General features: G+C 47.8%; 1 protein-coding gene across 1 annotated transcript; it reads left to right on the forward strand.

Moving 5' to 3' along the window:
* The first annotated feature begins 41,574 nt into the window (after positions 1 to 41,574).
* Positions 41,575 to 111,024, forward strand: LOC134341920 (NACHT, LRR and PYD domains-containing protein 12-like). Its single transcript, XM_063039855.1, is given in 31 exon segments — positions 41,575 to 41,877; positions 63,579 to 63,674; positions 76,731 to 76,918; positions 86,462 to 86,553; positions 88,217 to 88,383; positions 94,011 to 94,182; positions 94,281 to 94,346; positions 99,069 to 100,824; positions 102,027 to 102,113; positions 102,269 to 102,439; positions 102,595 to 102,765; positions 102,921 to 103,091; positions 103,247 to 103,417; positions 103,573 to 103,743; positions 104,764 to 104,934; positions 105,090 to 105,260; positions 105,416 to 105,586; positions 105,744 to 105,914; positions 106,070 to 106,240; positions 106,387 to 106,557; positions 106,713 to 106,883; positions 107,041 to 107,211; positions 107,367 to 107,537; positions 107,684 to 107,854; positions 108,010 to 108,180; positions 108,336 to 108,506; positions 108,653 to 108,823; positions 108,979 to 109,149; positions 109,307 to 109,474; positions 109,639 to 109,681; positions 109,683 to 111,024. Coding segments are annotated over 29 exon segments (5,847 nt in total). The 5' UTR covers positions 41,575 to 41,877; positions 63,579 to 63,674; positions 76,731 to 76,901; the 3' UTR covers positions 109,713 to 111,024.
* The last annotated feature ends 8,432 nt before the right edge of the window (positions 111,025 to 119,456 follow it).

A 119,456-nucleotide genomic window follows, 5' to 3' on the forward strand; every position in this document is an offset into this window, starting at 1 on the left:
ACCCGTCCTCATAATCCTCCACATCGCCGAATTTCACCTCACCGGGAACGCCAGAAGAAATTAAAACGCCTGGTCCCGACCTAATCGACATAATCGATCCAGTCTGTATCATGACAGACGGGTTTCCATTCTGTGCGGCACCACACATGTACCCTAAAAAAGGAATAATTTATTGCCAATATCTGTATTTTTTGTCTGACAACGATTGCTCAACGCAAACTCGCACATCTCTGTCTTTTCCACGGGGGAATTTATCCGAGATAATACTTATTATTTCATATTTTACAGAGGATTGGAGAATCGTTCCTGTTATTGCTGGTGGACGAGACAGTTCATTTTGCCCTTGGCAGTTTCTTTAAGTACGCTGTGTTCACCAACACTTGATATATTTGAAATGTTTTGCTAATTAAAACTTCTGAGACTTTTCGAAGATGACAAACATCTCGTACAACGTCCACACGACAGCATTACCCACTCTAGGTACATTTTATCCGGCTCCCGGCGGTGTAACTGTTTTCTCTTTACCCGCTTCAGCAGTTTAATGAATGTACTTTCCCCATTTATTCCTGGTTTTCTTCGGCACCTTCATTCCAGATCATTACTGGTAATTTGTTGCGTTCTCTTTCTTTAAATCGGAACCAGAAGTACTTGCGTTGCTGTTGTTTAATTATTCTGTCTTTTATTTGTTGCCATTACAAATTCAGACAAAGTTTCACACAACTGGAAGTGCTGCGCTCACTCACCAGAAACTCCAGTGACGGCGATGATCACGTACAATATCCTCTCCACACCGAAACACTCTGTCCACATCTTCCACCAGGAGTGAACTTTCCCCTAATGATGCGAGCAGCCTCTCGGAATAAACTGCGGAGTCAACGCATTCCATGTGTTTTATAGCCAGTACGATCCCCATAGCAATACAATGGTTTATTCACAGTTAAAAACAGAGAAGGAAAAATAGGAATAAACAGCCAAGGAAATTACTCCCTGGGACCCATTAAGTTCATGGCGAAACTACAAAGAACAGAACAGCTGATTCGCCTGCTGGGTGAACATGGAGAAATGCGTTCTACTGGATATTGTATTAGACTTAACACTGCATCAGATATTGTTTTGTAATTTCTGATACTCTTCAACCTGACGTGTTCAATAATTAAACTCCGAACTACAGAGGACCATTTAAGGCAATATATGGGGACAGGCACTGCGCCATGGTTCTCTCAAGAATGAGAAAGATAAAATCATAAATATATGAACAAGACGTTAGAATCAGAAGAGCAGCCGGAACGCTGCCATCTATTGGCCGAAGGAGGAACTGCATGTAACCTTCTGTGCCTTTGAACAGTCCCGAATCCTCTCCAAGCAGTACGAACTTTTCCCAGAATTGCATAATGAAACATTAGAAGGTAAATTTGACGCAAGTTAACGATTAAATGAAGCTGTGACGTCGGACAACATCAATCTGGAGTCCACACCACGACTGTAGAAGGAAGACCGTGCACACAGACCCTGGTGGATATAGTCAAAGGCAAAGGCAAAGTCAATGCATCATCAAAGTACCAATGTCACCACACACTAATTTGAGATTGATTTTCATGCAGGCATTTACAGGAAAGTAAAGCAATAAGTCTGAATTGATGAAAGTTATATGTACGCACAATCAGGGTAACACCCAATATGCAAAAAGAGACTAGCGGTGCAAATTAAACAATAAGAATAAGAACATGAATATGTTGTGGAACCTAAATCTCCTGTACCTCCTGTCTGATTGAGGTGGCGAGAAGAGTGCGTGGATTGTACGGTGGGGGTCCTTGATGAATATTTATTTCCTGTGGCAGCACTCCGTGTAAATGTTCTCAGTGGAGGTGTGAGATTTCCCGCTGATTCTCCGGGCTGCATCCACCACAGTCTATAGACTTCTCCCTTCCTTGGCATTGGTTTTCCGTATCCGGTCGTAATGTGGAAATCATCCCGCTCGGAGACTCGGCCTGTCCCGTGACAGACAGACAGACAGACAGACAGACACACACACACACACACACACACACACACACACATACACACACACACACACACACACACACACACAAACACACACACAGACACACACACACACACACACACACACACACACACACAGTCGAAACTCCCTCCTCTTCCAGCTTCCACCTCCCCGCACTCGCCTCCGAGCTCATGGAGACTGCTAGGGATTTCCAGCCGCGGCTGGAATCACACCGGGGTCGAGATCGCGAGTGGGGAGCGTGAAAACCAACAGATAAGTGACGGGATTTTTCCCCGGACACTCAAGGGCACAGGGTGTGACAGCGAGTTTGCGTGAGAACCGGAGAGAACGTTCTCCACGGTACATCTGTCGAAGAATTGCCGGAGTTTTCGGTGTCATGTCAAGTCTCCTCAATCTCCTCAGGAGATATATAGCCGCTGTCGTGCGTTTGATGTTGTGGGCACAGGGTAGATCTTCAGAGATGTCGGCGGTCATGTCCCTTAATCTTCCCTCCTCTCCCTTCCCTCCACCCCTCACCCATTTTCTGACCACCAGCTCCCCTCTCACTGTCCTCCTCACCCTCCCCATTCCCTCATCTCATCTCCCTCAAATCCCACCTCCTCCCTCTTCCCTCCACTTCTTACTCATTTCTCACTCTCCCCTCTCTCTCTCCGAACCCCTTTTCCTCCCTATCTTCGTCACTCTGTTGAAGTAAAGCGTGAGGAATTTCAGAATTAAATAAAATTAACAGTACAGAAAAACGCGAGGCTCAGTTCATGGGTTCAGTGTCCATTCAGAAATCGGATGGCGGAAGGGAAGCAGCTGCTCCTGAATCGTTAGGTGTGTGCCATCAGGCTGCTGTACCTCCTTCCCGATGGTAGTAATGAGAAGAGGGCATGTCCTGGGTGATGGGGTCCTTAATGATGGTCGCTGCCTTTTTGAGGCATCGTCTTTTGAAGACGTCCCGGACGCTGGTGCCGCCTGGTGGAGCGTGCTGGGATTGCAACCTACTACAGCTTTTTCTGATCTTGTACAGTGGCCCCACTCTCCGGACGAGAAGGCGGTGCGACCGATCAGAACGCTCTCCACGGGAGATCTGTAGAAATTTACTTGGCTTATGGAATGCTTGTTTTTATTAGACGAGGCTTTCAGTTCAAAAGTCAGGACGTTATGTTGCAACTTTATCAAACTCTGGTTGGGCCACATCTGGATATCTGCGTGCAGTTCTGGTCGCCCCGCTACAGGAAGGATGTTGAGGCTTTGGAGCGGGTTCAGAAGGGGTTCACCAGGATGTCACCTGGTTTAGAGGCCATGCGCTCCAGCGAGAGGCTGAATAAACTTTGGTTGTTTTCTGCGGAGCGCCGGAGGCTGAGGGAAGATCTGATAGAGGCTTACAAGATTATGAGAGGCAAAGATAGAGTGGTCAGAGAGTATCTGTTTCCCAGTGTTGAAATATATAATTCCAGAGAACAGGCATTGAAGGTGCGAGGGTATAGGTTCAAGGGGGATGTGAGGGGTAAGTTTTTTACTCAGAGTGTGGTGGATACCTGGACTGCGCTGCCTGGTCTGCTGGTGGAGGCAAATATATTAGAGGCTTTTTAGAGACGTTTGAATAGACACATGGATGTGAGGAAGTTGCAGGGATTGGCGTTTGGGCGTCCGATATTCTTTGGTGGTGTCCCTGGGTTCCTCAAAATATAAATCTAATGGCTGCTGGGATTTAGAAACATAGAAAATCTACAGCACATACAGGCTGTTCGGCCCGCAATACCGTGCCAAACATGGACTTACTTTAGAGATTACCTCGGGTTACCCATAACCCTCTATTTTTCTCAGCTCCATGTACCTATCCAGGAGTCTCTTAAAAGACCTTCTTTGTAACTGCATCGGCATGTCGGGGCCAGGATATGTCCTCGGAGATGTTGACACCCCAGGAAAATGAAACTGCTCACCCTTTCCACTGCTGATCGATCAATGAGGAATCTCGATGGATCAGCATCAATCACCATTCAGCCCATCGAGTCCCGGATCCCACTCAACCCATGCACCCGCCTTCTTTTCATATCCTTTGATGCCCTGACCGATCAGGAGACAGTCCACTCCCGCCGTAAATATACCCACGGACTCGGCCTGCACCGCAGTCTGTGGCAGAACATTCACGGGTTTGCTACTCTCTGGCTGCTCCCTCCTGTTCCCTCCACTGTTCTCATTCCTGAAGAGAGATGGACAGATTAGGGAACAGGACAAAGAAGTCGCAGATGCGCGATAGTGTGAGGAATTGTCTGGTCTGGTAGACGGATTAAAGGCACAGACTGTTTTCATGCTTCCGCCCAGTCCCGTGATATATACGTCTCAGTGGCGACCCCACCTGGACGAGGCTGGGACTGCCGGCAGTGTTCACATGCTCCCTCTGTCAGAATCAGAATCGGGTTTAATATCACCAGCATGTGTCGTGAAATTTGTTAACAGCAGCAGAAGTTCAATTAGAAGAAAAGAAGATAATAATAATAATAATAATAAATAAGCAATTCAATTACAGTATACCAATATCGAATAGATTAAAATCGTGCAAAAAGAACAGTAATACTATATTTTTTTTTAAAAGTGAGGTAGTGTCCAAGGGTTCAATGTCCATTTAGGAATCGGATGTCAGAGGGGACGAATCTGTTCCTGAATCGCTGAGTGTGTGTCTTCAGGCTTCTGTACCACCTCCCTGATGGTAACAGTGAGAAAAGGTCATGCCCTGGGTGCTGGGGGCACTTAATAATGGACGCTGCCTTTCTGAGCCACTGCTCCCTGAAGATTTCTTGGGTAATTTTTAGTGTAGTACCCAAGATGGAGCCGACTAAATTCACAACACTTTGAGCTTCTTTCGATCCTGTGCAGAAGCTCTTCCCCCCAGTACCAGACAGTGATGCAGGTGTCAGGATGCACCCCCGTCACTCGCCCCTCTCCCATTCCGGTTTCTTTCTCCATCTGTCCCACTCGCTGTCTCTCCACCTTCTCCCTCTCCGCCTCTCTCTCTCACCTCTTGCTCTGTCTCTCCTTCTCTCTGCTTGCCCCTCTCTGACTCCCTCTCTCACTTTCCATTTTCTCCCTCTCTCTCACTCACCCACTGACTCTCTGCCTCTCACCCTCTCCGTTTCCTCTCTGTCTCTCTGCCCTCGCTCTATTCTCCTCTTCCTTTCCTCTCTCATTTTCCCTCGTATCTTCTCTCTCACTCCCTTCTCTCTATCCCTCCTCCCTCTCACTTCCCACTTTCACTCACCTCCCTCTCCATTTCCACCTTCCTTCTCCCCCTCTCCCATTCCACTTCCCCACACCCTCCCTAATCCCTCTCCCTTCTGACTTTCACACTCTCTCCATCACTTTCTCTGTCTCTCGCCCGTCTCTCAACTCTCTCTCTCTCTCTCTCTCTCATACACACAGCTCTCTCTCTCACTCACCTTCATCTCCGCCCTATCGTTCTCCCTCTCTCTATCCCTCCTCACTCTCTCCTTCTACCTTCTGTCTCTCTCTGTCTCCCTCCCCTTTCCCATTCCACTCTCTCTCTTGCTCTCTGCCCTTACACCCTCTCCCTTTCGACCACTCTCTCTCTCTCTCGCCGCTCTGCCTTTCCACTTCCTCTCTCTCTCTCCACCTCAACCCCCTCTCTGCCCCTCTCTGTCTCTCCCCCTCCCGCTCTCTCCCAATCTTTCCTTCTCTCTCTCCTGTTACTCGCTCCTTTCCCTTTCCACAATTCTCTGTCTCTCCTCCACTCCTTCTCCACGTTCTTTCTCCCTCCCTCCCTCTTTCACACCCTTCTCCCACCCATCTCTCTCTCCCTGCTACTCTCTCCCTCCCCTCTCCCCTCATCACTCTCCCTTCTCCCGCTCCTTCCACTTAACCCCCTCCCATCTCTAGCTCTCCCCCTTTCTTCCCCCCTCCCTTTCCACATTCTCTGTCACCCTCTCCACTTTCTCCCCTCTCTCTGTCTCCGCCCCTCTTACTGTCTCCCTTATCGCCCTCTCTTCCTCCATCCTGGCTGTTTCTTACCCCCTTTATCTTCTCCACCTCTTCCCTCTCACACACTCTCTCTCTCTCTGGCTCTTGCCTTATCCCTTTTCAACTTCTCTCCCTCTCTTTCCACACACACACTCTCTTTCTCGTCCCTGTCTCAGTGCTTTCCCTTTCCGCTTTGTCTGTCCACTCTCACTTCCATTTCAAAATTATCTGTCTTTCTTGATGAGGCTAAACTCAGGCTGGAGGAGCAACACCTCATATACCGTCTGGGTAGTCTCCAGCCCCTTGGTATGAACATAGAATTCTCCAACCTCCGGTAATTCCCTCCCCCTCCCTTCCCCTATCCCTATGTCACTCTGCCCCCTCCCCCAGCTGCCTATCACCTCCCTCATGATTCCGTCTCCTTCTACTAACCATTGTGTTTTCCCCTATTCCTTCTTCACCTTTCCGCCTATCACCTCCCTGCTTCCTGTCCCCCACCCGTTTATCTTTCCCCTTACTGGTTTTTCACCTGAATCTACCAGCCTTTTCCTTCCCCCTTTCCCCACCTTCTTTATAGGGCCTCTGCCCCTTCCCTCTACAGTCCTGACGAAGGGTTCCGGCCCGAAACGTCGACTCATGGTTTCCACGGATGCTGCCCGACCCGCTGAGTTCCTCCAGCGTGTTCTGAGTGTTGCTTTGACCCCAGCATCTGCAGATTATTATTTTGTGTTATCTATCTATCTTTCTATCTCCCCCTCTCTCTGTCTCACCCTTTCTACTCTCTCTCCCCTCCCCCTTCTCCCTGTCTCTTTGCCATTTCTCTCTCTCTCTCTCTCTCTCTCTCTCTCTCTCTCTCTCTCTCTCTCTCTCTCTCTCTCTCTCTCTCTCTCTCTCTCTCTCCTCCTTTCTCCACGGCAGACCATCGCCTGTCTGGTTGCGAATGTGATCTGCGCTCTCGCCCGCACTCCCGCCGTCATCCTGTACTCGCTGAACGTCCGCCCGCATCTTCCCCTGCCAGCCCTCATGCCCCCAACTACAGATATCTCCACCCGGCCTTCGCCCTGTACCGCGCCGCTTTCTGCCCTGGTGGTAGCGCTCCCTCTCTCCTCGCCTCTATCTCTCCTGCTGAACTCCCTCCGAACCATCCCTCCCCTCTGTTATAGCGTCTCCTCTCCACTCTCCCTCCCTCGACCGCTTCCTCCGGCAGCTCGTTCCACAAACGGACCACCCTCTGGGTGAAAAGTTTCCCCTCAAGTCCCCTGTGAAATCTCCTTTCTCCTCTCATCTTAAACTTGTGCCCGCTGGATCCTGATTCCCCGACCTCGGGAAAACAGTCTGTGTTCATTCACCCTATCTGTGCCCCTCGTGGTTTTATACACCTCTCCAAGGTCACCCCGACGCTCCAGGGAGTAAATTCCCAACCTGCCCGAGCTCTCTCCGTAACTCAGACCCTCCAGTCCCGCGACATCCCCGTAAATCTCCCTCTGCCCTCTTTCCAGCTTAGTGGCATCTTTCCGAGAGGACGGCGGCCAAACCCGGGCGCAGGTTCCCCAAGTGCGGCGGCCTCGCCGACGACATGTACAATCGCAGCCTGAGATCCCGTCTCCTGTAGCCGGTGCCCTGTCCGACGATGGCGGGCATGTCAAACGCCGCCTTCACCGCCCCGTCTACCTGTGACTCCACTTCCAGCAAACCAAATACCAAAACCTGGGGCGGTCCGTTAATCGGAATCTAAAATTCTGGGAAAGAGTTAACTCAGATTTATCTCCACAGTCTCTCCCCCTCCCCACTTCCAAGCACATCTCCTTCTCTCACACATCTCCCTGTCCCACACATCTCCCTCTTTCACACACAACCCTCTTCCACACCCACCCCTCTCCCACACTCACCCCTCTCCCACACCCACCCCTCTCCCACACTCACCCATCTCCCACACTCACCCCTCTCCCACACTGACCCCTCTCCCACACTCATCCCTCTCCCACACATCTCCCTCTCCCATAATCACCCCTCTCCCACACTCATCCCTCACCCACACTCATCCCTTCCCCACACTCATCCCTCTTCCACGCTCACCCTTCTCCCAGACTCACCCCTCTCATACACATCTCCCTCTCCCTCACTCACCCCTCTCATACACATCTCCCTCTCCCACACCCACCCCTCTCCCAAACTCACCCTCCCACACTCTCCCCTCTCCCATATTCACCCCTCTCCCATACTCACTCCTCTCCCACACCCAGCCATCTCCCACACTAACTCCTCTCCTAAACCCACCACTCTCCCACACTCACCCCTCTCCCACATTCAGCCCTCTCCCACACTCACCCATCTCCCATACTGACCCCTCTCCCACACTCACACCTATCCTACACTCACCGCTCTCCAACACTCACCCCTCTCCCACACTCATCCCTCTCCCACTCCCACCCCTCTCGCACACTAACTCTTCTCCCACAAACACGCTCTCCCACACTCACCCCTCTCCCACACCCACCCCTCTCCCACACATCTCCCACTCCCACACTCACCCCTCTCCCACACTCACCCTCTCCCAAACTCACCCTCCCACACTCTCCCCTCTCCCATACTCACCTCTCTCCCACACCCAGCCCTCTCCCACACCAACCCCTCTCCCACACTCACCCCTCTCCCACACTCAGCCCACTCTCACACCAACCCCTCTCCCACACTCACCCCTCTCCCATACTCACCCCTCTCCCGCACACACCCCTCTCCCACATTCAGCCCTCTCCCACATTCAGCCCTCTCCCACACTCACCCATCTCCCATACTGACTCCTCTCCCACACTCACACCTATCCTACACTCACCCCTCTCCAACACTCACCCCTCTCCCACACTCACCCCTCTCCCACTCCCACCCTCTCCCACACTCACCCCTCTCCCACATTCAGCCCTCTCCCACACTCACCCATCTCCCATACTGACCCCTCTCCCACACTCACACCTCTCCCACATTCACCCCCTCCCACACTCACCCATCTCCCATACTGACCCCTCTCCCACACTCACACCTATCCTACACTCACCCCTCTCCAACACTCACCCCTCTCCCACACTCACCCCTCTCCCACTCCCACCCCTCTCGCACACTAACTCTTCTCCCACAAACACGCTCTCCCCACCCATCCCTCTCCCACACCCACCTCTCTCCCACACTCACCCCTTTCCTACACCCACCCCTCTCCCACACATCTCCCACTCCCACACTCACCCCTCTCCCACACTCAACCCTCTCCCACACTCAGCCTTGCCCCCACACACACCCCTCTCCCACACTCAGCCCACTCCCACACCAACCCCTCTCCCACACTCACCCCTCTCCCATACTGACCCCCTCCCACACTCACACCTATCCTACACTCACCCCTCTCCAACACTCACCCCTCTCCCACACTCATCCCTCTCCCACTCCCACCCCTCTCGCACACTAACTCTTCTCCCACAAACACGCTCTCCCACACTCACCCCTCTCCCACACCCAGCCCTCTCCCACACCAACCCCTCTCCCACACTCACCCCTCTCCCACACAGACCCCTCTCCCACACTCACCCCTCTCCCACACTCACCCCTCTTCCACACTCACACCTATCCTACACTCACCCCCTCCAACACTCAAACCTCTCCCACTCCCACCCCTCTCGCACACTAACCCTTCTCCCACAAACACGCTCTCCCACACTCACCCCTCTCCCACAATCACCCCTTTCCCATACTCACCCCTCTCCCTTACTCACCCCTCTCCCACACTCACACCTCTCCCACATCCATCCCTCTCCCACACCCACCCCTCTCCCACACTCACCCCTCTCCAACACTCACCCCTCTCCCACACTCACTCCTCTCCCACACCAAACCCTCCCACACTCACCCCTCTCCCACACTCACCCATCTCCCACACCCACCCCACTCCCACATCCACCCACTCCCACACTCACCCATCTCCCACACTCACCCCTCTCCCACACTCACACCTCTCCCACACTCACCCCTCTCCCACACCCACCCCTCTCCCACACATCTCCCTCTCCCACACCAAACCCTCCCACACTCACCCATCTCCCACACTCACCCCTCTCCCACACTCACACCTCTCCCACACTCACCCCTCTCCCACACTCACCCCTCTCCAACACTCACCCCTCTCCCACACTCACACCTCTCCCACACCCACCCCTCTCCCACACTCACCCCTCTCCAACACTCACCCCTCTCCCACACTCACCCCTCTCCCACACCAAACCCTCCCACACTCACCCATCTCCCACACTCACCCCTCTCCCACACTCACACCTCTCCCACACTCACCCCTCTCCCACACTCACCCCTCTCCAACACTCACCCCTCTCCCACACTCACACCTCTCCCACATCCATCCCTCTCCCACACCCACCCCTCTCCCACACTCACCCTTCTCCAACACTCACCCCTCTCCCACACTCTCCCCTCTCCCACACCAAACCCTCCCACACTCACCCCTCTCCCACACTCACCCATCTCCCACACCCACCCCACTCCCACATCCACCCACTCCCACACTCACCCATCTCCCACACTCACCCCTCTCCCACACTCACACCTCTCCCACACTCACCCCTCTCCCACACCCACCCCTCTCCCACACTCACCCATCTCCCACACTCACCCCTCTCCCACACTGACCCCTCTCCCACACTCATCCCTCTCCCACACATCTCCCTCTCCCATAATCACCCCTCTCCCACACTCATCCCTCACCCACACTCATCCCTTCCCCACACTCACCCCTCTTCCACGCTCACCCTTCTCCCAGACTCACCCCTCTCATACACATCTCCCTCTCCCTCACTCACCCCTCTCATACACATCTCCCTCTCCCACAGCCACCCCTCTCCCAAACTCACCCTCCCACACTCTCCCCTCTCCCATATTCACCCCTCTCCCATACTCACTCCTCTCCCACACCCAGCCATCTCCCACACTAACTCCTCTCCTAAACCCACCACTCTCCCACACTCACCCCTCTCCCACATTCAGCCCTCTCCCACACTCACCCATCTCCCATACTGACCCCTCTCCCACACTCACACCTATCCTACACTCACCGCTCTCCAACACTCACCCCTCTCCCACACTCATCCCTCTCCCACTCCCACCCCTCTCGCACACTAACTCTTCTCCCACAAACACGCTCTCCCACACTCACCCCTCTCCCACACCCACCCCTCTCCCACACATCTCCCACTCCCACACTCACCCCTCTCCCACACTCACCCTCTCCCAAACTCACCCTCCCACACTCTCCCCTCTCCCATACTCACCCCTCTCCCATACTCACCTCTCTCCCACACCCAGCCCTCTCCCACACCAACCCCTCTCCCACACTCACCCCTCTCCCACACTCAGCCCACTCTCACACCAACCCCTCTCCCACACTCACCCCTCTCCCATACTCACCCCTCTCCCGCACACACCCCTCTCCCACATTCAGCCCTCTCCCACATTCAGCCCTCTCCCACACTCACCCATCTCCCATACTGACTCCTCTCCCACACTCACACCTATCCTACACTCACCCCTCTCCAACACTCACCCCTCTCCCACACTCACCCCTCTCCCACTCCCACCCTCTCCCACACTCACCCCTCTCCCACATTCATCCCTCTCCCACACTCACCCATCTCCCATACTGACCCCACTCCCACACTCACACCTCTCCCACATTCACCCCCTCCCACACTCACCCATCTCCCATACTGACCCCTCTCCCACACTCACACCTATCCTACACTCACCCCTCTCCAACACTCACCCCTCTCCCACACTCACCCCTCTCCCACTCCCACCCCTCTCGCACACTAACTCTTCTCCCACAAACACGCTCTCCCCACCCATCCCTCTCCCACACCCACCTCTCTCCCACACTCACCCCTTTCCTACACCCACCCCTCTCCCACACATCTCCCACTCCCACACTCACCCCTCTCCCACACTCAACCCTCTCCCACACTCAGCCTTGCCCCCACACACACCCCTCTCCCACACTCAGCCCACTCCCACACCAACCCCTCTCCCACACTCACCCCTCTCCCATACTGACCCCCTCCCACACTCACACCTATCCTACACTCACCCCTCTCCAACACTCACCCCTCTCCCACACTCATCCCTCTCCCACTCCCACCCCTCTCGCACACTAACTCTTCTCCCACAAACACGCTCTCCCCACCCATCCCTCTCCCACACCCACCTCTCTCCCACACTCACCCCTTTCCTACACCCACCCCTCTCCCACACATCTCCCACTCCCACACTCACCCCTCTCCCACACTCAACCCTCTCCCACACTCAGCCTTGCCCCCACATACACCCCTCTCCCAGACTCAGCCCACTCCCACACCAACCCCTCTCCCACACTCACCCCTCTCCCATACTGACCCCCTCCCACACTCACACCTATCCTACACTCACCCCTCTCCAACACTCACCCCTCTCCCACACTCATCCCTCTCCCACTCCCACCCCTCTCGCACACTAACTCTTCTCCCACAAACACGCTCTCCCACACTCACCCCTCTCCCACACCCAGCCCTCTCCCACACCAACCCTTCTCCCACACTCACCCCTCTCCCACACAGACCCCTCTCCCACACTCACCCCTCTCCCACACTCACCCCCTCCCACACTCACCCATCTCCCACACTCACCCCTCTTCCACACTCACACCTATCCTACACTCACCCCCTCCAACACTCAAACCTCTCCCACTCCCACCCCTCTCGCACACTAACCCTTCTCCCACAAACACGCTCTCCCACACTCACCCCTCTCCCACAATCACCCCTTTCCCATACTCACCCCTCTCCCTTACTCACCCCTCTCCCACACTCACACCTCTCCCACATCCATCCCTCTCCCACACCCACCCCTCTCCTACACTCACCCCTCTCCAACACTCACCCCTCTCCCACACTCACTCCTCTCCCACACCAAACCCTCCCACACTCACCCCTCTCCCACACTCACCCATCTCCCACACCCACCCCACTCCCACATCCACCCACTCCCACACTCACCCATCTCCCACACTCACCCCTCTCCCACACTCACACCTCTCCCACACTCACCCCTCTCCCACACCCACCCCTCTCCCACACATCTCCCTCTCCCACACCAAACCCTCCCACACTCACCCATCTCCCACACTCACCCCTCTCCCACACTCACACCTCTCCCACACTCACCCCTCTCCCACACTCACCCCTCTCCAACACTCACCCCTCTCCCACACTCACACCTCTCCCACACCCACCCCTCTCCCACACTCACCCCTCTCCCACACCAAACCCTCCCACACTCACCCATCTCCCACACTCACCCCTCTCCCACACTCACACCTCTCCCACACTCACCCCTCTCCCACACTCACCCCTCTCCAACACTCACCCCTCTCCCACACTCACACCTCTCCCACATCCATCCCTCTCCCACACCCACCCCTCTCCCACACTCACCCTTCTCCAACACTCACCCCTCTCCCACACTCAGCCCTCTCCCACACCAAACCCTCCCACACTCACCCCTCTCCCACACTCACCCATCTCCCACACCCACCCCACTCCCACATCCACCCACTCCCACACTCACCCATCTCCCACACTCACCCCTCTCCCACATTTACCCCTCTCCCCCTTACGCTGCCTTTCCGTATCCACGGTGTGTACTCACACCTTTCAAACCTATACCCCAAACGCTCCCCTTCCCCTGACTTACCGGCCATCTCTCCCTCTTCCTCTTCCCCTCTCACTATCTCTTCTGATTTCCACCTTCCTCTCTTATCCTCTCTTTCTCTCCCTGGGAACTCCCCCCTCTTACACTCTCTCTCCCTCTCTCAGTCTCTCACCCCTCACAACCGCTCCGCCTCTCACTCTTCTCTCTCCCTCTGTCCCTCACCTCTCCCTCCCCTCCCTCTTTCTCTCTCTCCCCCTCTCCGTCTCTCAACCCTTCCTTCCCCTCTCCGTCTCTGTCTCCCACATCTCTCCTGCCTCTGTTTCTCACCTCTCTCTCCCCCGTTTTCCACCTTTCTCTCCGACGTCTCTCATCTCCTGCCTCTCATGTTTCTCCCCACCCCACACCTCACTCTATCCTCTGTCTTCCACTACTGCCTCTCTTCCATCTTTGTCTCACCTCTCTCTCTCTCTCTCGCTCTCTCTCTCTCTCTCTCTCTCTCTCTCTCACGAATCTCCCCTCTATCTCCCCGCCTCTCTACGGCCATCTCTCTCCACAGTTCCAGCTCCCTAGTTACGAGTCGTTCTCTCTAACCCTCACTATCCGGTCACTCCTGAAACACTCCGCTCTCTGTCCCCTCGCTCTCCCCTCTATCACCGCCTTCTCTCCCCACTCGGTCCGCCCATCTCACCCTGGCTGCCGACCATTTTGTGATGGTACCATGGGTCACCGCTCTCCCAGCATCGCTGAATGAGTCGCACCCTTTTGTTCACAGTCCATCTACTGTTTATTCAATCTCAACCTCCCATCCCTCCTCTCCTTTCCCTCGTTACCCGCTCTCACAATTCTCCAGTTAACCTTCTGCCGACAGCCATTTTGTAACAGGGTGTGACATTCGCTCCCACTTCCTCCACCACTGAGCATGTCGCTCCCTCACACTCACTATCTTGTCATCCTCCTTCCCATCCCATCACTCGCAAACCCCTTTCCTCCCTCCCTTCGCTTTCCTCTCCCCGCCACCTCGATGTTGTTCAGCTTAGCTGGTTGGCTGCCAGTTTCCAAGATCCCATTCCTATGGAAATAGACTGGAAGGGGACCCATTGGAGGCAGATGGTGGGAGTGAATGGGTGGGGCTGGGTCCCATTGGGAATGAACGGGAAGGGGTGGGGTTTCGTTTTTGCAAAATTATCCTCATCTTCCATTTCATCCTGGGCTACTTCTGCACCATAGAAGTCAAATGTGATTGTCAACCGCGAGCGTTCAAATATCCACCTGTATTGCCCTGCCGGTTTGTGCCCCCTCCCACCCTCTCCAGCTCCGTGCACCCTGTATCACTCCCCGTCTCTCTGACCTCCTCGACATAGATTCAACCCCTGTGTGGGATGGAGGAATGTCCCTGTGCTACAGTTCCAACCTGACATCAGCTGATAGATGCTCTCAGACTGCTAAATAGCTGCTCTACCTGACTCTGCTTTGGACACTTATAACTTGACATTAATTGACATGTGGCTGTTGTGTTTTACTATTTATAGTTATGTTTATTATTTAGTGTTGCGTTTCTTATGTTATGATTGCACTGCCCCTGGGAAACGCTGTCTCATTCTGTCCTGCAGAGCTGATGTACGGTGAGAATGACAATAAAGTTTTTTGAATCTTGAATCTTGAATCTCATCTCACGCCACAGAGACAGTTTCTCCGTGGCTGGGCAGGAGAGAGTGAGACTGGACAGCGCGGAGGGAGATTCACTCTGTGTCTGACCCCGGGAGTGTGTGATGGGACGGTGTGGAGGGAGATTCAATCTGTGTCTGACCCCAGGAGTGTGTGATGGGACAGTGCGGAGGGAGATTCACTCTGTGTCTGACCCCGGGAGTGTGTGATGGGACGGTGCGGAGGGAGATTCACTCTGTGTCTGAACCCGGGAGTGTGTGATGGGACGGTGTGGAGGGAGATTCACTCTGTGTCTGACCCCGGGAGTGTGTGAAGGGAGATTCACTCTGTGTCTGACCCCGGGAGTGTGTGATGGGACGGTGTGGAGGGAGATTCACTGTGTCTGACCCGGAGTAGGTGTGATGGGACGATGTAGAGGGAGCTTTTCCATCACCGTCACTCCCATTCTGCTGAACCATCCCCCTCCACTCTCTCCCTTCCCCCTTTTTTCCCACCTTTCTCTCTCCTATCCTTCTTACCCGTGACTCACCCTCTCTCCAATTCTTTCTCATCTTTCCCAGCCGCACTCGCTACCCCTCTCACTTACCCCCTCCCGATGCCTCCCACTCTTCCTCTCAAACTATCCATCCCTCTCCGCCCTCTATCTGTCCCTTCTTTCCTCTCCACTTTTCCTCCAGCTGTTTCACTGCCCCTTCTTTCTCTGCCTTCCCCCTCTCTCTTGCCCTCTTCATATCTCTCATCTTTTCAACTCTCTCCCACTCCGCCTGCTCCCGACGCAACTTCATCTTCCCCCCTCCAACTTCCACACACTCATCCTGCCCCTCCTCCGTCTGCTCACCCTTCAAACCCACTCTCCTCCCTTCCATCAGCCTCTCCCTCCCCCTCACCCTCCCGGTTACAGCAAACATTTAAAGAATTACTGGCAACTGTAACTGGGAACATAGCCAAGTTCATGTTGCAGTGAGGAATGTCACGGACTGATTATTTGAAGGGCTCCTGAAAATACTTGTAGAATAATTGCTGATGATTCGAGTCCGAGGGGAACATAAAATGCTGGAAACTCGCAGCAAACACTCGCAGTTCAGTAACGGATAATGTTGCAGGATCGAGACCCCAGGTAAATTTCTTAAAGACACGTTAATGGTTCTATCGGTCTTCCCTGCAGCAGAAATGGTTAAATACATTATAAAAGTGAATGATTTCACACCTGAATGACAGTGAATTGTAGAACCGGTCGGATTTGATTTCAGCAGAAAGGCCGTTCCCTGTTCCGAGGAATGTGCGGGTCCAGCAGATGCTTCCACACAGACCCTGAGCTCCGAGTTTCACAGAACAACAGCCCGCATCTTCCAAATCAATCTATGATCTGAGCTATTCACCCTTCCTTTCCAGTTCCACTGAAGGGTTGGGCCCGAAAGCTCGACTTATTTCTCTGTTCCATAGATGCTGCCGGTCCTGCTGAGTTCCTCCGGCATTTGTGTGTTACCATGGTTACGACAGACCAACGCGTGGGGCAGAGAGAAGCGGCCGCTTGAAAAGTCTTCAGAACTTATTCTCCTTGTTAGAATATTCTTCGGCTGTGAAAAATTAAATTCTGAAAATTATATCTGATCATTGTTGAATCAACCCGTTGTCTCTGTTATGAATCAGAGATCAAGGTGACATAAAAAAGTAAAACGCAAAACCAGGCCTTTCGGCTGAGCTATTTAAACTGCCTCATCCCTTCGAGCTTTACCGGGGCCAAAGCCCTCCGCACCCCTCCCATCCAAACTATCTCCTAATGGTTGAAATCGAACTGGCTTGTTACATGTGTAGCCGGCTGTTCGTTCCGCACTCTCACGGCCCTCTGAGCAAAGATGTTTCCCCTCATGTTCCCGTTAAACTTTTCATCATCAACCCTTAACCCATGACCTCTGGTTGTAGCTCCACACAAGCTCAGTGGAAAACGACTGCTTGTATTTATCCTATCTATACCCTTTATAATTTTGTCTACCTCTCCATCCTCTTCGTTCAAATCAATTTTTCAAAGAGATGCATTTAATGTGCACCTGTATTTACTCACGAGACGGAGAGGGAGTCTTTGAGGTAAGGCAAAACGGCATCAACTTCATAGACTATACAAGTTAAAGAGGAGTTGTTTGCTGCGTTGAGGCAAATTAGGGGGATGAATCTCCGGCAGCTGACAGGGTGTACCCTCGGACCCTGCGGGAGGCAAGTGCAGAAAATGCCGGGGCCCCAGCAGAGACATTTAAATCATCTTAGACCAGAGGATTGCGGGATAGCCGATGTTGTTCCACTTTTTAAGAATGGTTTTAAAAACAAGCCATGTAATTATAGGCCGGTGAGCCTGACATCAGTAGTGGGACAGCTATTGGAAATTACTCCAAGGGACCGGATGTATGAGTATTTGGATAGACATGGATTGATTAAGGATTGTCAGCATTGTAAACATTGTTACAGAGTATTTCAGGGAAGTTACCAGGAAGGTCGATGAAGGCAAGGTATATTGTCAATGTTCCGTATAGGAGGTTGGACAAGAAGGATCAGTCGCTCGGCATTCAAGTCGATGTACATTGGATCAGATATTTTCTTTGTGGGAGAAGCCACAGAGTGGTAGACGATGGCTGCCGGTCTGTCTGGAGGTCTGTGACTAGTGGAGTGCCGCAGGGATCGCTGCTACGTCCTGTTCTGCTTGCATTTTGTTATCAGCGATCTGAATGACAATGTGGTTAACTGATTAGCAAATTTGCGGACGGCGCCAAGCTTGGGAGTGGTGTCTACATCGGGAATTACTATCATGGTGTGGAGAGGAATCTGGACCAGCTAGAAAAATGACGTCACAGATTAATTGGGTCCTAAAGGAAGGTGTTGGCACATTGGCCTTCAAAAATCAAATTGCTCAGTGTAGAAGCCGGGATGTTATTGTGAAGTTGTATAATACATTGTGGAAACCTAATCTGGAATATTCTGCGCATTTAGAGGGAACATAAAGTGAACTGTCTTCGCTCAGAGGACTGTGAGAGTGTGCAGCGAGATGCCAGCACAAGTGGTGTATGGTGTACACAAAGATCCGAAATAAATATCAGCAGTTGAAATATTCACACTTAATTTCACCAAGAATATTCGTGGATAATCCAGAATGTACTTTGAGGTCGTTTCAAACTGTTCCGCCCACTGCCCCAAACGTCCCCTCTCGCCGATCTGGGAACAGGAGATATCATTGATTGATTTGGAAAGTCTGGGTTGTTGTTCCGTGAGACTCGGAGCTCAGGTATATGCGCTAACAGTTGATTAGTCCCGCACAGTCCTCAGAACAGGGAGCGACCTTTCGGACTGAAATCAAAGCCAGCCTGTTCGACTGTTCACTCTCATTCGGGCCTGAACAAAGTCACTTTAATATTGTATTTAACCCTTTCTGCCGCAGGAAAGAGCGACAGTGCCTTCAACATGATTTAAATAAAACTACTTGGGGTCTCGAACCCGGAAGGTTTCAGTTAATGTGCTGCCCTGCGTGTAGCGAGTTGGCAGCATTTTAATTTTACATCAGACTCACATCATCTGCAGTTATTGCTGAAGTAATTTAAAATTATATTAAAATAGAGACATAAATATCAGAATCGAAATATATATAAAGATGCGAAATAAATATCAGAAGTTGAATTATTCACACGTAAAATCGCGAAGGATATTCGCGGATATTCTTGGATATGTTTTGAGGTCTTACAGACGGCTCTGCCCACTGCCCCAAAGGCTCCTCTCGCCGATCGGGGAAGAGGCCAGATTGTTGATCGATTTGGAAGATACGGCTTGTTTTTCTGTGAGACTCGGAGCTCAAGTATGTGTGTGTTAGCAGCTGCCTGGACCCGCACATTCTTCAGAACAGGGAGCGGACATAGGGACTGAAATCAAATCCAACCTGTTCGACTATTCACTGTCGTTCGGGTGTGAACAAAATCACTTTAATATTGTGTTTAAGCATTCCTGCTGCAGGGAAGAGCGATAGAAATTTTACCCTGATTTAAAGAAAACTGCCTGGGGTCTTGAGCCCGCAATGTTACGGTGACATTTGGAGAGCTCTTGGCAGCGAGATTCCACCAATTTACTTTCACTTCAGACTCGCATCATCTGCAGTTTTTAAAATATATATGAAAAATGGTGGATATAGAGGACCTGAGAAATAGGAAAGTTTAAATATGATCGAACTTTATTCCTTTGAACGTAGGGGATGGAGAGGTAGACAGAATTCTGAGGGGTATAGATGGGGTAAACGCAAGCAGTCGTTTTCCACTGAGGTTTGTGTGGAGCTACAACCAGAGGTCATGGGTTAAGGGTTGAAGATGAAAAGTTTAAGGGGAACATGAGGGGAAACATCTTTACTCAGAGGGTCGTTAGAGTGCGGAACGAGGTGCCGGCTACTCACGTTACAAGCGAGTTTGATTTCAGCCATTAAGAGCTAGTTTGGACGGGATGGTTGTGGGGGGCTTTGGCCCCGGTACTGCTCGATGGGATTAGACAGTTTAAATGCCTCAGCCGAAAGGCCTGTTTTTGTGTTGTAATTTTCCATGTCTCCGTGATCTCTGATTCATAGCAGATACAACCGGCTGATTAAATAAAGATCCGAAAACATTATCGGGTTGAATTATTCACACCTTAATTCCCGAAGAATATTCTAACACCTAGGATATGGTATGAAGTCGTTACACACTGATCCTACCCACTGCACCACACGCTGCCTCTCGCAGATCCTTCGTAACCATGCTAACACACAAAATGCTGGGGAATCTCAGCAGCACCGGCGGCATCTATGCATCTGAATAATAAGTCGAGGTTTCGGGCCGAGACCCCTCTGTGGAACTGGAAAGGAAGGGGGAAGACATTAGATTATTGATTGATCTCGAAGATGCTCAGGTATGCGTGGAAGCAGGAGTCTGGACCCGCACGTAACTCAGAAAAGGGAGCGGCCTTACTGCCGAAATCAAATCCCACCAGTTCGACGATTCACTCTCATTCGGCTGTGAACAAAGTCACTTTAATATTGTATTTAACCATTTCTGCTGCCGGGAAGAGCGATGGAATCTTTAAAGTGGTTTAAAGAAAACTGCCTGTCTCGAAACCGCAACGTTACCGGTGACATTTGGAGCACACTTTGCTGAGATTCCAGCATTTTATTCTTACTTCAGACTCGCATCATCTGCAGTATATTTAAAACATATTAAAACAGATTTAGGAATTTTTTAATAAAAAAATAGCAATGCCAGGTATAGAGGACTTGAGTTATAAGGACAGTATATTCCTTTGAAGGAAAAGGATCGAGAGGAGATCTGACAGAGGTAGACACAATTATGAGGGGTTATTGACAGGGAAAATGCAAGCAGTCGTTTTCCACTGCGGTTGGGTGGAGCGACAAGCAGATTCATGGGTTAAGGGTTGAAGATGAAAAGTTTAAGTGGAACATGAGGGGAAACATCTTTACTCAGAGGGTTTTGAGAGTGGGGAACGAGCTGCCGGCTACACATATTACATGCAAGTTCGATTTCAACCATTAAGAGAGAGTTTGGGTGGGAAGGGTGCGGAGGGCTTTGGCCCCGGTAAAGCTCGAAAGGAGAAGGCAGTTTAAATGGCTCAGCCGAAAGGTCTGTTTTTGTGTTGTACTTTTCTATGTCACTTTGATCTCTGGATCATAGCAGAGACAACGTGTTGATTAAACAAAGATCAGAAATAATTATCAGAAGTTTAATTTTTCACAGCTTAATTCCCCAAGAATATTCTAACAAGGAGCATAAGTTCTGAAGACTTTTCAAGCGGCCGCTTCTCTCTGTCCCACATGCTGACCTTTCGTAACCATGGTAACACACAAATGCCGGAGGAACTCAGCAGGACCGGCAGCATCTATGGAAGGGAGAAATAAGTCGAGCTTTCGGGCCGAGACCCTTCAGTGGAACTGGAAAGGAAGGGTGAATAGCTCAGATCATAGATTGATTTGGAAGATGTGGGCTGTTGTTCAGTGAAACTCGGAGCTCAGGGTCTGTGTGGAAGCATCTGCTGGACCCGCACATTCCTCGGAACAGGGAACGGCCTTTCTGCTGAAAACAAATCCGACAGGTTCGACAATTCACTGTCATTCAGGTGTGAAATCATTCACTTTTATAATGTATTTAACCATTTCTGCTCCAGGGAAGACCGATAGAACCATTAATGTGCCTTTAATAAATTTACCTGGGGTCTCGAACCCGCAACATTACCCGTTACAGAACTGCGAGTGTTAGCTGCGAGGTTCCAGCATTTCCTGTTCCCCTCGGACTCGCATCATCTGCAATTATTCTACAAGTATTTTCAGGATTCCTGCAAATAATCAGTCCGTGACATTCCTAACTGCAACATTAACTTGGCTATGTTCCCAGTTACCGTTGCCAGTAATGTTTAAATGTTTGCTGTAGCCGTGAGGGTGAGGGGGAGGGAGAGGCTGATGGAAAGGAGGAGAGTGGGTTTGAAGGGTGAGCAGACGGAGGAGGGGCAGGATGAGTGTGTGGAAGTTGGAGAGGGGGAAGATGAAGTTACGTCGGGAGAAGGCGGAGTGGGAAAGTGTTAAAGAGATGGGAGACATGGAGAGGGCGAGAGAGAGGGGGAAGGCAGAGAAAGAGGGGGCAGTGAAACAGCTGGAGGGAAAGCGGAGAGAAAGGAGGGGACAGATAGAGGGCGGAGAGAGAGAGAGAGTTTGAGAGAAAGGGTGCGAGGCATCGGGAGGGGGTAAGTGCGATGGGTAGCGAGCGCGGCTGGGAGAGCTGAGAAAGAGTTGGAGAGAGGGCGAGTCACGGGTAAAGGGGGGAATAGGATAGGAGAGAGAGAAGTGGGAAAAAAGGGGCAGAAGGGAGAGAGTGGAGAGTGTTCAGGAGAATGGGACAGACGATAATGGAGAGGGTTGCGAGGAGGGTTGGGTGACGGAGAGGAAGGGGTGTGCAGGAGGAGGCGAGTGGGAGTGGTGAGAGAGAAGTGCAGTGAGCAAGAACGGTGAGTGACCGGGAAGCATAGGAGAGAGGAATGAGTGAGGTGGGCGGCAAGGAGAGAGGGGTGTGTAGGAGTACTTGTTGCATCTCGTGATCACAATGTCACCAGATTCAAAGGAAATATGGAAAAGGGTGTCTGCGTGGGTTGAGATTAAAATTTGACAAGGACAATTTTGATGGTGTCAGAAATGACCTGGCCACTGTGGAATGGGACAGGCCGGTTTCTGGCAAAGGCGTTCTAATAAGCGGGAGACCTTCAAGGGTGGAATTTCGAGAGTCTAAAGTTGGTAAACTTTAAAGAGTAAAGAGTCTAAAGTCTGCTGGGGGAGAAGCTGACAGCGATGCAGGTGGATGCTTTCCTGGTGTCATGGATTCTTGATTACCTGACTGGCAGACCACAGTACGTATGCTTGCAACACTGTGTGTCCGACAGAGTGATCAGCAGCACTGGGGCTCCACAGGGGACTGTCTTGTCTCCCTTTCTCTTCACCATTTACACCTCGGACTTCAACTAGTGCACGAAGTCTTGTCATCTTCAGAAGTTTTCGGATGACTCTGCCATAGTTGGATGCATCAGCACGGGAGAAGAGGCTGAGTACAGGGCTACAGTAGGAAACTTTGTCACATGGTGTGAGCAGAATTATCTGCAGCTTAATGTGAAAAAGACTGAGGAGCTGATGATAGACCTGAGGAGAGCTAAGGTACCGGTGACCCCTGTTTCCATCCAAGGGGTCAGTGTGGACATGGTGGAGGATTACAAATACCTGGGGATACGTATTGACATTAAACTGGACTGGTCAAAGAACACTGAGGCTGTCTACAAGAAGGGTCAGAGCCGTCTCTATTTCCTGAGGAGACTGAGATCCTTTAACTTATGCCGGACGATGCTGAGGATGTTCTACGAGTCTTTGGTGGCCAGTGCTAACATGTTTGCTCTTGTGTGCTGGGGCAGCAGGCTGAGGGTGGCAGACACCAACAGAATCAACAAACTCATTCGTAAGGCCAGTGATGTTGTGGGGATGGAACTGGACTCTCTGACGGTGGTGTCTGAAAAGAGGATGCTGTCTAAGTTGCATGCCATCTTGAACAATGTCTCCCATCCACTACATAATATACTGGGTGGGCACAGGAGTACATTCAGCCAGAGACTCATTCCACCGAGATGCAACACAGAGCGTCATAGGAAGTCATTCCTGCCTGTGGCCATCAAACTTTACAACTCCTCCCTTGGAGGGTCAGACACCCTGTGCCGATAGGCTGGACTTATTTCATAATTTACTGACATAATTTACATATTACTATTTAACTAGTTATGGTTCTATTACTATTTATTATTTATGGTGCAACTGTAATGAAAACCAATTTCCCCCTGGGATCAGTAAAGTATGACTATGACTATGACTATGATTATGTATGTGCCTGTCAGAATATAAGGCAGGGATAACTGGTTGAGGGAACCTTGTTTTTTGAGAGATTGTGAGGCTCTGGTTACGAGATAAAAGGAGTTCCATAGTAGGTATAGGCAGGTAGGTAATTATTGAGTATACGAAATGCAAGACATCATTTAGAAATAAATCAAGTGTGCTAAATGAATGCTTTGTGTGAAGGGCAGTACTAACGGATTATACATATTAGAACAAAAGGATTGCAAGGGACAGTAAACCATACATGGAGTCCAAGGAGACGGAGGAGGTGACGAGATGGAAGAGATGGATACAGAGTCTGTATAAGTACTGAGGTCCTGGATCCTATGCGGATTAGAGAGGAGGAGGCGCATTAGGGAGGATCATCTGTTTCAGAAAGGTCTAAAACTCGGTTGAGAATGTTATAGGCAGATCAGTCTGATATCAGCAATGGAAAAGGTACTGGGAGCTATTCTAAGGGACAGAATATATGAATTATTTGATAGATATTGACTGATATAGATGGTCAGCATGGTGTCGTACGTGGTTGGTCTTGTCTCAGCAATCTTATAGATATTTTTGAGGGTGTTACCACGTAAGTTGATGAAGACAAGTCAGTGGATATAGTCTTCATGGACTTTAGAAGGGAATTGCCAAGGTCTCGCATGGGAGGATAGTGAAGATGGTCCATCACTCGACATTCAATAAACTGGATAAGACATTGTCCTGGTGGGAGAAGCCAGAAAGTAGCAGTAGATGTTACCGCTCTGACTGGAGGTCTGTGACTAGTGAAATGCTGCAGAGATCAGTGCTGGCTCGGTTGTTCTTTGTCATCGAAAGCAACAATCTACATGATAATGTAGTTAACTGGATCAGCAATTTGCGGAAAACGCCAAGATTAGGGGTGTAGTGGACAGCGAGGAAGTTTATCATGACTTGCAGCGGGAATTGGACCAGCTGTAAAGATGGGCTAAAAAACATCAAACGTAATTTAACGCGGACAAGTGCGAGGTGTTGCATTTCGGTAGGAACAGCCAGGGTAGGACTGAAACAGTGAACGATAGGGGACTGAGGAGTGTGGAAGAATGAAGGCATCTGGGGTTACAGGTCCATAATTCATTGATGTAACGTGACAGTTAGGGTGGTAAAGAAAGCATTTTCAGACATTCGCCTTCATAAATCTATGTATTGAGTACAGGAGATGGGACGTTATGTTGAAGTTGTGTAAGACTTTGGAGCACAGTGTGAAGGATTGGTCACCTACCTGCAGTAAACATGTGAATACGTTTGTATGAGTATTGAAAAAAAATACTGAGATGTTGCCGGGTCTGGAAGACCTGAGTTATAAGGACAGATTTACTAGGTTGGAAGATTGAGAGGAGATTTGATCGAGGTATACAAAATTATGAGTTATATCGGGAGGGTAAGTGCAAGCAAGCTTTTCCCACTGAGGGTGAGTGGGACTGCAACCAGAGGGCATGGGGGGAGGGTGAAAGATGAAAAGTTTAAGAGGAACATGAGCGGAAACCTCTTCACTCAGAGGGTCGTGGAATGAGTGACCAGCAAGAGCAGTGCATGCGAACACGATGTCACTGTTTAATCGATCGTTTCGATAGTAGGGGTGTGGTGGACTATGTCCCCAGCGCAGGTCGATGAGATTAGGCAGTTTAGATCCTCGGCCGAAGGGCCTGTTTCTGTGCTGTACTTTTCCATGACTGCGTAACTCCTTGCTCTCCAATCCATTATACAGACAACAGGCTGATTAAATGATGGTCCAAAATAAATATCAGAAGTTGAATTATTCATACCTAATTCCCGAAAATATTCCAACAGCGTGGATGTGTTTTGAAGCCATTTCACACTGCCTTACCTACTGCCCCACACGCTCCCACTCGCCCATCATTCCCAACCGTGGTAACACACAAGATGCTGGAGGAACTCAGCAGATCCGGCAGCATCTATGGAACTGAATAATAAATGGGTGTTTCAGGCCTAGACACCTCAGTGGAATTCGAAAGGAATGAGGAAGAGGCCAGATCACTGATTTGGAAGATGCGGGTTGTTGTTCTGTTTGACTCGGAGCTCAGAGTCTGTGTGTAAGCAGCTTCTGGTCCGAGCACATTCCTCAGAACAGGGAGAGGCTTTTCTGCTGAAATCAAATCTAATCGCTATGACAATTCACTCTCATTCGGGTGAACACAATTTATTGAATATTGTATTTAACCTTTGCACTGCAGGGTAGAGTGACAGATTCTTTAACATGATTTAAAGAAAATTGGTTAGGGTCTCGAACCCGCAGAGTTACTATTCACAGTTGCTGTCCTGTTTGCCACGAGTTTCCAGCATCTTCTGTTTACCTCAGACTCGTATCGTCTGCAGTTGGGTAAAAATAATTTTCAAAGATCTGTTAAATAAATCAGTCTATGGCATTCTCAAATGCAACATTCCTTAAATACTGAGGGACTGGAACCTGCAGAGTTCCCAGTTACAGTTTCCACGAATCTTGTAAGTGCTATTGAGGTAATGGTGAGGCTGAGGGTGAGGGGCAGGAGCAGAGAGGAGTGAACATGGGCAGCAGGAAACTGAAGATGAGGGAGAGTGCAGGGGTGGTAGTGAGGTGAGGCTGAGGGTGAGGGTCAGGAGCAGAGAGAGGGGTGAACATGGGCAGCAGGAAACTGAAGATGAGGGTGAGTACAGGGGAGGTAGTGAGGTGAGACAAATGCGGAAAGGGAGGGTTAGAAAGAAAGGGGGAGTGAGAGAATGATAGAAAGAGGGAGAGATGAACAGAGGCAGGGAGAGAAAGGGAGCGGGAATTTTGCTGAGTGGGTGAGTGAGGGGGTAGAGAGGTTTGGAGACTGAAAGAGATGGGAGAGGGGGATAGAAGGGAGGGATTAAGGGATGTGAGCATAATTGAGAGTGTGAGGGATAGGAGTAGAGCTGGAGTGACAGCGTGTGAGTTATGGAGAATGACAGGGAGACGGGATGAGGGTTGAGGGAGTTTGGGGAGGAGTGATGAGTACGTTTGGGTATGGTGGGATGGGTGACCGAGAGGAACAGCGAGCAGGAAAGGCTGAACGTAAGGGATGCAAGGAGAGAGGAATAAGAGAGACGGGTGGCAAGTGTGAACGGTAGGCTGTACAGTGAGGAGGAAGGGTGACTGAGCTGGGTGGCGAGGAAAGACGGGTGAGTGAGAATGGCGTCAATAGGAGAGCGCGGTGAGGGAACGGGTTTGATGCAGCAGTGACGGTGGGTGGTGCAGAGAGTGGTGTGACTACGAGGGGGTGGTGAGAAAGGAGCGCTGAGGGTGATGGGTGGCGAGGAGATTGGAACGAGTTGGGAGGGGAGAGTGACAGCATTAGAGAAGACAGCAGAGTGAAGGAGCCATAGGTGAGTGAGAGAGGCGCTGAGTCTGGCCAGAATTATGAGACTAATTATTTATTCCACCACAGTGGCAAGGAAGTTCGTTATGGCTGACTATACCCAGTTCTATCCAAAAAGTTCAAAGGAACATCTAAACAAGCCTGATGCATTTTGGAAACAAGTCCTGTGGACTGATGAAGTTAAAATAGAACTTTTTGGCCGCAATGGGCAAAGATATGTTTGGAGAAAAAAAAAGTAGTGCAGAATTTCCTGAAAAGAACACCTCTCCAACTGTTAAACACGGTGGTGGATCGATCATGCTTTGGGCTTGTGTTGCAGCCTGTGGCACCGGGAATATTTACTGACAGGAGGAAGAATTAATTCAATTAATTACCAGCAAATTCTGGACGTAAACATCACACCGTCTGTAAAAAAGCTGAAGGTGAAAAGAGGATGCCTTCTACAACAGGGTAATGATCCTAAACACGCCTCAAAATCCACAATGGACTACCTCCATAGGTGCAAGCTGAAGGTTTTGCACGGCCCTCGCAGTCCTCCGACCTAAACATCATCGAGAATCTGTGGATAGACCTCAAAAGAGCAGTGCATGCAAGATGGCCCAAGAATCTCACAGAGCCAGAAACATTTTGCAAGGCAGAATGGGCGAAAATCCCCCCAAACAAGAATGGAAAGACTCTTAGCTGGGTACAAAGAGCGGTTACAAGCTGTGATACTCGCCAAAGGGGGTGTCACTAAGTATTGCCATGCAGGGTGCCCAAACATTTCCTTCGGGCCTTTTTCCTTTTTTGATATTTTGAAACTGTAAAAGATGGAAATAGAAAAAGTTTTCTTGCTTAAAATATTAAGAAAATATGTCATCTTTAACTTTATGCTTTTGGAAATAAGTTCACCTTTTACTCGCTTAGCTGTTCACAGTAACAGAAATTTTGACTGGGGTGCCCAAACTTTTGCATGCCACTCTATATATATTTAAGGCAGAGATTGGTAGTTTCTTGAGTGGATGGGGCATGAAGGGGAGGACAGTGGATTTGGAGCTGACAGGAAAAATGGATCAGCCACCATGAAATGGTGCATCAGGCTTGACGGGCCAAATGGCCTAAATTCTGCTCCTATACCTTATGGTCTTTTCACAAGTGATAAAAGTTTTGTGTAGGGGAATTCTTTGCATCTAGTGATGACAATGCCATTAGGTTCAAAGGAAATATGGAGAAGCATAACTCTGTTTCATGGGTTGAGATTCTAAATTGGAGAAAGATCGATGTTCCTGGTATCAGAAAGGATCTGACCGGTGTGGATTGGGACAGGCTGTTTTCTGGCAAAGGTGTACTTGGTAAATGGGAGACCTACAAAGGAGAAATTATGAGAGTTCAAACCCTAATGAAATGTCAGTGTACCAGTTTTTGGGAACCTTGGTTTTCAAGAGATACTGAGGCTGTAGTAAAGAAGGACATTTAGGTGCACAGCAGGTATAGATGGGTGGGAACAAATGAGGTACTTATGGAGTCGATGAAATGCAAGAGAACACTTAGGGAAGAAATCAGGATGGTTATAAGAAGGCAACCAGGTTGCCCTTGCAGACAAGGTGATGGAGATTCTATGAGATAACACAGATATTTTAAAAGAATCACAAACCGAATCATGTTTATTATCACCGACATGTGACGTGAAATTTGTTAACTTAGCAGCAGAAGTTCAATACAATACATAATCTATCAGGGAAAAAAATAATAAATAAAATAATAATCATATATTGAAAAGATTTTAAAACAGTACAAAAACAGAACCACTCTAAAAAGTGAGGTAGTGTCCAAAGATTCAAAGTCCATTTAGGAATCAGATGGTAGAGGGGAAGAAGCTGTTCCTGAATCGCTGAGTGTGTGCCTTCAGGCTTCTGTACCTCCTAAATGATGGTAACAGTGAGAAAAGGGCATGCCTGGGTGCTGGAGGTCCTTAATAATGGACGCTGCCTTTCTGTGACACCGCTCCCTGAAGATGTCCTGGGCACTTTGTAGCCGAGTACCCAGGATAGAGTTCACTATAATTACAAGTTTTTGCAGCTTTTCCTGTCCTGCGCAGTAGCCCCTCCATACCAGACAGTGATGTAGCCTGTCAGAATGTTCTCCACGGTGCAACTATAGAAGTTTTTGAGTGTATTTCTTGACAATACACTCAGAGCAAAATGATTACATGGGACAGAATTGACCCTCTGGGTTATCAGAATGGTAATTTATGCCTGGAGACAAATAATGATGGTACACATCCTAAATGGATTTTTTATTTTTTTTTGCATCCGTGTTTACGGACACAGAACCTATTGAAGTGATTCAAAGCAGAAGTAAGGTCATGCAGCCTATACAGATTACACAGGAGGAGGTCTTTGCTGACTTGAGGGAAATTAGGGTAGATACATCTCCAGCGGTTGACAAGTCGCTCCCTCAGACCGAGAGGGAGACAATTGCGGTAATTGCAGGGGTTGTATCAGGTATAGTTAAATAATGCTTAGCGTCATGTCAGGTAACAGAGAATTATATGTTAACTCGTGTTCTTCCACTATTCAAGAAAGGCTCAAAAAACATAGAAACATAGAAACATAGAAAATAGGTGCAGGAGTAGGCCATTCGGCCCTTCGAGCCTGCACCGCCATTTATTATGATCATGGCTGATCATCCAACTCAGAACCCAGCCTTCCCTCCATACCCCCTGACCCCTGTAGCCACAAGGGCCATATCTAACTTCCTTTTAAACATAGCTAATGAACTGGCCTCAACAGTTTGCTGTGGCAGAGAATTCCACAGATTCACCACTCTCTGTGTGAAGAAGTTTTTCCTAACCTCGGTCCTAAAAGGCTTCCCTCTATCCTCAAACTGTGACCCCTCGTTCTAGACCTCCCCAACATCGGGAACAATCTTCCCGCATCTAGCCTGTCCAATCCCTTTAGGATCTTATACGTTTCAATCAGATCCCCCCTCAATCTTCTAAATTCCAACGAGTACAAGCCCAGTTCATCCAGTCTTTCTTCATATGAAAGACCTGCCATCCCAGGAATCAATCTGGTGAACCTTCTTTGTACTCCCTCTATGGCAAGGATGTCTTTCCTCAGATTAGGGAACCAAAACTGCACACAATACTCCAGGTGTGGTCTCACCAAGGCCTTGTACAACTGCAGTAGTACCTCCCTGCTCCTGTACTCGAATCCTCTCGCTATAAATGCCAGCATACCGTTCGCCTTTTTCACCGCCTGCTGTACCTGCATGCCCACTTTCAATGACTGGTGTATAATGACACCCAGGTCTCGTTGCACCTCCCCTTTTCCTAATCGGCCACCATTCAGATAATAATCTGTTTTCCTATTTTTGCCACCAAAGTGGATAACTTCACATTTATCCGCATTAAATTGCATCTGCCATGAGTTTGCCCACTCACCCAACCTATCCAAGTCACCCTGCATCCTCTTAGCATCCTCCTCACTGCTAACACTGCCACCCAGCTTCGTGTCATCCGCAAACTTGGAGATGCTGCATTTAATTCCCTCATCCAAGTCATTAATATATATTGTAAACAACTGGGGTCCCAGCACTGAGCCTTGCGGTACCCCACTAGTCACCGCCTGCCATTCTGAAAAGGTCCCGTTTATTCCCACTCTTTGCTTCCTGTCTGCTAACCAATTCTCCACCCACACCAATACCTTACCCCCAATACCGTGTGCTTTAAGTTTGCACACTAATCTCCTGTGTGGGACCTTGTCAAAAGCCTTTTGAAAATCCAAATATACCACATCCACTGGTTCTCCCCTATCCACTCTACTAGTTACATCCTCAAAAAATTCTATGAGATTCGTCAGACATGATTTTCCTTTCACAAATCCATGCTGACTTTGTCCGATCATTTCACCGCTTTCCAAATGTGCTGTTATCACATCCTTGATAACTGACTCCAGCAGTTTCCCCACCACCGACGTTAGGCTAACCGGCCTATAATTCCCCGGTTTCTATCTCCCTCCTTTTTTAAAAAGTGGGGTTACATTAGCCACCCTCCAATCCTCAGGAACTAGTCCAGAATCTAACGAGTTTTGAAAAATTATCACTAATGCATCCACTATTTCTTGGGCCACTTCCTTAAGCACTCTGGGATGCAGACCATCTGGCCCTGGGGATTTATCTGCCTTCAATCCCTTCAATTTACCTAACACCACTTCCCTACTAACATGTATTTCGCTCAGTTCCTCCATCTCACTGGACCCTCTGTCCCTTACTATTTCTGGAAGATTATTTATGTCCTCCTTAGTGAAGACAGAACCAAAGTAATTATTCAATTGGTCTGCCATGTCCTTGCTCCCCATAATCAATTCACCTGTTTCTGTTTGCAGGGGACCTACATTTGTCTTTATCAGTCTTTTCCTTTTTACATATCTATAAAAGCTTTTACAGTCCGTTTTTATGTTCTCTGCCAGTTTTCTCTCATAATCTTTTTTCCCCTTCCTAATTAAGCCCTTTGTCCTCCTCTGCTGAACTCTGAATTTCTCCCAGTCCTCAGGTGAGCCACTTTCTCTGGCTAATTTGTATGCTACTTCTTTGGAATTGATACTATCCCTAATTTCTCTTGTCAGCCACGGGTGCACTACCTTCCTTGATTTATTCTTTTGCCAAACTGGGATGAACAATTGTTGTAGTTCATCCATGCAACCTTTAAATGCCTGCCATTGCATATCCACCGTCAATCCTTGAAGTGTCATTTGCCAGTCTATCTTAGCTAATTCACGTCTCATACCTTCAAAGTTACCCCTCTTTAAGTTCAGAACCTTTGTTTCTGAATTAACTACGTCACTCTCCATGTTAATGAAGAATTCCACCATATTATGGTCACTCTTACCCAAGGGGCCTCTCACGACAAGATCGCTAATTAACCCTTCCTCATTGCTCAAAACCCAGTCCAGAATAGCCTGCTCTCTAGTCGGTTCCTCGACATGTTGGTTCAAAAAACCATCCCCCGCATACATTCCAAGAAATCCTCTTCCTCAGCACCTTTACCAATTTGGTTCACCCAGTCTACATGTAGATTGAAGTCACCCATTATAACTGCTGTTCCTTTATTGCACACATTTCTAATTTCCTGTTTAATACCATCTCCGACCTCACTACTACTGTTAGGTGGCCTGTACACAACTCCCACCAGCGTCTTCTGCCCCTTAGTGTTACGCAGCTCTACCCATATTGATTCCACATCTTCCCGGCTTATGTCCTTCCTTTCTATTGCGTTAATCTCTTTTTTAACCAGCAACGCCACCCCACCTCCCCTTCCTTCATGTCTATCCCTCCTGAATATTGAATATCCCTGAACGTTGAGCTCCCATCCCTGGTCACCCTGGAGCCATGTCTCTGTGATCCCAACTATATCATAATCATTAATAACAATCTGCACTTTCAATTCATCCACCTTATTACGAATGCTCCTTGCATTGACACATAAAGCCTTCAGGCGCTCTTTTACAACTCTCTTAGCCCTTTTTAATGCTTGCCCTGGATTTGTCGGCCTGCCACTTTTACTTTTCCCCTTTGTACTTTTTGCTTCTACGCTCACTTTACACCCCTCTGTCTCTCTGCACTGGTTCCCATCCCTCTGTTGTGAACTAACCTCCTCACACCTAGCCGCTTTAATTTGATTCCCACCCCCCAACAATTCTAGTTTAAAGTCACCTCAGTAGCCCGCGCTAATCTCCCTGCCAGGATATTGGTCCCCCTAGGATTTAAGTGTAACCCGTCCTTTTTGTACAGGTCACACCTGCGCCAAAAGAGGTCCCAATGATCCAAAAACTTGAATCCCTGCCCCCTGCTCCAATCCCTCAGCCACGCATTTATCCTCCACCTCATCGCATTCCTACTCTCACTGTCGCGTGGCACAGGCAGTAATCCCGAGATTACTACCTTTGCAGTCCTTTTTCTCAACTCCCTTCCTAGCTCCCTATATTCTTCTTTCAGGACCTCATCCCTTTTCCTACCTATGTCATTGGTACCTATATGTACCAGGACCTCTGGCTCTTCACCCTCCCACTTCAGGATATCTTGGACACGATCAGAAATATCCCGGACCCTGGCACCAGGGAGGCAAACTACCATCCGAGTCTCTGGACTGCATCCACAGAATCGCCTATCTGACCCCCTTACTATCGAGTCCCCTATCACAACTGCCCTCCTCTTCCTTGCCCTACCCTTCTGAGCTACAGGGCCAGACTCTGTGCCGGAGGCAGGGCCACTGTCGCTTCCCCCGGGTAAGCTGTCCCCCCCAACAGTACTCAAACAGGAGTACCTGTTGTTAAGGGGCACAGCCACCGGGGTACTCCCCATCACCTGCCTTTTCCCCCTCCCCCTCCTAACCGTGACCCACTTGTCTGCCTCCCGTGGCCCCGGCGTGACCACCTGCCTTCCACTCCTCTCTATCACCTCCTCGCTCTCCCTGACCAGACGAAGGTCATCGAGCTGCAGCTCCAGTTCCGTAACGCGGTCCCTTAGGAGCTGCATCTCGATGCACTTGGCGCAGATGTAGACGTCCGGGAGGCTTGGAGACTCCAGGGCCTCCCACATCCGACACCGAGAACAGCAAACTGCCCTCACACTCATAATGCCCCTCTCCTCAAATAGCAACAGAAAATGAATGTCAAACCTTCCTCGCCTCGCCCGCTTCCGCCTAAGCCCGGTGAGCCGAAGCCCTTAAGTCTTCACTCTGCTCCCGGCTCACTCTGCCACCCGCAAACTACGCTGCCCGCTCTCTGAGGCTCTGTTCCTTTTAAATCTGCCGCGCTGCACTGCCCGACGTCACACGCCTGCGCAGTCCCGCCTCTCAGAAAGCAGTTGGAGAAAAAAAATAACGAAAATTTCAAAAATCTCTTTCTCGGCACTCCCACTCAGACTCTCAGACTCCTTCTTCGAATCAAATCCGAAGCAGAATGTCTGCCCTTTTAAATCTGCCGCGCTGCACTGCCCGACGTCACACGCCTGCGCAGTCCCGCCTCTCAGACAGCCAGGAAATCAGGTGTGCACGATATCAGTAGTGGGAAAGTTACTGGAAGTCCGGATTTCAAAGTATGTGACAAGACAGGACTGATTAGGATTATTCAGCATGACCGTGCGTTCTGGGCAATCTCACAGCTTTTCGATGAGGTTACGAGGAATGTTGATGAATGAAAGGCAGTAGATGCTGTTTACACGGAGCTCAGTAAAGCACTTGCGAAGGTCCCGTGTGCGAGGTTGATGAAAAAAATTCAATTGCTTGGCATTTAAATTGAGGTAGAAAACTGGAGTAGACATTGGCGCTGTGGGAGAAGGCAGGGCATGTAGTACATGGTTGCCTCTCTGGCTGGAGGCCTGTCACTGGTGGAGAGCCGCAGAGATCGGTGCTGGGTGCATGGTTGTTGGTCATCTGAATCAATGATCTGGGTCGTAATGTGGTTAAGTGGATTACCAGATTTGCGGATGGCACCAAGGTTGGGATATAGTTGGCAGTGAGGACAACTATCAGAGCTTTCAGTGCAATTTGCACCGGCTGGGAAAATGAGCTTAAGATGGCTGATGGAATTTAATGCAGGCAGACATGACATGTAGTTTGGTGGGACAAAGCAGGGTAGATCTTACACAGTGAACAGTAGGGCACTGAGGAGTGCGGTAGAATAAAGGGTCCGAGGAATGCTGGCCCATTATTTATTGAATCTAACATCACAGGTTGTTGGGATAGTTAAGAAAGCTTTTGGCACATTGGCTTTTATAAATGACTGCATTGAGGACAGGAGATGGGATGTAACTCTGAAATTGTATAAGACATTGGATTGGCCGAGTTTGCTTGTTTGTGTGTATTTCACACAAGGATTTAAATGGGACAGAGTTTGTTAAGTGTGTCCAGGACCGATCCCTGTCACAGTATGTTGAGAGGCCGACTAGGGGGATTCCATACTTGATCTAGTATTAGGTAACTAACCGGGTCAGGTCACAGATCTCTCAGTGGGTGAGCATCTGGGGGACAGTGACCACCGCTTCCTGTCCTTTAGCGTTATCATGGAAAAGGATAGAATCAGAGAGGACAGGAATTGTTTTAATTGGGGAAGGGCAAATTATGAGGCTATAAGGCCAGAACTTGCGGGTGTGAATTGGGATGATATTTTTGCAAGGAAATGTACTATGGACATGTGGTGGATGTTTAGAGATCTCTTGCAGGATGTTAGGAATAAATCTGTCCCGGTGAGGAAGATAAAGAATGGTAGGGTGAAGGAACCATGGGTGACAAGTGAGGTTGATAATCTAGTCAGGTGGAAGAAGGCAGCATACATGAGGTTTAGGAGGCAAGGATCAGATGGGTCTATTGAGGAATAGAGGGTAGCAAGAAAGGAGCTTAAGAAGGGGCTGAGAAGAGTAAGAAGGGGGCATGTGAAGGCCTTGGCGAGTAGGGTAAAGGAAAACCCCACGTCCTTCTTCAATTATGTAAAGAGCAAAAGGATGACAGGAGCGAAGGTAGGACCGATTAGAGATAAAGGTGGGAAGATGTGCCTGGAGGCTGTGGAAGTGAGCGAGATCCTCAATGAATACTTCTCTTCGGTATTCACCAATGAGAGGGAACTTGATGATGGTGAGGACAATATGAGTGAGGTTGATGTTCTGGAGCATGTTGATATTAAGGGAGAGGAGGTGTTGGAGTTGTTAAAATGCATTAGGTCGGATAGTGTCTCCGGGGCCTGACGGAATATTCCCCAGGCTGTTCCACGAGGCGAAGGGGGAGATTGCTGAGCCTCTGGCCAGGATCTTTATATCCTCGTTGTCTACGGGAATGGAACCTGAGGATTGGAGGGAGGCGAATGTTGTCCCTTTGTTCAAAAAAGTTAGTAGGGATAGTCCGGGTAATTATTGACCAGTGCGAATTACTTCTGTGGTGGGAAAGTTGTTGGAAAATATTCTTAGAGATAGGATCTATGGGCATTTGGAGAATCATGGTCTGATCAGGGACAGTCAGCATGGCTTTGTGAAGGGCAGATCATGTCTAACAAGCCTGGTAGAGTTCTTTGAGGAGGTGACCAGGCATATAGATGAGAATAGTGCAGTGGATGTGATCTACATGGATTTTAGTAAGGCATTTGACAAGGTTCCACATGGTAAGCTTATTCAGAATGTCTGAAGGCATGTGATCCAGGGAAATTTGGCTACGTGGATGCAGAATTGGCTTACCTGCAGAAGGCAGAGGGACGTGGTGGAAGGAGTACTTTCGGACTGGAGGGTTGTGGCTAGTGGTGTTCCACAAGGATCTGTTCTGGGACCTGTACCTTTCGTGATTTTTATTAACGACCTTCAGTTGGTGTACAAGGGCGGGTTCGACCCCAGCATCTGCAGATTATTTTCTGTTTAAGGAGAGCGGGGTTGGCAAGTTTGCAGACGACACAAAGGTTGGTGGTGTTGTAGATAGTGTAGAGGATTGTCAAAGATTGCAGAGAGACATTGATAGGACTCAGAAGAGGGCTGAGAAGTGGCAGATGGAGTTCAACCCGGAGAAGTGTGAGGTGGTACACGTTGGAAGGACAAACTCCAAGGCAGAATACAAAGTAAGTGTCAGGATACTTGGTAGTTTGGAGGAGCAGAGGGATCTGGGGGTACATGTCCACAGATACCTGAAAGTTCCCTTACAGGTATATCGGGTAGTTAAGAACCTTATGAGATGTTAGCTTTCATAAGTCGAGGGATAGAGTTTAAGAGTCGCGATGTAATGCTGCAGCTCTATAAAACTCTGGTTAGACCAAACCTGGAGTACTGTGCCCAGTTCTGCTCGCCTCACCATAGGAAGGATGTGGAGGTATTGGAAAGGGTACAGAGGAGATTTACCAGAACGCTGACTGGTTTAGAGAGTATGGATTATGATCAAAGATTAAGGGAGCTGGGGCTTTACTCTTTGGAGAGAAGGAGATGGAGAAGAGACATGATAGAGGTATACAAGATATTAAAAGGAATAGATAGATTGGATAGACAGCGCCTCTTCCCCAGGGCAATACAAGAGAATATGGCTTTAATGTAAGGGGTGGGAAGTTCAAGGGGGATATTAGAGAAATGTTTTTTACTCAGAGAGTGGTTGTTGCGTGGAATGCCCTGCCTGAGTCAGTGGTGGAGGCAGATACACTGGTGAAGTTTAAGAGACTACTAGCAAGATACATGGAGGAATTTAAATTGTGAGGTTATCTGGCAGACAGGGTTTGAGCGTCGGCACAACATTGTGGGCCGAAGGGCCTGTAATGTGCGGCACTATTCTATGTTCGATGTTCTATATTCTGGTCACCTACCGACAGAAAAGATGTAAATAGGGTTGAAAAAATACAGAAAAAAATGTAAGGATGTTGCTGGGTCTGGAGAGCCTGAGTTATGAGGAGAAATTGAAGAGTTTAGGACTTTATTCCTCGGAATGTAGTAGTTGAGATGAGATTTGAACCATGTATACAACATTATGGGGGGTAGAGATGATATGAATGCAAGCAGAGTTCATGGGTTATGGGTTAAGGTTGAAAGTTAAGGTGAAAAGTTTAAGTGGAACGTGAGGGGAATATTCTTTACACAGAGGGTCGTGAGAGTGTGGAACGAGCTGGCAGCTACAAGTGTTTCATGCGAGCTCGATTTCAACGTTTAAGAGAAGTTTGGATGGTAGGGGTATGGTGGGCCATTACCCCTGATGAGGTCGATGGGAGTAGGCTGGTTAAGTGCTCGGTTTTTGTGAATGGACTGCTGAAGGGTCTCGGCACAAAACGTCGCCTGTGCTCTTTTCCATCGATGTTGCGGCGCCTGCTGAGTTCCTGCACAGTGTGGTATTGTTTCTATGACTCTATGACTTATTCGTCACTGATTCATAACACTGACAAAGGGTTGATAAAACAAAGATCCGAAATAAATATCAGTTGAACTATTCAACACCTTAATTCCCCAAGAATATTCCAACAGTGTAGATAAGTTTGAAGCCGTTTCACATTGCATTGCCCACTGCCCCGCACGCTTCCCCTCGCAGATCTTTCATAACCACGGTAACAAACAAGGTGCTGGAGGAACTCAGCCGTTTCGGCAGCATCTATGGAACTGAATCATAAATCGATGTTTCGTGCTGAGACACCTCAGTGGTATTCGAAAGGAATGAGGAAGAGGCCAGATAATCCATTTGGAAGATGCGGGTTGTTGTTCTGTTTGGCTCTGAGCTCAGGGTCTGCGTGCAAGCAGCTGCCTGTCCGCACACATTCCCCAGAATAGGGAGCGGCCTTTAATCAGCCTGGCAATTCATTCTCATGCGGGTGTGAAAAAAAAAAGTCACATCAGTATTTTATTTGACTATTTATGCTGCACGGTAACGCGACAGAATGTTTAACATGATTTAAAGAAAATTACCGAGCGTCGTGAACCCGCAACGTTACCAGTTACATTTGCTGCGAGTTTACAGCATTTTATGTTCACCTCAAGCTCGCATCATCTGCTGCTGTTTTAAAAATTACTTTTCGCAATGCCTTTGACTAAATCAAACTAAATACGACATTCCACAATATAAGGAACATTATCAGGTATCTGGAACCTGATTCATTCCCAGTCGCAGTTGTCAGTAAACTTTTAAATGGGGTTAATGTACAGGCGAGAGTGAGGGGAAGGAGCACAGTGATGTGGATGGTCAGGGGGTGAGCAGGGGTAGGGGAAGGCCAGGGTGTGGGTGTGGAATTTGGAGAGGGGAAAGCTGAAGATGCGTTTCACTGTATGGGGCAGGTAGAGTGAGGAAGAAGGGGGGCGAAAGCGAGAGAGAGAGCTAGAGAGAGATGGAAAGAGAGCAGAGAATGAGAGGTGAGGAGAGGGAGAGGAAGACGGACGAGATTGGGAGACAGTGCTAGAGGAGGAGATTGTGAGAGAAAGGGACTGAAAGATTGTAAGAGGGTGAGTGAGAGAGGTAGACAGCCTCGAAGTGGAATAGTAGAGAGAGAATTAGAGTAAAAGGGGGAGAGGGGAGGGAGTAAGGAGTAGGGCGAGAGTGAGGAATCATAAGGTTAAGTATGATTCCCCCAGTTTTGGGAGAATCTTCATTTTTAATGGATATTGAACCATGTTAAAGAGCTAAATTGAGGTGTGTGTCATGTAGAGGCAGGTGGGAATAAATTAGATACTTTTGGAGTATAGAAAATTCCAGCGAACACTTAAGAAAGAAACGAGGACGGTTATAAGAAGGTATGAGGTTTCCCTAGCAGACTAGGTGACGGAGAATCCAATGGGATTCCACAGATATTTTAAGAACAACGGAATTGCAAGGGACAAAATTTACCTTCTGGATTTTCAGTATGGCAAGTAAGGCGTGGAGGCAAAAAAGATGGGGGAATTCTTAAACTGAGTTTTCACATTTGTATTTCCTCGGGAAATGGATAGAATCTAGACAGGTGAGACAAAGCAACAGTAGGTCATGGACGTGATAGAGTTTACAAAGGAGGACGTGATTGCTAATTTGAGGCAAATTAGAGTGGATAAATCCCCAGCGGCTGGGGACGCCGGACCCCAAGAGAGGCAAGTGTGGAAATTGCAGGGACGTAGCCAATATATTAAAATTATGTTCAGCGATGGGTGAGATACAAGAGGATTGGACGATAGCTAACTTTTGATCCGCTATTTAAGAAATCTTCCAAAATATTAAGCAGGAAATTTTGTGCCGGTGCGCCTGACATAAGTAGCGGGAAAGTAAGATAGGAGCGGATATATATGAGTATTTGAGGACAGATCAGGAATTGTCAGCTTAGACTTTGTGTTTTCCAGGCCATCCTACAGATTTGCTCGAGGAAGTTACGAGGAATGTTACCAGAACAGTTAATGAAGGCAAGGCAGTCGATGTTGTCCACTTTGCATTTGACAAGTTCCCGCGTGAGAGGTTGATCGATCAGGAAAATTAATTCGCTTGGCATTCAGAGCGAGGTAATAAATGAGAGTAGACATTGGTATTGTGGGAGAAGGCAGAGAGTGATAATAGATGGCTGCCTCTCCTATGCCGGCCTGTGACTAGTGGAATACCGCAGGGATCTCTACTGGTCCGTTGCTCTTTGCCATGTATATTAATGATTTGGATGACAGTATGGTTCATTGAATCAGCACGTTTGCGGATGACACCAAGATTGGGGGTGTAGATAACACCGAAGAAGCCTATTAGCTTGCAGTGGGATCTGGACCAGCAGGAAAAGTGGGTTGACAATGGCGGATAGAATTTAATGCTGACAAGTCTGAGGTGTTGCTCTTCGGTGGGATCAGCTAGGGTAGGTCTTACACAGTGAGCGATAGGGCACTGAGGTGTGCGATGGAGCAAAGGCGAATGGAATACAGCTCCATATTGCATTGAAAGTGGCGGCAAACCTTGATTAGGTAGTAAGTAAATCTTTTGGCACATTGGCCTTCATAAATTATTCAGTACAGGAGATTGCATGTTATGTTAAATTTGCATAAGTTTATGAGGCCTAATTCGGAGTGTTGAGTGCAGTTTGCGTCACCTACCCACAGGAAAGATTTAAATAAGGTTGACAGAGTGCAGTGAACATTTACAAGGATGTTGCCATGATTGGAAAACTTGAGTTATAAGGGAAGATTGAATAGGTTACGACTTTGTTCCTTGGAAAGCAGAAGATTTGTGGGAGATTTGATGGAGGTCTACACAATCATGAGGGATATAGATAGGGTGGATGGGGTAGAGGGATGGGGAGAGTGAGAGGTAGGTGAGGGGATAGGGGAGAGTGAGACTCCCATTTTAAAATCAGTACACAATTCCCTCCCTGGCGCTCATTTTCAATCTGTACGTCATTCCCTCCCAGGCGGCCATTCTGACAACGGTTCCTACTTAAGTTCCTGCATCACTCCGTCAACAGCGCCCATTTTCAAACAGCCCATCACTTCCTCCGTCGGTAAAACTTCTGGCCATTTGGAACAGGCGACTTTTAAGAGAAACAAATTCCACAAGTATTTCCGGCGGGTTGTGTTTCAAAAATCACTGCCTATGAAATGAAACCCGCTGTTAACCGTGGGCGAGGGAATTCTTGTGACAATAGTTGTCCGGATAGAAATGCAATAATCCTTAGTATATGTATGTTGGTAAACTCCCCTGAATTGAGAAGTGCTGAGAAAATCCTTGACCAGTTGAGTGTGAATATATACAGCCGAACTTGTTTGGTTTAATTTCAGCTGAAAGACAGTTCTCTGTACCTGAACGGGTGAGGGACTTTTGAGCTGAAAATATAACTACGCCGGGCAGTCTTGTTTACACACGGGGCGGAGATCAGACACTCACAGAACCCGGGCTGGATCAAATTCACAGGCTGGGACTGGTTGATTTAAGCAGAGAAACTCCGCCCCACTGGTTACGATGAAAGAAAAAGGAGAGATCGACACGGAAATCCGGACAGAAAGGTTAACGCAGCCGGTTTGTTTTCCTCTGTAGGGTTGCTACATTGATCCCACTCCCACCTCCTCCCGCTGTCAGACCCGTCCTGAGCCGGTGAGAGTCAGTGTGACCCGGACTGCGGCAGTCCCGCTCTACCCCGGCTCACCCGGCCCTGTCCATCTGTAATGAGCGACGGACACATCACAGCCGAGTGGCCTCGGGAGCCGCAGCTCAGACTCAACTCTCCGTACAGGGTGAGAACACCGGTGCAGGAACATTGTCGGTCACCCGGGTAGTCAGACTGTGAACATCAGAGGTTCGTGTTGTCTACGATTCTAAATAATTATTCATTGTTTAGAGTGAGGTTCGCCTTTGGTCGGGATCGAGAGTAAATTTAGTGGGAGAAGGGAGTCCTGACATGTTCATGTTAACGAATCAATTACTGTCCAAATGGATAAAGAGAAACGACGTCTTTACCGTCGACCAGAAATACTCTCCAGGGTGATTTCTACTGAGTGCGAGCAGAAGGCATCTTTCACCCCGTTAGTGACATATGAATTATCCCACGGGGCAGTGACCCCTGGGAATAATTCTCTCAAACTCGCTCAAACAAGAGAAAATCAGCAAATGCTGGAAATCCGAGCAACGCACAGAAAATGCTGGAGGAACTCTGCAGGCCGGGCAGCATCTATGGAAAAGAGTACAGTCGATATTCGGGACCCCAGCTAATGTACTTTACATCGCGTCATTGGTTCAATGGCTCTTCTCTGTAGCAGGAAAGGGTTAGACTTTCTTCACGCTTGAAGGACAGTGTTTTGTCGAACCGGTTTGGATTTGATTTCAGCGGAACGGCCGCTCCCTGTTCTGAGGAATGTACACGGACAGGCAGCTGCTTACACGCAGACCCTGAGCATCGAGTCTCACAGAACAACAACCCGCACCTTCCAAATCAGTCAGTCATCTGCCCGCTTCCCCTTTCCATTCCAGTCCTGATGAAGGGACTCGGTCCGCAAGTCGACTGTTTACACCCATCCGTAGAGCTGCCTGACCTGCTGAGTTCCTCCAGTGTTGTGTGTGTTGCCAGGGTTACGAGAGATCCGTGTGGGGCGGTAGACCGGGTTATTTGTAAGAAACGATATACAGTAACCACACTGTCAGAATAATCTTGGAGAATTAAGGTGGGAATAATTCAGCTTCTGATATTTATTTCCGATCTTTATTTCCAAACAACCAGTTGTCTGTGCATTGGATCCGCGATCAAGAAGATTTTTGTTTTTTTTTTAAGCCACTTCTGGCTGTGGGGCCTTTTGTGTTCCAACTGTTTCCTGTTTGCATGATTTACATTTTCCCCAGGTTAGGTAAAGAATAAGATCAGCTCTAGAACAATCGCCTCCTGTTTCAAAGCAAGGGTGCGGGAGCTGTACAGCGAACACACGTTCCGTTTTCAGAGTTTCTTATTTCAGACGAATACATCTATTGTTCCTGTGTCGATTGTGTGCAATTTGAACTCTTCTCGTTTATTGCCAGTGGAAGCAAAGTCTTTGATTCCGTTGAAGGCCGAGATTCCTGATAAACAGCGGGTTGAAGTATTACAGGGATGGGCATGGGGAATGCATAATGAACTTTTGGATCAGTTCAGCAATGATCTCGGTATCTGCAGCAGCAGTTTCGAGGGCCCGTCTGGTCCAGTTATGCGTGTTGGTCCGTTGACCAGAAAAGCTCTGACAATTTATTTAATGTAAGCTGGTATAATGACTGCACGCGAAGGGAGACAGGATTTTATTGATGTATTTGAACTGAAAACAAACATTATTTATTTACGTCCAGCTTTGTGCGTTATTTACGTGCCCCAGCCTGGGTTAGGGGGTCGGATTTATGACTAACTCGGCGTGTTGGACAGCACAGTATCGGACCGAGAGACACGCTCCCCGTTCCCTGTTAATCCCGGTGCAGACTCCCTGGGGCTCTCGCTCACCGCCCCGCCCCGCCCACTGCCCGACACGCGCGCTCTCGCGGAGCTCGTTACCATCGCGCTCCCGGGCTCACGATGAGACCATTTGGGAAACCTTGCGCGCCCGTCATCTGTTCTCAGGTGATGTGCGAGTTATTTAGCACCCATTGGTGTCCGGAAATGTCAATTTATGCCTCATCTCAGACTGAGCTGGCCGCGCAGGTTAAGCACACTGATCCAGGTCCATTGCCTCTCATCCAGGAAGGCAGACTGTGGTTACCCGGCACCGCACTGAACACCATCCGGTTACGGGATCAGATGTAGGTGGTGTCTCCTATGGCAGGTTATAGGTTTCATCGGTTTCCCTGCTGCAGAAAGGGTTAAAGCGACTTTGCTCATTCCCTAGTGAGAGTGAATTGGGACTTTACGGACCAAAACCCTTCGGCAGGACTCGAGAATAAAAAGCGGGGATCGGGAACGGAGAGAGAAACACAAGGTGATCGGTGAAACCTGAAGGGGGGGGGGGTGAACTTTCCCGAAATGGCGGCCTCGCCCCGCTTCCTTGACAGAATTTGCTGGGATCGGTCCGGGTTGTGAGACCTTCACACCGAACCGTCTGAGATGAGCCGCCGCTCAGCCCCTGTTGTTCTGGTCCTGTTAGCAGGATGACGTAAACCATATTTCTATATTGTTACTGATAGAGAATTGTATAATTTGTTTTCTGTGTGTTATCTGAATGTACTTGCCTGTGATGCTGCTGCGAGTCAGTGTTTCTCTGTCCCTGAACCTTCCCGTACTTGTGCACTTGGGAATACATTCAACAGGACCTGAGACAACTCAGTGAGATTTGATTGGTGATGATCACCTTGGCAGCTCGGTAGGTCGAATGCAAGGAGACAGTATACTGTTAAATGCAAAACGCCGAACAGTGTTGATGATCAGAGGGATTTTAGACTCTAAGTTCATCGCTCCCTGAAAGAGACTACACAGTTAGATCGGGTGGTTAAGAAGGCAAATGGCGTGGTTGTCCTTATTAGTTGAAGCATTGAGTTCAAAAGTCGGGAAGTTGTGTCGCAGCTTTATAAAACGAGTTAGGCCACATCTGGAGTATCTCATACAGTTCTGGTCGCCCCCATTCTAAGAAGGATGTAGGGGCTTTGGAGAGGGTGCAGAAGAGGATTACCAGGATATTACCTGGATTAGATCGCATGAGCTATAACGAGAGGCTGGACAAACTTGTGTTGTTTTCTCTGGACACACGCAGGCTGGGGTGAGACTTGATAGACGTTTATAACTTTATGAGAGACATCCATAGAGTAGATAGACAATATCTTTTTTTCCCAGGGTTGAAATGTCTAAGATAAGAGGCCATGCATTTAAAGTGAGCGGGGGTAGGTTAAAGGAGATGTGAGGGGTAACTTTGATTTTCCCCCACGGAGTGAGTCACTGGAATTTGTTCCCTGGGGAGACCCGCCACTCTGATTGCGCAATAATCACTCTGCGCATACTCACAGTCCCCGGGGGGCGGTGACCTGTCAGCCATTTATTCATTATTTTCCAGCTATCTGGGCTCCTGAAAGATGCATGCATTTCAATTAAATCTCCCTGCGGAAGATCCCAATCAGCCACCCAGGTGGTCAATTTCCACACAATTAAAATGGTGAATCAGCCTCAGGATAAAGGGCGCCTATTTAAAACAAAGATACAGACGGATTTCTTTAGCCAGAGTGTAGTGAATTTGTGAAATTAGCAGAGGCAGCTGTGGAGGCCAGGTTGGGGGTATTTAAGACCAAGACTAGATGGGAAATTGAGAAGAGAGGGGAGGAGTGGGGATGGGGAGTGAGAAGTGGATGCAAGTGAGAGGCGAGGTGGGAAAGTGGAGGTAGTGTCTGGGGTGGGAGGTGAGTGGTTGGGGAAACACGGGGTTGCAGTTGTTGGAAATTAATTCCATAGAGGATTAACAAAGATATTGGAGAGTGCAATGAAGATTCACCAGACTGATCCCTGGAGTCATCATATGAAGAAAGATCAAATGCGATTACCCTTTCATTTGGAGAATCGAGGACTGAGAGGTGACCACATTGAAATGCACAACATCATTACCGGTTGAACCAGGGATCCCAGTCTCTGAAAAAGGGGTGGACAGTCCGGGACTGAGATGAGGGGAAATGTCTGCACTCCTAGGGCAGTGAATGTCTGTAAATCCCCACCACAGAGGGCGGTGAAGACTCAGTGATCGTCCTCACGTATAGCAGAGGTCGGCAGGTGTGTGGAGATTGAAGGGATCGAGGCAATGAGGATCGGGCAGAAACATGTGTCTGAGATGGGAGAGCAGCCGTCATCTTGTTGATGGTTAGAACGACTGACTGGGCACACGTACCAAAGATCAGAGAGATCGAATAGACCTGCGAGGTAATCTCAATACACGGAGGTAGTGACTATCTGGAATGATCTGTTCAGTGTTTGCATTCTTGGTTATCTACCTCGGGTGCAGTATTGTCACCGTGTTTGGAAATTCCCATTCACTGTCATCTGTCTGTGAGCAGCTGGAAATTAAAACAACACTCAAGATGCTGGAGACCTGAAATCAAATCAGAAATTGTTTGAAGCCATTCCGACACAGGGTGTTGGAGCTGAAACATTAACTTTGTTCCTCTCCACTGATACTCTTTATCTGTAGAGTATTTCTTGTATTTGTAGTTTGTTAGAAGTTTTCGTTGGAATGATTGAAGTCTCCTGGGAAATGGACTTGTGTAGGAAGCACAACGTAATTTATTCTCTTACCGCACAGAAACAGGCCTTTCGGCCCATCTAATCTGTGCCATTCTCTGCCTGGACCCATCCACGTGCACCCAGACCATAGACGTCTATATCTCCCTCATCCATTTACCCACACAAACTTCTCTTCAATACTGCAATTGAACCTGCATCCACATTTGCACTACCTTCTGAGTGAAGGAGTTGCTCCTCAAATTCCCTTTAAATATTTCACTTTTTGCCCTAAACCCATGACCTTACCCAACCTGAAGGCCAAAGGCCTGCACGCATTCACACTATTTCTACCATCGTAGTTTTGTATACCTCTAGCAGGGATTCCCAACCTGGGGTCCACGGATGCCATGGTTAATGGTAGGGGTCCATGGCATAAAAAGGATTGGGAGCCCCTGCTAACATCTGCCGTCATTCTGTGCATCAGGGAATCAGTTTATAACCAGTCCAAACCTACCCCAGTAACTCAGTTCCTTAAATACCAGCAACATGGTTACGAAGACAAATGATTTCCGATGTATATTGTAGATATTGCTCTGATATTAACCATTCCTTTGAAACATTCCGTGTCTGCCAGGGCTCCTGCAGTCTCTGCACTAGCCTGCCATAAGGTCCGAGGTCCACCTTCTCAGGCCCAGGGGATTTATACCTCCTAATTCATATCAAGACAGCAAGCTCCTGATGTGTAATCCCTATACAATCTATGACTTAACTAACGTTCCTCGTTTCTATATCTAACTCCCAAGTAAATTCAGGCACAGAGTTATCATTGAAGATCTTCCCATCTCTTTCGGCTCCACGCACAGATATATCAGATCATCAGGAGATAGCTTGAGACAGTTATTAGGGCCAGTACGGAAAACACAGGTTTTCTGAATAAATTATCCAGCCAGCAAATATTCTGTTATTCATGGAAATGTGCTTATTCCAGTTTTCGTTTACAAAGTTCACAAGAGTGATTCTGGAATGAAAGGTTTTAAGTATGAGGGGAATTTGGTGTCTCTGGGTCTGTTCTCAATGGTGGGATGGTGACTATGGGAGCAGGAACCTCAATGAAATCATGAGGTCTGTATGGAGTGGATGGGTTCAATAAGTTTTTAACAGGAAGGGAATATTGTATCTGAGGTCACAATCTCAACCCATTCAATTGTATCTGGGGAGCTTCCCTTCCATCATTCTGTCCAGTAGCAGGATCTGAATAAAACCTAAATCAATGACTGTGGTTGTTTGTAGTTATAAGTTATTTGCAGACACAAGAATATGATGGAATTTTTAAACACTCAATTGAACAGAGAAGGACACTTAATGGTTATCACCACAATTCATTGTGTGAAGTCCTTTGTAAATATCCTATAGTGACATTTGGAACAGACAAGCCGCATCCAACAGTGTGTTTTGATTTCGGAACAGCTTCTGCACTGCTGGATGTTCTGTAGGGATGGAACTACCAACAGATTTACTGGATGCACCTCGAGACGGGGTTAAAACAGTCACTGGGATTTTAGCTTCCCCATTACAAAATGGCCGAGTGTTCTCTGTTCATCTTTGTCATAGTGAAGCTCAAAGCATGGGTAACAGCCCACCAGAGCTGCAAGGAGTTTTGAACATTTCTATCGCTCTCTGGTCACCGCCCCTCAGTGGCCTGTGGAGCCGGGGTGGATGCCCGAATGCCTTGAGCATTCACTGTCTGGAATGTGAATCCTTTGTTGGGATGAAGAAGATAACTAATGAAAGTAGGGATTGCATTTATACAAATCTGATTAGAATGTCGCGAACATCTTGCAGTCAGTCAATATTTGTACATCAAAACGAAGAAAAACCTGTAGTGAGTTTCCAGTGATTTATTTTCAATTTTATATTAAAAGATTTTGTTCTTGTTACACTACGAGAGTTGTGGCGGCGAATTGCTCTGCTCCAGATCCCGCTCAGCAATAACATTGTGAACAAATGTGCTCAATTTACCTGCTGGAGAAAAGTTAAAATATATTCCCAGCTGCTGGTGACCCATAGCCGAGGTTCCCTGCCCAGTTAAAGCATTATCAGGTTCCAGTTACGTTTGGGACGAGGGAGGTGTTAGTTTTAGAACTGGGAATAGACAAGACACCGCAGCATATTACCGACTGGGAAGAGTGCTGAGAGTGTTGGTGATTGGACTAAAATCCTGGGATGCGGCTCCAGGATTATGGAGCTGGCAGTGTCTGGACTTTGTCTTTGGCTTCGTGCTTCTGCTTTGTCTTTGGCTTCGTGCTTCTGCAAATGGGGCTGGAATTTCTTCCTTCTGCAATGAAGCAGAAGTTTCCGGTCGGGTGGGTGGACGTTGGTTGTAGGGCATGAGCTGTAACGAGGGGTTGGACAAACTCTGTGCTGTAGGAAAATGAATTTAAATTGAATGTTCCACACAAGTCCATTTCCCAGGAAACTTCGATCATTCCAGTGTAAAACTTGGATTGTTTCTCTAGTGTGGTGCAGGCTGGCCTGAGACTAGGTAGAGGTTTCTGAGATTATGAAAAGCATAGGTAGTGTAGATAGACGGTATCGTTCTCTCATGGTTGAAATATCTAATTCCAGACAGCTTGCATTTAAGGTGAGGTGGTTTCAAAGAGGATTAGAAAGGCAAATTCAAAAGGCAGAAATGATTAGTTTAGTTGGACATTTGATTACTAATTTAATTGGTTCAGCACACCATTGGGGGCAGAAGAGCCTGTTCCTGTGCTGTACTGTGCTATGTTCTGTGTCTGTTGTCGAGAGGTTTCGGGGAGACGGAGGCAAAAGAAGAGAGTGGGAACAACAGGCCAGCTGGAGCCCGATGTGGGAAATGTGAGATCACCCACTTCTGTCGGAGAAACAGAAACATTGAGTGTGTTTAAATGGTGAGGGACTCAGGTGCAGTGGGTAGGGTGGAAGGTCAAAAGTACATTATATTATTGCAAGAGTTACTTTGCTCAGTTTCTTCGCTTCCCATCATGTGGCTGTCCTATTTCCACTATTGATGCTGTCCTCACTCATGTCTCCTCCGTTTTCCTTACATTCGTGCTCACCCCATCTTCCCTCCACTGTAATAGTGATAGAGTTCCTCTTGTCATTCATTACCACCCCTTCAGCCCCTGCAACTTCCACCATCTCCAAATAGATCTTACAACTAATCATATCTTTACCTTCCTTGCTCCCACCCACCCTCTTCTTTCAACAGGGATCACTCCCCCAACAATTCCCTTGTTCATTCATCCCTCCTCACTAATCTCCCTCCACCCACTTATCGCTGCAAGCGGCCTAAGTACTACACCTACCCGTACACCTCCTCCCTCACCTCCATTCAGAGGCCAAAACAGTCCTTCCAGGTGAGGCAACATTTCACCTGCGAATCTGCTGGGGTCATCTATTGTGTCCTATGCTTCCGATGCGGCCTCCTTTACATTGCTGAGACCCGCCATAAGTTGAGAAACCGTTTTGTTGAGCGTCTCAGTATCATCTACCACAAGGGGGACTTCACAGTGGCCAAACATTTTAATTCTGATTCCCATTCCGATGTCTCGATTTATGACCTCCTTTTGTGCCAAGATAAAACCACCCTCAGAGCCCACAACCTGATTATATGAATATTGAATTCTCCTTCCAGTAAACAAATCACCCACCCCGCAAACTTCTCTATTCCACACTGTGAACTTTCATTTCTTCTCGCCGGCCTATATTTCTCCCTGGATCCCTTCCTTCACCTTTCTCCTATTAACACGTCTCTGATTCTTTCATCTCCAGCCCTTGACTTGTCCGACACTTGACTTCACCTATCACCTTCCAGCTCGCCTCTTCCCCCCTACCTGTTTTTATTCAGATATCTTCCCCCTCCCTCCTCAATAATGAAGAAGGCTCTTTGCCCAAAATGTCGACGGTTTACTCTTTTCCATAGATACTGCCTGATGCGCTGAGTTTCTCCAGCATTTTGTGTGTTGCTTTGGATTTCCAGCATTTGCAGGCTTTCTCATGTTTAAGTCTGGTAATTACCGTAACAATCATTTAGGCTTTGGTGAGATTGTACCTGGAATATGGTGTAAAATCCCGCTCCCCATACTAACACGGGTTACACAGACCAAATAAACTGCCGGAGGAACTCACTGGGTCGGGCAGCATCTGTGGAGGGAAATGGACCGTCAACATTTCGGGCCGAGACTCTCCCTCTGGACTGAGAGTGGACGGGAAATAGTCAGAGAAAAGAGGTGAGGGGTGGGGATGGTGCAAGAGCTGGGGAGTGAGAGGTGGATCCAGGTGAGCGGGGAGGTGGGAAGATGGAAATAGTAACGGGGGTGGGAGGTGAGTGGTTGGGGCAACATGGGGCTGCCGAAGATGGATTTTAATTCCATGGAGGATTATCAAGGAGATTAGAGAGTATTTGTTTCAGAGATTCAGCAGACTGATCCCTGGAGGACGATGACGATCACTGATCGTCTTCACATAAAACAGAGACCGGCAGATGTGTGGAGACCGAAGGAATCAAGGAAATGAGGATCGGGCAGGAACATGTGGCTGAGATGGGAGAGCAGCCGTCATCCTGTTGATGGTTAGAGGGGCTGAATGGCCACCTCCTGCTGTTTCTCACTTGATGTTTCAGTGTTCCTGTCCAGTGAGGCCAGAGGAATGTGAATAGAAATTAGTGTTTATAAACGTAGAAGTTATTTGAATGAAACCTGCACAACAACTGTTCAGCTCTGAATTGTATGTCTGACCGGGATGGAAATCAAACCCATAACTCTGAGACGGGGTGGGATGTGGAGAGCGATGGGGACGGCGAAGGTACCGTGGGAAAAAAAATAAAAGTAGCTGGTGTAAATATGAAATAATTTGTAAAATGCGGCAGGTAAGTCGGGCAGCGTGTGAGGGGCGAGGAGCAGAGTCACCGGTTCAGAAGGGAGATCCTCCACCCGTCACGTGATCCAGTATGTTGCTCCCATTTCAAACGCTGATCAGCTTCCGATTGCTTCCGCGGCCCCGCCGCCGCTCTCACAGTCTCCGGATGGGCAGTGGTTTACTTTCCGTTCTCTGTTGAAGCGGATCGTCGGTTGGTCCCGAGGGGAGAACGAGACCGACAATTTCCCATCGGTGAGTACTCAAGCCGATCCCGTGGAGGGCTTTACCTGATGTCGGGCAGAGAGTCCATTTAACTTCCTCGAACTGGCGGCCTCGTCCCAATTCCTGGACACAACCTGTCGTGGTCGGTCCGGGTTATGGGACCGTCACACCGAACCGCCTGAGATGAGCCGCCGCTCAGCCCCGGTTGTTCTGGTCCCGGGAGCGGGATGAGGTGGTGATGCCGAGACTGATCACATCCATTAAGGTGTACCTGGGGAACTTTACCTCCATCACCCGGACCGGTATCGGATCCAAACTTCACCTGGATCGATACCTGGGGTCGATAATTGTCTTACATATTTCCAGCACATTGGAAGCGGCCATTCGGCCCGTTGTGTTCTTGCAGACATGAGCGTTAAACAGAGGAATCGCACCCTTGGGTCACTGCTCCACGTGTTTGAGTAGTTTCATCTTTCCCCGTTCAGACAGAACAGTGAGATCCCGATCTCTCACGTCCCCTCGGGGGTCTGGGAAGTTTATTTCCCTTTTTATTCCATGACTACGACTTGCCGAAATGCAGACAGTGTTTCCCAATATCTGGCCCGGTTAATGCGAGAATTAAGTCTTGTTCATTTATCTGGGTTTCTCTAATTATGTACACTCCCTCCAGAATTTCCAAAGGAGCAACCCAGGCTGTCTAATATTTCCACACGTTTGAAATGGGGAATCTTTATTTTGTTTTACATGTACAGTGGTTGAGCGAAAATTGTGTCTTCGGTATTATCCACACAGATCAATACGTTACAGTAGTACACTGAGTTAAAATAATACCAGAGTGTAACAACTCATTCTGGTTACAGAGAAAGTGCACTGCCGGTAGATATGTGGTGCAAGGTCACATCGATTTAGACTGTAAGGTCAGGAGTCCACTCATTACGCTGGGGAACATTCAGTTTGCTTATAACAGCAGAATGGACACTGTCCCTGAGCCTGGTGGGATGTTTCTGTTTTGTTTAATCTTCGCCCCTATAGGAGGGTGAGAAATGAGAAGGTCCGGGGTTGTGGGGATGTTTCATTATGTTGGCTGCTTTACTGAGGCAGTGGGAAGTGTAGACTGAGCCCATGGAGGGGAACAACAGGAATTCTGCAGATGCTGGAAATTCAAGCAACATACATCAAAGTTGCTGGTGAACGCAGCAGGCCAGGCAGCATCTAGAGGAAGAGGCGCAGTCGACGTTTCAGGCCGAGACCCTTCGTCAGGAGGGGAGGTTAGTTTCTATGATGTACTCATCTTTTCCAGGATTGTGTTTTTTTTATCACTGGAGCGACCAGAGGTTTAAGTACCGGGATGGGATACTTTCTGCGGAGAATTGTTAAAGCGTGTAGATTCGAAATGGAAATATACCAAAGTTCTTATTGTTTGTTCTGGTTTTGTTATATTGGAATCTGTTATCTACTGGTGTGTACTATTATTTCAGTATCTGTGTATTACTGGAGGACCATCAGAGATCACCCTTGATCCCCTTCTCCCATCCGGCTCCATCTGCTGAACCCTGCCCATTTGGTTCAACCTCTGTCCAGCCGGCATCCCATCACCTCAGTGATATATATCAACCATCTTGTTCAATCTTTGCCCAGCCTGTATCCCACCACCTCAATGATATATATCAACCATCTTGTTCAATCTCTGTCCAGTCTGTATCCCACCACCTCAATGATATATATCAACAATATTCAGCAACCTCTGTGCAGCCTGTATCCTACAAACTCAATGATATATATCAACCATCTTGTTCAACCTCTCTCCAGCCTGTATCCCACCACCTCAATGATATATATCAATCATCTTATTCAAAATCTGTCCAGTCTGTATCCCATTGCCACTATGATATATTTCAGGAATCTCTCTTTCAAACTTTGCTTTCATTGTGAAGTTTTGTTTTTCATCTTTTCCAGGATTGTTTTTTTGATAGCTGGAGCTACCAGAGGTTTAATTGAATACAGCACATGGCAGGGTAAAAGCAGCCATTTCAATTTTAGTCTCAGCGTGACAAAATTAGATTAGATTAGCTGCTGGGGGCAGGCTGAAGTGTATCCGCATCCTCTATACAGACCGGGGAACCAGCCTGAACCCCGGCCCCGGCAGATGGTCATTAGGTTCCAATTCCACCTCAGTTTGTGAATTGGAAATGGCAGGAACAGCACGGGAAATCGCAGGCACCGAAGTGTCTTTGTATGGGTGATAATATTGGACTGGTGACTCTGAGGATATGGAACTGGCAGTATACGGGCTTCAGTCCAGGTAGGTAATTTGACAGCCGGGATCGGAATTTTCTCAGTCTGCAGTGAACCTGAAGTCTCGGGCAGTTAGACATGGGGAAATCACCGTCTACACTGCCCAATGGGACGTCATATCTGTCAAGTATTTTGGATATTATTTAAGAGTTAACTAGGAAGTTGGGTGAATTAGGGGAGTGATGTTGTTCTTCTGAACTTTGGTAAAGTCTGTAACAAGATCCCGCAAGGCAGCTGATCTGGTAGGTTTGGTCACGTTGGATTCACGGGGAGCTGGCGAGGTGGATTCACACCGGGCTCGAGAACAGGAAGCAGAGAGAGGTGATTGAAGATGGTTTTAGCGAATGGAGGCCTATGACGAGTGGGATGTGTGTGACAGTGTTGAGACCTCTGTAATTCACTATTCATGCCATTGGTTTGTATTTGAATGTACATGGCACGATTAACAAGTTTGAATTGAATTGATTTCTTACATCCTTCACATACATGAGGAGTAAAAATCTTTGTTATGTCTTGGTCTAAGTGTGCAGTGTGCAATCAAAGTAACTTATAATAATTTATGATAAATTGAACAGTACATATAATATAGAGTACACTCAAATCAGCGTGAGCTAATCAGTCTGATGGCCTGGTGGAAGAAGCTGTCCTGGAGCCTGTTGATCCTGGCTTTTATGCTGTGGTACTGTTTTTTGGATGGTAGCAGCTGGAATAGATTGGGGTTGGGATGACTCTGGTCCCCAATGATCCTTCGGGTCCTTTTTACACACCTGTTCTTGTCAGTGTCCTGAATCATGGGAAGTTCACAACTACAGATGCGCTGGGCTGTCCGCACCACTCTCTGCAGGTTCCTGCGATTAAGAGGAGTACAGTTCCCATACCAGGCAGTGATGCAGCCAGTCAGGATGATCTCAATTGTGTCCCTGTAGAAAGTTCTTAGGATCTGGGGGCCCATCCCAAACCTCCTCAACTGTCTGAGCTGAAAGAGGCGCTTTTGTGCCTTTTCCACCACACAGCTGGTGTGTACAGACTATTTAAGGTCCTCGGTGATGTGTATGCCGAGGAACTTAAAGCTGTTCACCTTCTCAGCCCCGTTGCTGTTAATAGGAGTTATCCTGTCTCCATTCCTTCTGTAATCCACAACCAGCTCCTTTGTTTTTGTGACATTGAGGGAAAGGTTGTTATTTTGCCACCACCGTGTCGGAGAGATAATTTCCTCCCTGTAGGCCACCTCATTATTGTTTGAGAGGAGGCCAATCAATGTAGTGTCGTCGACCAATTTTATTAGCAAATTAGAGCTATGGGTGGAGACACAGTCATGGGTATACAGGGAGACTAAATTCGGGAGACTGGTTGCTAAGGCAACAGGTGACAATGAATTTCAAAGACATCTTGGTCAGTTATGGAGATGGGCTGAGGAATGACAAATGGTTTATTAACTTGGACAAGTGAGAGATGGTGCATTTTGGACAGTAAACTAGAAGGGACTGGTATAGTGAATGGGAGGACATCAAGTGTTGTGGAACAAAGTGACCTGGGAGTGCAAGAGTATAGTTCACTGAAAGTGGGCATGCAAATATAGAGGGTGGAAAAGACGGCTTTAATCATGCTGGCCTTCATCAGTGTGGACATTGACTTCTGGGCTATGGGCATTATATTGCAGATATATAAATTATTTGTGTGGCCACATAAAGTATTATGTACAGTTGTGTTCACCCTGCTGCAGGAAAAATATTATCAATCTGGAAACGGTGCAGGCGAGAGGAGAATGAGGGTGACATTGTAGGAGCTGATGAAATTAAGAGGCCGTATAGATAATGTGTTTGGTCGTGGTTGAGGATTTCAAAATTGTTTACTGTCATTCTGGTACACAAGTGTAAATGAGAACAAAATAATTGTTACTGTGGATCCAAAGCAAGACAGAGAAAAACAAAATGATAGAGACCACAATAATAAACAAAACACAACACAAAAAGTACGATAGCTTAAAAAAACATTGATCGCATGTCCCTAAATTGACGTTAGGCACAGGAGTGTGTTGACATATGGACACTGACATTGATTGTATGTCCATAAAGTGACTTTAGGCATAGGAATGTCTGGTCGTATGAGACTGACATTGACTGTATGTCCATAAAGTGACGTTAGGCACAGGAGTGTCTAGAACTGTCAGGAAATGTTAAACTAGTAATGGGTGGGATGTGGAAGGTGTGTTAGTGAGTAGAGGTGTTGATCAGATATCCTGCTTGGGGAAAGTAACTGCTTTCAGCCTGATTGTCCTGGCATGGATGTTACAGATCCACAATTCCTTTAAGGTAGCACCAGAGTCGTAAAGAAAGTTTTGGGTACATTGACCTTTATAACACAGGCTATTAAGAAGAGGGGTTGGGATATTAATGCTAAAGTTGTAAAAGACACCGTGATTCCAATATATGCAGAATTCTGTGCAGTTGTGGTCAGGTACTTGAGGAAAGATATCGATAAGCGTGAACGAGTGCATGGAAAATTACACGGACATTGCTGGTATTTCCGGAAATAATTATAGTGATCGGTTGAACAGGTTAGAACTTGATTACCTGGAATACAGGGGAATGAGGGGGTATCCTAGCAGGGTTCTAACTTTTCTATGCCATTTGCCCTTACAATTGAAGGAAGGGTCTATGGACCCCAGGTTGGGAACCCCTGCTAGAGATGCAGAAATCCATGATGGTATAAACAGGGTGAATGCAGGTAGGCATTTTCCCCTCAGGTTGGGTAAGATCATGGATTTAGGGCAAAAAGTGACACATTTAAGGGGAATCTGAGGGGGAACGACTTCACTCTGAGGGTGTTGCGAATGCAGAACCAGCTCCCAGCAGAAGTGAGAGATGAAGGTTCAGTTGTAGGATCTGAGAGATGTTTGGGTCGGTACATCGATAAGGGAGGTATAGAGGGCTATGGTCTGGGTGCAGGGGGATGGGACCACACCGAACATGGCACAGACTGGATGGGTTAACAGTCCTGTGTCTGTGCTCTAAGAGCTCTAAGAATCTCAGTTGAAACTTCTGCACATAATCGACATTTGTTGCAGAGAGGTCGCACCCAACAATGTGTTTTTATTTTGGATCAGCATCTGCACTGCTGACAGTTCTGCAGAGCTGGAACTACCGTGACATTTACTGAATGCACCTCGAAAGGGTAAAAACAACCACTGGAATTTTAGTATCACCATTTCAAAATGGCTGAATGTTCAGTTCATCTTTGTCATAATGAAACACATTGAGTGTGTTATTTCCTTTTTCGAATATCTTTGTGAGCCACTTCCTCCGTCGCCAGGGCAACAGCTCACCAGAGCTGCAAGGAGAGTTGAACATTTTTATTGCTCTCTGGTTACTGACTCTCAGCGGAGAGACAGTGGCCTCAGCGGCCGGTGTTGATACCAGGATGCTTTGAGCATTTACTGTGCGGGATGGATGATGTCTGTGTTGGAATGAAGAAACAACTAATGATTGTAGGGATTGCATTTGTGCAATTCTGTTCAGTGTGTTAAACATCTTGCAGTCAGTCAGTGTTTTGTGCATTAAAAGAACATAAAAATCTCCTGTACTGAGTTACCAGTGCTATGTTTTCAATTTTATATTTAAAAAACTTTCTTTCTGTTACACGACGGGGAAAGTGCCGGCTAATTGACCTGAGCTACATCGCACTCAACAATAAAATAATGAACAAACGTGTTCAATGTAAATGTGGAGACAAGTTGAAATGTATCAGCATCCTCTTTGTGACCCAATGCCCATGTTTCCCGTCTGATCCCCGTTTAGACAAAGGATCATCAGGCTCCAGTTCTGTCATGGGTTGGTGTGGGGGTGTAAGTTTTTGAACTGGAATTAGCTGAGACACTGCCGCATATTACCGGCAGCAAAGAGCTCTAGGAGAGTTGGTGCTTGAGATACAATCTTGAGATGGCGGCTCCAGGAATATGGAACTGGCAGTGTTTGGGCTTCGGTCTACGTTGGTGCTTTTACAGATGCGGCTGGATGTTCCTCCTTCCGCAGTGAAGCAGACGTGTCCGGGGGCTGGATATTGGTAGCGTGAATCTCTCAGTGTGAGATGTGGAAAAGATGTGCGAGGCTCTCGGTGTGGACTGTGACCCTCTGAGGTTGTATCCTGGGATACCACACATGTTTTCACCCAGATAAAATGAATCAGGGGATCGGGCTGTCCGGGTTTATGAGATGTTGGGCGAGTATTTCTGTTCTGTGCTCAGATGTTTGGTTCTGAAGTTCTGAAGCAAAGCAGAGAATGAGTTCCCATTCCATCCCTCACAGGGAGAGGCTGTGATTAAATACGCTGTTTTGTGTTTGCCCCAGTAGAAATAGACCGGGGTTTCAGAATTCAATTCACATTTGGAAAATCCCCCTCACTGTCACCTGTCTACCTGCTGGTGGGAGTCAAATAGAAACTCAAGCTGCTGAAGATAGAACAGAACATAGAACAGTACATCACAGGAACAGGTCCTGTGCTCACAATGATGTGCCACACCAGATATAAAGTGAATCAAACCACCCCCTCAAAAAAAAAACTAATGACTCCTACCTACACAATGTCCACATCCTCTCAATCTTCCTCACACTCATGTGCCTATCTAAATGTCTCTTAAATACCTCCCATGTATTTGCTTCCACCACCATAACAGACATCCACACCTCTCTGAGTAGAACAACTTACTCTCGCATTTCCTTTGCATCTACTCCCTCACACCATCTTTGCATGTCCTCTGGTATTAGACATTTCTAAGCAGTAAATGATACTCCCTGTCTACTCTGTCTATGTCTTTCATAATCTTATAAACCTCTATCAGATCTTCCCTCAGTCCCTACCACTCCATGGAGAACAACCCAAGATTTTCCACTAAAAACTGGATGATGTTTGAATACATTCTGATGAAAGGTCAGGAAACCCAATCAATAACATTTTTCCTTTCCCCACAGATGTTCCTTACCTGCTGAGTGATTCTAGTGATTCCAGTTTCTCTTTATTACATTCACCCTGGAACATTTTAAATCTCCTGCGAATGGACCAGTGCACCAGCGCTCGTTTTGTGAGAGTTGATAGAAGAGTAAGGAAACCAGAACTTTTACCAGTGCATTATCCTGGGAGCAATTGTCCTGTTTTTCCCGGAAATGTGTTCAGTATGGTTGTTGCTAACAAGGTTCACAAGAATAATCTGAGTAATAAGCATTATGCATGTGGAGCATTTGATCGCCCTGGGCCTGTGTTCAGTGGAGTTCAGAGGGATGGTGGTTGGAGTTTGGGGGGGGGGGGGGGCTGTCAGAGCGGGAGTGATTATTTACACGAACTGAATAACAGCAAGTCTGGATGCAGTGGGAATGGAGAGGGTGTCTTGATTAGACGGAGAGTCTGGGATCTGAGAGTGCTGCCTCAGAATAAAGCAGCTTCACTTTAAAACTGAGATAGACAATAGACAATAGCCAAATGTTGGTTCATCTGTGGAATTTGATGCCACAGAGAGTGGTGGAGGCTATCGTTGGGTATATTCATGTTCTGGATTGCTAAATAGGTTGAATATTATAGCAGGGAAGCAAGAATACGGTGTTGGAAAAACATCCTCCATGATTGATTATGGAGCAGACTAGAATAACCGTAACTCCTAATTCTACTCCTATGTATTATGACTTGTATATAATACTATGACTGAATGCTGACTTCTTTGTACCCTATCACAAAGAAGAGAAAATCTGAAGTTTCTGGAAATCCAAGCAACAGACACAAAGTGCTGGAGGAACTCAGCAGGCCAGGCAGCGTCTATGGAAGAGAGTGGAGTCGACATACAGATTCTGCCTGGCCTAATGAGTTCCTCCAGCATTTTGTGCGTGTTCCTTTGTATCCCATATCAGGTTTTGTGTTCAGTGGAGTTGAGAGGAATGATGGTTGGGGTTTGGGGGGGGGTCAGGAAGTTAGGGCGGGGGTGAATACAACTGAATAACAGCAAGTCTGGATAGAGAGAGAATGGAGAGGGTGTCTTGATTAGACGGAGAGTCTGGGATCTGAGAGTGCAGCCTCAGAATAAAGAAGCTTCACTTTAAAACTGAGATAGTCATAGTCATACTTTATTGATCCCGGGGGAAATTGGTTCTCATTACAGTTGCACCATAAATAATAAATAGTAATAGTAATATTACTATTAGTAAATAGTACAACTGAAATACCACAACTGAAGGTGACGGAACAGCAACAAGTGAACCAGCCCGAGGACTGAGAGCACCAACTGAAGAGAACCCTTCTGACTCAGGGTTTCCATTGATTCAGTCAGGAGAAAGTTTGGTGAGTCTCATTTACTCAAACGCTGGTCCTTTAGACATTACATTTCTGTATGAAGGAAGGTAGGAAACAGCTGGAGTGAGACTGAATAGACCGAGAAATACCATTTATGCCTCTGTCAGACCCAGTTGCAATCATTCCAGATCTACTAATGTGCTGTCAGCATCAGCTCTGTGGAGCCACACACATTCCCTCATATTGTTTGCTCATTTCAAACATCATTTCTGATGTTTCCTTACTTGGCTGTGTTAGGTCTCAATTATCTCAAAATGCGTTGAGCATTTCCTCTCTTCAGAAGACGCCGCAGTTGTTTCCTGCTGTAGTGATTACAGAAATGTGGAATTACTATGAACTACGGCAACATGTCATTGATTCCTCCGCATGGACAGAATGGATGTGGCAAAGCTGTTTCCCATGATGGGGGAGTGTAGTCCAAGGGGGCATGACTTAAGGATTGAAGGGCGCCCATTCAGAACGGAAATGCGAAGAGGGTGGTGAATCTATGGAATTTGTTGCCACGGGCAGCAGTGGAGGCCAAGTCATTGTGTGTATTTAAGGCAGAGATTGATAGATATCTGAGCAGCCAGAGTATCAAAGGTTATGTTGAGAAGGTGGGGGAGTGGGACTAAATGGGAGAATTGATCAGCTCATGATAAAATGGCGGAGCAGACTCAATGGGCCGAATGGCCGACTTCTGCTCCTTTGTATTATGGTCTTGTGGTCTATTGCAAGCTGCAATAACATACTTGCCTTCAAATATATGGTCGTGCAAGCCTCTGCTAAGAGCAAACCCTCTTGAAGCCAAATGTCCCAGCACCACATTTCATTCAGTCCTAACTAGCAAATGCCAACCAATAATGTACATTTACATAGCCTGTCTTCATCAAGTACTTTTCTACTAATAAATGTCAGAACCTACGAATCTGTGATGAAGCAGAATTAGGTTTTACAATGAAGTTATGTTCCCATTTGGCCCTGTACCAACGGCATGGGTCATATCTGTACTGGAGATGAACAAATGTTCTTGCAGCCAGGACTGCTGGAGCTGCCGGGGTCGGTTTAAACCCAGTCGTTGCGGGATGGGAACCAGGGTGTTTGGTCAGATGACAGAAGAGTTGATATAATGGTAGATGCAATGTTCAAAGAGACTGCGGAAGGATCGGTTGTGGACAGGGCATCAGGTAGCTAGCTGGAAATGTGTTTAATTCAATACAATAAGTATGAAGAATAAGAGTAACTTAGAACATGGATGGTACATGTTATCACCATTACACAGACCTGACTGTTACAAGGGCAGGATTGGTTTTTGATGCTCCAGGTCTTAGTTATTTCATACTACATATGGAGGGGTGCGAAATGGTGAGAATTATCTTTACTAATTACGGATGGTATCACAGCTGCATAAACAGAGGACGTCAATGTGGGTGAATGTCAGAAACGGGAAGGGGACTATCATTCTGGGAGTATTCTATAGGCCTCCCCCAAAGCCACAGGGATAATGAGAGCAGATAACTTGGCAGCCTTGGGAAAGGTGCAAAAGCAACAAGGTTGTTATCATTGTTGACCTCAACTTTCCTGATGTTCATTCCACTTCCTTGTTCCAAAATGTGTCAATGGGGCAGAATGTGTTGTGTGTCCAGGAAGGATTCTTGACATAGTATGTCAATGGGCTAACTGGAGGAGTTGCCATACTGCATCTAGTATGAGGTAATGATGCTGGTCAGGTGACAGATATCACAATGGGTGACCTTTTTGAGATAGTGACCACATCACCACAACTTTTATCGTGGTCATGGACAAGGATAGTAGCAGACCATACAAGGCAGTATTTATTTAGTGGATGGATAGTTACAATGGTATTCGGAGCAACTTGGGAGTGTAAATTGGGAAAACATTTTCAAAGGGAAATGCACGATGGAACTGTGAAGGTTGTTTCAGGAAAGAATGTTTAAATAAACAAACTGTGGTTCACAAGAGATGAGAACATTTAAGCAAGAGGGAAAAAGAAGCATTATTTAGGTTTAGGAAGCAACATCCAAGCAAGGCTCCAGAGAATTGTAAAGTAGTCTGGAAGTAGTTTAAGAAGTGACTTAGAGGTCGAAGGGAACTTGAGGAGTCCTTGGGAGGTAGGATGAAGGAAAGCCCAAAGCGTTCTACTTGTGGGTGAAGAAGAGGAGGGTGAATAATTGAGGTAAGGACTACTCAGGAGTAAAGGTGGAAACGTGCCTGGAGGATGCGGTGATAGGGGAGGTGCCTAATGAATGTTTTGCTTCAGAGTTACCAATGAGATGGACAGTGATTGTGACGATAATATAGCAGCATGGCAATGGTAAGAAAGAGATTTTGTTGAATCTACCAATAAACACCACGTTACTAGAGAAATTGCGGGGGAGGTTGCGGGGCATCGACAATGATCATTGTATCCTCTCCGGCCACAGGGATAGTAACACATGATTGGGGGCTGTCAAATGTTCTCTAATTCAATAAACCAAATGGGTTTAATCATGGGGATTATAGACCAGTGAGTGTTACATTGGGGGTGGGCCAACCCTTGGAACGTATACTTGGGGACAGCATTTGGAGAAGCATAAACTTATTACGGGTTGCCTTTTTGGCTTTTTGATAGTAAGTGGAGAAAATGGAAGGGGAGGTGCCGAAGATAATTTTCCACAAATATGGACCAGTCACACACAGAATATCTACCAACACTTGGATCGACAGAGACTGATCAGGAGTCACCATAGCATTGTGCATGGAAAGTTTTGTTCAACAATACATTTTAAGGTTTTGAAGATGATTGTCAATGATGGTGGGGGAGTGGATGTTGTACATTGAACTACAGTAAAGCCTTTGGCAAGATGCCTCATGACAGCTTGGTCTGGAAGATAAGGTCCCATGTGGTACAGAGAGAGAAAGTTAGATGGATTTAAAAATTGCCTTGAAGGTAGCAAGCAAAGAGTGGTGGTTGAAGGTTTCTCCTCAGAATGGAGGTGGGTAACGAGTGGTGTACCGCAAGGCTGCACGTTGGAACATTTGATATTCGTTATTTGATAGCAATGAGTTGAATGCAAATGCACAAGGCTTGACCAGTCATTTCGTGGATGACACAAAATTAGTAGATTGTACCCACGGTGAAGATTATCGTAACTTATAGGGGATATAAATGGGCAGAGGAGTGGTAAATAGATTGTAAAACCAACACGAGCAGCAACGGTTTCACGCTGAGGCTGGTGACGATGTGGAGGGACCTGCCAGAAGTGGATGAGGCAGGCACAATTGCATCATTCTAGAAGCAGTTGGGATGTGAAGATGGAGTGAAGAGTCCAGGAGGGAAATGGGCCCGACACAGGAAATTAGGACCATCTCTGTGGGCACTGTGGTCGGCATTGTCTCATTGGGCTGAAGGGTCTGTGTCTGTGCTCTGTTGCTCTGTGATTCTGTCAGTAGGATTCGCCAGATATCACTGGACAGACATACAGACATGGTGTGAGAGTTAATGTTAACAGGGAATGTTTTGTCCCTGAGCGAACTGCTGCTCTGATACACAGGATGGTGATACTCTCACATTTGCAAAGTAATCCTACTCTCTCTGACTCACTGTCTGCATGTTGTGTGTAATTCAGGGCCTAACCAGCAGGTGGAGTTGTCCCGCACCGCGACCAAATGTAAACAAGACGACAACAATCAACCATCGTCAGTCAGAGTCATAATGGCTACAGGTACGTTCACTGGGATCTTTATAATTAAACTACTAGCCCTGTTGGTGCACAACAGTTCAGATAAAGAAACTTACAGGGGAGCTAACAGGGCAGAGAAAAGTTTCATCAAGCAGTGTCATTGATCCCACTGGTAAACCATACGACAAAGGAGCAGAAGTCGGCCATTCGGCCCATTGAGTCTGCTCCGCCATTTTATCTGATCCATTCTCCCATTTAGTCCCACTCCCCTGCCTTCTCACCATAACCTTTGATGACTTGGCTACTCAGATACCTATCAATCCCTGCCTTAAATACACCTAGTGACTTGGCCTCCACTGACGCCCATGGCAACAAATTCCATAGATTGACCACCCTCTGGCTACAAAAAAAAAAATTCGCATTTCTGTTCTGAATGGGCGCCCTTCAATCCTTAAGTCATGCCCTTTCGTACTAGACTCCTCCATCATGAGAAACAACTTTGCCACATCCACTCTGCCTTTCAATATTAAAGTAGCTCTGCGTAATCGATCAATCCAACAGTTCCAGACAGGGACCTGACACCAGTAATGGTCGAATGACTCCGTTCACCAGGCAAAGCTTCACCTGAGTGAAAGGAGCCGGAGACCCTGAATCAGCAGGTCGAGAGTGAAACACAAACGGGAATGTGACAGCGGTGTTGTTTTGTTACGTAAAAATCCAGGTTCAGGGTTTGCTGCACACCAAGGCCTGTTTAGAGGTGAAAGAGATCTCCAACTTACATTTATAAAATTCAAAGGCCGATGATAAGAGCATTTCTGGGATTTCAGATATTATGTGATAATTCAACATTTCAGGTTTTGGCAGGGCAGCTATCAACTCCCCCTCGATGCACGAAGTAGATGAGGGGAATTTTCTGAACTCTGTTTTCTGTAACCGAGCTGAGAATATTGCCAGGCTTGGAAATGGCTTAGGATCAGGAGACACTTCATTTTAGATAAACCTGTGGTCTGGTTTGGTGCATCACTGTCTGGTATGGATGGGCTACTGCACAGGACCGACAGAAGCTGCAGTAGTTTATAAACCTAGTCAGCTCCATCTTGGGTACTAGCCTACAAAGTATCCAGGACATCTTTAGGAAACGGTGTCTCAGAAAGGCAGCGTCCATTATGAAGGACCTCCGGCACCCAGGGCATGCCCTTTTCTCACTGTTACCATCAGAAAGCAGGTATAGAAGCCTGAAGGCACACAGTCAGTGATTCAGGAACAGATTCGTCCTCTCTGCCATCTGATTCCTTAATGGACATTGAATCTTTGGACACTACCTTACTTTTTTTAATATACGGTCTTTCTTTTTTTGCAAGTTTAAAAAAAAAATCTATTCAATATTCGTAATTGTTTACTTGTTTATTATTTGTTTATTCATTATTATTTTTTTCCCTGCTAGATTATGTATTGCATTGAGCTGCTGCTGCTAAGTTAACAAATTTCACATCACATGCCGGTCATAATAAACCTGATTCTGATTTTGTTTTAATACCCCAGTCCATGTCTGGTCTGTGGCCAAATGTTCTCAACATTTCCCTCTTGAGATGATGTGATACCTGAATTTAAATTCCCAGTATCTTTGATGGGAGACTCGGTATAACCAATGACCAACTGTCTCTATCTCCGGTGGGCATTGTGATTGTGCTCAACTCTGTAATTCCAGGTGGAATAAAGCAGACATTACAGCCGGGAAACGGGTCCTTCGGCCCATCTAATTCATGCTGTTCTAAATGTCCCTGAGTTTGCCCGATTTCCCAGCAGCTTTTCCCAAATTTCCCTTGGCGGCTTCTCAACTTTGTAATTTTATTTGTGTTACAACTTCCTCTGGCTGCATGTAATTTAAACCCATCACCCACCACATGAAAAATTGCCCTTTCGGTTCCTTTTGAATAAATGAAGTTTTATTTCGGTCAGTACAAACATAACAAAAAAATTCATTTTCAACGATGATTTCAGAAGACAAAATTAAATAATAAAAAAACAAGAAAACATGGATATTCTTTAACGCTAACTGAAATGGTGTAGGCTGAAGCTACAGCTTATTACACCTACCCCTCTTACTTATATAAAAAGTATATTTGGTGTCAACAATCATATCAAAAAATCATAATCTTTTAAAACAAAATCCAATTCCAAATATCATTTATTTACATTACGCCCATTGATTTTAAATCATGTATATTAATATTTGTTCATTAAATTATTTTTAAATATTTTTTAAACTTGTTAAATGTGGTGCATGTTTTTAAATTCTCACTACAACTGTTCCATAGATTCACCCCTCTGACTGAAATACAATGATTTTTTTTTTACATTTGTTCTTCTCCTTTGTTTCTGAAATATACATGCTCCTCTCAAATCTCGTTGACTTTTTCTCATCTTAAACAACCTTTGGATACCTTGTGGTAACTGACAATTTTTTACTTTATACATAATTTTAAGTTTCTGCCCTCGAGTCTCAGACTCCCCTAACCTGGGAAAAAAGACTATGACTATCTACCCTATTAGCACCCCTGATTACTTTATGTACGTGTGTAAGGCCACCCTTCAAGCTCCAATAAACTCTTTTTGTTTATTGCCGCTCTTCCTCTCCAAGGAGTTGGCGGACTGTAAGGGTGACGGGTTGAACTGGGAGTACAGGGGGTTTATCTCCTCGGAACTAGCGAGGATGAAGAAGGTTTCAGTATATTCGTAGCAGACACCGGTAAAGTGTTGCCCTGTGGTGTGGGGGGCACTTGGCAACAAATTCAACAGGACCTGAAAAAACTCAGTGAGATTTGATTAGTGATGATCATTTTGGCACCTCGGTCGGTCAAATGTAAAGAACATAGAATATAAAAATCTACATCACGTTACAGTCCCTTCTGCCCACAATGTTGTGCCGACCATGTAACCTACTCTAGAAATTGACTAGAATTTCCTTGCTTCATAGCCCTTTATTTTTATGAGCTCCATGTACCTATCTAAGAGTCTCTTAAAAGACCCCATTGTATCTGCCTCTACCACCATCGCTGCCAGTGCATTCCACACACCCACAACTCTTTCTGTGATAAACTTAACCTTGACATCCCCCTTCTTCCTACTTCCAACACCTTAATAGAAACCATAGAAACTACAGCACAGAAACAGGCCTTTTGGCCCTTCCTGGCTGTGCCGAACCATTTTATGCCTAGTCCCACTGACCTGCACACGGACCATATCCCTCCATACACCTCCCATCCATGTATCTGTCCAATTTATTCTTAAATGTTAAAAAAAGTACCTGCATTTACCACCTCGTCTAGCAGCTCATTCCATACTCCCACCACTCTCTGTGTGAAGAAGCCCCCACTAATGTTCCCTTTAAACTACCCCCCCCCACCCTAAACCCATGTCCTCTGTTTTTTTTCTCCCCTTGCCTCAGTGGAAAAAGCCTGCTTGCATTCACTCTATCTATACCCATCATAATTTTACATACCTCTATCAAATCTTCCCTCATTCTTCTACGCTCCAGGGAATAAAGTCCTAACCTATTCAACCTTTCTCTGTAACTGAGTTTCTCAAGTCCCGGAAAAATCCTTATAAACCTTCTCTGCACTCTTTCAACCTTATTTATATCCTTCCTGTAATTTGGTGACCAAAACCGAACACAATACTCCAGATTCAACCTCACCAATGCCTTATACAACCTCATCATAACATTCCAGCTCTTATACTCAATACTTTGATTAATAAAGGCCAATGTACCAAAAGCTCTCTTTATGACCCTATCTACCTGTGTCGCCACTTTTAGGGAATTTTGTATCTGTATTCCCAGATCCCTCTGTTCCACTGCACTCCTCAGTGCCTTACCATTAACCCTGTATGTTCTACCTTGGTTTGTCATTCCAACGTGCAATACCTCACACTTGTCAGTATTAAACTCCATCTGCCATTTTCCAGCCCATTTTTCCAGCTGGTCCAAGTCCCTCTGCAGGCTCTGAAAACATTCCTTACTGTCTACTACACCTCCAATCTTTGTATCATCAGCAAATTTGCTGATCCAATTTACAACATTATCATCCAGATCATTGAAATGGATGACAAATAACAATGGACCCAGCACTGATCCCTGTGGCACACCACTAGTCACAGGCCTCCACTCTGAGAAGCAATTCTCTACTAGCATCTTTGGCTTCTTCCATTGAGCCAATGTCTAATCCAATTTACCTCCTCTCCATGCACACGTAGCAAATGAATTTTCCTAACTAACCTCCCATGCGGGACCTTGTCAAAGGCCTTACTGAAGTCCATGTAGACAACGTCCACTGCCTTCCCTTCATCCACTTTCCTGGTAACCTCCTCGAAAAACTCCAATAGATTGGTCAAACATGAGCTACCACGCACAAAGCCATGTTGATTCTCCCTAATAAGTCCCTGTCTATCCAAATGCTTGTAGATTCTGTCTGTTAGTACTCCCTCCAATAACTTACCCACTACCGACGTCAAATTTACCGGCCTATAATTTCCCGGATTATTTTTCAATCCTTTTTTAAACAACGGAACAACATGAGCCACGCTCCAATCCTCCGGTACCTCACCCATAGACACCGGCATTTTAAATATTTCTTCCAGGACCACTGCAATTTCAACACTAGTCTCTTTCAAGTTCCAAGGGAACACCCTGTCAGGTCCCGGGGATTTATCCACTTTAAATTTCCTCAAGATAGCAAGCACCTCCTCCTTTTCAATCTGTACAGTTTCCATGATCTCACCACTTGTTTCCCTTAATTCCATAGACTTCATGCTAGTTTCCTTAGTAAATCAGACGCAAAAAAAAAACATTTAAGACCTCCCCCATTTCGTTTGGTTCCACACATAGCCGACAACGCTGATCTTCAAGACGACCAATTTTATCCCTTACAATCCTTTTACTCATAATATACCTGTAAAAACTCTTTGGATTATCCTTCACTTTGACTGCCAAGGCAAACTCATTTCTTCTTTTAGCCCTCCTGATTTCCTTCTTAAGTATTTTCTTGCACTTTTTATACTCCTCAAGCACCTTATTTACTCCCTGTTTCCTATACATGTCATACAACTCTCTTTTCTTCTTTATCAGAGTTGCAATATCCCTTGAGAACCAAGGTTCCTTATTCCTATTCACTTTGCCTTTAATCCTGACAGGAACATACAAACTCTGCACTCTCAAAATTTCCCCTTTGAAGGCTTCCCACCTCCCAATCACATCCTTCCCAGAGAACAACCTGTCCCAATCCACGCTTTCTAGATAGTTTCTCATTTCTTCAAATTGGCCTTCTTCCAGTTCAGAACCTCAACCCTAGGACCAGATCTATCCTTTTCCATGATCAAGTTGAAACTAACGGTGTTATGATCACTGGAACCAAAGTGCTACCCTACACAGACTTCCATCACTTGTCCTAACTCGTTTCCTAACAGGAGATCCAATATTGCATCCCATCTAGTTGGTCCCTCCTGTGCAATGAACAGGGTTTGATAAGTGATCTTGATGTGCAATGAACAGGATTTGATAACTGATCGTGAAGTAAACGAGCAATTAGGAGGTAGTGACCATAATATGACAAGTTTTTATCTGCAAGTTGAGAGGGATAAGGGCAGATCAGAAGTGTCAGTATTGCAGTTGAACAAAGGAGACTATGGAGCCATTAGGGAGGAGCTGGCCAAAGTTGACTGGTCGTATATCCTAGCAGAAAAGACAGTGGAACAGCGATGGCAGGTATTCTTGGGAATAATACGCAAGGTGCAAAATCAGTTCATCCCCCGGAGAAGGAAGGATTCAAAGGGGGGAAAGTGGCCACAGTGGTTGACAAAGGAAGTCAGAGAGAGCATAGCATTAAAAAAGAAGTATAACAGAGCTAAGGTGAGTGGGAAGACTGATGATTGGGAAATTTTTAAGGAGCAACAGAACTTAACTAAAAAGGCAATGGGGGAGAAAAAATGAGGTATGAACGCCAGCTAGCTAGGAATATGAAGGAGGATAGCAATTTTTTTTTTAGGTATGTGGAGAGAAGGAAGATAGTTGAGAACAATATTGGGCCGTTGAAAAATGAATTGGGAGAAATTGTTACGGGAAACAGAGAAATGGCAGACAAATTTAATAAGTACTTTAGATCTGTCTTCACTAGGGGAGACACAAGCAATCTTCCAAATGAATGGATGTGCCAAGGACATAGGGTAACAGAGGAACTGAAACAGGTTGACATTAGAAAGGAAACGGTGATGAGCAGACTGATGGGACTGAAGGCTAAGAAATCCCCAGGTCCAGATGGTCTGCATCCTAGGGTACTAAAGGAGGTGGCTCTGGAAATTGCGGATGCATTGGCAATCATTTTCCAATGTTCCTTAGATTCAGGATCAGTTCCTGAGGATTGGCGAATGGCTAATGTTATCCCACTTTTTAAGAAAGGAGGGAGGAAGAAAACAGAGAACTATCGCCCTGTTAGCCTAACATCAGTAGTGGGGAAGATGCTAGAGTCCATTATTAAAGATGAAATAGCGGCATATCTTGATAGCAGTGATAGGATTGGGCCAAGCCAGCATGGATTTACCAAGGGCAAATCATGCTTGACTAATCTATGGAGTTTTTCGAGAATGTAACCAGGAAGATAGATGCGGGAGATCCAGTGGATGTGGTGTACCTTGACTTTCAGAAGGCATTCGATAAGGTACCACATAGCAGATTGGTGGGTAAAATCAGAGCTCATGGCATTGGGGGGAGGATATTGACATGGATAGAAAACTGGTTGGCAGATAGAAAGCAAAGGGTAGCAGTGAATGGGTGTTTCTCGGAATGGCAGGTGGTGACTAGTGGGGTGCCACAGGGCTCGGTTTTGGGACTTCAGCTGTTTACGATTTACGTCAATGATTTAGAGGAAAGTATTGTGAATAACATCAGCAAGTTTGCTGATGATACGAAGCTGGGTGGCAGTGTGACATGTGATGAGGATGTTAGGAGAATTCAAGGTGACTTGGATAAGCTGGATGAGTGGGCAGAAACTTGGCAGATGGCGCTTAATGTGAATAAGTGTGAGGTTATTCACTTTGGGAGCAAGAACAGGAAGGCAGATTATTATCTGAACGGTGTGGAGTTAGGTAAGGGAGAAATACAAAGAGATACAGGAGTACTTGTTCATCAGTCTCTGACGGTGAATGAGCAAGTGCAGCAGTCAGTGAAGAAGGCTAATGGAATTCTGGCCTTTATTACAAAGGGAATTGAGTACAAGAGCAAGGAAATCCTTTTGCATTTGTACAGGACCCTGGTGAGAGCACACCTGGAGTATTGTGTGCAGTTTTGGTCTCCAGGGTTAAGGAAGGACATCCTGGCTGTGGAGGAGGTGCAGCGTAGGTTCACTAGGTTAATTCCTGGGAAGTCCGGACTGTCTTACGCAGAGAAGTTAGAGAAACTGGGCTTCTACACGCTGGAATTAAGGAGATTGAGGGGGGATCTGATTGAGACATATAAGATTATTCAGGGATTGGACAAGATAGAGGCAGGAAATATGTTCCAGATGCTGGGAGAGTCCAGTACCAGAGGGCATGGTTTAAGAATAAGGGGTAGGTCATTTAGGACAGAGTTGAGGAGGAACTTCTTCTCCCAGAGAGTTGTGGAGGTGTGGAACGCGCTGCCTCAGAAGGCAGTGGAGGCCAATTCTCTGGATGCTTTCTAGAAGGAGCTAGATAGGTATCTTATGGATAGGGGAATCAAGAGTTATGGGGACAAGGCAGGAACCGGGTATTGATAGTAGATGATCAGCCATGATCTCAGAATGGCGATGCAGGCTCGAAGGGGCGAATGGTCTACTTCTGCAGCTATTGTCTATTGTTTCACACTCTTTGTGATGATTGGTGAAAGTTCCACCGGGCGGTAGTCGTTTCATTCTGAAGATGTAAAGTTATTTGGTACAGGGATGATGCCGGCTCATTTGAAGCCTGGATTAGTGAAGTGCTGACGATGGTCGTGAAGTTATCAGTGAGATGGTGTGCACACTGCCGGAGTATTTCGCCTGGGGTGTTTTCTGGCCCGGCAGCATCACAGGGGTTGAATCTCTGAAGAGTCCTTTCATCTGCTGTTGTTCTAAAGTGTAGTTATTCTCCTCGGAAATGGAGCTTTCGTGACTTGCTCAAGTTGCGTGCCCCGAAGCATCGTTTAGAGCGCGAGGGAGGGGACCGTCACTGATACAGTCAAAGCTAAGCAATGCCCTTGATGCCCAGCCAAATATGCCAAAGGTTGTTCCCCAGGGTTGGGGAGTCCAAAGCCAAAGAGCACAGATACAAAGAAGCGGGGATATCAGAGACACCGGAGAGGCAATCTCAATACACAGAGCGAGTGAGTATCTGGAATGAGCTGCTCAGTGTTTGCATCGTTGGTTATGTACCTCTGGTTCAGTATTCTCACCGTGTTTGGACAATTCCCACTCACTTTCATCTCTCTGTGACAACTGGAAATGAAAAAAACGCTCAAGTCGTTAGTAACCTGAAATCAAATCAGAAATTGTTTGAAGCCATTCCGACACAGGGTGTTGGATCTGAAGCATTAACTTTGTTTCTCTCCACTGATATTCTTTATCTGTTGAGTGTTTCTTGTATTTGCAGTTTTGTTTTTAGAACAGTTCGTTGGAATGATTTAAGTCTCCTGGGAAGTGGACTTGTGTAGGACGCACAATGTAATTCATTCATTTCGCCCCATTTAGTCTGTGATATTCTCTGCCTAGCCCCATCCACGTGCACCCAGACCATAGCCCTCAATACCTTCCTTATCTATGTACACATACAAAATTCTCTTAAATGCTGCAATTGAACCTGCATCCGCATTCGTGCCACCCTCTGAGTGAAGTAGTTTCTCCTCAGATTCCCCTTAAATATTTCACTTTTTGCCCTGAACCCATGATCTCATCCAATCTGAGTGGCAAAGGCCTACATTCATTCGCCCTATTTATACCATCACAGTTTAGTATACCACCAGCAGGGGTATCATTTGTATACCTCTAGCAGGCGTTCGCAGTCTGGGATCCATGGATCCCACAGTTAATGGTAGGGGTCTATGGCATAAAAAAAGTTCGGGAACCTCTGCTAGCATCTCTCCTCAATCTCCTGTGCTTCACGGAATCAATTTCTAACTTGTTTAATCTACCCTTGTAACTCAGTTCCTTAAATGCCAGCAACATCCGTGTCTGCCAGGGCTCCTGCAGTCTCTGCACTAGCCTCCCAAGAGCCATTTGTTATAAGCTGGTCCATCTCTGACACCTCCGTGTCCTTTCCTGATCTCTCTCTGTCTACATCTCGAGGGACGGGTTGTCAACCGACTTTTTTTATAAACCTACTGATTCCTATGATAATCTCGACCATACCTCTTCCCGACCTATCAATCGTAAAATGCTCTTTCCTTTTCTCAGTGTCTTTGCTTCCACTGCATCAGTTCCCAGGATGTGGCTGTCCTCCCTCCGCTGCTCCCAGGATGTGGCTGTCCTCCCTCCGCTATTGATACTGTCCTCACTCGCATTTACCATATGTCCGTGCTCACCCCATCTTGTTACCACGGTAATAGTGATAGAGTTCTTCTTGTCCTCACCTACCACCCCTTCAGCCTCTAAAACTTCCACCATCTCCAAAGAGATCTTACAACTAGACGTATCTTTACCTTCCTCTCTCCCACCCCGCCCTCTTCTTTCAACAGGGATCACTCTCTCCACAATTCCCTTCTTCATTCATCCTTCCTCATTAAACTCCCTTCAGTCACTTATTTCTGACAGCGACCTATGTGCGACAGCTACCCGTACACCTCCTCCCTCACCTCCATTCAAAGCCCAGAACAGTCCTTCCAGGAACACTTCACTCGCGAATCTGCTGGGGTCACCTATTGTGTCCTGTGCTCCCGATGCGGCCTCATTTACATTGGTGAGATCCGCCATAAATAGGGAGTCCGTATTGTTGAGCATCTCTGTAACATCTGCCACAAGGACGACTTCGTAGTAGCCGAACATCTTAATTCTGATTCCCATTCCGACATCTCGATCGATGGTCTCCTCTTGTGCCAAGATGAGACCGCCCTCAAGGTGGAGGAGCAACACCTTGTATTTCATCTGGGTACCCTCAAAACTGATGGTATGATATTGAATTCTCCTTCCAGTAAACATAGTTCCCCCCACCCACTTCTCTGTTATCCACTATGAACTTTCATTTCTGCTCACCAGCCTATTACTTACCCCTGGGTCCCCTCTTTCCCTTTCTCCTATTGATACCACTCCGATTCTTTATTCTCCAGCCCTTGACCTGCCCATCACTTGACTTCAGCCATAACCTTCCAGCTCGCCTCTTTCTCCTCCCCGACCTTTTTGTTCAGATATCTTCCCCATCTTCCTCAGCAATGAAGAAGGCTCTTTGCCCAAAATGTCGAATGTTTACTCTTTTCCATAGATACTGCCTGATGTGCTGAGTTCCACCAGCACTTTTTGTGCGTTGCTTTGTATTTCCAGCATTTGCAGGCTTTATCGTGCTTACGTATGGTAATTACCATAACGATTATTTGGGATTTGTTGAGATTATATCAGGAATCTGGTGTAAAATCCTGCACCCGTACTAACACGGGTTATAAAGACCAAAGAACAAACTACCGGAGGAACTCAGTAGGTCGGGCAGCATCTGTGGAGAGAAATGGACCGTCAACATTTCGGGCCGAGACCCTCCCTCTGGACTGAGAGTAGGCAGGAAATAGTCGAAGAAAAGAGGTGAGGGGTGGGGATGGGGCAAGAGCTGGGGAGTGAGAGGTGGATCCAGGTGAGGGGGAGGTGGAAAGTTGGAAATAGTGACGGGGTGGGACGTGAGTGGTGGGGGCAACATGGGGCTGTAGAAGGTGGAAATTAATTCCATAGATGATGAAAAAAGAGGTTAGAGAGTATTTATTATGGACATTCACCAGACTGATTACTGGAGGTCGATGAAGATTAGTGATCGTCTTCAAATAAAACAGAAATCAGCAGATGTGAGGTGACCGAATGGATCGAGGAAATGAGAATCAGCCAAGAACATTTGTCCGAGATGGGAGAGCAACCGTCATATTGATGGTTGAGGGGCTGAATGGCCACCTTCTGTTGTTTCTCACTTGGTATTTCCGTGTTACTGTCCTATAAGCCCGGAGGAATGTAAATAGAAATCAGTGTTTATAAACACAGAGGGTGATTTGAATGAGAAGTTCGCATTTGAATGAAAAGTTCGCAGGGCCAGATGGTCTGCATCCTAGAGTGCTTAAGGAAGTAACCCAAGAAATAGTGGATGCATTAGTGATAATTTTTCAAAACTCGTTAGATTCTGGACTAGTTCCTGAGGATTGGAGGGTGGCTAATGTAACCCCACGTTTTAAAAAAGGAGGGAGAGAGAAACCGGGGAATTATAGACCGGTTAGCCTAACGTCGGTGGTGGGGAAACTGCTGGAGTCAGTTATCAAGGATGTGATAACAGCACATTTGGAAAGCGGTGAAATCATCGGACAAAGTCAGCATGGATTTGTGAAAGGAAAATCATGTCTGACGAATCTCATAGAATTTTTTGAGGATGTAACTAGTAGAGTGGATAGGGGAGAACCAGTGGATGTGGTATATTTGGATTTTCAAAAGGCTTTTGACAAGGTCCCACACAGGAGATTAGTGTGCAAACTTAAAGCACACGGTATTGGGGGTAAGGTATTGTTGTGGGTGGAGAATTGGTTAGCAGACAGGAAGCAAAGAGTGGGAATAAACGGGACCTTTTCAGAATGGCAGGCGGTGACTAGTGGGGTACCGCAAGGCTCAGTGCTGGGACCCCAGTTGTTTACAATATATATTAATGACTTGGATGAGGGAATTAAATGCAGCATCTCCAAGTTTGCGGATGACACGAAGCTGGGTGGCAGTGTTAGCAGTGAGGAGGATGCTAAGAGGATGCAGGGTGACTTGGATAGGTTGAGTGAGTGGGCAAATTCATGGCAGATGCAATTTAATGTGGATAAATGTGAAGTTATCCACTTTGGTGGCAAAAATAGGAAAACAGATTATTATCTGAATGGTGGCCGATTAGGAAAAGGGGAGGTGCAACGAGACCTGGGTGTCATTATACACCAGTCATTGAAAGTGGGCATGCAGGTACAGCAGGCGGTGAAAAAGGCGAATGGTATGCTGGCATTTATGGCGAGAGGATTCGAGTACAGGAGCAGGGAGGTACTACTGCAGTTGTACAAGGCCTTGGTGAGACCACACCTGGAGTATTGTGTGCAGTTTTGGTCCCCTAATCTGAGGAAAGACATCTTTGCCATAGAGGGAGTACAAAGAAGGTTCACCAGATTGATTCCTGGGATGGCAGGACTTTCATATGAAGAAAGACTGGATGAACTGGGCTTGTACTCGTTGGAATTTAGAAGATTGAGGGGGGATCTGATTGAAACGTATAAGATCCTAAAGGGATTGGACAGGCTAGATGCAGGAAGATTGTTCCCGATGTAGGGGAAGTCCAGAACGAGGGGTCACAGTTTGAGGATAGAGGGGAAGCCTTTTAGGACCGAGATTAGGAAAAAACTTCTTCACACAGAGAGTGGTAAATCTGTGGAATTGTCTGCCACAGGAAACTGTTGAGGCCAGTTCATTGGCTATATTTAAGAGGGAGTTAGATATGGCCCTTGTGGCTACGGGGGTCAGGGGGTATGGAGGGAAGGCTGGGCGGGGTTCTGAGTTGGATGCCATGATCATAATAAATGGCGGTGCAGGCTCGAAGGGCCGAATGGCCTACTCCTGCACCGATTTTCTATGTTTCTATGTTTCTATTTCCTATTTGGGTCGGAAATGCATGTCGGATCGGGATAGGAATTCAACAGATAACTCTGAGACAGGGGGATGTGGGGGTGGATCAATGGGGAAGGGGAGAATACACAGGGAATATTAAAAATGTAGTCGGTGTAAATATGAAATAATTGAAAGATGCGGATTGTGGGTCGGGCAGCGTGTGGGGACGAGGAACAGGGTCACCGGTTCAGGTGGTAGACCCTCCACACGTCATGTGATCCACTTTCTCGATTTTATTTCAACGCAGATCTGCAACATTTGCGGGTTTTTTTACGAGGCCCCGCCCACGGTCTGATGACGCGGCCATTACTTCGCAAATACCCACAGTCCACGGATGGGCGGTAGTTTTCTTTCCGTTCTGTCTTGAAGCGTATCGTCGGCGGGGAGCCGGGGGACGGATCACTTGTCTGCGGGGCAAATGTATCGTTACCGTCGGTGAGTACTAAGGCCCGTTCCGAGTGGGCGTGGGGGGACGAGACCGACAATTTCCCGTAGGTGAGAACTAAGACCGATCCCGAGGGGCGTGGCCTGATGTTGGGCAGTGTTCCTGGGGAACCTGTTTCCCACCACCTCATTGATGTATATCACCCATCTTGTTCAACCTCTGTCCAGTCTGTATCCCATCACCTCAATGATATATATCAACCATCTTGTTCAATCTCTGTCCAGTCTGTATCCCATCACCTCAATGATATATATCAACCATCTTGTTCAATCTCTGTCCAGTCTGTATCCCACCACCTCAATGATATATATCAACCATCTTGTTCAATCTCTGTCCAGTCTGTATCCCACCACCGCAATGATATATATTAACCATCTTGTTCAATCTCTGTCCAGTCTGTATCCCACCACATCAATGATATATATCAACATCTTTCTTATAACCTTTGCCATCATTGTGAAATGTTGTTTCGCACCTTTTACATCATTGCGTTTTCCAGGAATAGTTTTGTTTTTCGTTAGCTAGAACTGAATACAGCGCGAGGCAGGGCAAAATCAGCCATTGCAATTTTAGTTTCCCCGTTACAAAATAGCTGCTTTGTATCTTTGCCATAATTAAACATGTAGAACATGATTAACTAGTTATTTCCTTTTTCGGTTATTTTCGGTGAGCCCCTTCCTCCGTTTCCATGGTAACAGCCCGTCAGAGCTGCAGCAAGTGTTGCAAGAAGAATTACACATTTTTATCGCCCTGTGGTCACCGCCTCTCAGCATGGAGACAGTAGCCTCAGGAGTAAATGCAACCGAATGATATTGGGTTGAAAGGATGCTGTGAGCATTGACTGTATGGGATGTATTACACCAGGGTCAGAATGAACTGAGAACTAACCAATTAGAGGGGTGGGGTGGCATTTACACAAATCTGTTGAACAGATTGAGATGCCCCATCATTTTTCAATCAGTTAATATTTGTACAATAAAATAGAGGGGGGGGGACTACTGTTGCAGGTAATTTAAAGCATGAATATGAAAATACTGGAAGCGCTCAGCAGGTCGGCAGCATCTTGAGCAGCCCCAGTTCTGACACTGAGTCTTCCGCCATTTCTCCCTTTACAGATGTGTCCTGATGTACTGAATTCCCAGCATTTTCTATTGCAAAATTTTACATAATGAACAGTTTGTTCCTGCTACACTGTGGGAAACATAGCAGCCAACTGTGCTGGGCAAGATCCCACAGATCAATGGCATAGTGATCAAATGTGCTCAGTTTAGCCGTTGGAGTCAAGCTGAAGTGTATCCGCATCCTCTCACAATGTACAGACCGGTGAACCAGCCTGAGCCCTGGCCCCGGCAGACGGTCATTAGGTTCCAGTTCCACCTCAGTTTGTGAATCGGAAATGGCAGGAACTCCACAATCCACGGCAAATACCTCCCAGGGGAGTCTGTGTCCGGGTTATCATATTGCGATGGAGTCTCTGAGAATAAAGAACTGTCAGTATATGGGCTACAGTCCAGACTGGTAATTCTACAAACAGCAAAGCGTCACAGGGGAGTCTGTGTGTGGGTTATCATATTAGGAAGGAGTCTGTAAGAATATGGAACTGGCGGTATACGGGCTTCAGTCCAGGTTGGTAATTCTACAGCTGGGATCGGAATTTCCTCACTCTGCAGTGAGGCTGCACTCCGCTCTGGTTGTGGGAAACGCCGCCTACACCACTCAGTGGGATGTCATGTCTGTCAAGTATTCTGAGGAGTTTTGAAAAGAACTATGGGGATGGATGAAGTTGAGCAAGGATGTTGCCCACATGGACTTTGGTAAAACCTCTAACCAGATCCTGCATGCCATCTGATCTGAAGGGTTCGGTCACGTGGGATTCAAGGGGCTCTTTCTGCCTACATATTTCGGATAGAGAGGCAGCTAAATTGCTTCCGGCGTACTGAAGCTGAGTTTTGGGAGGCCGATATGGGAGTGGCTGAGGCCCTGGATACATTACTGCTGATTTGTCTGGACCCCGATGAGAAGGACGGCGTTTCCACTTTTGTGGGAACAAACACTCCTGTTGTGAGGAGGCTCATGGGAGCCTGCAGAGAGAAAGCTGGAGAGATCTTCCTGAGAGCATTGTCCGTTCACCCGGTGTTTCTAGCCGCTTTTCAGGAAGTGCGTTGCTGCATTGGGCCGGATCACGAGTTCAGACAAGGGACTGTCTGGTTTACCCAGACCAAGACAATCGTCTTACGGTCCGGGGAAGAAGCGAGAGTAATGTAAAACCCCAAATTTCTCGGCATGACCGAGGGCGAGGCCCTCTTGGTGGATGCTCCGGAAGAGCACGAAGACGAGCCGGGCGTGCTTGCTGGGGTACTGGTGAGGCCCGAACTGCAGAAGCCCTGGGTTGTACGGGCGAAACGGATGGCCGTGATCGTCAGGGACACTACGAAGAGGGAGGTCACCTTCAAGCGGGGAATGCGCCTGTCGAATTTTTTCCCCGGTGACGGTAATGTCTCGTATCCCTGTGAGACAATCCGGGGAGAAACTATTGGCAAAGGGGTGAAAGCTGACCGCTGAGTCACTCAACTTCGGGGACTCCCCGGTGCCGCCGGGTTGGAAAAGGAGGCTGGTAAAGAAGATGGTGGAGCTGGAAGGTGTCTTTTTCACTGGCGAGTTTGATGTGGGTTGTTCCAAGAGCACACGTTATACTATCCGGGTGAGTGAGAACACTCCGTTTATTGAGAGGGCGCGGCCACTGTCCCCTGCAGACGTGGAAGATGTGCGGCAGCATTTCTGTAAGCTGAAGGAAGCTGGGATCATCACTGAGACCAGAAGCCCCTATGCATCTCCAATAGTACTGGCCCGAAACACGATAGGGAAGGTACACATGTGTGTGGACTACAGGACTCCGAACAGGCATATTATCACTGACCAGCATACGGACCCAAGGATCGAGGACGCGCTGGCCTGTCTGAGTGGTGCGAAGTGGTTCAGTGTGCTGGACATGAGGAATGACTATTACCAGATCCCTGTCAGTGAGGCCGACAATGAGAATACGGCATTTATATGTCACCTGGGAATTTTCCAGTTCGAAACGATGCCCCAGGGCATATCGGAGGCACCTGCAAAATTCCAGCGTATCAAGGAGAAAACCGTGGGGTCCATGAGCGCATGCAGGGCTGGACAGGGATGGAGAGTGGGAGAACTTTACTATCCCGGGGGAGAAAGGCATGTGTCAGTTTGCCATCACGGTGAAGGCAGACGGGAAGCAGAGACAGGATCGAAAGGTAGATCAACTGGGAGATCCGATGACGCCGTTCCAGAAGTTTGCTGTAACCTGACTGCTCTGAAGACAAACCAGTTGCCGGAATTGAGTTCTGGCGAAATGGCAGCTGCTCGGCGAGATGACCCGGACATCGATACTATTTGGTCAGCAGTCAAGAAGGGAGACACGGCTCAGGCAGAGAAGAGGAAACACGTTATTTTGCCTCCATTACTGAGAGAATGGCCCAGGTTGGAGTTGAGGAACCAGATCCTATGCCGGGTCACGTCGCCTCCGGACAGACCTCGCCGTTCCGTACTAGTTCTCCCAGCGAAGTATCGGGAATTATGTTGAAGTCACTTCATGATGATTCTGGACATTTGGGGTTTGAAAAGACCTATAGATTGTTCCATAGGTCTACTGGCCCCAAATGAATCCAAAGGTCGAAGAATACTGCAAGTCGTGCATTCGATGCATGTGCAGGAAGACAGCGCCTACGCGGGAATCTCCCTTGTCCCATTTGCAGAGTGCGGGACTCCTTGACCTGGTGTGTATCGACTTCGTGTCAATAGAACCCGATGCCAGCAGCACGGCGAATGTCTTAGTCATCACGGATCACTACACCAGATATGCGCAGGCTGTCCCTACTAATGATCAGACGGAGTCCACGGAGGCAAAAGTATTTTGAGAGAAATATTTAATTTATTATGGTCTCCACAGGCGGATATATAGTAATCGGGAACGGGACTTCGAGAGCAGACTCATCTATGAGTTACTGGGCATGCTTGGAGTCGAGAAGTCGGGGATTACTCACAATCATCCGCTGGTCGATCCCCAGCCCGAGAGATTCAATCAGATCCTGATAGACATGCTCAGGACCTTGGAGATCAACAAGGCCAGCAGGTGGAGTCAACATTTTGGACTTCTGGCCAACTGTTACAACCGTACACGAAATGAAGCTACCGGGTACTCGCCATATTAGCTGATGTTCAGGCGCGAAGCGAGGTTGCCCGTCGACCTTTATTCTGGGACTAATGAGGGCGACTTACCACCGAAGACGTGTCTGAAGTATATGTCTGATACGAGTAGAGAGCTGGAAAAAGCATATGAATTAGCTGGGGCCGCGGCAGTCAGGCAGAATCAAGGAAATAAGAGGAGGTACGATCAAAAGGTGAGGTTCTCCCATCTCCTGCCGGAAGAGCGAGTCCTCATAATGAATTTGGGGCTACCTGGGAAGCATAATTTGGCTGATCCCTGGGCGGCTACGCCCGATGTGGTGGAGAGTCAAGTGCCAAACGTACCAGTTTTCCGGGTGAAACCAGAGGATGGGAATGGGCCTGTCACGATTCTCCATCAGAACCACCTTCTGCCTCTGGGACAGGAGGTGCAGGTTGACTCAGAGCTCGACCTGCAGCCTACACCACTAAGTAAACTCTGAGGAAACCCTGGGCAACTGCAGGACGAACAACAGGAGAGATTAGACCGGCCCCGCCGCCACTGAGCGGGATACTGATTCGGTGGCTTTAGAAATCGTGGACGCATTGGTGATTATTTTCCAATGTTCGATAGATTCAGGATCAGTTCCTCTGGATTGGCGGGTGGCTAATGTTGTCCCACTTTTCAAGAAAGCAGGGAGAGGGAAAACAGGGAATTATAGACCGATTAGCCTGACGTCAGTGGTGGGAAAGATGCTGGAGTCCATTATAAAAGATGAAATTATGACACGTTTGGGCAGCAGTAACAGGATCAGTCCGAGTCGGTATGGATTTACGAAGGGTAAATCGTGCTTGACTAACCTTCTGGGATTTTCTGAGGATGTAACTAGGAAAATGGACAAGGGAGAGCCAGTGGATGCAGTATACCCGGATTTTCAGAAAGCCTTTGATAAAGTCCCACATTGGAAATTAGTGGGCAGCATTAGGGAACGTGGTATTGGGCGCAGACTACTGCGATGGATTGAAAATTGGCTGGCTGACAGGAAACAAAGAGTAGAGATTAACGGGTCCCTTTCGGAATGGCAGGTGGTGACCAATGGGGTACCGCAGGGTTCAATGCTGGGACCGCAGCTGTTTTTAATATAGATTAATGATTTAGATGAAGGGATTAAAAGTAAGATTAGCAAATTTTCAGATGACACAAAGCTGGGTGGCAGTGTGAAATGTGAGGAGGATGTTATAAGGATGCAGGGTGACTTGGACAGGTTGGGTGAGTGGGCGGATGCATGGCAGATGAAGTTTAATGTGGATAAATGTGAGGTTGTCCACTTTGGTGGTAAGAACAGGAAGGCAGATCATTATCTAAATGGAGTCAAGTTAGGAAAAGGGGAAGTACAAGGAGATCTAGGTATTCTTGTACATCTGTCACAGAAAGCAAGCATGCAGGTACATCAGGCAGTGAAGAAAGCTGATAGCATGCTGACCTTCATAACAAGGGGAATTGAGAATAGGAGCAAAGAAGTCCTTCTGAAGCTCTACAGGGCCCTGGTGAGACCACACCTGGAGAATTGTGTGCAGTTTTGGTCTCCAAATTTGAGGAAGGACATTCTTGCTATTGAAGGAGTGCAGCGGAGGTTCACGAGGTTAATTCCCGGGACGGCGGGACTGTCATATGTCGAAAGATTGAAGCGACTGAGCTTGTATACACTGGAATTTAGAAGGAAGGGGCGGGGGGGTGGGGTCTGATTGAAACATATAGCATTATTAAGGGATGGGACACGCTGGAGGCAGGAAGCATTGTAAGGGATAAAATTGGTCGTCTTGAAGATCAGAGTGGTCGGCTATGTGCGGAACCAAAGGAAATGGGGGAGATGCTTAATAGTTTGTTATTTTTTGCGTCTGTATTTACTAAGGAAACTGGCATGAAGTCTATGGAATTGACGGAAACAAGTAGTGAGATAAAGGAAACAGTACAGATTGAAAAGGAGGAGGTGCTTGCTGTCTTGAGGAAAATTAAAGTGGATAAATCCCCGGGACCTGACAGAGTGTTCCCTCGGACCTTGAAGGAGACTAGTGTTGAAATTGCAGGGGCCCTGGCAGAAATATTTAAAATGTCGCTGTCTGCGGGTGAGGTGCCGGAGGATTGGAGAGTGGCTCATGTTGTTCCATTGTTTAAAAAAGGATCGAAAAGCAATCCGGGAAATTATAGGCCGGTGAGTTTAACGTCGGTAGTAGGTAAGTTATTGGAGGGAGTACTAAGAGATAGAATCTAGAAGCATTTGTATAGACAGGGACTTATTAAGGAGAGTCAACATGGCTTTGTGCGTGGTAGGTCATGTTTGACCAATCTATTGGAGTTTTTTCGAGGAGGTTACCAGGAAAGTGGATGAAGGGAAGGCAGTGGATATTGTCTACATGGATTTCAGTAAGGCATTTGACAAGGTCCCGCATGGGAGGTTAGTTAGGAAAATTCAGTCGCTAGGTATACATGGAGAGGTGATAAATTGGATTAGACATTGGCTCAATGGAAGAAGCCAAAGAGCGGTAGTAGAGAATTGCTTCTCCGAGTGGAGGCCTGTGACTAGTGGTGTGCCACAGGGATCAGTGCTGGGTCCATTGTTATTTGTCATCTATATCAATGATCTGGATGATAATGTGGTAAATTGGATCAGCAAATTTGCTGATGTTACAAAGATTGGAGGTGTAGTAGACAGTGAGGAAGGTTTTCAGAGCCTGCAGAAGGACTTGGACCAGCTGGAAAAATGGGCTGAAAATTGGCAAATGGAGTTTAATACTGATAAGTGTGAGGTATTGCACGTTGGAAGGACAAACTAAGGTAGAACATACAGGGTTAATGGTAAGGCACTGAGGAGTACAGTAGAACAGAGGGATCTGGAAATACAGATACAAAACTCCCTAAAAGTGGCGTCACAACTAGATAGGGTCGTAAAGAGAGCTTTTGGTACATTGGCCTTTATTAATCAAAGTATTAAGTATAAGAGCTGGAATGATATGATGAGGTTGTATAAGGCATTGGTGAGGCCGAATCTGGAGTATTGTGGTCAGTTTTGGTCACCAAATTACAGGAAGGATATAAATAAGGTTGAAAGAGTGCAGAGAAGATTTACAAGGATGTTGCCAGGACTTGAGAAACTCAGTTACAGAGAAAGGTTAGGACTTTATTCCCTGGAGCATAGAAGAATGAGGGGTGATTTGATAGAGGTATATAAAATTATGATGGGTATAGATACAGTGAATGCAAGCAGGCTTTTTCCACTGAGCCAAGGGGAGAAAAAAACAGAGGAGATGGGTTAAGGGTGAGGGTGGAAAAGTTTAAAGGGAACATTGGGGGGGGGTGCTTCTTCACACAGAGAGTGGTGGGAGTATGGAATGAGCTGCCAGATGAGGTGGTAAATGCGGGTTCTTTTTTTAACATTTAATAATAAATTGGACAGATACATGGTTGGGAGGTGTATGGAGGGATATGGTCCGTGTGCAGGTCAGTGGGACTAGGCACAAAATGGTTCGGCACAACCAAGAAGGGCCAAAAGGCCTGTTTCTGTGCTGTAGTTTCTATGGTTTCTATGATGGGTGAGTCCAGAACTAGAGGCCACAGTTTAAGAATAAGCGGTAGGCTATTTAGAACGGAGTTGAGGGAAAACTTTTTCACCCAGGGAGTGGTGGATAGGTGGTATGCTCTGCCCCAGAAGGCAGTGGAAGCCAGGTCTGGTTTATGCTGCTTTTTGCTAACTGCCCTATGATTGAGGAAGAGATTTCCAACCCTTCTCAAGCTGAGTCACGTGAAATCGGTGGACAGGCAGGCTTCTATCTGTAGAAAGCCCAGGTTGCAGCGGGACCCTGCAAAGGATGAAGCGGGCCTCAGTCAAGGGTCCGAGTTGAAGGTGGGCACGAGTGATAGGCCGGGGGAGGCCTCGCCAGGTAGACCAAAAGTATCACCAGTAGTGTCGGAACATGAAGAGGTAGATGAGGGGGAACGGTGGTTTCACAGAATCAGGAGACCACAGGATAGGCTGCCCTACGGAGTGCCGGGGTAACAGAGGGTGACCCCTACCGCTTTGGGGAGATGTGTCACTGCCTTTTACACGTCGATTGCACTTTGTGTTTTGCAGGAAGGGTTGGCCAATTATGTCAAAGTCATGAGGGCATGAATAAATGTGGTAGGGGTAGAGTGTAACGCCGTGAGAAAGGTTTCACTGATAATGCAATGGCTTCTCTGTAGCTGCAGTGATTGGATTATGGCTAGAGATAACGGGGACTTTGGAATATGCCCTGTCCAACGAGAGGAGTGGTTTTCTTTCTTGTGGGCCGAAAGCGAGAGATTCGCGGGCCTTCGTTCGGCAGAAGGTGAAGAGAGAAGTTACCAGAACGTAGAGGTCGTAGACGTCATGACGCAGTGGACGTGGAATGGGGCCGGGAGGGGCGGGAGCAGGGCGGGAAACAATGGAGAACTAAAGGACGGGGAAACCGTGAGCTCCGACGTAAACTAAATCGTTTAATTGCATATGGTGCACTGTCTGTTATTTTGTGGTACTGGTTTGTAACATCCACACAAACGAGATTTCACAAGTTTGGCGCGGCCGGAGACTGTCTTCCCATAGGCTAACGCCACCGGCCCAACCTGAGGGTTACAACTGCAACAAGCGACAAGCAGCTCATGGTCTGAGACTGTCGTAGGACAGAGGGACCGAGGAGTATAAGCGCACAATTCGCTCAATGCGGCGACACGGGGTGGTGAAGAGGTGTTTACCACGCCGTCCTTCAACAGTCGATGTACTGAGTGCAGGAGTTGTGACATTATTTTATTTTTTTAACTGAGAATTTTAAAAATAATGGCCGCACTGCCCATAAAATCCCCCGATTTAATCTTAGTCTTATCACAGGACAATTTACAATGACCAATTAACCTGCCCACCGGTACGTCTTAAGACTGTCGTCGGGGGGTGGGGGGGGGGGGAGGGGCGGCAACCGGATCAACTGGAGGAAACCCATGCGATCATGGTGAGTACCTGCAAACTCTTGCAGGCAGCGGCGGGAATTGCAACTGGGTCGTTTGAACTGTAAAGAGCTGTATTAACCATTATGTATGAGTCGTTGGTGAGACTGTGTTTGTAGCACAAAGTATAGTTCTAGACGCTCTATGTTTGAAAACCTTTGGTTAAAGTGGAAATAGTGCAGAGAAGATTTGCGAGTGTGTTATCAGGGCCAGAAGGCCCATTTTTTGGGGAGAGGATTTCCACTCTATGTCTGAGACTGAGCAGCGACCTGACAGAAGTATTTTCAATCTGAAGGGCAGAGTAACTGACTCACTCTGTTTTATTTGTGTAATACAGGTTAGTGCAAGCAGGTGAGTCTTCCTCCCACCCGGACGGCGGAGAAGCAGACGCCAATCAACCAACGTCAGTCGGAGTCAGAATGGACACAGGTATGTTCACTGGGCTCTTTCTCGTTAAAAACCCGTCCTTATGGTACACGTGTAGTCAACTCATCAGTAGTTCAGAGGAATAGACTTGGGCGCTAAAGGGGCACAACGAAAGTGCCATCAAACGGGGTCATTGACCGTACTGGTAAAGCGACCTTGAGCACTGGAACAATTCACCAGGTCCAGCGCAGGGACCAAACAACGGGAATGGTCGAATCACTCCGCTCACCGTGCAAATCTTCACCTGAGTGAAAGGGGAAGGAGCTCCTGAATAAGGTGTGTGTGGGCAAAACTCAGAAAGGAATACAGCACCGGGCATGTAACCGTCCAGGGAACAGACAGAATTTCCGTCAGTATTTGTTACATCCTAATGTGTGAAATGCCTTCAACAGGCAGTGAGAGAAACAGATGCTGTTTTCTCTTTTGGAAGGCCAGTAGTGAATTCTCCCCGGATTTTCGGGTTCTTGCACAAAGGAGGTAAGGGGAGTTTCCCGGTGTCCGTTTCTGTGGTCGAGTTAAGGAACGTTATATTGTGGGAGAATGTGCTGGGTGCGGGAGACAGTGAACAAGAAAAAATTAAATAGGGATTCTGGCGGTGCGGTGTGGTCCACTGAAACAATGAAATCTCCTTGGCGAATAGGATTAAAGTAAAACAAAATGATAAGTAGAGAGGGCACCGCACAAAATGCTGGAGGAACTCAGCAGGTCAGGCAGCATCTATAGAGAAAAATTAACTATCGACGTTTCGGCTTGAGGAATTTTAATCAGAGAATTCGTAAATTGATTTCAAAGTTGTATTGGGCACATACAATGGAGTCAGGATTGGAGGAGCATTGTTCTGGCTGAAGGTCTGTGACCAGTAGTGCCCGCAAGGATCACTGTTTCGCCATGAGTCATGTGTGATGTAAATACATTAATAATAAACTATATATTACTCAAAATGATATCTTTGTAAAACCACATAAGTGGACTGATTCGTTGACTTGCAGAGTTGGCGGAGTTGAGTAAATTTGGGACTGTTGTCAAAGTGTTCAGCATCCAATCAGAAATATGAACAGAGAGTCACCAAGTACAGTTAATTCAGGCAAATGTGAGAAGTTGCACTTTGGGAGGTCAACTTTGCGAGCGATGTGCACAGTGAATGCTGGGACCGGTAATACAATTGATGTACGACGGGTCTTGTGATGAATATGCATAGCTCCCTGAAAGTGGCAATACAATTGGTAACATGCGAATGATGAATTGAGGTATTTGTTAAAGTTGGGCTGTAACTGGATGAAAGTTGGTTAAGAGACAATTTCAATATTGTGCAGAAATCTGGTAAGCACATCACGAGAATGATGTGGAGGTTCTGGAGAGTGTGCAGACGAGTTTCACCACAAATCCCAGAGTGAATAGACTTAAGATTAGAGGGGAAAGTTTAAAAGGGATTTAGGATGCATGTTATCCACAGACAGTGATCAGTGCCTGGAACGTGCAGCCTGGGGGTGGGACGAGGGGTTCTGAAAACGGATACCCAGCAGCATCTGAGAGGCGTTTGAACTCATGAGTAGGCCGGGAACGGAGGGATATTGACACGTTCCTGAAGATGGGATTGGTTTAAATTGGCATCGTGGCTGCCTTCGCATGAGACATCTACTATTTTATGTTCTATGACTGACTACAGATCTGAACTCCGCAATCTCTGCCTTCCTGTCAAATTGTGAGGATCACCAACTGTACCAGTTGACGAGATTCTACATGAAGCGACTGGAGCAGGCGATTGAGGAGCGTGTGGAGGAAGTCGGCTTTATGTTAATGGGCGAGGATCACTTCACCGGGTCAGAGTATCACGTAAGTGACAGGAACATAGACTGAGTATAGATTCTACTGAATCTGTCACAGACAGACAGCACCGGTGCATTGGCACCTCTGGGCTATGAAAATCCTGCAATGCTTGTGCTGAACATCAAGGAAAGAGTTTTCATCTCTGGAAACCCCATTCACCAATACAAGCCTCTCGTCAGTTTTCTGAACACATTCATTTTTTGGACAGGTTAGGATACAGACAATGATTGACAGGTGTCTTTAATAATATAACAATTGATGGACATTGAAAGTGGACAGAGAACCACTTTACACCACTCCGTCTGACATCACATCATGCTCCCAATGTTCGACCTTAATGGCCATTCACCAATCTGTGTTCTTCTGATGACCCACGGGTTTACCACAAATCAAATATATAGTGACTTATTTCTCAGCTCATTTCTCAAGTCGACCTTCAACCCCATTTTCAATTGACCAGGTAACACTGATTATCGTCTCTCATTTGAACTGCTAATCCTTTTTTGATCAATATCCCAACATGCCTCATGGTTCTGTAACCTTCTGTTAGTTGTGACTCTTCCAATTTGAGTTTGAAATTATAGACAAGAGACAATAGACAATAGACAACAGGTGCAGGAGTAGGCCACTCGGCCCTTCAAGCCAGCACCGCCATTCACTGTGATCATGGCTGATCATCCACAATCAGTATCCAGTTCCTGCCTTATCTCCATAATCTTTGACTTCGCTATCTATTACCACAGCATATACTGTTAACACTGGGATGTGCAACATCACTATCACTTAAAATATTCCAAGCATCTACCGCTCACACAGAATTACAAAGAAACAGCTTTCCAATGGTCTTTGTGCTACTGGAGTGCATTCACCTATTGCTACCCAGACTGAATTTTAATGAAGAGCCACACACCATACCGAACACTACTTTCCACGTGAGGCAGCTGACAATTTCACTCCAAACTTCTTACTCAACATTAGCACCAGTTGGCTTTGATTTGTCACACGTGCACAATAGTCCTGAATTTGCTGTCTGCTCCTCACTGCCAATTCCCAGCTGTAGGCTGACACTGGACCCCTCGTGGAGCCTGGCAGTGAAGTGTGAACCTGATGCGGTTCACCAGCAATTTCCCTGGGGAAACATGAACAGTGACCCTGCCATAATTTGACCTAGCCATAGTCATCAAACTCTACAGTACAGCAACAGGCTGTTCCGCTCATCTGGACCACACCGACCTATTGTCTGCTTAGTCCCATTGACCTGAACCCGGACTGGAGACATCCATAACTTCCCCCATTGGTGAATTTACCCAAATTGATCGTAAATGTTCAAATCGAATTTACATCGACTAATTCCGATGGCAGCACGTTCCACGTTCTCAGCAGCGTCTGAGTGAACAAGTTCCCCCTCATATTGCCTTTCACCTGTCATCGTTACCCCATGTCCTCTAATTCCAGTCCCACCCAACCTCAGTAGTAAATGCCTTTCAGCAATTACTCTATCTATACCTTTTATAAACTTGTATACCCCTATCACATCTCTCCTGGTCCTCCTGAACTCTGTGGAATAACGTCCTAACGTATTCACACTTTCCCTATATCTCAGGACCTCAAGTCCTGGCAACAATCTGCATTTTTTTTTCTGCACTAGTTCAATCTTATTAATATCCTTCCGAGAAGTAGGTATACAAATTGCTTCAAATTAGCCTCTGACACATCAATTTATACATATATCCCAACTTCTGTATTCAATATTTTGATTTATGAAAGCCCATGTCCTAAAAGCTTTACAACGCCATCTAACTTCGACAACACTTTCAAGAAATTTTGGATCTGTATTCCCTGATACCTTAGTTTTACCGCACTGCTCAATGTCTTAGTGTTATCGTGGTTTGTCCTCAAAAAGTGCAACACCTCACACGTGTCTTCTTTAAATTCTATCTCCCAATCTCCATTCCACCTTTTTCTAGCTGTCCCATGTCCCGCTGCAAACTCTGATAACCTTCCTCGCTGTCACTACCTTGGTGTCATCCACAGATTTGCTGACCCACTTTACCACATTATCATCCAGAGCGTTGATGTATATGACAGACAACATCAGACCAAGTACAGATCCCTGTCGCACACCCCTAGTCATAGACTTCTAGTCAGAGAAGCAAACCTCTACTACCACTCTTAGCACTACCACTCAATGCCTTAGTGCTGTCGTGTCTTCATTACCTTGGTATCTACCTTGGTATCGTCTACAGATCTGCTGACCCAGTTTACCACATTATCATCCAGGGCGTTGGTAGACAACACCAGACCGAGCACAGATACCTGAAGCACACCACTAGTCATTGACTTCAAGTCTGAGAAGCAAACCTCTACCACCTCCCTTAGCTTCTCTCACGAATCCAATATCTAAACTAACTTACTACCATGTCATGAATGTCAAGCGACTTAATCTTACTGACCAGGCTCCGATGAGGGATCGAGTCAGAGGCCTTTCTGAAGTCCATGCAGACAACATCTACTTCCTTGTTTTCATTACTTGCTTGGGAACTTGTTGAGAAACTATAAGATTGGTTAGGTAGGATCTACCAGGCAGAAATCAGTGTGCACTATACCTGATCAATCCTCGTCCATCCAAGTACTCATATTCAGTCCATTAGAATACCTACCAATAACTTTACCACCACTGGTGTTTGGCTCATCAAACTGTAATTCCCTAACTTTTTCTTACCTCCTTTTCAAACAGCAGAACAACATTATCTACCCTCCAATACTTCCTCATCTGACATTTTAAATATCGTCACTGGAGCACCTGCGATCTCTGCACTCGCCTCAGACAAGGTGTGAAGGAAAACCCTGGGGATTTACCCCCCCCCCCCCAATCTGCCTCAAGACAGCAAACACCTCCTCCTCTGTAATCTGTATGGAGTCCATGATCTCACCGCTGTTTGGCTCTCTCTAAAGACTCTGTATGTCTCCGGTGTAAATATAAATGTAAAAAATGCATTTAAAATCTCCCCCACCTTTTCAGCATCATGCGTAAATGCCATTCTGAACTTCAATTTTGTCCGTTGCTATACTTTTGTTCTGAAAATAATTGATGAAGAGTTTGAGGTTCTCTTTTTCCTTGTCTGCTAGAGCATTTGTATTTCTCTAGCATTTCTTGTACTCATCAAGTACCTCATTTGATCTTCGAGCCTGTACTTGAGATGCGCTCAGGGCCTCAATGGCTCTCAATACCCGAGCTTCCCTAAACCTGTTACCCTTGCCTTTTATTGTGTCAGGAACATTCAAACTCTGTACCTATGGTCATTTATGCATTGGAACTTTGTACTCTGAAAATTTCAGTTTTGGATGCCTCACATTCACCAAGCACATCTATACCAGAAAACAACATGTCCCAATCCAGTTTCGTCAGATCCCTGCTGATACCATTATAATTGACCTTTCTGCAATTTCGAAACTTAACCCGAGGACCAGACCTATCATTTTCCATAATGATCTTTAAACTAATGGCATGATGATTACCAGATCCAAAGTGTTTCCCTGCACCTGTGCTGTTCCCTAACAGAATTCTTGTATGTACTGTCTACAGTTCTGATCTCAATATATTGATTCCGGAAACTTCCTTGAACCCATTTGACCTACACTATCCCATCCAGCCCTTTAAAATATGGGTTTCCCAGTCACTAAATGGAAAGTTAAAATTATCTACCATCAGAACCTTGTGTTTCTTGTTTCTGTGATCTCTCTACATGTTTGATCTACTAAATCCCATTGACTATTGGGAGCTCTATAATATAATCCCACTAACGTGGTCATCTCTTTCTTATTACGTAGTTTCACCCATGTAGTCTCACTGCACCAGCTATCCAGATTGTCCTGTCTGAGCAATGCAGTGACGTCTTCTCTGAATAGTTATTGCACCCCTCCATCTGTAATCCCTCCCGCTCTGTCGAATCGTGTCGAACGCAACGGAACCCTGGAATGCTGAGCGGCGAATCCTGCACCAGCTCCAACCAAATCATATTAATGGTTACAATGCTGAGATTCAATGTGCTGATCAATGCTCTAAACTCATCTGCCTTTCCTACAGTACTCCTTGCATTGAAATAATACACAACTCGGAACATTAGTTTCACCATGTTCATCCTTTAGATTCCTGACTCTTTATGTTGGCTTAACAACGTCTTTCCCAAACAACCTCTCCATTATCCACTCTGGTTCTTCATCCCCCTGCAACTCAAGTTTAACACCTCCACCTTCCCATGCAGCGCTAACAACCCATCCTGCAAGAGTATCAGTCCCCCTCCAGCTCGGGTGCAAAATGATCACCTCCGTCCAGGTCCAATCTTACTTGGAAGAGAGCCCAATCATTCAAACATCTCAAACCCTCGGTCATGCACCATTTCATCAGCCACACGTAAACTGTATGATCGCCCTATTTCAGGCCTCACTAGTACGTGGTACGGGTAGTACCCTTGAGAACACAACACTGGAGGACCTGCCTTTTAGCTTAGCTTCGAACTCCATGAACTCACTTTGCATGACCTCATCACACTTCTTACTCTTGTCATTGGTACCGACGTGGACCACGACCTCTGACTGCTCACCCTGCCCTTAACAAAGTTTTAGACTGGATGGGAGATATCCCTGACCTTGGAAACACATGATCCAGAAATCTTGTTCTCATCAACAGGATCTCCAGTGTGCTCTACTAGCCATTGAATGCCCCTGTTAGTTCAGTTCACTCTTCTCACCCCTTCTGAGTCACAAAGCCAAATTCAGTGCCAGTGGTATAATCGCCATGACTTTCCTCTGCTAGGTCATACCCCGAAACAGAAAGCAGTGTACCGGTTACAGAGCAGTTTTCTACAGTGGCTGCCTGTCTCCTTTCCCCCTCCTGACAGTCACCCAGTTACCTGTGTCCTGCCCCTTGGGTATAGCTCCCTCCCCGTATAGCCTGTCAGTCAACCTCTCAGCCTCCTGAATGATCCTGGATTCCTCCAGCTCCAGCTCCAATTCCTGAGCACAGTCTGTAAGAAGCTGCAGCTGGATGCAATTCCTGAAGGTGCAGTTGTCAGGGACACTGGAGGTCTCTCTATCTTGCTGCACCCTGTAGGAAGAGCATCCCACTACCCTGCCTGCATTCTGTGAAAAATACAGGTAAAATATTACCCAAAATCTTCCAACAGCCTCCGCCTCTCCTCACTGAACTCTCTCTGGCACAAAGCCTCAAGACCCTGCTCTATCTCTGGCTCACTCGCATTATATTTTCTCCACTTAATCCTTGCCAAGTGGACAAATGCCCCACAAACTGTGGCGTTCAGAAGGTCGTGACTGCCCCCGCTCGCTTCTTTAAAAATCTACCTGAAGTCTCCTCACTGAACCCTCTCCGACACGAAGACTCAACTCCCCACTCTATCTCTGGCTCACTCACACTATGTCTGCTCCGCTCAAACCTTGCTAGTCTGATAATTACCTCGCAATCTGTGGCGTGCAGGAAGTCTCGACTGCCCCCGCTCACTTCTTTTAAAATCTTTCCCCCGCTATGAACACTTCAATGTCTCTTAGTGATCTGTGTCGAGCAGATTTGTACCCATCTCTCCGCACCTCAATATATTCCCCATTGTTCATTACAGAGCGTGACTGAGCTGGCGGAGAAGGGAAACCGAGCGGGAGCTTCCAAACTCCTCCTGGATCTGGTGATGGAGAAGGGCTCCGAGGCCCGGAGGATGATGTGGGAATCCTTTGTGAAACTACACCACCATTTACCGAAGCTGAGCAGAATATTGGATGAAATACGGGAACGTGGTACGGTGAACAATACACTGTGTGTTACAGATGTAGATGCTGATGAATTTACAGTATTACACAGAACAGACTTCATGCAGGTTAATCTGTTTGAACAGGTGACGGCCAGTTCGCCTACATGGACACTGAGCGGGGTTTACCTGAAATGCCTACTGACCTGAAAGGTAGGCAATGAAGCGGAAAACTCAAAGTCTCGATTTCACTCTGAGTGTCTGAATACCTGTCTTCAGATGCCTGTTTAGAGACGGTCAGAAACGGGGAGACAGGTGTTTGTTGCTGCGGCTGGAGCACAGGAAAGCATTTGCATTCGTCACAACACCTGGCACCTTCCGAGTCTCGGGCTGTGCACCCAGAAACCTGTATGAGTTTGATAAACAAACAATCCAGTCGGTCAGAGAGGAATCCTCAGCGTTCCTCTCACTCCAGCGCCAAATATCCGGAGATTTGACCAAACTGAAGCCAAACTGTTCCAATTGGAACATCCAACTTCAGCAAGGGAAATCTCAGACCTCCGATCCAAAGTAGAGATGAGATTTGTTGTTATTCCTCCATAAGACCACAAGACATGGGAGCAGCAGTCGGCCATTCAGCCCATCAGTCTGCTCCGCCATTCCACCATGGCTGATCCCAAGTCCCACTGAACTCCATACAACTGCCTTCTCACCATATCCTTTGATGCACTGACCGATCAAGAAACGATCAACCTCGTCTTAACTATACCCACGGTCTGTGGCAGAGCATTCAACGGATTTGGTACTTCCTGGCTAAAAAAATAAAGAATCCTCCTGACATGTTCTAAAGGATGACCAATTAACTTTCAGGTTGTGCCTTGTAGCTCTGGATACCCCAACATAGGAAATATCCTCTCCATTTCCATTCTATCTGGTCCTTTCAAGGAGATCCCCCCTCCCCCCACATTCTTCTAAAGTCCAGTGGGTACAGGCCCAAAGTTTCGAAAATGCTCCTCGGATGTTCACCCTTCATTCCCGAAATCATCATCGTGTATCTGCTCTGGTCTCTCTCCAATGACAACACATCTTTTCTGAGATATAGGTCCATAAACTCCAAGTGAGACCTGACTGCAGTCTTATAAATGCTCAGCATTGTCTCCTTGCTTGTAGATTCGGTTCCCCTTGAAATAAATGCCAACATTGCATTTGCTTTCCTTACCACAGATTCGACCTGTAAATTAACAGTTCGAGGACTCCCAAGTCCCTCTGTACCTCTGATGTTTGACCCCTCTTTCCATTTTGGATTATGGTCTGCACTATTGTTCCCTTTACCAATATACGTTATCATACATTTCTCAAAACTATATTCCATCTGCCACCTTTTATTTTGCCCACTCTTCCAATTTGTCTCGGTCCTGCTGCAATCACATTGCCTTCTCAGCACTACCCACCCCTCCACCTACCTTTTTGAAACCCGGAAACTTTGCCACAATGCAATCAATTACGTTATCTAAATAACTGGCAAACAATGTGAAAATTAGCGGTCCCAATACTGGTCCCTGAGGAAAACCACCAGTCACCGGCAGCCAAACAGAAAAGGCCCCTTTTATTTTCACTCGTTGCCTGCTGCCTGTCAGCCGTTCCGCTACACATGTCAATATCATTCCTGTAACACCATAAGATTTTACCTTGTTCAACAGTCTCATACATGACAACTTATCAAATGTCTTCTGAAAATCTAAATAAATGGCATCCACTGACTCTCCTTTGTCCAGCCTGCTTGTTTTCTCCTCGATTTGTTAGGTATGACTTTCCTTCACAGAAACCACGCTGACTTTGACTTATTTTGTCATTAACCTCCAAGTACCTCGAACCCTCAACCTTAATAATAGACACCAACAGTTTCCTAACCACTGAAGTTTGGCTAACTGGCCTATAATTTCCCTTCTTTGTCCTTCCTTCTTAAAGAGTGGAGTGACATTTGCAATCCTCCATTCATCCGGGACAATGCCAGTATCAAGTGATTGCTGAAAGATAATGACCGATGCATCCGTTATCTCTCCAGCAGCCTCTCTTAGGGCTTGGGACATAGTCCATCTGGATCAGGTAACTTACTCACCTTAAGACTTCTCAGTACGCCGAGCACATTTTCTTTTGTAATAGCAATGGCACTCACTCCTACTGCCCGCATTCATGGACAACAGCTCGCTGCACGGTGAAGACAGATGCAAAGTATCCATTGTTCATCTGTTATTTCTTTGTCCCTGATTACGACTCCTCCAGCATCATTTCCCAGTTGGTCAATATCAACTCTCACTTCCCTTTTACTCTTTATATAACTGAAAGAGAGTGATTATTACCCTGCTTTATATTATAGGCTTATCTGCTCTCGTATTTCATCTTTTCCCTTCTTATAGCTTCTTTAGTTGCTTTTTTTGTTGCATTTTAAATTCATCCAACTTTCCACTCACTTTTGCTACCTTATGTGTGCTTTACCTGGCTTTTATGCAGTCCTTAGCTTCCTTTGTAAACCACGGTTCCCTACCCCTGCCATTTGAGAACTCCATCCTCTGTGGGCCATGACTATCCTATATTGACCTATTTCCAGAAACTTAGAAACATAGAAAAAAAACTGGAAAACCTACAGCACAATACAGGCCCTTCGGCCCACAATGCTGTGCTGGACATGTACTTATTTTAGAAATTACCTAGGGTTACCCATAGTCCTCTATGTTTCTAAGTTTCATGCACCTATCCAGGAGTCTCTTAAAAGACCCGATCGTATCCGCATCCACCACTGTGGCCGGCAGCCTACTCCACGCACTCACCACTCTCTGAGTAAAACACTTACCTGTGACATCTCCTCTGTACCTACTGCCATGCACTTTAAATCTTTGTCCTCTCGTGTTAGCCATTTCAGCCCTGGCGAAAAACCCTCTGACTATTCACATGATCAATGCCTCTCATCATCTTATACACCTCTATCAGGTCACCTTTCAATCTCCGCCGCTCCAACGAGAGAAGGCCGAGTTCTCTCAGCATATTCTCAGAAGACATGCTGCCCAATCCAGGCAACATCCTTGTAAACCTCCACTGAACCCTTTCTATGGTTTCCACATCCTTCATGTAGTGAGGCTACCAGAACTGAGCACAGTTCTCTAAGTGCGGTCTGACAGGTTCTGATACAGCAGTAACATTACCTCTTGGCTCTTGTACTTAATCCCACTGTTAATGCAGGCCAAAGCACTGTATGCATTCTTAACCACAGAATCAACCTGCGCAGCTGCTTTGAGTGTCCTTTGGACTCGGACCCCAAGCTCCCGCTGATCCTCCACACTGCCAAGAGTCTTACCATTAATACTATATTCTGCCATCATATTTGACCTACCAAAGTGAACCACCTCACACTTATCTGTGTTGAATTCCATCTTCTACTTCTCAGCCCAGTTTTGCATCCTATCAATGTCTGCTGTAATCTCTGACAGCCCTCCACACTATCCACAACACCTTCAACCTTTGTGTCATCAGCAAATTTACTAACCCATGTGTCCACTTCCTCAACCAGGTTATTTATAAAAATCACAAAGAGTAGGGGTCCCAGAACAGATCCCTGAGGCACACCACTGGTCACCGAACTCCATGCAGAATATGACCTGTCTACAACCACTCTTTGCCTTCTGTGGGCAAGCCAGCTCTTGATCCACAAAGCAATCTCCCCTTGGATCCCAGGCCTCCTTACTTTCTCAATAAGCCTTCAATGGTGTACCTTATCAAATCCAATGTTCTTCTGATGTTCGCCTTAAACTGGACTGGTGTTTAATATTGTGGATCTGTAAAAGATAAATCAGTTCTGTTTCAAATCTCATGTCACAGATACTTACTGTCTCTGCCGAACTTACAATGTACACTAGAGAGGCCACTCAGTCCGTCTGGTCCCTGCCCATCTTTCTGTTCCATATTAGTATCTTAAAGTCTAGCCCTGTTGTTCACTTCACCTCTCACTCTCCCCGTGATGACAGGCTGCAACTCGTCATTACTCTGCAGGAGAAGAGATTTCCCTTGAATTTCATAGAATCAGAAATCTAGAGCAGATTGCAGGCCCTTCGGCTCACAATGTTGTACCCTGGCAACTTCAGGGTCTCGGGCTGTGCACCCAAAGGTCTCTACGAGTTTTATAGCAGACATTACGATCGGTCACAGAGGAAGCCTCGGCGCTCCCCTTTCCCTAGCGCTGAACATCCAAAACTGAATCCAAACCATTCCGATTGGAATATGCAACTCCAGGACGGGAGGTATCACACTTCGGAGTCCAATGTGTGTCCCAGATTTGATGTTATTCTTCTGTGCGACATCAGAGAATTGCCTGAGTTGACGTACCAGCTCCTCGGTGCAGAGGACTGTAGAGGTGTAACACCCCGTGTAACAGTGTGACTGGCTCAGACTGAAAATGGAAACCAAAATTATGTTCCCTTTCTACGCCTCAGTACGGCAGCCTAAACCTGAAGTAGTGTCAAGAGCATCATGTCCATTGTGAGAAAGTAAAAGTCGGTAAAACAAGTAAATTGCACCCCCCCCCCCCCCATGTTACCCTCTGCAGTGTCGGACAGTTCAGCAGAAGCTGAGCGGTGAAAGCAGTGAAACCATCCAGTCCACACGACACTCTCCTCTCCAGAATCACGTCTGCACTTGGTGCTCGCTGGAACACCGGGAAATCTGCAAACTATGAACAAAAGGGAGAGTGCAGCATTTAACAGCGAATCTAAATCAGATCAGAAATGTTTCTTGGCCATCGTTCATTTTCAGACACTCTTACTTCTGATTTCCCGATTTCACACCAACAATGTTTCAACAAGTTTTTTTTAATTAAAGAAAACAGGTTGAGAGTTCCATGTTCATCAGATTAGGCATTGACACCCTATTTCTGTCCGTCCTAAGATGTTCAACGGAAACACATGGGGACTCTGCGGGCACAAACGGAAACACTGAGAGTGAACATGATCCTGATGAGGGAGAAGGTGAAGGTTTTCCAGCTGGTTGATCGATACGCTGAGCTCACGGTCATTTCTACTGTTCGAGATCGGACACTGGTGGAACATGAGCTGCTGGCAAGAGGCAGAGACCATGAGGAGTGGAGAGAGAAACATCTCCGTGGAGAGCTGGAAAAAATCGGGACTGATCAGTTATTCAAGAGCAGTTTTGTTCAAAAACGTAAAAGATGTTTCTTTGGAAACAAATCCGGGATGTCCGCAGCAGTGGCCGGAGTCTCGGGGATCGGGAAAACAACAATGGTACAAAAGATAGTCTATGACTGGGCCACGGGGAAAATATACCAACAATTTCAGTTTGTCTTCAGTTTCAAGTTCCGCGATTTAAACACCATTAACTGCAGAATAAACCTGAGGGAATTGATTCTGGATCAGTATCCTTACTTTGGAAATATCCTGAGAGAGGTCTGGAAGAATCCAGAGGGATTGTTGTTTATATTCGATGGTCTGGATGAATTCAAGCACAAAATCGATTTTGCTGACAGTCGAAGAGATACAGAACCCAAGCATCAGTGCCCAGATCCCGAGTGGTGGTGTGAAGTGTCTGACATTGTGTGCAGTTTAATCCAGGGCAAGCTGCTCCCAGGGTGTTCAGTGCTGGTGACCACCCGTCCCACTGCGTTACATTTATTGGAAAAGGCAATGATCAGTGTCTGGGCTGAAATCCTGGGATTCGATGGTGAGGAACGGAAGGAATATTTCATCAAAAATTTTGAAGATCAGTCGGTGGCGGCAGATGTTTTCAAACACGTGAAGGAGAACGAGATCCTGTACACCATGAGCTACAACCCTTCCTACTGCCTGTTCCTCGCTCTGACACTGGGCCCCTTCTTCACACAAAGAGTCAGGGGCCCGCAGCGAGTTCCCAAGACCATCACCCAACTGTACTCCTACTATATTTACAACATCCTGAAAAACCACGGCCGTGAGATTGAGAACCCCCGTGATGTGTTACTCAGGGTTGGTCAGATGGCCTTCAGAGGAGTGTCCGAGAAGAAGATTGTGTTTACAAGTGGAGATTTAATCAAAAACAATCTGCAGCCTTCCCAATTCCTGTCCGGGTTCCTGATGGAGCTTTTGGAGAGAGAGGATTCTGCCCGGAGCGTGGTGTACACATTCCCTCACCTCACTATCCAAGAGTTTGTAGCTGCAGTCACGCAATTCCTGAATCCACATCCCGGGGACATCCTGAAATTCCTCACTGAATCCCATAACACGACAGATGGTCAATTTCATGTATTTCTTCGTTTTGTTGCTGGTCTCTCCTCCCCAATGACAGCTCCGGGCCTGGAGGAGTTTCTGGGTCCATTTCCTGAACAAACAACCTGCCGGGTGATTGACTGGGTGAAGAAGGAGGTTAAACGTCAGAGTGGAAACACATGGAGTGAAGCTGGTAAAAGGAGCCTCCTGAACACATTACACTACCTGTTTGAGTCTCAGAATAGTGGACTGGCTCAGGCCGCACTGGGATCTGTGAAGAAACTTTCATTCAGTGGAATGACACTGACCCCGATTGACTGCGCTGTCCTGTCTCATGTCATCGGACTCTGTGATGCAATAAAACATCTCAATCTGGAGGGCTGCCACATTCAGTGTAAAGGAATCCAGTGGCTGGGACCCGGGCTGTACAAGTGCCAGGAGTTGAGGTAACTTGATTTATCTCTCACTCTGAACTGTGAAACTGTTCCATTGTGTTGTTTCAATGTAAAGGGATTCAGGTGAAACTACAATAAGTCAAATTGTGAATGCCCAGGGTATCAGTCAGTAATTCCGCAAGGACGGGAGGGTTCTGTGGTCCCTTGTGAAGGGATGTTGGAGACTTCAGCAGATCAGTGAACAACGGCCATTGGTTTAGTGGTAGTAAATCACAGAAATGGCCCTGTTTCTCACTGCCTGTGACACGTACATTGACAATGTTCATTCTCACTGTTACTGACACCCGGACCGACACTGACTGCAGCAGGTGCGTCAGAGCTTCACACCCGCTTCCCGGTCGGGACAAGAGACTGTCAGCACACTGTCCCAGTGAGAAGGAAAGAATTACCATTGTGAGATTGTCCTCCCCTGCCCTTCCCCGTGTGTGACTATCACCATCAGTCTACCTGTGTGACTGTGCTAAGTAGCAGATACCCAGACCCCATGGGCACATCTTCTCTCTCGATTATGATCCTCGGTTCAGACCCAACCCTCCCGGACAATCTATTACTGCATCCTTTCTTCTTGTAGGATAATCGTTTCCCCTCAGACCCTCTTGTGGAACCTCTCATCCCCACTCCTGTTCCTTTCTTGGGGATCTCTTCCCCGTCCCATTCGTCCTGCGGGCTCTCTCATCCCCATCCCCCTTCCGTTCCTGGGTCTCTCTCTTCATCGCCTTGTGGATCTCTGTTCTCCATCTCCGTTCATCCTTTCCGATCTCTCTTCGCCATCTCCCTTTCTCCTGAGAAATCTCTCTTCCCCATCTCCCATCCTCCTGTTGGATCTCTCTTCTCCACCCCCCTTGCTCAGGTGGGGACTCGTACACAGTCTCTCATCGACACTTTCAGATTAACAAATCTTCCTCACTGTTGGACTTACTCTCATTTTCCAACTCCGCCCCTTCCGACCTTCTCAGGTCAGGGAGACTTTTCCAACCGTTGGGAAATGACACAGAATATGGGGAGTTTACAGGGTCGCACCAGCAGGTTAAATTACTGACATTCGGTGAATACCCTGGAGCTGGGCAGTGAGGGACATTGACAGTGATGGGAACTCCGATCAGTGATTTACTGAGTATCTGAGTGAGAGAAATTCCCTCAGACCCACGGTTTGAATCATTTTGTTCATCATTTTTTTTTCTGTTTGTGTTTAGCCTTGGGTGGAATAAACTGGAAGATGCAGGAGTGAAACTGGTTTCTGCGGCTCTGAGGATGCGAGAGTGTAAAATACAGAAACTGTGGTAAATACCATACGGTGTGAGATTGTGTTTACAGTCTCTGAATGTCTGACACTGAACATTAAAGTGATTAGTTAATCTGTTACTGATAAATACAGTCAATTTGTACCGTCTCCTGCCTCTCTGTGTCCTTCACCCTCACTCTCTCTCATCTCCAGGCTAGACAATGTCGGTCTCAGAGATTCTGATGTCGAGGATCTCGTCTCCGCTCTCAGTACAAACACATCACTGACGGAGCTGGACCTGGGTGCTAACAAACTGGGAGATTCAGGAGTGAAACGGGTGTGTGAGGCTCTGAGGAACTCGGAGAGTAAAATACAGAAACTGTGGTAAGTACCAGACTGTGGGAGATTGTGTTTACAGTCACTGGATGTCTGACACTGAACATTAATGTGATCAGTAATTGTGTTACTGATAAACACTGGGGATTTGTACCGTCTCCTGTCTCTCTGTGTCCTTCACCCTCACTCTCTCTCATCTCCAGGCTGTATGACGTCGGTCTCACAGCTAATGGTGCCAAGGACCTCATCTCTACTCTCAGTACAAATCGATCACTGACAGAGCTGAATTTGAATGATAATAAACTGGGAGATTCAGGAGTGAAACTGGTGTCGGACGCGCTGAGGAACCCGGAGTGTAAAATACAGAAACTGTGGTAAGTACCAGACTGTGGGAGATTGTGTTTACAGTCACTGGGTGTCTGACACTGAACATTAATGTGATCAGTAATTGTGTTACTGATAAACACTGGGGATTTGTACCGTCTCCTGTCTCTCTGTGTCCTTCACCCTCTCGTTCTCTCATCTCCAGGCTGTGGAATGTCGGTCTCACAGTTTCTGGTGCCGAGGATCTCTCCCCTGCTATCAATACAAACCGATCATTGACGGAGCTGAACCTGAATGATAATCAGCTGGGAGATTCAAGAGTGAAACTACTGTCTGCGGCTCTGAGGAACTCGAAGCGTAAAATTAAGAAACTGTGGTAAGTACCAGACTGTGGCAGATTGTGCTTGCAGTCAATGGGTGTCTGACACTGAACTTTAATATCATCAGTAATTACGTTCCTGATAAACTCTGGGGATTTGTACCATCTCCTGTCTCTCTGTGTCCTTCACCCTCACTCTCTGTCATCTCCAGGCTGAGGAATGTCGGTCTCACAGATTCTGGTGCTGAGGATCTCGTCTCCACTCTCAGTACAAACCCATCACTGACGGAGCTGAACCTGGGGGCTAATGAACTGGGAGATTCAGGAGTGAAACTGGTGTCTGCGGCTCTGACGAATTCGAAGTGTTGTATACAGAAACTGTGGTCAGTACCAAACTGTGGGGGATTGTGTTTAGAGTCACTGGGTGTCTGACACTGTACATTAATGTTATCAGTAATTGTGTTACTGATAAACACTGGGGATTTGTACCGTCTCCTGTCTCTCTGTGCCCTTCAAACTCACTCTCTCTCATCTCCAGGCTCAGGGATGTCGGTCTCACAGATTCTGGTGCCGGCGATCTCGTCTCCGCTCTCAGTACAAACCGATCACTGACGGAGCTGAACCTGGGTGTTAATAAACTGGGAGATTCAGGAGTGAAACTGGTGTCTGCGGCTCTTAGGAACGTGGAGTGTAAATTACAGAAACTGTGGTAAGTACCAGTCTGTGGGAGATTGTGTTTATAGTCACTGGGTGTCTGACACTGAACATTAATGTGATCAGTAATTGTGTCACTGATAAACACTGGGGATTTGTACCGTCTCCTGTCTCTCTGTGTCCTTCACCCTGTTACGTACCCCGTAACTGGGTTGCCAAACCAGCAGAAATGGATCACTCAGTTGGAGTCTGGAGTACTAGAACTAAGAAAGTTTTATTAAAGAAACAAGCAACACAGTAATCGAAAGGATAATAAATGCAACAGTTTAGCAATGATAAACACACGTGCACAGAATTAAGATAATGGCATCAATCAAGCTCTATCGTTGTCTAGGGGTAAATGAGCAAATTTCAAAGTAACTCAAAGTTCAGTCCAGTTTAGTAGTTCAGTTCGCAGTAATCGTTGCCATGGTGATGGACAACGTGGAGGGGGAGAGAGAGAGGGAACAGGAACAACTGATCATTCAGAACACTGCTTCACTCACAGACCGGCGATATGGCTCACAAGCAGCTTTTGGGCGGGTCCTTGGTGATGTCACCTGAGGTCACCGACTGTGACCCCTCCTCCAGATGCGGTCGATCCTCTGCAGTGAACCCGGCACCCAGGCAAGGGCGGACACACACCGGGTTCCCGCTGATCGTACCTTTCCACCCTGGCCGTTGTCTGATACTTCCCACCGATTCGTGAGAGGCGTACCGCTTCCAGGGTCTCGTTACCTCGGGTGTCGTGTGTGCTGCCTTAGCGAACCGGTCCCTTTTTATCCCCCTGCTGGGGTATCGCCTGTCCATCACTTCAAACAGTTCAGGGTTCAAAGGGGGAGCCGCTCCAGACAGCTCTCTCTCCCCCGTCCCTTCATTACACATCTCCAGACGCTGCTCCATTGTTCCTTATCTCTCCTTCCCCTGAGGACAGGTGGCAGACCACTTGCTGATGTCACTGATGCTAACCCAGGCCAGCAAACATCTTAATTTTATGTGTATTCTCGTCACAACCCTCACTCTCTCTCATCTCCAGGCTGTGTGATGTCGGTCTCACTGCTAATGGTGCCAAGGACCTCATCTCCACTCTCAGTACAAATCGATCACTGACAGAGCTGAGTTTGAATGATAATAAACTGGGAGATTTAGGAGTGAAACTGTTGTCGGCTGCGCTGAGGATCTCGGAGTGTAAATTACAGAAACTGTGGTAAGTACCAGACTGTGGGAGATTGTGTTTACAGTCACTGTGTGTCTGACTCTGAACATTAATGTGATCAGTAATTGTGTTACTGATAAACACTGGGGATTTCTACCATCTCCTGTCTCTTTGTGTCCTTCACCCTCACCATATCTCATCTCCAGGCTGAGGAATGTCCGTCTCACAGATTCTGGTGTCGAGGATCTCGCCTCCGTTCTCAGTACAAACCCATCACTGACGGAGCTGAACCTGGGTGCTAATGAACTGGGAGATTTAGGAGTGAAACTGGTGTCTGCGGCTCTGACGAATTCGAACTGTTGTATACAGAAATTGTGGTCAGTACCAAACTGTGGGAGATTGTGTTTAGAGTCACTGGGTGTCTGACACTGAACATTAATGTGATCAGTAATTGTGTTACTGATAAACACTGGGGATTTGTTCCATCTCCTGTCTCTCTGTGTCCTTCACCCTCACTCTCTCTCATCTCCAGGCTGTATGATGTCGGTCTCACTGCTAATGGTGCCAAGGACCTCATCTCTACTCTCAGTACAAGTCGATCTCTGAAAGAGCTGAGTTTGAGTGATAATAATCTGGGAGATTCAGGAGTGAAACTGGTGTTGGACGCACTGAGGGTCTCGGAGTGTAACATACAGAAACTGTGGTAAGTAGCAGACTGTGGGAGATTGTGTTTACAGTCACTGGGTGTCTGACACTGAACATTAATGTGATTGGCAATTATCTTACTGATACATACTGTGAATTTGCACCATCTCCTGTCTCTAGCTGTGTCCTTCACCCCCACTCTCTCTCATCTCCAGGCTGTGGAATGTTGGCCTCACAGATTCTGGTGCCGGAGATCTTAACGCCACTCTCGGAGGAAACCCATCACTGACGGTGCTCAATCTGAATAATAACAAGTTGGAAGATTTAGGAGTGAAACTGGTGTCTGCGGCTCTGAAGAAATCACGTTGTAAATTACAGGAATTGGGGTAAGTACTAGTCTGTATGAGATTGTGTTTACAGTCACTGGGTGTCTGACACTGAACATTCATGTGATCAGTAATTGTGTTACTGATAAACACTTGGAATTTGTACCATCTCCCGTCTCTCTGTGTCCTTCACCCTCACTCTCTCTCATCTCCAGGTTGAGGGATGTCGGTCTCACAGATTCTGGTGCCAAGGATCTCGCCTCCGCTCTCAGTACAAATCCATCACTGACGGAGCTGAACCTGAATGATAATAAACTGGGAGATTCAGGAGTGAAACTGCTGTCTGAGGCTCTAAAGAAGGCGAAATGTAAAATCCAAAAACTGTGGTAAATACCAGAGAGTGGGAGATTGTCACTGCATATTTGACACTGAACATTAATATGATTAGTGATTATATTATTGATTAACAGTGTGAATATGTACAGTCTCCTGTCCCTCTGTGTTCTTCAACATGATTCTCTCTCTTCTCCAGGCTGCGGGATGTCGGTCTCACAAATCCTGGTGCCGAGGATCTCGCTTCCGCTCTCAGTTCGAACCCATCACTGATGGAGCTGAACCTGGGTGCTAATGAACTGGGAGATTCAGGAGTGAAACTGGTGTCTGCGGCTCTGACGAATTCGAAGTGTTGTATACAGAAACTGTGGTCAGTACCAAACTGTGGGAGATTGTGTTTAGAGTCACTGGTTGTCTGACACTGAACATTACTGTGATCAGTAATTGTGTTACTGATAAACACTGGGGATTTTTAGCGTTTCCTGTCTCTCTGTGTCCTTCACCCTCACTCTCTCTCATCTCCAGGCTTTTTGATGTCAGTCTCACTGCTAATGGTGCCAAGGACCTCATCTCTACTCTCAGTACAAGTCGATCTCTGAAAGAGCTGAGTTTGAGTGATAATAACCTGGGAGATTCTGGAGTGAAACTGGTGTCTGCGGCGCTGAGGGACTCGGAGTGTAAAATACAGAAACTGTGGTAAGTAGCAGACTGTGGGAGGTTGTGTTTACAGTCACTGGGTGTCTGACACTGAACATTAATGTGATCAGTAATTATCTTACTGATACATACTGTGAATTTGCACCATCTCCTGTCTCTAGCTGTGTCCTTCACCCCCACTCTCTCTCATCTCCAGGCTGTGGAATGTCGGCCTCACAGATTCTGGTGCCGGAGATCTTAACGCCACTCTCGGAGGAAACCCATCACTGACGGTGCTCAATCTGAATAATAACAAGTTGGAAGATTTAGGAGTGAAACTGGTGTCTGCGGCTCTGAAGAAATCACGTTGTAAATTACAGGAATTGGGGTAAGTACTAGTCTGTATGAGATTGTGTTTACAGTCACTGAGTGTCTGACACTGAACATTCATGTGATCAGTAATTGTGTTACTGATAAACACTTGGAATTTGTACCATCTCCCGTCTCTCTGTGTCCTTCACCCTCACTCTCTCTCATCTCCAGGTTGAGGGATGTCGGTCTCACAGATTCTGGTGCCAAGGATCTCGCCTCCGCTCTCAGTACAAATCCATCACTGACGGAGCTGAACCTGAATGATAATAAACTGGGAGATTCAGGAGTGAAACTGCTGTCTGAGGCTCTAAAGAAGGCGAAATGTAAAATCCAAAAACTGTGGTAAATACCAGAGAGTGGGAGATTGTCACTGCATATTTGACACTGAACATTAATATGATTAGTGATTATATTATTGATTAACAGTGTGAATATGTACAGTCTCCTGTCCCTCTGTGTTCTTCAACATGATTCTCTCTCTTCTCCAGGCTGCGGGATGTCGGTCTCACAAATCCTGGTGCCGAGGATCTCGCTTCCGCTCTCAGTTCGAACCCATCACTGATGGAGCTGAACCTGGGTGCTAATAAACTGGGAGATTCAGGAGTGAAAATGCTTTCTGCAGCTCTGAAGAATTCGGACTGTAAAATACAGAAATTATGGTCAGTAGCAGAATGGGGTAGAGTTTGTTTACGGTCACTGGGTGTCTGACAGTGAACATTAATGTGATCAGTAATTGTGTTACTGATAAACACTAGGGATTTGTTCCGTCTCCTGTCTCTCTGTGTCCTTCACCCTCACTCTTTCTCATTTCCAGGCTGATGAATGTCGGACTCACAGATTCAGCTGCCGGAGATTTTGTGTCCGCACTCGGTACAAAAACTTCACTAATGGTGCTCAGCCTGAATAACAATAAACTGGGAGATTCAGGAGTGAAACTGGTGTCTGCTGCTCTGATGAAATCACGGTGTAAATTACAGGAATTAGGGTAGGTACCAAACTGTAGGATGTTGTGTTTAGAGTCACTGGGAGTCTGACACTGAACATTAATGTGATCAGTAATTGTGTTACTGATAAACATTGGGGATTTGTACCGTCTCCTGTCTCTCTGTGTCCTTCACCCTCACTCTCTATCATCTCCAGGCTGAAACATGTCGGTCTCACAGATTCTGGTGCCCGCGATCTCGCCTCCGCTCTCAGTACAAATCCATCACTGACGGAGCTGGACCTGAATGATAATCACCTGGGAGATTCAGGAGTGAAACTACTGTCTGCGGCTCTGAGGAACGCAGACTGTAAAATACAGAAACTGTGGTAAATACCCAACAGAGGGAAATTGCCACTGGGTGTCTGACACTGAACATTAATGTGATTAGTAATTATGCTGCTGCTTAACACTGTGGATATGAACAGTCTCGTATCTCTTTCTGTTCTTCACCCTCACTCTCTCTCATCTCCAGGCTGAGGCATGTCGGTCTCACAGATTCTGGTGCCGAGGATCTCGTCTCCGCTCTCAGTACAAAACCATCACTGACGGAGCTGAACCTGGGTGCTAATGAACTGGGAGATTCAGGAGTGGAACTTGTGTCTGCGGCTCTGAGGAACTCGGAGTGTAAAATACAGAAATTTTGGTCAGTACCTGACTGTGGGAGATTGTGTTTACAGTCACTGGGTGTCTGACACTGAACATTAATGTGATCAGTAATTGTGTTACTGACAAACACTGGGGATTTGTACCTTCTCCTGTCTCTCTGTGTCCTTCACCCTCACTCTCTCTCATCTCCAGGCTGTATGATGTCGGTCTCACAGATTCTGGTGTCGAGGATCTCGTCTCCGCTCTCAGTACAAACCCATCACTGACGGAGCTAGACCTGGGTGGTAATAAACTGGGAGATTCAGGAGTGAAACTGTTGTCTCCGGCTCTGAGGAACCCGGAGTGTAAAATACAAAAACTAGGGTAAGTACCAGACAGTGGGAGATTGTGTTTACAGTCACTGGGTGTCTGACACTGAACATTAATGTGATCAGTAATTGTGTTACTGATAAACACTGGGGATTTGTACCGTCTCCTATCTCAATGTGTCCTTCACCCTCACTCTCTCTCTCATCTCCAGGCTGAACAATGTCGATCTCACAGATTCTGGTGCCGATGATCTCGTCTCCGCTCTCAGTACAAACCCATCACTGACGGAGCTGAACCTGGGATTAAACTCGCTGACAGACCGATCTGTCCCCGATCTCCGCAGTCTCATACAGACCCTCCCGAGTCTGAAGCGGATCCTGTGAGTGTTTGTGTTAATGTTCAATGTGATAAAATATCAGCGGATCCGCGGGTTTTCTGGTGATATTTGTCTGTGAGTGTTGTTGAAACATTAACCCCAGTCCCCTGTTACTGACACTGTTGTGTAATCTGTTTATTTCATCTTTATTCTCCCATCTGTTTCAGGCTGGACGGGAATCAGTTCAGTGAGACCGGGAAGAAGGAACTGAGATCTCTGCAGGAACCCAGACCCGGACTGAGAGTGTCCGTGTGAACATCTGAATGTGTGAACATCCCCACCCGCGGGATGGGGACAGTTTGGCTGATTCCCCCCGCCCCCATTTAAATCCCGGCCTCCCCTTTAACTTCCGCCCTTGCCTTTAAAGGCCGCGCGCCAGGTTTAATTCCCAACGGTTCTAACGGAACTGACTCCAGTCTCACGCTCTGTGTCAGCGGAAGTGATCCTGCAGTGACGTTCACCGCCTCCTGTCCAGCGGCGCAGCTTCCGCCGGATGTGCGTGTTCGAGGCTTCCCCACGTGAGACCCCGGGGAATGACACAGACAGGAAGAGCCCGGGGGCCGAGTCTCAGTCTGGGACACCGGTGTCCCGGGGTGGGATTATCCCGGTAGAGAATCCTTTTGCTCCCTTTGCTGAGGATGGTGCATTCGGCAGTCTGGCCGATATAATGATGTTACATTGACAAATACCTCGGCAGTGACCCTGGATCTGCAGTGATCTCGGACACGGTCCTGAAGTGTGATTTTATATTCATCGGTTCCCCGATGCAGAGTGACGGAGAGAAACGGGACTGATTATTCAACCGGTCACCCGTTGTCGCCGGTCAGTTAATTGTGTGTGACTGTGAGTGAGTCGGGAGCAGTTTATTTATTCCCGCACGTCAGCCGTTCACACATTGTTTAATTTACATCTGTCATGATGAAATCAATAAACCGCTGTAACTTCCTGACTTGGTGTCGGACTTGAGTCTCGTTAGAGGAGACACAGTGACCTGGGGTTACTGCTGCCCCCCGCACCCGGTGAGCTGCGGTAATGGGTCTGAGATCCTCACACTGGTGCAGCAGCGTCTCAGCTCCAGGCTGAGGGAGGTCGGACTGGCAGAGTCTGGGTGCCCAGGCTCTGATCTCCACCCAACTGCCTTCCTGGCTAACTGACTCCTCCTGCTCCCCGGCAGAGAGTTAAAATTGACTATAATATAAGACGTGAGACCGCTGAGGTCCCGAGTACGATAGGGATCGGGGATGGAATACTGGCGTTGAGCACGACGTGAATCTCCCTCCACACCGTCCCATCACACACTCCCGGGGTCAGACACAGAGTGAATCTCCCTCCACACCATCCCATCACACTCTCCCGGGGTCAGACACAGAGTGAATCTCCCTCCACACCGTCCCATCACACTCTCCCGGGGTCAGGCACAGAGTGAATCTCCCTCCACACCGTCCCATCACACACTCCCGGGGTCAGACACAGAGTGAATCTCCCTCCGCACCGTCCCATCACACACTCCCGGGGTCAGACACAGAGTGAATCTCCCTCCACACCGTCCCATCACACACTCCCGGGGTCAGACACAGAGTGAATCTCCCTCCACACCGTCCCATCACACACTCCCGGGGTCAGACACAGAGTGAATCTCCCTCCACACCGTCCCATCACACACTCCCGGGGTCAGACACAGAGTGAATCTCCCTCCACACCGTCCCATCACACACTCTCGGGGTCAGACATAGAGTGAATCTCCCTCCACACCGTCCCATCACACACTCCCGGGGTCAGACACAGAATGAAACTCCCTCCACACCGTCCCATCACTCACTCCCGGGGTCAGACACAGAGCGAATCTCCCTCCGCACCGTCCCATCGCACACTCCCGGGGTCAGACACAGAGCGAATCTCCCTCCGCACCGTCCCATCACACACTCCCGGGGTCAGGCACCGAGTGATTCTCCCTCCACACTGTCCCATCACTCACTCCCGGGGTCAGACACAGAGTGAATCTCCCTCCACACCGTCCCATCACTCACTCCCGGGGTCAGACACAGAGTGAATCTCCCTCCGCACCGTCCCATCACACACTCCCGGGGTCAGTCACAGGGTGAATCTCCCTCCGCACCGTCCCATCACTCACTCCCGGGGTCAGACACAGAGTGAATCTCCCTCCGCACCGTCCCATCACACACTCCCGGGGTCAGTCACAAGGTGAATCTCCCTCCGCACCGTCCCGTCACACACTCCCAGGGTCTACCTGAGTCCTTCTGGGGAGACCTGGCTGGCGAACTGGCAGGACCTGGAGACAAAGGTCATGGCCCGGCTAGGGCGCTGGTCAGGCCTTCTCAGGGTGCTTTCCTATCGAGGCAGGGTGGTGGTCATAAACCAGCTGGTGGCCTCCATGTTGTGGTACCGGATGGTCACCTTGGCCCCCCCTGCCCCTTTTGTTGCGAGAATGCAGAGGAAGCTGGTGGACTTCTTCTGGGGAAACAGGAAACACTGGGTCTCTGCAGCGGTTCTGAGTCTCCCAGTAGGAGAGGGCGGACAGTCGCTGGTGTGTGTACGCACACGACTGGCGGCTCTCCGCCTCAGGACTCTGCAGAGATTCCTGTACGCCGAGCGCCCTCCCAGGTGGCACGTGTTGGCGACTTTCTTCCTCCGGAGGGGCTGCTGCCTTCACGAAGATATGCAGCTACCACCGGCAGGCGTCAGCCGTGCTGCTTTGCAGAGGCTGCCCGGCTTCTATCAGGACCTACTGAGAGTCTGGAACATGGTTGCCTCAGGCCGGGAATCCCCTCCTCTGGCAGAGGGCGGGGTCCTGGCCGACCCTTGCCCTGCCTCAGCGGATGTCGGTGCGGCTCAGGTGTGTGGATCGACTCAAGCTGAGCTGCTCGTCGGGCCCAGGCCCCGCAGCCTTACCCGAGAGACGAATCCACACAACTTGAGCTGTCTCTCATCGACACCCACAATCCCATTCAGGGATGCAGGCAGGAGGTACCTTTATGGGCTGCTGCTCCACACCCTCCACTTCCTAGCCTTTGTCCACCGTCCCGACACGCCATGGCGGTCGGTCTTTCCACCTGGAGGTGAGGGGGGTCCCCAATGGAAGTCCCTTTACAAGGGAGTCCTCCCCATGCACCTTGGGGATCTCGGCTGGAGGGTGCTGCATAAAGCGGTGCCCTGCAATAAGTTCTTTAGTCTGTACACGGATCTCCCAGCCGCGTGTCACTTCTGCGGGCTGGAGGAGACCGTGTACCACATGTACACGGAGTGTGTGAGGCTGCAGCCCCTTTTCGCGTTTTTGCGTGGGCTGCTTCTCGCCTTCTGGTTGCATTTCAGTCCCACCCTATTTATATATGGTCATCCAGTAAGGAGGGGGGCACAGAGGGATGAGGATGTCCTTGTCAACTTGCTCCTGGGGCTGGCGAAAATTGCCATCCGTGGCTCCTGGAAAAGGGTGGCAGGAGGTTCTCCCCGGGCGGACTGCCTGGCTATGTTTAGGGGGTATGTTCGTGCCCGGGTGAACATTGAAAAGGAATATGCACAGTCCACGGCGACCGTAGAGGTGTTCCGGGACCGTTGGGCTCCGCGGGGTGTAAATGCCATCATTGCTGAGGATGGCAATATATTGGTTTAAGATGTATTGTCTGTTTGTAGTGTAGTAAATATGTTAGTCACTGGGTTTGTAAATATTGTATAGCACCGACATTTGTAATAAAGAATTTTGTAAAAAAAAAAGGGGTCAGACAGAGAGTGAATCTCCCTCCGCACCGTCCCATCACACACTCCCGGGGTCAGACACGGAGTGAATCTCCCTCCACACCGTCCCATCACACACTCCCGGGGTCAGACAGAGAGTGAATCTCCCTCCACACCGTCCCATCACAGACTCCTGGGGTCAGACAGAGAGTGAAGCTCCCTCCATACTGTCCGATCCGGCTCTCTCGTGCCCAGCCAGGGAGAAACGGTCTCTGTGGCATGAGATCTATCAGCTCATTTCGAGGTGGAACTGTAGCACATGGGCATCCCCCATCCCACGCACGAGTCGAAATTATGTCGGGGAGGGTGCACGGAGCTGGAGAGAGTGGGCCGAGGCACAAATGGGCAGGGGAATACAGGTGGATATTAGAACGCTAGCGGTTGACAATCACATTTGACTTCTGCAGTGGAGAAGTAGCCCAGGATGAAATCGAAGATGAGGATAATTTTGCAAAAACGAGATCCCACCACTCGCCGTCCTCTCTCACCGTCCGCACTCCTAACGGGACGCCGTCCATTCCCGTCCACTCACACAGGCCTCGCTCTGAATCAAAGACCACCTCTTACCATTCATTCCGATCATCCGCACTCCTATTAAACTCCACCCCTTCCCATTCACTTTCCCATCCGCACTCCCAATAGACCAAAACCCTAGCCATTCACTCCCTCCGTCCGCACTCCCACCCCTAGCCATTCACTCCCTCCGTCCGCAGTCCCAATAGACCCCACCCCTTCCCATTCTCTCCCACTGTCCACACTTCCAATAGACCAAACCCCTAGCCATTCACTCCCTCCATCCGCACTCCCAATAGACCCCACCCCTTCCCATTCACTCCCTCCATCCGCACTCCCAATAGACCTCACCCCTTCCCATTCTCTCCAACTGTCCACACTCCCAACAGACCCCACCTCTTCCCATTCACTCGCACCGTCCGCACTCCCAATAAACCCCACCCCTTCCCATTCACTCCCTCCATCCGCACTCCCAATAGACCTCACCCCTTCCCATTCTCTCCAACTGTCCACACTCCCAATAGACCCCACCTCTTCCCATTCACTCGTACCGTCCGCACTCCCAATAAACCCCACCCCTTCACATTCACACCCACCGTCCACACTCCCAATAGACCCCACCCCTTCCAATTCATCCCACCGTCCGCACTCCCAATGGACCCCACCCCTTCCCATTCACTCGCAATAGACCCCAGCACTTCCTATTCACTCCCACTGTCTGTCAAAGCGGGGACGCTGGGAAGTGGACCCAAATGCAAGACACAGACACTGAAGTACATGGAATAGGATCAGGTTTGTCAAGAAAGCGAGGGAAGGGGGGAAGAAATAACGCTAGACAATGACACAGGCCCTGGACCGGAGAGGGATTCAGGGGCTGGGTTAGGACTTGGACTGAGAGACACGGGATCTGGACGAGGAATTAGGAAAGAGGAGCCTGGGCTAGGCCACTGAGCCAGAGACTGGACAGGGACACGGAACCTGGGTCTTGACTCGGGCTCGGAACCCGGATCCTGGCGAGGACAAGACATGGCTACAGGACGGGACGAAAGACTCCTGGAGGGGACTAGAGACTCCTGGACAGGACGAGGGAACTCCAGCCCAGGACGAGGAATCTCTAGCACCGGGCTGGGCAAGGTACGCCTGTGCTGGGCGAGGCACAAGGACAGGAAGAGAACACGAAGCCTTGACTTGGTCGAGGGAGGCAAGAACACAGAAACTTGGTCGATGGAGACAGGAACGCACAATACAGAGCCTTGTTCTTGAAAGACAGGAACATGAGACACAGAGCAGGATGCCTCCTTGGGAACAGGACGTAGGGCCGGGATTCATACACAGAATGCTGAACAAGTCGAGACGGTACCCAGCACAAGGTAGCGGGAAACGGCCGGACCTACCTAGCGGAGGCGAGGACACACAGACAGTTAAAACTCTAGATGGCGGCAAACAGTCCGACCTACCTAACGAAGGTGAGGACACAAAGAGCCAGTTCCAAACAACGAAAGACAGTTCCTTAACTAGACAGAGCAAGGCTCCGGTCTTGCTCCGGTGGTAGAACTTGACGGCGAGAAAAGGCGAGGACGCAGACGAGGCTTCAGGTGAAAGGTAGCAAGCGAGACTTCAGCCAAGCACTACAGAAGGAAGGGGAAAGGAACAGTCGTGCAACCCAAGTTGAACCCAGGAGCTGTTTATGTAGAAGCACAAAATGAGATTCATGTACCTCAACAGAGGCACCCCAACAGAACAAGAGAAACCAGAAAACCTGGAATGAGGATCGATAGACCGGATCGTGAACCAGAATGCGGACTTCCGGGACCAGACCATGATACCGTCCGCACTCCCAATAACCCCCACCCTATCCCATTTTCTCCACGCATCCACATTCATAACTGGACGCACCCCTACCCATTCGCTTCCAACGTGCGAACATTCCAGAGGGACACCACCCCTTTACGTTCACTCTCACCGTCCGCACTCCCAATAGACCCCACCCCTTCCTATTAACTCTACCCTTCCGAACTACTAATAGACCCCACCACTTCTCATTCACTCCCGTCTGCACTCCCAATAGACCTCACCCCTTCCCATTCACTCCTAATAGTCCTCACCCCTTCCCATTCACTCCCACCGTCCTCACTCCCAATAGACCACACCCCTTCCCATTCACTCCCATCGTCCACAAATCCCGATAGACCCCACCCCTTCCCATTCACTCCCAATAGACCCCACCCCTTCCCATTCACTCCCACCGTTCGCACTCCAAATAGACCCCACCCCTTCCCATTCACTCCCACCGTCCGCATTCCCAGTGGACCCCACCGCTCCCATTCACTCCACGCTTCCGCATTCCTAACAGGACGCACCCTTACCCATTCGCTCCCATCGTCCGAACATTCCAACGGGACCCCACCACTTCCCATTCACTCCCAATGGGACCCAGCCCTTCACATTCACTCCAACCATCTGCCTCCCAATGGGACCCCCTTCCAGTACATTTCCAACGCGGATGGGATTTTGGAAATTTGCGGGGACGCCTGAATTCTGTACTTAACAGAACTCGGAGCGGGGTTTACGAAATTTGACGAGAATGCCGATGGGATTATTTGTTACAAGGAAACGCCAGGTCCCTGTATGGACACCGGGAATATTACCGCACACGTTTCCTGGTGTCTGTGTCTTCCTCTCTCCACGATGCTCGCAGTAATAACGCACGGGATCCGAAGATGAGGATGTCGGGCCGGTCTCTATTGTTTGCGATATATATTATTTGTGATAAACAGTCTGCGCAATCGAGTGGAGGGTGATCGAAAGTGTCTGCCCTGCGAGGGGCTCCTGATTGAAAATGGTGACCAGGGAGGGAACGACAGAAGGATTCAGAATGGTCACTGGGGAGGGAGTGAAAGGTTGACTTAAAATGGTCTCCGGGGAGATAGTGATGGACTGAGTGACAATGGGCCCCAGGGAGGGGGCGATGGGCGGAATTAAGATGTTCGTGGTCACCTTGTTTCTCATGGCTGGCAGGGAGGGAGTGATACGCTGACAAGAGAGTGGGAGTGACAGGCAGAGTTAAAATGACCCACAGGGTGGGGATGACGCTCTGATTGAAAATTATCACCAGGGAGGGAGTTATGTGCTGATTAAAAATAGGATTCTGGATTAAAGCCAGAATACAATATTATCACCAGGGAGAGAGTGACGGGCCGACATAACATTGTCACCAGGGAGGGAGTGACCCGCACATTGAAAATTGTCACCAGAGAGGGAGTGACCCGCACATTGAAAATGGTCACCAGGGAGGGAGGGATGCTCTGAGAGAAAATGGACGCCAGGAAGGGAGTAACACACTGACCAGTCAGAGGGAGTAGCGGCCCGACCTGAAATAGTCCTGATTTCTGTGTTACAATGGCCGACAGGGAGAGAGTGATGGACAGACTTCAGATGGCCAACAGGGAGGGAGAGACGCACCGGGTAAAAGGGCCGAAATGGAGACAGTGACACATTGAGAAGAGAGAGGGGGTAATGGGTCGATGTAAAATGATCCACTGGGAGAGAGTGACGATCTGACATAAAATGGTCGCTGCTTCGCTTAAACTGTCTGACGGGGCAGTTTAGGGTCAGTGATACCTTGTTTAAAGTGAGCGCCGGGAAGGGAGGGGGTGAGACGCCGATTGAAAACGGCCGTCACCATCGTTAATGTTGCTGAGAAAAAGGGGGAGATGTGGTGAGTGAAGGAGACCCCGTTCGGCCAGGTTGAAACGGGACCAAGGAGGGAGCGACGCCTTGGTTAAAGTGAGAGGCAGAGAAGGAGTGAAGGACACGTTGACTTCAAATGACCGACGCTTCACTGGAAATGTCTGCTGGGGAGGGAGTGACGGCTTTGGTAGAAGTGAGCACAAGAGAGGGAGGGACGCGCTGATTTAAAACGGGCGAATCCTTGGTTAATGTGGCCGCCGGGGATGGAGTGAGACACTGACTTACAATGGTCACTGTCGCTCACAGAATCTATGGCGAAGGAACATGCGGTGCCCGTGGATACATTCTCGGGATCGAGTGTGTTATTGATTGTAATAACAGTATTTTAATTTGCGTTTTATGTAGTTTTGGGCATTGTATGTATGTTTTAATTCTAATAATGTTGTCATTGAATAAACTAGTGTATACATCTCAGATATTCACACATACACATATACATGTGGGTTGTGAGGAGGAGGGGTGAGGGGTTTGGGAGGAAGAGGAGTGACGGGATGAGGAGTGGACTGATGAGACCGTGACCGTGGCGAAGTCACTGACTCAACAGGGGACGAAAAGGGGAGAAAGTTCCCGTCACAAACTGGTGGCCGACATGGAGAAGATAGAGACGGGGTGAGGAGGAGTGAAACGACAGGAAGGGAGCGGGAGGGATGGGACGGGAAGGGAGAGAAAGTGATGGGACGTGGATGGAGGGGGAGTGATGGGACGGGGAGGGAGAGAAAGTAATGGAACGTGGAGGGAGGAGGAGTGATGGGACGGGGAGGGAGGGGGAGTGACGGGACGGGGAGGGAAGTGAAGTGATGGGACGGGGAGGGAGGGGGAGTGATGGGACGGGGAGGGAAAGGGAGAGATGGGACAGGGAGGGAGAGGGAATGATGAGACGGGGAGGGAGGGAAAGTGATGGGACGTGGAGGGAGAGGAAGTGATGGGACGGGGAGGGAAAGGGAGAGACGGGACAGGGAGGGAGAGGGAATGATGAGACGGGGAGGGAGGGAAAGTGATGGGACGTGGAGGGAGGGGAGTTATGGGATAGGGAGGGAGGGGAAGTGATGGAACGGGAGGGAGGGGAAGTGATGGGACGGGAGGGAGGGGAGTGACGGGACGGGGACGGAGGGGGAGTGATGAGACGGGAGGGAGAGAAAGTGATGGGACGTGGAGGGAGGAGGAGTGATGGGACGGGGAGGGAGGGAGAGTGACGGGACGGGGAGGGAGGGAAAGTGATGGGACGGTGAGGGAGGGGGAGTGATGAGACGGGGAGGGAGAGAAAGTGATGGGACGTGGAGGGAGGTGGAGTGATGAGACGGGGAGGGAGGGAAAGTGGTATGTAGAGGGAGGGGGAGTGATGGGACGGGGAGGAAGGGGGAGTGATGAGACGGGGAGGGAGTGGGAGTGATGAGACGGGGAGGGAGCGAAAGTGATGGGACGTGGAGGGAGGGGTTTATGTGATGGGGAGGGAGGGGAAGTGATGGGACGGGAGGGAGTGGAGTGACGGGACGGGGAGGGAGGGGGAGTGACGGGACGGGGAGGGAAGTGAAGTGATGGGACAGGGAGGGAAGGGAAGTAATGGGACGGATGGGAAGAGGAGTGATGGGATGTGGAGGCAGGGGGCGTGATGGGACGGGGAGGGAGGGGGAGTGATGGGACGGGGAAGGAGGGGGAGTGACGGGACGGGGAGGGAAGTGTAGTGTTGGGACGGATGGGAGGGGGAGTGATTGGGAGGGGGGGAGTGATGGGATGTGGAGGGAGGCGGAGTGATGGGACAGGGAGGGAAGGGAAGTGATGGGACGGATGGGAAGAGGAGTGATGGGATGTGGAGGGAGGGGGAGTGATGGGACGGGGAAGGAGGGGGAGTGATGGGACGGGGAAGGAGGGGAGTGATGGGACGGGGAAGGAGGGGGAGTGATGGGACGGGGAGTGAGGGGGAGTGACGGGACGGGGAGGGAAGTGAAGTGATGGGACGGATGGGAGTGGAGTG

The sequence above is a fragment of the Mobula hypostoma genome, unplaced genomic scaffold (assembly GCF_963921235.1).
Source record: "Mobula hypostoma unplaced genomic scaffold, sMobHyp1.1 scaffold_42, whole genome shotgun sequence".
In the NCBI taxonomy this organism is placed as follows: Eukaryota; Metazoa; Chordata; class Chondrichthyes; order Myliobatiformes; family Myliobatidae; genus Mobula; species Mobula hypostoma.